The 131,429-nt window shown below is 37.0% G+C and overlaps 8 protein-coding genes, 2 long non-coding RNA genes and 1 other non-coding gene across 16 annotated transcripts in view; 6 read left to right on the forward strand and 5 right to left on the reverse strand.

The window, feature by feature from the left end:
* Positions 1–8,253: 8,253 nt before the first annotated feature.
* On the reverse strand, positions 8,254–20,595 carry LOC149502471 (uncharacterized). The gene is made up of 10 exons (XM_089728940.1): positions 20,556–20,595; positions 20,386–20,443; positions 18,746–18,875; positions 17,606–17,693; positions 16,555–16,686; positions 15,871–15,972; positions 13,405–13,487; positions 10,416–10,524; positions 9,568–9,706; positions 8,254–8,500 (listed from the first exon to the last, which is right to left on the reverse strand). Exons 1-10 carry the CDS (start codon positions 20,593–20,595, stop codon positions 8,350–8,352), a joined length of 1,032 nt encoding a protein of 343 aa, XP_089585066.1. The 3' UTR covers positions 8,254–8,349.
* Positions 20,596–21,197: 602 nt separating this feature from the next.
* Positions 21,198–23,939, forward strand: DCTN5-p25 (Dynactin 5, p25 subunit). Its single transcript, XM_089729037.1, has 5 exons — positions 21,198–21,216; positions 21,537–21,669; positions 21,740–21,927; positions 22,649–22,760; positions 23,661–23,939. The coding sequence occupies exons 2-5, from the start codon at positions 21,622–21,624 to the stop codon at positions 23,856–23,858; spliced, it is 546 nt and encodes a 181-aa protein (XP_089585163.1). The 5' UTR covers positions 21,198–21,216; positions 21,537–21,621; the 3' UTR covers positions 23,859–23,939.
* Positions 23,940–24,878: 939 nt separating this feature from the next.
* On the forward strand, positions 24,879–53,484 carry PAN2 (PAN2-PAN3 deadenylation complex catalytic subunit PAN2). 5 transcript variants are annotated; one of them, XM_089729023.1, is made up of 23 exons: positions 24,906–25,703; positions 26,639–26,784; positions 27,408–27,577; positions 28,221–28,341; positions 28,845–29,044; positions 30,141–30,363; positions 31,064–31,203; positions 31,922–32,074; positions 33,196–33,292; positions 34,523–34,618; positions 35,191–35,307; positions 36,448–36,529; positions 37,758–37,915; positions 39,508–39,754; positions 40,246–40,269; positions 42,479–42,621; positions 43,175–43,365; positions 44,596–44,680; positions 44,866–44,954; positions 45,857–45,971; positions 46,402–46,607; positions 47,305–47,454; positions 48,920–53,484. In XM_089729023.1, exons 1-22 carry the CDS (start codon positions 25,655–25,657, stop codon positions 47,420–47,422), a joined length of 2,970 nt encoding a protein of 989 aa, XP_089585149.1. In that variant the 5' UTR covers positions 24,906–25,654; the 3' UTR covers positions 47,423–47,454; positions 48,920–53,484. The 5 variants fall into 5 exon arrangements, with proteins under 5 accessions (XP_089585153.1, XP_089585152.1, XP_089585149.1 ...); XM_089729026.1 differs by lacking the exon at positions 26,639–26,784 and having other exon boundaries at positions 24,898–25,703; XM_089729024.1 differs by lacking the exon at positions 40,246–40,269 and having other exon boundaries at positions 24,934–25,703.
* Positions 53,485–54,793: 1,309 nt separating this feature from the next.
* LOC149502474 (potassium/sodium hyperpolarization-activated cyclic nucleotide-gated channel 2) lies at positions 54,794–62,016 on the reverse strand. The gene is made up of 8 exons (XM_089729018.1): positions 61,847–62,016; positions 60,708–60,879; positions 59,452–59,757; positions 58,789–58,990; positions 58,258–58,352; positions 57,972–58,157; positions 57,139–57,328; positions 54,794–55,142 (listed from the first exon to the last, which is right to left on the reverse strand). Exons 1-8 carry the CDS (start codon positions 62,014–62,016, stop codon positions 54,832–54,834), a joined length of 1,632 nt encoding a protein of 543 aa, XP_089585144.1. The 3' UTR covers positions 54,794–54,831.
* A 328-nt stretch (positions 62,017–62,344) lies between these two features.
* On the reverse strand, positions 62,345–66,501 carry LOC149502475 (uncharacterized). Its single transcript, XM_089729019.1, has 4 exons — positions 65,499–66,501; positions 63,768–63,918; positions 62,833–63,387; positions 62,345–62,507 (listed from the first exon to the last, which is right to left on the reverse strand). Exons 1-4 carry the CDS (start codon positions 65,896–65,898, stop codon positions 62,384–62,386), a joined length of 1,230 nt encoding a protein of 409 aa, XP_089585145.1. The 5' UTR covers positions 65,899–66,501; the 3' UTR covers positions 62,345–62,383.
* A 2,592-nt stretch (positions 66,502–69,093) lies between these two features.
* LOC149502476 (uncharacterized) lies at positions 69,094–74,292 on the reverse strand. Of its 2 annotated transcripts, none has more exons than XM_089729035.1 (3): positions 73,292–74,292; positions 69,893–71,135; positions 69,094–69,762 (listed from the first exon to the last, which is right to left on the reverse strand). In XM_089729035.1, exons 1-2 carry the CDS (start codon positions 73,974–73,976, stop codon positions 70,975–70,977), a joined length of 846 nt encoding a protein of 281 aa, XP_089585161.1. In that variant the 5' UTR covers positions 73,977–74,292; the 3' UTR covers positions 69,094–69,762; positions 69,893–70,974. The 2 variants fall into 2 exon arrangements, with proteins under 2 accessions (XP_089585161.1, XP_089585162.1); XM_089729036.1 differs by lacking the exon at positions 69,094–69,762 and adding an exon at positions 73,080–73,109 and having other exon boundaries at positions 70,997–71,135; positions 73,292–74,288.
* Positions 74,293–80,001: 5,709 nt separating this feature from the next.
* Positions 80,002–81,085, forward strand: LOC149502477 (uncharacterized). Its single transcript, XR_016323391.1, has 2 exons — positions 80,002–80,394; positions 80,576–81,085. It is a non-coding gene; the product is annotated as an uncharacterized LOC149502477 (long non-coding RNA).
* On the reverse strand, positions 81,084–81,844 carry LOC149502478 (uncharacterized). The gene is made up of 2 exons (XR_016323390.1): positions 81,563–81,844; positions 81,084–81,233 (listed from the first exon to the last, which is right to left on the reverse strand). It is a non-coding gene; the product is annotated as an uncharacterized LOC149502478 (long non-coding RNA).
* Positions 81,845–103,894: 22,050 nt separating this feature from the next.
* Positions 103,895–103,999, forward strand: LOC149502479 (U6 spliceosomal RNA). The gene has a single exon (XR_016323501.1). It is a non-coding gene; the product is annotated as a U6 spliceosomal RNA (small nuclear RNA).
* Positions 104,000–123,853: 19,854 nt separating this feature from the next.
* Positions 123,854–126,657, forward strand: CPR2 (cuticular protein RR-1 motif 2). The gene is made up of 4 exons (XM_089729021.1): positions 123,854–124,010; positions 124,392–124,589; positions 125,892–125,996; positions 126,459–126,657. Exons 1-4 carry the CDS (start codon positions 124,008–124,010, stop codon positions 126,582–126,584), a joined length of 432 nt encoding a protein of 143 aa, XP_089585147.1. The 5' UTR covers positions 123,854–124,007; the 3' UTR covers positions 126,585–126,657.
* A 4,652-nt stretch (positions 126,658–131,309) lies between these two features.
* Positions 131,310–131,429, forward strand: part of CPR3 (cuticular protein RR-1 motif 3) — a 4,942-nt gene continuing 4,822 nt past the window's right edge. The window contains exon 1 of the mRNA XM_089729022.1: positions 131,310–131,429. This exon is cut by the window's right edge and continues 37 nt beyond it. The gene's annotated coding sequence lies outside the window, so the exon portion shown is untranslated.

The following is a 131,429-nucleotide window of genomic DNA, read 5'->3' on the forward strand; positions in this document are numbered from 1 at the left end:
ATGAGACCTACTCTGTTTGTGACATGAAAAGATCTGGCCGTCCACGTAGTGTTCGTACGAAAAAGGTGGTCAAAGCAGTAAGGGAAAGAATTCGAAGAAATCCTGTCCGAAAGCAAAAGATTTTATCTCGGGAGATGAAGATAGCACATAGAACCATGTCGCGTATTTTAAAAGATGACTTAATACTTGCAGCCTATAAGAGACGTACTGGTCATTTCTTAACTGATAATTTAAAAGAGAATAGGGTGGTAAAATCGAAAAAACTACTGAAGCGGTACACAAAGGGGGGTCATAGAAAAATTTTGCTTACGGATGAGAAAATTTTTACAATTGAGTAACATTTTAACAAACAAAATGACCGTATTTATGCTCAAAGCTCTGAGGAAGCTTCCCAATTAGTCGACAGAGTGCAACGTGGGCACTATCAGACTTCAGTGATGGTTTGGTGGGGTATTAGCTATGAAGGAGTGACTGGGCCATACTTTTGTGAAAAAAGTATCAAAACATCGGCACAAGTGTATCAAAATACCATTCTTGAGAAGGTAGTGAAGCCCCTTAACAACACCATGTTCAATAATCAAGAATGGTCCTTCCAGCAAGACTCGGTGCCAGGTCATAAAGCTCGGTCTACGCAGTCTTGGTTGGAAACGAACGTTTCGGACTTCATCAGAGCTGAAGACTGGCCGTCGTCTAGTCCCGATCTTAATCCGCTGGATTATGATTTATGGTCAGTTTTAGAGAGTACAGCTTGCTCTAAACGCCATGATAATTTGGAGTCCCTAAAACAATCCGTACGATTGGCAGTGAACAATTTTCCCATAGAAAGAGAGCGTGCTTCTATTGATAACTGGCCTCAACGTTTAAAGGACTGTGTTGCAGCCAATGAAGACCACTTCAAATAAGCTTTTTATACTTTAAATTGTTTTGTATTTATGTATGAAACTAACACACTGTAAAAGTAATAAATGTTATTTGCCATAGAATTTTTTTTTCCTTTGTTTCAGTATTTATGGCCAGACTAAGTATATCTAATTTTAAAAGTAAATCGCTATGAACTGCTATATTATATTTCTATGGCTGTGTTTAAGAGGATGACAACTATTCGATATCGATTGAACTCATTATACCAATAAAATCATGACATATTATATCTTGGCTTTAGCGGTAGTTAATTTATAAATCATGGCATAAGATGTTTAATTCAGACAATTTATTTAAAAAAAAATAACAAAGCATGGCTAATGGATCGTACTGGCTGGCCGAATTACTATAGAACGAAAAATTGTCTATAAATCGCGTTCAATATATTCGGAGGATTCAGCTGAAGCGCCATTGTAACGCGAACAATGATGGCTTTTTGTCGCTGACGTACGTGAATGGAACGACATATTTTTTGATTTTCTGATGCTCAATAACTTACATTCAGTTTGCTGACAATTTTTGTAAAATTTATGAAACTGTTGCTAATTAACTTTACTTAATTAGCTAAACATATCGCTATCATATAAAATCCAGAAAATAGCACGAATCCAAAGCCATAATTAACAATACGCCTACAGTATTGTTTGTTTTCAAATCTGTACTAATATTATAAAGTTGAAGAGTTTGTTTGTTTCTTTGTTTGAACGCGCTAATCTCAGGAGCTACTGGTCCGATATAAAAAAATATTTCAGTGTCAGACAGCTCATTTATTGAGGAATGCTATATATAGGCTACATAACATCACGCTAAGATCAATAGACAAGCGGAGCACCAATAAAGAATGTTTCAAAATCGGGGTATTTTTGCCTTTTGAGAGCTTCCGCTGCATGTGCTGCGGAAACGGTTAAAGTTTCGCTAAAATAATGTATGACAAAATTGTTCCCCTTCAAAAGTTCTAAAAAAAAGTCCGCGACAGCACATGTCTATATATTAAGATTGGCTCACTATAACGTGTTTTATGCTAACCAAATTTGTTCTAAAATAAAGAATTATAATTTTTGAAGGTTAAAGGTTTATTAAAGCAATATAATTTGGGAAGGTTTTCATAAAGATGATATTAATCCCCATCCAAATAAATATACGTTATTCATTACAATATTGAAACACCCAAATTACTTCAAAATAGGCTTTGACAATTATAGACACGTTCTGAACATCTCGTCGCAGGCGCGTGGTACTGCAGCGAGATAGAGAACAAGATCCACAGGTCGTCATGCACGTCCGTGTATTACTCGTGCGGGCTGCGCGCCACCAGACGGAACGTACTCCTGGAGTTGCTGGAGCAGGCGCACAGCGAGCCCTGCTTCAACATGCTGTGGACGCAGGTACGTCTGGTTGTGTGGACGAGCTCACAGACCAGTGGGTGTCGAGTTTACACCGCCACCTATCTTGAGATATGAGGTCTAAGGTTTCAGTACACTATTTGTTCTAACACGAACGCTGTGGATACTCTATGATTATAGCGGTTGACTTCATCTAGGCATAGCTGAGTTTTTTTTTATAGCTTAAATGGGTTGCGAGGGTGTGCAAATGAGGTTGGTAAGAGAGTGTTAACTATGAATGTGGAAAGATATAGAGGAAGAGATAGACCTGAGAAGAAATGGATGGATTGCGTGAAAGACGATATGTGTAAGAAAGGTGTGAGCGAAGAAATGATATATGATAGAGGAGTATCGAAGAAAAAATATCCTGCGTCGACCCCAGGTGACTGGGAAAAGAGCAGGAAAATGATGATGGGTGTGCGATTTCACGGCCCACCTGGTATTAAATGGGTAGCCAGTCTTGTAGAGGAGCCCATAGACATCTAAAACGTAAATGCCGCCATTAATCTTGAAATATGAGTTGTAGAGTCTCAGTTTTAACAGTACAACGGCGGCAAAATAATGAATCATGGATTTATATCCAGGAACAGGAAAGATTACATTTTTTGTTTGTTACCGTTACGTGCAGATTAGTTTAGAAGAAAATTCAATAAGATTAATAATAAATTACAATTTCCGAAGCGAAGCGAGGGCGGGTCGCTATAAAGAGAATAAAATTCTCCACTCGTAGCTGTTCAAATTGATAAAACAGTGAATAGGAATGAAAAGCTAAACAAGGCGATATTACCAGTAAGGAATTAGACCCAATTACCTGCGAGAGAGTGGTCTATTTCCCGCGCTCTGTCGAATTGCAAATAGATTCGTGCTTGCTACATCACACTCGATACTGTAAATGCTCGATAGAATGTTTGTATCGATACATATTTTATAAGTTTTTTTTTGTTTTGTAACAGTCCAAAATAAACAATTCACTGTTAACGAGTACTTGTTAGAATAATAAGTCTGTGTTTATATCCTAATATAATAAATACCACATATCGTATAATTCCGCGAATATCATGGATCTTTTCTGATTGCGACGGAGCAAAGTAAAGCCGCCATCACCAGAAATATGTCTTGCCGGATCCCCCGGATTCACTCTCGGTGCTTTTAGGACTCCCAAGCACCGGTCACCGTCCTCATCGAACTTGTCTATTACGACGAAGAATTCAACTAGCGAACTAACACATAGACACAGTCCACTGAGTTTCTCGCCTGATCTTCTCAGTGGGTCGCGATTCTGACCCGGTGGTAGATTCTGTGAAGCAGCGCTCTTGCTAGGGCTAGTGTTAGAAAATCCTCTCAGATAGAGCCGTGAGCTCACCTGCCCTTCAGGGCGTAGCTGTAATAGCTTCTTAGGCTACCAGCAAATAAGTAGAGAAAAACAAAAATATAATGACGTCTAAGCGCTTTAATAGAGAATAGGCGGCAGCTGGTGGCGTCTTGTAAGTCCGCCCGAGCAAGTAACACCAAGCTGCCTATTTCTGCCGCGAAGAAGTAATGCGCTTCGGTTTGAAGGGTAGGACAGCCACTATTCTATAGAACCGAGCTTAGAACTCAAATCTAAAGATGAGCTATGGCTGAACTATTTACTTTGTTGATGTCTATAAACTCTGCTAACTACTTAACAAACAGATGTGCCACGAGCTCGTTGCCTGTCACATTAATAAAAAAGTATCCTTTGAATATTATACCCGGGTATTACGTTCGAAAATCAGTATTACATAATGGTAGGGCGTATTATACGAGAAAGACCGCCCGAATATGTACCATCTGCCTATTTCTGCGGTGAGGTGGTCATGCATTTCGGCATAAAGGGTTCGAGACCTTACATTCCAATTGAAATTTCGACCTCCATGCCTTAAGATGGCGGCATTCTCTATAAATGATGACATGTGTCTTAGGACTCGATAACCACATCAAACCACGTTGGCCATGGGCAAATCAAATATACAAGTAGGTGGCCCTCCTGATAGTAAGTAAAGATTAAGTAATTTCACGGAGGTAATTTCTTCCAAGAACTCGATAGTTTCCTTAAAATTGTATGGATTTTGTAAAAAAAAATTTCTGCTCTTAGTATTTATAGCTCCAATATAATTAGTTGTTTTTTTTTAATTAATCCTAAAATTTAAATCAACTTTTTTGAAGCACCTTGCTCCGAGCATACCGAGATTCAACTTGAATATTGACAAACATACAATATTATGTATATACAAGAACCAAAATGATTACAATTACTCAATACAATAAAGAAATGTTTCAAATTGTCACGCAAATCGCATATTACGATACCTAAGTATTTCCGTTTTAGGTATAAAAAATTTCAAGTCACCTTATTATTTTACATCAGATCTTAGTGAGTATAAAAAACAAAATATTACAAGTAGCATTGCGACTTAACAATACTAAGTTGCGTATATAAGGCGAGAGAATCAGTACATTAAATTCATTGTTACTTAAATTTTATAAGCAAATAGTTTTATGATACAAACTATAAATATCATACATTACTTGAGCACAAAATTAAATTATAAATAAATAAACATGGAGTTTTGGGTTAAAAAAGTAGCTTTAATTACGGATTGTGGAGATGAATACGGAATGCATATAGCTGAAAAACTTAAGAAGTGCGGCATGACAGTTATTGGAATTGTTAAAAATTATAAGGAAACAAATACATTAGAAGAACAAATTGTAGACAGACAAGGTATAGTGATATTTAAGTGCTGTGACATAAACATTGACAAATTCAATGAGATTTTTGAAAAAATCAATCATACTTACAAAGGAATCGATGTTATCATAAATAATTCGTATTGTAACATTAATACTAAAGTAAATGATGGAAAATTAACTGAAATTAAAAAGATAATTGATTTAAATATTAAACTAAATGTAGCAGCTACGAGACTCGCTGCACGATCAATGTTCGAAAGAAAATCTCGAGGCATTATTCTATTCATAGACAAGTTTAAGCACAGCAATAAAAAAGAAACTAAAGGTGTTTTCATAACTACAAAAGCAGCTATTGATGCGGTAAATCAAATTTTAAGGGTCGAATTGAAACATTTAAATGTGAACATTACGGTAACAAATATATTATCACAGGCGAATTATGATAGACAAAATATTGCAACAAAAGAGGTTGATGTGGAGGATGTTGCCGCAATGGTCGTTAAGGTTTTGGAAGCTCCTGAGAATTTACATATTCACGAAATATGGTTAGAAAAATCTGAATCTTGTTAATAAAATCAAAATCCAATCTATTTCTTAAGCAGAAGCAAATTATTATTGGCTCGACGAGTGCTTTTGTAATTCACAAAAAATACGTGTAAAGGAAATTTGTATGGCAACCTTCATTTTCCTGATGTAGCCTCTTTCAAAGCTGCTAGAAGCACACATTATCTTAATTAAATGGGTGGAGCATTAGTGCTTATTACGAAACGCACTGTTTTGAATAGGTATTTTGCAAATCATGTTTAGTTAATCCACAACATTCCGTCTTGTAAAGCAAGGCTTTGTTTGAAATTCTTCGAGCGAAAGATGCCTAACATAATAATTTTGTAAAGTGTAATATGTAGGATTCATTTTTATGTCCCATTTGGGTCGAAACACCATTTGATTTCTTCAACGGTTAAAAACATTCATTTCCTATTTGTTTTTGTTTATTCACATAATATAAATTAAGGCTTAATATAAAATAAATATAGATAAGGCTATAAATTGTATTTTAATTAAAATATTCCTACTATTCAAACTGGAACACATTACTATTTTGCAGCAAAAATAGGCTGGATGGTAAAATATATATTATTATGTACTTATGTATACCTGGAAAGACAAAATACTTCTTTTGTACAAATTATCTGTGTTAATAAACTCATCTAAGTGCATAGATACCAAGATGAAGTTCTCTTTTCTTTTACGTTACTACGTAGATCATATTGAGACAAATGACGTTTTATTTTTATTTAAATAGAGAAAATATGCAAAATATTCCACTTTCCAGTTTAACAAGGTTTCATTTTTCTCAAAGCGTAATTGACTTGACGAAGGAAAGGCAAAACAGTGCGCTTTTATCCCACGATGAAAAGGACTTAATTAACTTTTTTTTGTTCCATTTTAATTTGAATAGTCATCAAAACATTTGTAATTTTGCACTTAAGCAACGACGGTTCGTTACATTATAATTTATTTTAGATTTTTTATTAATGAAATATACGAGCCATACGAGCGTATAATAACCTAACATGCATAATAATATAATAAAAGTAGTCCCCAACGCTCATAATTACCGACAATACCAGAATTGTTTTCATTGCATAGTATTTAGGTGGTGCCACTACCTACCTTGAGAGATGAGTCTTCGAACCGGAACGCAATATTTCTTCGCCCGTATAAATACGCAGGGTGATGGCCCCTACCTGGGCGAGCTCGCAAGACGTCCTACCACCACTAAGCTAGCAAATATTTGATTTTTATTACCCGATGTTATTCCTTCTTTATATAAATCATTCGTGAGGGCTAAGTACTTAATTCATAAATTGGGTCCTGTTTGCGAAATTTATGCCATAGAGGCGGGACAAACGCATGATGTTCAAAATTTAGACTTGTAGAATTGTGCTTTTAATTGGAATTATGAGAACAAATGAGTTAAATAACTAAGGTTATTTAAACGAATCATTACGGAATACGCATCGACAAATTGTATAGAAGTAGGTATACAGTAGTAGATATTCGTGTTGGAGTCCAAAATATTTCATGTAGTCAAATAATAACATAAAAGGATCATAAGGTAGTTTTTCACGAGAAAATTGAGAGCTGGGACGAGCTCTCCTGCCTTCCTTATTCAAGATTCCTGTTGGATAGGCTGTAAAATTTCGTCTCCCAACCGTTGTACCATAAAGGATGTCACGGGATTAATTTAAAATTCACGTGCTTTTACGACTCCCAATTCGGTAATACAGTTCACAGAAGACGTAAAATTTTCTTGATATTTGTATTTATTAATTTACCTTAGTTTAGGAATTAGATAATATCCAAAAATTTTTAATTTTATACTTTTTTAATGAAGCTGCAGATCTTTGAATATTATGAATGCAGTAGTCTATAGCCTAGTGCATTGCTAGTCATTAATAAACTTTCCGACAATTTAGTAAAAAACCAAGATTACGAGTGATTAGTATTAAACAAACCATTCACATTTTAACGACATCGATAAAATGTCGTAAGGGTAATAAACTACGTTACTACGTTGCATAGAACACACATCATATTATTATGTATTTTTAACAAATGATTATTATTGATTGGAGTATAAAACGATTTATAACAAAAATGGGAATAAATAGAATTATCATAGCTTTATCGTAGTCAGAATGCGTGGGTGTCATTAACAACGACTGGGCTACTTGTCTTAATAAATAAAAAGCACATAGGTAAAACGAAATGTTTATTATTACATCAATGAAAAGTAATTAAAAACTATATATTAAATAATTCAGTTCCACACGCTATGGAGTCCACAAACTTGTCTCCATTGATGAATTTGCTTTAAAACAATAAGAATAATGTTATTCAAAAATATTTTATTGAAGCATAACTTAAGGCAGTGGCTGATGAAACTAATTAGCACTGGTGAGAATATCAATAAAACCATCGTATTTTTACATATCCAAAGTACCGAGTACCGTCTATAAAATTATTATTTATCTAAAAAATAACTGAATTGAGACGAAAATCGTTATTATCTTAATGTGTGATGGTGATAATCAATAATCTCCCCTCCACGGTGTTTCGCGAGCGCTATGACCTATCCCTCTTAAAACGAGGCTTGTGGAGGGTACTGAACGCTAGGCAGTGGCTTGGCTCTGCCCCTGTTATTGCTGAAGTCCATAGGCGACGATAACCACTCACCATCAGGTGGGCCGTATGCCCGTCTGCCTACAGGGGCAATAAAAAAAATATATTAGAGTGAATTTCCTAGCTTAAATTAGTGATATTAGATTTAAGCGATAGCATTCTCTTTACACAGCTTGGCAATATGGTGCGCTGCAACAGCGGCACGACGCGACAACGTTGCTATGTCGTCTCCAGTCGCCAGACGTATGTTGAAGGCATGCAGTCTACACGCACCGGGCATCATCTTGCCTATCACTCTGTCACGATTAAGATATTCGAAAAATAAACATCACACGTATCTGAATGTGTCGCAGTTTTATTTTCCTACCTAGCCTGATGGTCTTGGGAGACCATATCAGCTCAACCGGGCGATTAGGTGAGCTCACGGGGCTCAAACCTGACGCTGTTGCTAACACGAACACTAGCAAGAGCCGTGCTTCGCAGAATCTACCAGCGGATCGGAAACGCGACCCACTGAGAAGATCCGGCGAGAAACTCAGTGGGTTGTGTCAGTGGGTTAATTTACTCACCGAGCCCTTCGTCGCAAGCGACAGGTTCGAACGATGACCGATGTGTCGCACCTATGACGAACTATTGTTGTTGAGTTGGATATTTTTACTTAGTGACGTTTATAAAAATGATCAAGGCATCGTCCATGTTAATAATAGGTTAAGTAGTGTAATTATTTAATGTATATTGTAAGTAAAATTATTTCCTTTCATTCAAAGTTAGATTAGTTTTCGTTATAATGTTGTTTTGTCCTATAGTTATAAGGAACATTGTGTACAAACTCAGCACATCTGTCTTGTCTGGTCGTCTATCTAGTTTTTTACTTGGTGTTATTTTTTGTGAATATTTTTGCTTGTAATGTGTATTGTGTACCTAATAAATAAAAAAATTAAAATAAATTGCGAAACGTGAACGAGGAAATATGATGAAGTGTACACGAGTGCTTTTTAAAAGTTACGGTTGCATCTAATCGTAGTTCCCGAACACTCGATGAATAAGGGTACTTGAGCCGATAAAGTAAAATATTTATAAAATGAACCCGATTTTAGCAACTTTTAAATTTTACAGGTGTGCGATTTTACTAACGTATCATATGGAATTGAAAAAAAAAGTGGGTGTCAGCTCAGACGCGCGATTGGAGTCTGATATTTGAATACGATTTCTTACACCTCTCTTCATTGAAAATTATCATTATTTAAATAATTTAATTAAAGACGAAACACCTCGACTTACCTTTGAGTAACCCAAGAATATTTTCTACAAATTACAAGTGTCTAGGTTCTTGTAAACTAACGTTATTATAGTGTTCACTCACCTTACTGTGCAGGGTGGATTCAGTTCAGGTAGTAAGAAATCAGTTTCGTAATACACGATCTGCATAGCCGGGCCATTATCGTCTCTAATGACTAGGTTTTTAGCATTGTATTCGCCGGGCCTTATACTTACACATTTGGCTGTAAATAACTATTTATTTAACTCTCATCCCAATTCTTGATTTCAGTACTACTGGTAGACACTATTGTGGTAGGCGGCAAATGACGTTTTAATGTTTAACTAGTGGTCCCCCGGTAGTCGAAATTGGACTAAAATTTTTTGAAAGTTTGAACATTATTATAGTTCTATTATCAAATACTATTATTTTACTACCTATAATCACAGATTTCGCTAAGACTACATTATAAATAAATAATATTAAAGACAAACAATATTAATCTATGCTCAAGACTCTATGACCACAGACTTAATAACAAAAGGTTGAAAATAAACGAAGAGTATATATGCATGTGTTTGTGTGTGTGTCAAATATATGGTAGTGTGTATCATGTTTCTTTTATTGATCTATTGTATTTTTTAAGGATAATTAAAAAAAGATTTGCATTCTGCACTTCTCTATAACTTAGGAAATTTCATACTCCTCCATCCGCACATTTTTTTGCTTCACGCATTAATACATAAATATTCGGTGTCCCCTAAATTCGTCATCCCGTTTAAGTTAAAAATAAAAACACATTTGATATAGGAAAAATGGAGAGGAAAAATAGAGGAAAAATAGAGCTATAGAGAGAATAAAATTATTTTAACCAACATTAGAAAAAATTGTGATATAGATTAATGTGATTTTAACACGGCTATCTGATGTGGAGTATTCATTAATAAACTTACCGACAATTTCGTAAAACACCAAGATTCCGATATCTTGAAGAGATTTGTGCCATTTAAGCACCTTTTCAACAGGACCGGAGAAAGCCCGGGGCCCGCTTTTGTATAGAGCCTGAATTGTACCGTTTGTTATTATAATAACCCTATATTTTGTGGATAAGGGTTAATGAAAGGGTGTAAATAGGTACTTAGTATCTAATTTTGTCTTTATGAGCTAGAACTCGTGAAATAGGTATTACGTTTCTCGTCTGGTTTTAGTTCGTTTTCAACTTTCCCTCGAGGGAACAGAGTTGGTATTACCGAAGAAAATCGGAGTATTCCACAGTACGAGTTAATCTTGTTACATTTTAGATTACAATTACGCAATCTAATTTAGCTCGTCTAGTTATAACTTAATAAGTTATATATGTTTTTTTAAATAATTGGAACGAAGTTCCTTACGGCAGGCTTGGAGGAGATAGGGATTTTGCTGCGCGACCGAACTGAAAAAAATGTGATAGTAAAAACCGTAAGAAAAAGTCCGTGGAATAAGGCCTTGTTTTCCGCACAGCGATATTTCACCACGCGATTTTTTTCTCGTAATTTTTTTTATTTTTATATATGGAACTTCGTTCCTATCCTGTGTCCCACGACACCACACATCTTTTTTTTAATGTACTTGATCGAGACAGGCAAGACAAACAGTGTTACGAAATTTCAAATAAAAACGTTTTTATTCAAATAGTCCTTCTTAGGCGCTTTTAACTGGACATGACTACTAATGCGGAATACAATTTACCACTGAGAAGAATCTGCACAAAACTTAGGACTTGCTCTTTACTTATAATTAACTTTAGTTGTGCTAATGCGTACCTGCCTTCATAAAATGTAAATATATAATACGCTCAAATTATACAAAACTTATTGTTTCTGTCATAACCGAAATACTGCTAATAAGTTATTAAATATTATACATAGGAAGCATTTTTTATTTCTATACTTTCAGCTAATTCAACACTTTTATTCTGTAAAGGACATTACGGTTTTTCATCTGAAACCACTTTTTTCTGTAAAACAAAAAGAGACAGGGAGAACGGATATTGCATCGAGCACCAGCCGACAAAGAGGCTGCCTCTTTGTTAATCTACCTCTTCATATCTACTTGGCTATTATTACATTGCCTATATCAATCTTTTCAGCTCGTATTGCTAGCGATCATAAAAGTTATCGTTTAAAAGCTGAATTTTGTTTTATCTTTATTTTTAAATGGAATTTAATTTCGCTTTGATACATTGATTGACGCAATTTTAATATATATAATTAAGATTTAGTGTTGTGCATAAATTGTGGATTATTTTCGCGGTAAAAATAAGCGTTTTACGAAATTTAAAACAATTATTATTTTTCTCTAAAATACTCTGAACATGCCTACCCAATTTTTATGAAAATATGTTGAAAAAACAAGGTGAACATACCCAATTCAACTTTTGTTTTATGATAAACTTTATTAAACCTAACGATTACTTTTTGACAATGAATAATGATAGCGAAGGGTTTGCACGCGAGCTTATGAAAAACAGAACTGCATTTCAGGACCCATTTAAATTGTGTCGACGTCGTCTGATTTACTATGTCACCCTTTTCGATTGTGATAAATTATGCGCCAGTGACAAGTTGAAAGTATTGTTTATAAAGACTTAGGGTAGTATTGATAAGTTTCGTGGTTAGTAAGCGAAAATTATCAAAGCTTTGTTGAAAATTAGCTTTATTGTTTTCCTACCTATTTCTTGGTAGACTAAGGGGCTCACAAGAAGAGCTCACGGGCTCAACTTGGGGTATTTGCTAACACAAGCAGTAGCACACAACAGCAGTGTTTTGCAGAATCTACTGGCGAGATCTGGCGAGAGTCTCAGTGGGCAGAATTGGCTATTTTTAGTGTGCTTAATGGATAGGCCCGTGATCCCACCTTGTTTAATTGATTAATGGAGCCCATAAAGATCACAACGTGAACAACGCTACACACCTTGAGATATGAGGTCGAAATTTAGATTCTATTGAATAACAGCTGCCGCACCGCTCACCAACCCAGAATGAAAATACTTAGCGACAATAATAAGCAGAATGGATCTACCTACCCGTACTGGAACACAATTAATATTTCAGATTGACCTGTTCAAGTGCTCTTTTTAGATATTAGATTCTTGTAAAATATAAATGAATTGAAACATGAGTTGAAACATCGAGTTAGTTCGACTTCATGATCCCTAAACGACTCAGTGAGGAGAGCTCTGAGGAATTGTTTGATAAACTTTCCTCCACGCCGTTTCCTGAGCACTATGACATGTCCTCCTTCGAGCGAGGCTTGCGGAGGGATATCACAAGCCCGCGCGATAAGCAACGACAACCCTGCCTACTTGTGTTGCAATGCAATTGTATTGAAATTTTATTTTGTCTCAAGGTCAGCCGCAAGAGGATAGGTGGCCAGTACAAAAAAAAATTATAATGTAAAACACACCTAAATTCCTTGTTTCAACATTCAAAATTATTTTGTGATCAGCTATTTGTCAAATTGTCTAATATATAAAATTCTCGTGTCACAATGTTCGTTCCCATACTCCTCCGAAACCGCTTGACCGATTCTCATGAAATTTTTTATGCATATTCAGTAAGCCTGAGAATCGGCTACTATCTATTTTTCATACCCCTAAGTGATTAGGGTTGTCCACCCCTAACATATTTTTTTTTTATTTGGACAATATTTTTTTTGTTATTATGAGGTATTATGTGGTTGAATGAGGTTTTGTTATTTTTATTATATATTCCCTCATCGTTCACAGCACTACATACCTCTTTCACTCATTTATCACATCCTTACACACTTACAATAAGTTCGTTTTTTTTCTACACTAGAAATTCCCTAGAAATCTTATATAAGGCAAAAAAAATGTTTGCCGGGTCAGCTAGTTATTCTATAAAATAATGAGAAGTGAATCATAAATTCTGGTCAACCTACTTGTAATTTGTCGGAGCGCGACATTATTTTCTTCTGCGGCTCTTCCTTCGGCGGGTTTATTTCAGTTGCTTGTTTTGCAGGTACTGCAAAAGCATTATGGTTTGTTTGTTTGTTTTCACTTTGATTTAGCGCATAGTTAGAAGCATAGCATAGCTATAGAGTATAAATATATTTTTTTTTGTTAAAACCTACCCAGTTTGCTAGAATGGTTTGTTAAAAAATCGCGATTATAAACCTTGCTCTTACAGAAGTATTTTTTAACAAAAATGTTAGCACGAACGAAATAATCTATACTAATACATAAATCTACAGTGGTTTTTACGGATATTCCGTTATAACTACTGAATCATGCATCCGATTGACTTGAAACTTGGTATCCATGTAGTAAATACATGTACTTAATGGATAGGTTAATATTTATATGCGTGTTGGACTCCCTACACCAGTTGCGGGGGCGTTAATGATGAGAATCTTTGTGGGGGTGAGAAATAATAATGTTAATTTTAAATGCCCAGCGAAGCGGACGGGTACAGCTAGTAACATTTAAAGTTGTGGAGTATATAGTATATTAAAAAAAAGACGTGTGGCACTCGGAGACTGCCGCGGTAAAGCTATTGCATAGCATTTTTATCAACTTATGCAATTATAAATCGACAATAATAATTTAATATTAAAACAACAATAAAATAAGATCCGGCGAGAAACTCAGTGGGCTAACTTACAATGAATCTGCTACATTGTGAGTACTCCATTTTGACCGCGCACTCACTAGAGGGCGCTACATGGGATAGAGACACGCCTTTGGATGGTAGTTCTAACTCTCATACGCCCAGAATCAACGGTTTAGCTAGTTTATTTTTAATGCCACTCCAATCACTGAATGAGTAGTAGGAGTAGTAATAAAATTCTTCGACTAAGCGATAGATATTGGCACGCCCAACGCATTGTAATGTGATATAATTTTCTATTTTACAATTCCGTTTGTTGCCGATAAATGGCGCTTGACGAAAAAGCTGAATCGCGCTATCGTTGTGTTACCCACGAAGTTATATCACATATTTTGATAGTAAATAAATCGGTGTTAAGACTTCTTACTTTAAACACTAAACAAGCACAACGTGTGAATATGTTGAACGCGAGCTACATAGAAGAGAAGGCGTATTGAGGGGTGGAAGGTTTTTTTCGTTACGGAGTTTCATGATTCCGCTCTCAAGCCGCGCTCAAAGCCCGCGATAAAATCTATGCAATAGCTTAATAATTTATCCTGTTAAATAGTACGAACTAACTATGATAGCATCACAGAAATAACTGTTTGATTCTGTAACCTACAGAGGGTTTTGCAACGCGAAGTTCGTCTTGCCGAGACGAGAATACCGAGTAATGAGCTTGTTATACGGGCTTGGGGGTTTAGCTTCACGGACTTTAGTGTACAAGCGCCCGGAATCTCCGACAACTTCGTCTACGTATCATGTTGATGCTATTAATTGTCGAGTCCCAACGGTTATTGGGTATTATAGGTAAAATCAGATAAGGTAAGTTAATTTATATTACGTACACTAATACTATAAAAGTAAAAGTTTGTTTGTTTATTAGCCAATTACGCAAGATAATATTTCGCCTAAAGATACTTGACTTGGATTAACGCAGAGAACGCGTCATGGCGCAGTGTATTTGTTATAATTAGTACGACGGTATGTTCCCTGGTTCATAAGTTTACGTACTAACGGATCTACAAATCAATTGGTGGGTTATCGACCGGAGAACAATATAATAAACTTATTCTTCTTCTTCGTGCCCTTATCCCACTCGTGGGATCGGCGTAACATGTCCACCTTTTCCTTGCAGACCTATCATACCGCATCTTTGCACTAACCTACCCTTCTCTCGCATATCCCCTTTCACAGTCCACTCTAGTATTTTTAGGACACCACCTACAACCCTAAATCAAGTACTTTCTCCCGGGAAAACGCAGCACGTGTCATTCATTCTGAATTACAAATTTGACAGCGACTAGTACTTCAATAAATATTCGCGAGTAATCGAGTCGTTTACCATCAAAGAAAATCTACATTGTTATCAAAATGAACTTCGTTAATAATAACGATGATGTGAATAAAAAAAAAAATCACTGTTTGTTTTTTAATATAATAGTTTGGTACGTCAGTGCAAATATCAAAATAAAAAAGTATATAAACTGCAGATTCTATCTTAATGAATTTTGTCAAATACGTTATCATCAAACGAAATATATTTACGTATTTCAATACCATGAAATGATCAGGAGCTTGGAATGTTTTAAATCAGTTTGCATCCCATTTGAAGATCGGCTGTTTGTTTGTTCCAACTTTAGCGGTGAGAAAACTTTTTACGCACCAAGTTATTAGTCGAAACGCTTTTAAATATTTTATTATATACAGATAGCAATAGTTACCATTTATTAAATTAATCAAAATAATTAAAACGTACTGTTTTGACGTATTTCTTGTTGATTTTCTCGTTTCATCATCTTTAAATCGTTCGCTTTTTGATCATCGATTTGTTTGAACTTCAACTGTTGCCTGGTCATTTCTAAATAAATTTATGATAATACAACGCAATATATAAAACTTTTTGTATTTTGTTGAAATAAACTAGAGTCTTTCTTGAACAGCTATGTCGAAAATTTAAATTTCGATGTGAACTAAGAACAGCTTAATAAAGTTTTTTTTAAAAACGGTCAGAAATCAAAATCGGTGGAATTTTCGAGAAATATGTAAATGATTACATATAGACTTCTAATTGATAAGTCTATTATTTGATTATTGTTTGTTGTTGCAATTAATATTTATACTTAGAATTTTTTATTTGTCTTGCCTAAATAAATATATTTAAAAATTATTTTGTAAAAAAATATATTTATTTATTTTGCCATTATAAATGCTTACAGTTGCTTTTTAATTTCGTATTACTGAGGCTGAACAATGACGTCAATATTCATTCACATGAGCGATGAGCGAGTTATTTCTTTAACAACAGAAAAAAGGATACAGTAACCCCTTTCCATCCCTACTTAAATACAATTCAGAACTTTACTACAAATAAGTTTTTCTATAACTATTTGTCCTTTTTATTATACTAATATTATCTCCCATCACAATTTAATGAACTCACCTGATCCGGCACTTGGCTTCGGCCCTCCAATAACTTCGTGCAATTGATATCGTTCTTGTCCCGTTACGTTACGGTATTTATATTCTGTACCGTAAGCAGGAATTGGACCTCTTTCGCTTTGTACCGTATGACCTATCGTTTACCCCCTTAGGATTATTAACTTTGTTTGTCGCTGTTACAACATTTCTATTAACCAAGATACATAAACCAAGCTTGCTCTTTATCGGGATGCTTACTATTTATATATTATTTACATTTAAGTTACTTATATCAGTATCCCACATTATAGGGAATGCCAGTTTAGGGTCATTTAATAATGTGTGGTTTATGCTCGTCTATTTATTATTATTTATAGGCTTTATGTGCAGAGCTTGAACATCATAGCGTGAAATATCTGAACATAATTATATCTACATGAATATATTAAAATGTATACGCGAGAACGATGTAAATCAATCACACTTCAAAGTACAATTAATGATAGCTTCATAGTAAAAATAAACAGAACTGTGGTAGCAACCTGAGCTCAGAAGTGATGCTACTGAGTTATTTAAGATGTGGTTCTTTCATTGTAGAACTCATTCGTGAGCACTCTAAGTAATTCTTTACTTAGAATAATTTGTACCGGCCTTAAGGTTGAACCATGACCTATTGATTTGATTACACTTGATATTTACTGGTGGTGGGACCTCTTGTGAGTCCGCACGGGTAGGTACCACCACCCCGCCTATTTCTGCCGTGAAGCAGTAATGCTTTTCGGTTTGAAGGTTGGGAGAGCCGTTGTAACTATACTGAGGCCTTAGAACTCTTATCTGAAGATGGGTGGCGGCATTTACGTTGAAGATGTTTATGGTCTCCGGTGACCATTTAACACCAGGTGGGCCATGAGCTCTTCCACCCAATTATGTAATAAAAAAACACAAAATAAAAATTACTCGAGACTTATGTGCATTAAGATATCCGTTGATTGTTCAGTAACCTATCAGATCTAAACAACAATTTTATTAAAGTAATTAACATATCCGTCCTAAAGATTGCATAGGACTTTTACCTGAAACTATAAAATGAGCACCACTATCAGCGTAGTTCGCCAAATACCTAGGATCAATTCCGGACATTTGTCTATGATCAATTCCGTGCTGTGAATGAAATAGATACCTTGAGGCCTTACATCAAATAACATAAAATACAGTTAACTATAATAATTAAAACTACTTTTACGGTTGCTTTCTAGAATACCACAATAATCGAATGTCCACAACAACACCTTAGTCATCCGTGACCACGATAACTGAATTTATTCGAATCCTTGGTAATAACTGGTGGTAGGACGTCTTGTAAGTCCGTACGGGTGTATATCACCACCCCTGACGTGAAGCAGTAGGTACCTAATGCGCTTCGGTTTGAAGGATGGTGCAGCCTTTGTACTGTACAAAACGAAACCTTAGAACTCATGTCTCGAGGTGGATGACTTTTCCGTTGTACAGGTCTATGGGCTCTGGTAACCACTTAACACCAGGTGACCCGTGAGCTAGCCCACCCATCAAAGCAAAAAAAAAACTTAAAGTCAATAAAAAACGCAATCGTAGAAGTAGTTTTAACAATTTTTAACAACTCGTGAAGACCCAAGAAAATACTATACAGTTTACTAGAAGGGTTGAGAGCGAGCGCATTACTCCCACGTAGTGCCATCTAGTAGAAATATAGTCATGTCTGCGGTGTGTCATATCTTTTGTCGACTTGATTTAACATTATAATAATATCATACCATTTGCTCGTTATAATAATAACGTTTAAAAGTATTTGGCGACCAAAAAGGCCACTATCGCATATATTTAGGTAGGAAAAACTTCAACCTATTTGGAAGAAGTCGAAAAAGAAAATACAAGGATGAAAAAAATTACTTGTAGAAGGGTTTTGTAAAAATTGGTTGAGAGATAAATAAAAGACACTATTTAGGTACGTTTCATTAAAGAAACCCTATATGAAAGGTCTTTAAGTACATATTTATTGAACGTTTCGTGAAGGTGGGTCTAAAACGGTTAGTATTTTCTTATATCAAGACTCGTTCTTAGAGTTTGTCTTAAGTTCTGGGATTTTGTTCTGGTGTTGTTTGTTGGATGATTGTTTTGTAAAACGTGTCTGGATGCGTAAACACACATTTGCAAATGCATAAAACAAGTTTACTTGCATTGATTGTCGGGGAAGAGAATGCTTGCGGAGGATTAATTATTTGAGGCCCAATAAATCCCGGTCGTGGAATTCCTTGACCGACTGGATAATCATTGATCGTGTACGGTCCGTAGTAAACATTATCTGAACTGAAGTATGAAATATAATATTATAATTCCTTTGTTTTAGTTATTACATGTTAATGTTAAGATATTTTTAATGCAAATATACCTGACACCTTAATTTCCGTGCTGTAATTAGTAGGAGTAGTAGGAGTAATGTAGGACACCTAGTGTGGTTCTTTCGAGTGATCTTCAAATCAAGCGAATCCATACCATTTTTTTTATTGGTACGTTAAACAAAACCAAATAAATGTAACATGAGTGTAATTTGCTGCTTTCTGCCGCTAAGCATTGATACTTTTCTATTCGAAGGCTAGGTCGGTCGGTACATTTTACAATTGAGACGTGGATCTCATGTCATATTCGCGGCGTGATGTCAATGGTAATCATGTCATGATGTCTATGGGCTCTGGTGATCACGGCCAAGCGAGCCGTGAGGTCAATCACCCGTCTAAACAATAAAAATAACAGAACACGTACTAGCAGTGCTCAGTGTGCTTAGAACGAGTTTTTTAACGTTCTCGATAGCGTAAAAGTTATTCCAAATTGGTATGCAGTTGGAACAGCGTCCCTAGCGGTAAACTTAGGCAACCCTTAATCCTTACAAATTTGAGTTAACTTTTACGCTATCGAGAACATTAAAAAATTCGCACTAAGCACAGGAGCAACTCAACTTACACGATGAAAGAATAACCGTATCGCGTGTGTATCGCGAGGAGGGGCGGGATTTGCTAACAGTTAGCCGATTGCTACAGCCGACCGCCTCCAAAGGAGACCTAACAACTTAAGAGTAGCTGCTTCGCGAATTAATCTACTACCGGATCGGAATCGCGACCCGCTGAGAAGATCCGGTGAGAAATTCAGCGGGCTGATGCTTAGGTTAGGTTGTACGTCGAACTCTTTGCCTAGTTCGACGAGTACGGCTACCGGAGTCTATACTCCTGCTGTTAGAGCGGAAGGCGTCTAACCCTAATCCTTGCAGGGTTATTGGATCTGATGGATCCGTAAAGACGTGTCTAGGGCGACGACGGTGACTGGCTCCTGCGTGATCAGGATGCGGGGAGTAGTCAGCGGCGGCAACGATAAGGCGATTATCATGACGCATTGCCTTATCGAAGTTACGTTCCGACGCCGACTTGATGTATTTTCTGATCAATTCGAGAGTTATTTTTCACAATTCGTGTTTCTGTATCATTAAAGTAAATTAGTAATTACTCTGTTCATTACACAGATGAAATAATTATTTATCACTTAATTAATTGTACAAAATATAAATAGAGTGTTGTTAACAATAAAATTTTAAATGGATTAGTATGACTCAGCAATATGCCAACACGCCGACATAAAATGTCGCTAGTTTATTTTATAGAACACCCTGAAATATACTAAACAATACCATGGCTATTTATGATGATTAAGCCGGTCCACATAAAGTTAGGTATAAAGTTAAACATAAAACGTTTTAGTTAAATAATTACATTCTAAAATGGATACATAAACGAAGTTGATAGAAATAAATAGAGATGAAAAGACTTACATGGCATTCCCTCCAACGTTTCCTGAAAACGATAGGATTTGGTTTCCTGGCGGATAGTCTAAAACATTATTTAATATATCAATCTATTTGTCTATCTATGTAACATTTTTTAATTATGTAAATCTTGAAGTAAATTAAACGATAATAATAAAATTATAAATAAATCCCACCTGTGGCATTGCGAGGTTCCCGTATTACGTATCTATCCATGGGGTTATTTTTGTTTGAGTTTTATTAGCTCACTATTTCGGCGACGACTCAAAACAAACTAAAAAGAACTGTGTAATTACAACGAAAGACAAATTTCAAAATAAATCAAGAATAGGTAAATAAAAACAAATTTGGCGCCAAAACAAGCTCTTTTTTAAGCATGGCAATAAACTATATTTTTAAATCATAATCATAATTTATTGTCAACTTTAAAGAAATATTACGACTTAAGTAGTTGAGAAATTTTAATAAGTTTCAGATTTTATTGACTTTCTTGTAAATTGACCTTTGGGATTCTAATTAACTGGATCAGCTGTAAGACTGATTGAGCTTTTGAGGATAGTTTGCTTTCTAAATCTTTGCTCCATTGTTTTGACGTTGACATCTTTGAATGTTATTCGATAGTGAAGCACGTTTCTTTCACAATCGAAATCAAATAAGTAATCGATTAAATGATTTGAATTGCAATAATCTCAAATTGAAATCCTATATAAATCGTGTGCGGACAAACGATTTTTATTATGACAAAATTACATCGGGATTAAAAATTTTACACTATTTTGATACAAAGAAGGTATTATTCTCGTTACTGATTTTATTGGGATCCGATAACCACTTAAGGTCAGGTCAGCAGTAGACTCGTGCTGAAATTTTTAAGAACAGGGCAAAATAAAAATTTAAGTAGAACCGAAAATTTAATAAAAAATGAACGGATGCGATTAAAACTTATTGAATAAAAATTAGGGCTGCACTACATGTATTATTAACCACAACTCTATATTTACTTTTCCTTTAGGTCAACAACTAATTATTTAATATTTAGTGTTTATGTATAATGTACCTATGTACGCACTTAACTTAAAGTAAAAGTGTGATATTTTAAATATTTTTAAATATTAAACGGAATTGAATAACATTCTATAAGATTTAATAACTTTTAGACAACTTTTAAAATTTCAATCTGTGAATCATCGAAGGGTCTTATAATATTAAAAATAATTGAGACCATAATTTTATATTTTGAAAATGGAACTCCAAGACACTTATTACAATAAATCGGAATATGTAGAAACTGTAAGTTGTTATATTTATTTGAGTCAAATTCACTCCATACTGCAGAATTTGAAACCAATCTAACTTTTAGGCCTCCGGTAATAAAGTAAGCCGACAAACAGTGCTCTGTGGCTCTCAGAATATTGTTTTACACGGTAAAGTGATCGTACAAAGTGATGCCATCATAAGAGGAGATTTGGCTAATGTTAAAACAGGCAGATTTTGTATAATCAGCAAAGGCTCCGTGATACGACCTCCTTTTAAAAAATTCAGCAAAGGGTAAGCTAGTGCTTGAATAAAAAAAAAGCGATTTAGTTATGCAATCCACGTTGCAAGTTATGCAATGCTCGTCCACCCATCTAAACAATAAAAAAAAAGTTATTGCTTTTCCACTAAACAATTAATAAAATATTAACCTTAGTTGTAGAAGAAGTAGAACTTATTTAAAATAATTTGCAATAATTGGCCTCTTTCTAGAAACTATTTTACTAATACTGTCTGATGAGCTGAGTCTAACCTTGGAAAAAAAAGTGAAGTAAATTAAGGAATTATAAAGTCTTTTACAAAAAGATAATTGGGGAGTAGTTGTCCTCGTTCAAAACATATTTCAAAAATAATTTGAGATACCAAGGTTCAGTTTTGCAAGCCAAGCATCTTCTACCCTTCTACACTTGTACATAATGAGTTACTACTTTCTTGAATTTCTGCCAGCTATTTGCACTCATACTTAAAAAAACATCAATTGCTTTTAAATGTAAATATGTTACAAAAGAACAAGTCTCAATGCTTTTCAAAATAAAATAAAAATATATCAGGACCTTTCTTAGTAATTAGACTGTATTGGGAATCATCACTAATCATTATGTTTTGATTTTGTAATAGCTGAGGATTGCATACCAATATCTCTAATAAATAATTGCTAGATGAGAATTAATGATTACCACACAGCTTATTTTGTTATGGAGAATTATATAACCAATAAAGGTTTTCTTTTTTACAGAGTCGCATTTTTTCCCTTGCAAATGGGTGATCATGTTTTTGTTGGGGAGAACACTGTTGTGAATGCAGCTGTTGTAGGCTCATACGTTTACATTGGAAAGAATGTTGTTATTGTAAGTATTTTTCTAAATACTATAGTTGAGAACCAAGACATTCATATCGTTGTAGGTAGAAAGTAACCAATTCACATGTTGATTGTTATTTTGATTCTTGACTGAATAAAATTCAACCAAAAATGAATATGGTCAATTCATAAAAAAAATTATATCTGTTCAGAAAGAAGTTAATATTAAAATAATAAACATATAATAATATATTATATTACATAATATATCCCATACAAATTCTTACATTGTATGAACAAGAAAGAAAAAATATCCCCACAATCTCAATGAAGTCTCTTTCAATGCTTGTATCTCAAAACTAAGTTAATTTTAGTCATAAATAATACTATATTTTAAACAAAGTATATTGTTACTAATAATTTATTAACTTTTATTTTCTTCCAATAAATGTAAATGACTTGATTTGATTAGGTACTGTGTTTATTTTCACATTGCTCCTAGAGCGGTGTTTATCTCGATTATTTGGAACATGCACACAGGTCATCCCCAGTGCATTTTTATTGGGGTGAGAAACTCATTCAGTATCTTTGCTAAAACATAACAATATTTATTTCGATTGACTCAGTAGTAAGCACACCTGACTTGTTCTTATAATACAGAGAATTTGAATTTGTGCAGCTTTTGTAATAAGTCGTTTAGGGCAGCGGTCAGCAACCTGTGGCATATAATATTACTTATTATTTTTCCTTATAAATTTATAAAAGCGTTGAATACATTTCAATTGTGTGTTATCTATATTTGGCTCTTTTGGTTGACAAGATTCCCGATCACTGGGCCAGGGAAATAAAAGATAATTTTCACTGGAGTTGTAATTATTTTTATTTAAAATAATTTTAGCCTGTTTCACAACATTAGCAATTCAATGAAAATATTTTAAAACCATTACAGGGTAGGAGATGTGTGCTCAAAGACTGCTGCATGATTGAAGACAACTCAGTTCTACCTGCAGAAACTATTGTCCCTTCTTTTGCAAGGTATTCAGGAAGCCCAGCACACCTGATCACTACATTACCAGAAGCAATGCCCGATCTGATGACAGAGTTTACAAAGAGTTATTATCAGCACTTCTTACCAACTACAGCTTAAGGATAAATTGAACATTTTTCCTTTCACCTAATGCCTGTTTAATTATATTTATTTAATTTAAATAAAAGTATTATTTACTCACCACAGAAATATATTTATTCCCAATCAGTATTAAACTTTAACGGTTAATGGATTTAAAGGGATTTTGCCACCAAAATCGAACCTTTAATTAAGTATGAATAAATACATATATAAATTACAATTCATTATTTTAGATTTTTTTTATTGCGTAGGTGCGTGAGCGAGCCCATCTACAACGTAAATGCGCCACCCACCTTGTTATTATAGTTATAAGTTAATAAGTTCTAAGGTCTCAATTATAGTTACAACGTCTGTCCCACCCTTCAAACCGAACGCATTACTACTTCACGGCAGAAATAGGCAGGATGGTGGTACCTACTCGCGCGGACTCACAAGAGGTCCTACCACCAGTAATTACGTAAATTATAATTTTGCGGGTTTGATTTTTATTACACGATGTTATTCTTTCACCGTGGAAGTCAATCTTGAACATTTGTTGAGTACGTATTTCATTAGAAAAATTGGAACCCGCCTGATATTCCAACACCGGTGCATCGCTCAACACGAATACACCGGACGGCTTATCCTTTAGGCCACGACGACTTTCATTAATTGAGTAGACTAGTATCAAAGCCGGCAATGTGACTTTTGGACAATTATTGGGAAATCAGAAAAACGAATTATTGACTTTGTATTCCATTGGCAGTCACAAAACTCTTCTGAACGACATCTTAGATAAATAACAGGTTAAGTATTAACCTTTATTTAATGCAGGTTTTGAACCGTATTCTTTGAAAGAGACGATTATATTCAAATCAATCTGTATTGACATATCAATAACATTTTTTTGTCCAAATGCACAGATTGCCACCTTTGATAATAGACGACTCAATTATGAATTAATGATTAATATGGGTTGACTTTTTTTTTATTGCTTCGATGGGTGGACGAGCTCACAGGCCACTTGGTGTTAAGTGGTTACTGGAGCCCATGGACATCTACAACGTAAATGCACCATCCACCTTGAGATATAAGTTCTAAGATCTCAGAATAGTTACAACGGCTACCCTACCCTTCAAACCGAAACGCATTAGTGCTTCACGGCAGAAATAGACAAGGCGATGGTACCTACCCGCGCGGACTCACAAGAGGTCCTACCACCAGTAACTCACGTCGAAGAGTTCGATGACTTCAATGAATATGGTGACGCACAGGTGTTAGCTACCTACTGCTACTAGCAGCTTCCAACCACACTGAGAGTGATTTAAAATAGTACTGAGTAAGTACTTTAGAATATTGATAGGTATTGGGACACATTTATTTTAAATTTGTTGTATGTATTTTCATATTATATGGTCTAAGCTTACGACATTTATTCTAATAGCTACAATTTTTTTTAGTGTTAAGTTGAAGATAAATTGATGATCAATTAAGTAAGTACGTAAAAAGGAAAGCAATTCAGTTTTGTTGTCTTGACACTGACATGACTCTACTCTGTCTGTGTCACAATGTTTTCCAAAAATTGTATCAAGGTGAAAGTGACAAAACGAAAAAGCTTTATCTCAACGGAGTAACTACTATTTTCAAAAAACTGTTATTATATGATATGTTCTGTGCCATGTTTTCGTTCAGAACTAATACAAAAAACTGTCGTCGTAGCTAGAATAGGAACTTTAAAATTTTTATGTGTTTCCTTTTTAGTTGTAAATTGTTGAATTCCTTTTTAAAAATAATTAGAATCAATGTAGGGAAACAGGATTGTTGTTAAATTAAATATGGAATATCATTACTCCGAAATATGTAGGCCATCCGATCATCTAACAGGTTCGTGCATTTAAGCATTTTAAATCGATATAATGAATTAAATATTGAGAAATAATATTATACCACGTATAAAAATATAATTATTGAGATTGACAGTTTAGTTGGGACATGTTTAAACACTGCTTCCACAATAACATTAAAAGCATTTCTTTTGTTTCTGTTTTTTGCCAATGACACTCTAAAAAGTTTTAATGACTATTTGTGTTTACATTATGTTGTTAAGATCAGTACTGCTGAAAAAATTAATAGAGCATTGTACTACATATTCATACTGAAATGAAAAATTTAATAGCAGTAATTGAGCATACAGGTCAACTTCCAATTTAAAAAATGCAGTAATTATTTTTAATAAACAGTAATTGTTTTGTTAAAGTTTGACTCATATATCTACAAAATGTTACCCAAAGTTGTAACATGTATAAATTCATATTAGAGATTTTTAAGAACATCTGGTTTGACTCAATAGACATGATTCCATTTTATATTTTCAGTGTAAAGTCTCTCTATTACTATCTGTTTCAATATCATATAATTAATTAACTTTACCCAGGCCTATAATAGTCATGTCCAAAGTTTCTTTAAGTACTTTTATAAAGCTGATAAGCGAGGAGTTGGGAGCAGAATAGTAGATTATATACAAATGACAAACAGTCCCAAGTGTCGTTGTGTGGCATTCCCTTGCCTAACCCGAAAGGATCATTAGATAAAGTAGAAAAATAAATCGCAGTATTTGTAACAGCCTAAACAAAATATCAATGCTTAATTACCTTAGTTGTGTCTGTTAACGCATCTAAACTATATCTTTGAATATTAGTTCAATTTAATTAAATAGTTATCTATTAAATACATTGTCTCACTCATCATTATTGCTTATCTGCTATTGGAGCTCAAAAACATAATGCAGCTAAATCAAAATTGAGGTACATTTACTGCAGATTACACACCCCCTTTCATCATTCCCACGCATGAAGGGGAATATGAAGCGCGTAACAGTGTACTCGTGGATGGAGGAGAGAGATTTGGAGTTTCGGCAGTTGTGTTCGATAAACATGAAGAGTTGATATGGATGGGGAATCAGGGTGTATGTATGTCATGTCATATGAGATATGGATGTTATATTTTCCTAATTTAAATTATCCCTAAACATTTTATTATATTTATATTGATCAATTTTCGTAAATGAAACAAATTTTGTTTGTATTGTATTGTAATGTTGTAGAAATGAGTAATATTTAGCTATTATTTAAATAATGTACACCTTGCATGTGATTTAAGTTATTTTTAAGGATTGCACACAGTGCAAAGTAATACACTATCTAATAAAACTAAACATTTACTAATTAATAGATCTGGCTTAAAATGGTGCAAATTTGAGTCTTATATAGTATTATTGATATTCAAGAGTATTGGATAAAACGTTTTAATCTCAAGATTAATCTCTTATTTATCATTATTTAAATTTCTGGTCATTTCACAGTCTACAAATAAAATAATCTGTAAAAATGTATAAAGTAACATAATAAACTAGAGATCATAAAACTAGTTTTAATTGATTGATTCTTCTGACAAAATTTTTACCATATTTTAAGTTTGAAAGTACTTCCCTACAGAATTCTAAAAATACAAATGACTAGTACAACAATAAAAAAAAGTACTAAAGATCATCTAAGAAGCATTATTAGCATATAATTATTCTTTTTATAGGGTCATGTAACATCCTACTACGGTCCAAATATGCAAAAGTACACATCATTTCAAGTACACGATACTGATGAAGTTAGAGATATTATCACTGTTGAAAAATGTATTTATGTTTTGACCAAAACAACTCTACGCCATCAGTTACGTAGAGGTATACCTAAGCACACGCACAAGTAAGTTCACGTCATTAAATCATTAAGCCATTGTTTTTGAATATTTTTTTATAATAATAGTTGCTTGAACATATTCAAAGTAATGTTCAACTCCACATACAATTGCTAAAGTATTCACTGTCAATGTTAAATTATTTATTTGTTATAATAACATGAAGTCTGATTGGTGTGGTGAATAAGTGATAATTTAGGATAGGAACTATAAAGTGAATCTTACCATCTACCTTGAAAATTAAGTGGGTCATAATCACATTGAAATAATACACATTTCCTACTTCAAACTGGAACAATGGATTGTTTGAGGTAGAAATATATATACGACCATTGACACTAAAACGTGTTATTTATCAATGTCCTACCATCATTACTCAAAATCTGTATCAGGATATAAGGAGAAGATAGATAAGGAAAAAAGGTGAGGATATTATAGGAACAGAATCCTCGAATGGACGTATGAAGAGGAAGCAAGGCTATCGCTCAAGTAGGCTGAGGTTGCATATCTGTGTTGTCCTGAATAGTATCTTAAATAAAGATTAAAACACAAAATTGTGGTTCATAACATTGCTCCTGTTAAAAAAACATTAGCTTACGATGTATAAAATGTTAAGGTACTCTAATAAAAAATGGCTAATAATACATCCAGATCACCAAACATGACAGACATGCAATGCCTGTATCAAGTGAACTCTACAAAATTATTGATGGGCGGACACCAAGACAAACTAATCGATTTGGACCTTAATAAAATGGTTGAAACTATCATTGTGAGTATTAGTCATAGAAAAAATAATAATAAACCACTTAAAGCCGAATACCCGGAGTGCTTAGTGCGAGTTTTTTAATGTTCTCGATAGCGTAAAAGTTAACTCAAATTTGTATGGAGCTGCCTGCGTTCGCCGCTAGGGGCGCTGTTCGAACTACGTACAAATTTGAGTTAACTTTTGCGCTATCGAGAACGTTAAAAAACTCGCACTAAGCACACTGCACTCTCGTGTTCTATGTATCGAACATACTCATACAAGTAAGTACAATAATGTACCATACAAGATCAAAACTATACAATAAAACTGTTTTGAATGTGATTCTAAATACGTATCAGAACATATTATTATTATTGTTTTTATATACAAGTTAAATTTTAAATGCTATTTTTGTTTTATTGATGCAATAAAAATTAAAAGTTTAAATAATTTAAATATAAAATATTAAATACTGAATTCTCAGGAAAAACAAGTGTTCTATTAACATCCATGGTCCAATGTTTCAGCCAATACAAGAGGAAGGCTGTGCGGTATTAAGAAGCGGTGGTAGCAGTCACGTCGCTTGCGGTAGTGCTAACGGCATAGTGGCGTTGCGGGATATGCGTGCTCCTACAAAAGCTGAGCATACATTCAGAGCACACACGGCTTGTCTATCTGATCTGGATATGCAAGGAGATCTGTTGCTCACATGTGGATTTACTCAGGCGTAAGTTTGGACATTCTAGAACTACCAATATCCATATAATTATTCAGTATGAGTATAATATTTTTTTCCGTGATTTGTTATTGTGATGCAGCTAGCTGTAATTTATTTAAAAAACAATGTACCCTCGTTTTTTGAACCAACTGCCGCGTCATTTATCTTATATCTTATTACCTAAATAATATGCCAATTATTAGACAGAATTTCAAATGCGCATAGCTAGATGCAAAGCGAACGCGCGTGCATTTATTTTATCCAGGGGCGTGTTTGAAATAAATGTTAAGTGACTACCCTACTCCTTTTCAGATGAATGCTTTTCTAACTTAGTATTCTCTATGGTTTTATATAGAATTGGAATGACGAAGTAAATGGTGTTTTAAGTCAATATATTTAATAGTTTTTTTTTTGCATTTCGTTCGTTCTATACGATTCGACGGAATAATTGAAAATAATATAATAGTAAACTTTAGCATTCCGTATAATTTGTTTGAATTTTTTTCTACCCACATCATTTCGGATCCTCCCGATCCACTAACGGTGCTTCTAGGTACCTCAAGCACCGGTCATCGTTCTCGTCGAACCCGTCGTTTGCGACGAAGGGCTCGACGAGTAAATTAACCCTCAGACACAGCCCACTGAGTTTCTCGCCAGATCTTCTCAGTGGGTCGCGTTTCCGATCCGGTGGTAGATTCCGCGAAGCACGGCTCTTGCTAGGGTTCGTGTTAGCAACGTCATCAGGTTTGAGCCCCGTGAGCTCACCAACTAGTTAAGGCGACGCTGATATAGCCTCTCAAGCCTATCAGCTTAGGTAGGATTTCTTTTTCTTTTTTCTTTTTTGTGTAATTGATTAACGATTTCATCATGAAAATCATGTTTTTCAGAATATGTTACAATCATGTAGAAATAAAGTTAGAATGATCTTAAATAACTTATTAATTCAGTATATTAGCGATATAAACAAGTAGATATTTGCTTGCTAAAATATATTGTTTGTTTTTCGAATATTAACTTTCCAATTGATATACATACATATTTTTCAAGCAAAAATCAGCTATGTATCAAACTTGTTTATAGGTAGCAAATTTACTGATTTTCTTAGCGTTGGAGGGGTAGTCGCAGAACCCTACATAGTGGTCTGGGACGTCCGATGTCTACGCGGCAGTAACCCTGGGCAAGGAGGTTGGACCATTCATACCACATCACCGCCACTGCTACTTCACTTCCTGCCGGCGTTCTCTGGTAGGGCAGTAGCTGCTTCGGGCGACGGACACGTCAGTTTGTTACACGTGAACGCACCTGAAGAAAGGCAGTCAATTTTTAAGGTAGGAATAGGACAATACAAACATAATAGGGATGGGCTTTAACTTTGTTTGTACGTAGTAGCTTGGTAGTGACAGATATGTTTGTTATATTCGGTTCGTTTTGAATTAGCGCCCGGTACAGGCAATATGTAATATTCCCCTTAACTCTGAGGGTTTCGTAGGTAGAGTAGAGATATACGATAGAGTCTGGGAGCAGATGATGAACAGGCGACAGTGCAACGAACAACTGCCGTCCCCTAGACACATCTCTTCGGAAATTCTGGATCCACTCTTTCGGTGCTTTTAGGCATTCTAATCACCAGAATCTCCTTCAACTAGTCGAAAGCGAGTTCGACATGTAACATTACCAACAGACATAACCCACTGAGTTTCTCGCCGGATTTGCTCAGTGGGCCGAAATTCCGATCCGCTGGTAGATTCTGCGAAGCACTGCTCTTGCTAGGGTTAGTGTTAGCAAATTCTCTTAGGTTGAGCCCGTGAGCTCACCTACCCGTCTGGAATAGTCGCTTAGGCTACCAGCGAATAATTAGGGGAAAAAAGGCGGAGCAGCCCATAACCACTTCATTAGCTATCGTCATATCACAAAAAATAAACGAACTGATTTCGGGTCGTAGACTGGTGGAGATAGAGAGGTCAAATTGGTTTACGATTTGAGATTCCTAATCAAGGTCACATTGAGAGGTCAAACATTTGTCTCCAGGTAGAGACGCACAGCTCACAGTGCAATGTGATGGACGTTGCGTCGACGAGTCAAGCCCTCGCTTTCGGTGACCAATCAGGACATTTAAATCTTTTCTCACCGACGCAGAATCACGAACCTGTATACAATAATTTTTCAAGGTACGGATATCAAAGTAATAAGGTAAGCCAAAATATAAAAAAAAAGTAATATAAAGTTATATGCAAGCGAAAGAAGAGGAAGCTGCATAGTAGATTTTTGCAAAGCATAATTGTTAAAGTCATAATAGTCATACATCAGAATCAATTTTGATTTGCATTTAATATTCTATTTCAATTAACCTAATTAAGTTTCTGATTGGCAGTGCTGTGTTAAATAATTGGATACTTAGATTGAGGATATTGGATGTGACCATAATTTAAATAAAATCTGGGATTGTTGCACTTTTCTCTGGCAACAAGAACTAATTTCATCCATAGATATTTATTTAATCAGACCTCAAATTTCATTAACACAAACCGATTGTTTAATTTTTTTTATTGCTTAGGTGGGTGGATGAGCTCACACCCCACCTGGTGTTAAGTGGTTACTGGAGCCCATAGACATCTACTACATAAATGCGCATTATAATTTTGCTGGTTTGATTTTTATTACACGATGCTATTCCTTAATAATTATTGCTTTTTCCTAAATAGGTCGGTTTGAAGGGTGTGGCAGCCGTTGTAACTATACTGAGACCTTAGAACTTATATATCAAGGCGGGTGTAAGCTTAAACACACCCAATCTGAGAGAGAGAGAGAGAGAGAGAGAGAGAATTTAATTTACCGATTTCTGTTTATGAACTTCTATTATGTATTATGTATTGTATTTTATTCTAGGTCAACAGAGTTCGCGGATCCAGTGGAAGGTCTACCTTACGTTCGGTTCAGCGACACCAGGTTCCAGTACTCGTCCGTGCCACTACCTCAGCTGGCGAGCGGCGGGAAATGGTTCAATGAATTGCCACCGGAATTCTTTAGGAAAGTGTATAGGTTGGTACACGTATAATTAATTATATCTAGAACTAGCTTTTTTTTTTTTTTTTTTTATTGCGTAGATGGTTGGACGAGCTCACAGCCCACCTGATTTTAAGTGGTTACTGGAGCCCATAGACATCTACAACGTAGACGCGCCACCCACCTTGAGATACAAGTTCTAAAATCTCAGTATAGTTACAACGGCTACCCCACCTTTCAAACCGAAACGCATTACTGCTTCACGGCAGAAATAAGCAGGGCGGTGGTACCTATCCGCGCGGACTCACAAGAGGTCCTACCACCAGTAATTACGCAAATTATAATTTTGCGGGTTTGATTTTTATTACACGATGTTATTCCTTCACCGTGGAAGTCAATCGTGAACATTTGTTGAGTACATATTTCATTAGAAAAATTGGTACCCGCCTGCGGGATTCGAACACCGGTGCATCGCTTCAACACGAATGCACCGGACATCTTATCCTTTAGGCCACGACGACTTCAAACCTGAAGTCTGACCCGGTAGACTTCGTAGTGCCTCAATCGATAAATAAAATACCTAAACTTTTCTATAAAATAAACTTAAAACAAACAAAAGGAATCCGTCCGACGGGGGACACAACAAAGAAAAAATAAAATTTTTAAATTTTTTATTTTTATTTAATTCCGAGCATTTGCATATTTATCTTCTAAATCTTCCCTGGACTCCTACAAATAATTCAATACCAAAATTAGCCAAATCGGTCCAGCCGTTCTCGAGTTTTAGCGAGACTAACGAACAGCAATTCATTTTTATATATATAGATAGATAGTCGATAGTCCCAAAAAAAGTATAATCATTTAAAATAATTAGAATTTAAGCTTTCAAATTTAAACTTGTGAAGCTCGGTCACTATTCGTATCATAAAACGAAGCGCCATCTATCATAATCTTTTGGAAGTATGCCAGAAAATGTCGTCGATGCTGTAACAACAAAAAAATTAACTCAATGTGATAAATCAAATGCACGTATGAATATACAGAGCTACATACAGCAGCATACAGAGATAAATGCAAAATATTATTTACGTATCGGAATATTTTAAATCGTTTGAATGGCTCTAGTATATCTCTAGTACATAAATGTTTTGTTACAGAAAACCAAAGCCGGTCGATCCTGAAGTTTTGAAATCGATGAAAATGCAAGGTCCAATAGGATACGCGCCTAATCCGAAAACTTTTAGAAGGAATCAGGTAAATAAATATTATTCATTGCCATTCGCCACTTTAAGACGAAGAACTTAAAGTCGAAGTCTAAATCGTATAGTACAACGGCCCCACCCCTCAAACTGGAACGTAAGATGATTATTTAGTGGCAGAAACCCGCAGGATTTTGGTACCTACCAGTGCGGGCTTATAATTACCGTCCTTACCTATCACCATTACTATGTCTGTTGACGATCGTAATACCCTAGGTACTCGAGAAAAACTGCTGCTAATTTTCCTGTTAATTTATAACACCCACGGAAAGAAATGTAATGTAATGTAAAAGAAATCTTTTTAATACGCTTTTATTAGCTTCAGACGTATGTATGTTTGTATGTAACGGAATCTTTGAACATGATTTTGACCCCCTTCAAAACGTCGGATTAACTCGAAATATAGAATGGTATATTTATTAAGGACCGATGACAATTCAATATTAAAAAAAATATTGAAAAACTTTGAAATTCGACTAAAAAATGAAAAATAAATAATAGTTTAAAAAAACTAACAAAACATGCTTTTGTAGAAAATCCAACTAAAAAATAGAAAATAAATTTGAATTATAAATGGTGTAAGAAAAATTGATTTTATTGTAAAAAAACCGCGGGGTGCATGGTATCAGTAGCGATAAATGTTTTATGAACAGATATGAGTAGAAGGGTTATTTTATTAAAATCCTGAAAAGCACCCCACGCTTTTTTACACTAAAATATATTTAATTCAAATTTATTATAATTTATTTTCTATTTTTTAGTTGGATTTTCTATAAAAGCGTATATTGTTAGTTTTTTTAATCTATTGTTTATTAATCTTGTTTTTATGGCCGGTGGTCGAATCTCCTACGACGCCCCGCGCCTAGGGTCGCGCGGCGTACGTGGACTGAACGAGCTCCAAATGTTGGGAGCGGACCGCGGGCCCAAGGGTGGTGTTCAGGCCCCTATACACTAATCAACTCCTCTGCACTCACCCAAGTGTCCGATCCCCCCAAGGTCAAGGGTCAAGGGCGGAGTAAGGGGTTGCCGCGGTCAACACCTACTGCCTTTATAGCCGACACACCGCCCATTTTTAAATATTGATAATATTTTGTAATTTGCGAATCTAATGCGATTGAGTGAGTAATAAATAAGTAAACAAAAACTTCATCGTATTTAGAGCTTTATTTACAATATATTCTTAAACAAAGCGAAGTCATTTTTCTTAAGACACATTTGAACACAGATGCCGTACCTTGAAGAATCGTTAGAAGAAATGAGTATATCAAAAATAAACGGAAATAAAGTAATAATGCAGCCAATACCGAAACATTATCAGAAGGTTTGTAGATGTTACTTTCATATAAAAAATAATAGCGTTTTTAATATAATCTAATTTTTTACCAAATTTTTTGGGGATGTAATAAACAAACCAGCATAATGTGAGCCCCCATTGTCATTTTATGTATTGAATAAATTACACGTTAGAAATTATTATTATGGAAGCTACTTAATTGTTTTATTAAGTTTTGCGTAACTCGCTTACTTGTACGTCGGTTGGATTGGAATATTGTAATCTATACTATAATATATAAATCTACAGTGTTTTTACGGATGTTCCGTTATAACTACTGAACCATGCATCCGATTGACTTGAAACTTGGTATCTATGTAGAAAATACACGTACTTAATGGATAGGCTAATATTTACATCAGTGTTGGACTCCCTAATAATAATGACTATAAATAGTAATGTTAATTTTAAATGTCCAGCGAAGCGGGCGAGTACGGCTAGTTAAATTCTAAATTAACCTCTGAACTAATAGAATTGAAATTTTAACTCTGAATCAGAAGACGGTGTTTGTATTAATAAATTTTGTATGTATTTTTTTTCAACATCATTGTGTATTTCAGCTCGACATACGATACAATAAACACGGTCCGAACGAAGAATTAGAGAGTTTCAATAAAACAGGTCAGCCCGGACTGGAGGCTACATTACCGAATTCATACTGCAATGCCATGTTACAGGTATGTGTTTGAGTAGATCATATTGTTCTATGGGTGAGGATCGCAGAATTTTAAACTGGGACGAAAACAAGGCGTATATTAATTTTTGAACGTTCCATTAGTTATATAGAAAACACACACCCTGTATTGAAAATTTATGATTGATTGATGAAAATCACTCAAGAATTAATATATCAATAGTTTCAGATTTATTTATCAGATATTCTTGAATTTCTCTGAGTATTTTTGCCAAAACAAGGCGCATATTAATTTTTGAACGCACCATTAGTTATATAGTAAACACACACCCTGTACTGAAAATTGTATTGAAAATTTACGATTGATTGATGAAAATCACCCAAGAATCAATATATCAATAGTTTCAGATTTATTTATAATATCAGATATTCTTGAATTTCTCTGAGCATCTTTACCGGAAAGGTATAGTTAGTATTCGCTGAATTTATGTGGATGGATTTTTGCCTTTTCTCACGGTATTTGCAGATTGCATCTTTAACAGTCCCCATCTTTTCACTGTTTTTATTGCTTAGATGTGGGGGCGAGTTCACAGCCCACCTGGTGTTAAGTGGTTACCGGAGCTTATAGACATCTACAACGTAAATGCCGCCACCAACCTTGAGATATGAGTTCTAAGATCTCAATATAGTTACAACAGCTGCCCCACCCTTCAAACCGAAACGCATCCTGTACCTACATCGTAGTAGTCGTATGATAATGAAAACTGATGATTGATTGATGAAAATCACCAAAAAATTAATATATCAATAATTTCAGGTGTATTTATCAGATATTCTTGGATGGATTTTTGCCTTTCTCTCACGGTATTTGCAGATTGCATCTATTTCAGTCCCCATCTTTTCATACATAATAATATGTTGCTTACTTGAGGTCCATAAAAGGACATGCATATAAAATACATTTTTTCTAATTGTTGACACATTAAAATACTCTTATTTTGCGTAGTTAAGCAGAAATGATTCGAACCTCCGTAAAATGGTACCATGCTATCTTTGATCTTTTGATCTATTCTATTATTAACAAACCATTTGATATCCACGTAGAATTGTCTTAACATTTTACTATTTCAAAGTTGTAAAACTAGTTTTCGATTTTAAACCTAATTCGCTCACCTTAACGCAGGTTTTGTACTACACGCCGCCGGTCAAAGCCACGTTGCTAGCACACACGTGCGCCAAAGAGTTCTGCTTGAGCTGTGAATTAGGTAAGTCTGTGTTTTTTTTTGTATTATCTATGAAAGATGGCGATTCAAATATAGAACAATTGTGTCTATGAACATATAGGGCACTTGTGTGTCTTGTGTTCATAGGAACAGAATAAAACGGATATTTCATTACAATTACAATGAAAAAAATATGAAAAGAATAAAATATGAATATTATTATATAAATAATCATTGAAAGTTTTCAGTGTACAGGCTTTCAAAGAAACTAAACATAAACGATGTTTTTATTCTTGTAATCTATTAAAATTGTTTGAACCGTATATTTAATTATGTTATATTGTTAATCTTATATATTTTGTCACCTTCACAATAACACAATTGTCGTCTCTCTAATCACTATACATATTTTCAAGATTCCACACTAATATTATGAATGTGAAAGTGTGTTTTTCTTTCTTTCACGTCAAAACGAAACAACGGATTGACATGATTTTCTTATAAGTGATATTATTAGAGCAGGCCATTGACATGGGTCTACCTTTATCCCGAAAAAAAAATCCATTAAACTACATAATTTTCTTAGACCAAGCGAGCGAAGCCGCGCGTAACGGCTAGCGAATAGCCCACTGAGTTTCTCGCCGGATCTCTCAGTGGGTCGCGTTTCCGATCCGCTGGTAGATGCAAAGCACGGCTCTTGCTAGGGTTCGTATTAGCAACGACGTCAGGCTTGAGTCCCGTGAGCTCACCTACTTACCCGGTTACGCTGATATGATCTCACAAGACCATCAGTTTAGGTTTTTTTTTATTGATTTGGTTTTTGGACGAGCTCACAGCCCACTTGGTGTTAAGTGGTTACTGGGGCCTATAGACATCTACAACGTAAATGCGCCACCCACAATGAGATATAAGTTCTAAGGTATCAGTATAGTTACAACGGCTGCCCCACCCTTCAGACCGAAACGCATTACTGCTTCACGGCAGAAATAGGCAGGGTGGTGGTACCTACCCGTTCGGACTCCCAAGAGGTCCTACCATCAGTAATTACGCAAATTATAATTTTGCGGGTTTTGATTTTTATTACACGATGCTATTCCTTCACCGTGGAAGTCATTCGTAAACATTTGCCGAGTACGTATTTCATTAGAAAAATTGGTACCTGCCTGAGATTCGAACACCGGTACATCGCTCGACACGAATGCACCGGACGGCTTATCTTTTAGGCCACGGCGACTTCAAAGTCTCTCACACTAGTGCATTTCACCGTCAGGTTTTCTATTTCGCATGCTGGACACGTCTGGGGGCACGCCTTGTCAGGCCACAAACTTCCTACGCGCGTTTCGTACGGTCCCCGAAGCGGCTGCCCTAGGACTGATACTGCCAGACCGCGCGCCCGACATAAGAGTCGATTTGGTAGCCCTAATACAGGTAATAATCTTTTATTGATAAAAAAAAAAATTCAGGAATATTTTATTTTGCTTCGCTCTGAATTGAATTGGATTCTAATATTGTTACTTTGGATGTATATATTAATGTGTTATTTTATACTTATCCTTAGATATTATGGTGAACAGTAAAACTACATAGAACCAAAATTGAGTTGCTCTGAAATTCTATTTTATTACATGGACTAGTTTTAACACTATTACAAAACATTCTTTAAAATGAATTAATCACAAATTCAGCTGTAAAAAGAAACAATATTTAAAGCTATTGTTTCACCAGTTCTGATTATTCTATATTTTTTCAATATTCAAATTACAATATATAAGTTTCACTTGTTTAACCTAATATTATCTTCTTAAGATGCTTTGTTATCCGTCAATATGACAGACCAGCTCCATAGAATCAGACAAGTACACAGATAAATTATACATCACAGTTATTACGTGGCAAATACAAACTGTACAAACTAACTGAAGTGTCAAGCCCTTTGTTTACATCTTATATGTAAAATTCTTGTGTCACGTTACAATGCTAGTTACCATACTCCTTTGAAACGATTTGACCGATTTTTATGAAATTTTATATGTTTGTTCAGTAGGTCTGAGAATCGGCTATTATCTATTTTTCATACCCTTAAGTGATAAGGGTTGTTCATCCCCTAACATTTATTTTTTATTGCTTGGAGATTTTTTTTTGGTTATAATGAGGCATTATGTGGTTGAATGAGGTTTTTTTTTCTACACTAGAAACTCCCTAGAAATCTTATATATGTTAAAACAACGTTTGTCGGGTCAGCTAGTATATGTATAAAACTGAACGTTTCGAACACTCCACTACAACTTATGTGACTCAGATGTTGAATGTTGTGATAATTACTGTCACAAAAGTACTCATAAAACTGTTGGCAGATTTTCGAAAGTGTGTAGTATTAGTTAAACAGCTTTATGAATTATTATACTGTCCCATTTGATCACCATCGGCCCACAGACCTCCACTGCTGGACCCAGGTTTCCCTCCAGGTTTGCTGCAACTTCCGGTCCTGCGCAATTTGCATCTAGATCCTTTAGCAGGTCTTCGCTCTACCTCGTGGGAGACCTACTCTTTCTCTTGTTCGTCTTTGTCTTATTATATAACTATCTATCTATTTACCTGTCATTTGTTCTTCATAATGCTTCAAAGAGTATTATTGATATTAAGTTTTATTACTGACGACAGCCAGATTCATCGGGTTGTATGGGGTAATCGAAGCCCATATACGCTTACAGCAAAGTTTCAACTACTTTTTTTTATTTTTTTTTATTGCTTAGATGTGTGGACGAGCTCACAGCCCACCTGGTGTTAAGTGGTTATTGGAGCCCATAGACATCCACAACGTAAATGCGCCACACATCTTGATATATAAGTTCTAAGATATCAGTATAGTTACAACGGCTGCCCCACCCTTCAAACCGAAACGCATTACTGCTTCACGGCAGAAATAGGCGGGGTGGTGGTACCTACCCGTGCGGACTCACAAGAGGTCCTATCGCCAGTAAGCGCTGTTGACGCTAGTTCATATAAATACGTTCTTGCAGAGCTGGAACCGCTTCATCCTGCACCAGATTCATTACGAGATCCTCGAGACCCGTAAGAAGGAGAAGGAGCTAGCGCTGATAGCGAACAGTCCGCCCAAAGCGCCGCGCGCGTCCAACCCGAAGGAACGTCACTCGCTAATGAACGGACAGTACTCCGAGGACTGTCAGTATACCGAACTGGAGTTCTTGGGACCCACCGAGTTTGATTGTCAAGAGGATGGCGAACTCTGGCCGGGCAGGGATGAAGGTGAGAACGACAAACCCTCACATATACGACGGCGGATAATCAAGGTCGTGGGGTTAGTAGATATTTCAGCGCATAAGTCGAAGTCACTTTGCTTTGGACTAACGATTGTTATGCAAGAAACGTACAATAGCCTCGCAAATAAAACACTCGACCGTGTGTAAGCTTAAATCGATTTGTGAGCTAAAAACTTATCCGAATCTAAAGGCGATATTTTTACTCGAACATTACACGGCAAATGGTAGATGTTTCGTGTTACTTGAAAATAGATATTTAAAAGAGAAATCAAATTAAATTATAATGACATGTTGTCACGTGATTTAGTCAGGAAATTGTCATTTTGTTTCCATGCTCTAACAGTCAATCTACTGCTAATACTCGTAGTAAATATAAATTAAACGAGACAAACAAAGAGTCATTCCCGTTATATTAATTAATATATCGATGTTACAATCGTGAGATAAAAGACGTCTTTTGTATTTCATTTCACGCAGTCTTTTTCGGAATACAATTTGCAGGTGAGTAAGTTGTTTTATAAATGTAAAACAGACTTATTCGATACTACGTATATGCATAAAAAAGTGATTAGAAACAAAAAAGTACCTTTAAATAGGAGGCCGGACTAAAAGTCTTTATTTTGATTATTTTGATCATCATTTTAGGCCAAAGTATAATAATACCAATTACTGTACTGTCGTCGGTCGTAACTTTCACAAGCCGGACTGCTTTTCGCCGGGCACACAGCTATGCCCTACCGCTAGTCATTTTTTATTTATTTAATTATTTATTCATTTAGGAAACAAACAGTACATTACAAACTTATTATAATATTTAAAAAAATAGCTAAAACAATAAGCAAATATGTTTCCACAATCAAAATCACATATAAGTAGAAAGTGAACAGAGAAGAGAAATTTAAAAATTTCAATAAACAAAAGCAACACAATACTTACAAAACTTACACTGTAAAACTATAATACTCATCGGACTAAATCACCTTATAAATATTTCAAAATAGCTTTTCTATATGCTACAAGTGACAAACAAAAGATGTTTTCTTTACCTTTTTTATCAAAACGGAAATGTATACACACGAATTGCTACGCATTTACTTTTACTTAAATGAATTGCGATTTTTGATATACATATACGTATCGACGCTTGAAAGGCAAACGTGACTAAGCGACAATGCGTGAACTTTACAGTAGACTAACTTAAAGTTGAAATACCTGAAAATAAATCTATTTTAACGAATCTAGCTGTAGGATTGAAATTCAAATTCAAATTCAAAATCATTTATTTCAACTTAGATGTCAGTATGACACACTTGTTAAATGTCAAAATACAAATAACAATGTTAACTCTACCACCGGTTCCAAAAAAACCCACAGTCCTGAGAAGAATCGGCGAAACAAACTCAGCGGGCTTTTTTTTTTTTTGTTTTTTCTCAAATATTTTCTTTTTTTTAAATAAATAAAAATATTTACAATAAAAGAAAAAACAAGTCAAAAAATACAATTAAAAAAAAAAAAAAAAAAATGGAAAATTAAAAGGCCAGGAGCGAGCGCCTCATTCCCACGTAGTGCCATCTAGTAAATAATCCTTAACTTTATAATATGCCTTGTTGCACAAACGTTCCTTAACAGTTTTCTTAAATCTATGAACTGGTAGTAATTGAACGTTTAGTGGGATCTTGTTGAAAAGCTGTACACCCAGCCCCCTAAAAGAGTTGCTTATTTTCTTAATTCGAGCCGCCGGCAACGCAAGCCTATGTTTGTTCCTAATGTTCACATTGTGCAAATCACAGACTCTGGGGAATTCTTCAATGTTTTTAGGCACGTACAATAAATTTTCAAAAATGTATTGGGACGCTAAAGTTAGAATTTTGATTTCCTTAAACTTGTCCCTCAAGGATTCCCTCGGGTGCATATTATAAATAGCACGAATAGCCCTCTTCTGCAGGATGAAAATCGTTTCGACATCGGCAGCATTGCCCCATAGCAAAATGCCATAGGACATAACACTATGAAAATAACTAAAATAAACCAGGCGTGCCGTATCTTCATTAGTATACGTTCGTTTTTTTTTTACCGCAAACGCTGCAGAACTAAGTCTACTCGCTAACTTGCATATGTGAGGACCCCACTGCAGCTTGGAATCAACTGTTATACCAAGAAAAACTGTCGAATCCACAAGCTCCAGTGTCTCTCCACTTACAGTAATATTAGTGTCTACTTGTCTAACATTAGGTGTGGTAAATATTATACATTTTGTTTTTTTGTTATTTAATAACAGATTATTAACACTAAACCAATGTACCACGCGCGAGATAGCATCATTCACATCGTCATAATCTTCCAAATGTCGTTTAATTTTAAATAATAATGATGTATCATCAGCGAATAATACGACCTCGTGACGGGTTTCAATAAACTTAGGTAAATCATTGATATATACAAGAAATAGGAAGGGACCCAATATGGAACCCTGAGGAACACCCATTTTAAGTAAGGCACCGGAAGATCTCGTTCCTTTAACGTCTACCTTTTGGATTCTTCCGGATAAATAAGATTTGAAATGAATTGAATAGATCTAGAAATCTATTTTTTCTTGCGCATCGAATATGGTTATTGCCTATCATTTATATACAAAGCAGTTATTGTCGCTTAGTCGGGTTTGCCTTTCAAGTGTTGGTATGTAGTTTGATACAAACACGCACACACACAGGCGTCGACGGCGTGGGGCCGTTGCAAAACCACGAAAGTCACGAGCTGAACAACCGACAGGCGCACCGGGAGGAGACCGAGATCTCGCAGCTGTTTGCCATCGGCCGGCATCAGCTCAACCGCTGCTTGAAATGCAACAAGGAGGTCGGTACACTAGATCGGGGGGGAATAGGTAGGACCTCTTGTGAGTCCGCGCGGGTAGGTACCACCACCCTGCCTATTTCTGCCGTGAAGCAGTAATGCGTTTCGGTTTGATATCAAACATGACATGAAATGAAAAAGAAATGAAAACTAAATGAAATGAAATGAGGTGAGATGATATAGAACGAAATATAATTTCAGTAAAATGGTGGTCATTTCCTGAGACTTTTCAGTGGACTTTTTAGAGGATCTCGAGAAGTTACGTTCAGCGGCTTTGTTTTATTTTCCCATATTTGTGCATTCCCATAGATACTAAACAGTTAATAAACCACCGTTATTACTCATTTAAACCTTAAGAAACACTAAATAGACAGAATAAAACAAATCACACAACTCCACTCCTCGCGTTCCCGCCGAAAAGTCCTGATATATTTTCCAAATTTTAAACTTTAAATGGTTCTCCTGTAAAGTTGCTAAAATGTCGATTAAATCAATAAAACATTCAAGTTACAATGATGTTCCATGCACCATAAACACTCGGTAATGTTTCACGCAGGAGGGCAGGGAGTCGGTTGTGCTGGCGTGCGCCCTGCAGTACCCGCCGACGGGCGCGGGCGGCGCCGGGGAGGCGAGGGGCGGGTTCGTCGAACTCGTGCGCGCGTCGTTGGCGGCGCGGCGGAGCACGCCGGCGTGGTGCGACCACTGCTCGCGGTTCACACCGACCACGCAGCGAGGGCGACTCCTGCGGTGATTATAACTTCGAATTACTATTATTATTAAATTATTTTTTATTGCTTAGATGGATGGACGAGCTCACAGCCCACCTAGTGTTTATAGGTTACTGGAGACGATCGACATGTATAACGTAAATGCGCCACCCACCTTGAGATAAGTTCTAAGGTCTGCCCCACCCTTCAAACCGAATCGTGTTACTACTTCACGGCAGAAATAGGCAGGGTGGTGATACCTACCAGTGCGGACCATGGACAACTTCCACGATTCGAGACTATAATCGTGTACTACTACTACTACTACAGAGTTGGCGCTATGACCCCGAAGTGGGCCTTGGCCTCCGACAATAAACTTTGCCATTCATCCCGGCGCTGCGCAACACCTTGCCAGTCCGACACTTAGAGCTCACGTAAATTTCCTTCCACAGCGTCAGACCAGCGGTACTAGGGCCTCCCTACGGGGCGGCGTCCCTCCGGTACACCCGCGTACACCCGTTTCACAGCCCGATCCCGCTCGATACGCACTACACGACCAAGCCATCCGAGCCTTCTTGCCTTAATCTCCCCCAGAATATTTGGCTCACCAAAAAGCCTTTCCACGACCTTGTTTTTCCGGACGTGCCAAGGACCAATAGAAATGTTGCGTCTATTTCTTAGAGGTATCTTGAGGTGGCCAAGAAAATTAATAAATGCGTTAACTTCTTCAAATACTCATTATATTATTTTTAATTATTTTACAAAATAGAATTGACATGCGCGTCCATCTGTTTTATTTCGTGTAATTTTTTTTTTTAATTTTGACAATTGGTGCCACTATTTCGTTTCCTGTTTTGTGATTGGTTCGTGCGATATGACGTCATCGTTGGCCAATCACAGCCATCAATGTACGATGCGACGTTGATTCGTTAACATGCTCCCGGACTTGGAAGTACCAGGTTCCAACAATTGGAGGTGATCATTCGGAGATACAGCAGCTGCTATCGTGCGTAATCATTCTTCATGTAAGTCCGATGGTCTCGCTGATCAAAGTAGGGTGTGGTCCTCCTGCATTTCGGGGGTTATGCAAGGGGCTGACAACCCCTTCATGTAAAAAAACTTTTGTTACGAAACCGACAAGAAAACAGAAAATCGTGTAGCATAAATATTTTTAATGCTTATCAATTTTCATTTGAATTCTGTATAGACTTATGTCTGTTAAATTTGTTATACAAAAATGTAGAAAATTGTGAGATTGATGTGTTTGCAGACTACCCCCTATATTGGCGATCAATTGTGGAGGAGTTACGGTCAGAGAGAAAGCGTATTGGGCTAAAGGAGTACAAAAGGAAATGGTAAGATAAATACCAACTAATACCAACTATTATACCAACTATTTCCAACTATTATTACTACTGGTAAGATAAAACCATTATACAATTTTATTTTAGTTTTCGAAAACGTTACAGTTCATTTTGTGTTATGCAAAAATAGATCATATAACAGTGTTCGTAATGGTTGATTTTTGTGTGTGTTTTAGTCCGATTTGAAGAGAGGGGGCAGCGGGAAGCCGTGTCGCTACGGCTTACATTGCGCACGACCGGGTTGTCATTTCAAACATCCCGATCGGTTAGTATTATGATAACGACAAAATCAAATAATTATCTTGTTCTTCTTTTTCTTTATTTTTTGGCTCCTGAAGGGTTTTTAGCCAGCGTCAAGTAATAAGATTTTTATTTGTAACCCAAATTAATCAACTGAGATGAAATTATATGAAATGAGATGAGATAATATGACATGAAATAGAATCTCAGTAAAATGGTGGTTATTTAGTGAGATTTTTTGAGTGGATTTTTTTGAGGATCCCGAGAAGTTATGTCCAGCAACTTTAATTTTCCCACATTTTTGCACTTTCACAGATATTAAACAATTAATAAATCACCGTTATTACATATTCAAACCTGAAGAAACACTTAACAGACAAAATAAACCAATTCATACAATATTCTCTTCGCGTTCCCGCTAAAAAGTCCCATTTTTTAAGGGATTTTATGACCTGGTAACTAAGACCTTTAAGTCATGTCTTATTTTAATTTATATTCTTATTTTTATGAAAAATTATGAAATGATATGAAGATGATTAATTTGAGACATATCAACTGGGATGAAATTAAATGAAATGAGATGAGATGATATGGGATGAAATATAAGCTCAGTAAAATGGTGGTCATTTATTGAGACTTTTTCAGTGGACTTTTTGTAGGATCCCGAGAAGCTACGTCCAGCGACTTTCATTTTCCCACATTTGTGCACTTTCACAGATATTAAACATTTAAACCTGAAGAAACACTAAACAGACAAAATAAACCAATTCACACAACTACGCTCTTCGCGTTCCTACCAAAAAATCCCAAATAATTATACTATAACAGTTTTTTTTTTGAGTTTCTGGCCGTATCTAGGCCAGTATACTATCACAGATTATCACAGATAATAAATGTAATGAATGATATTGTTTACGTTGAAACTAGGCCGAATACATCACAAAGTTCTTCCAAGGGCTCGAGCCAGGAGTCGCACTGCATGCTGCCGCTTCAGCTGCTCATCCGGCTTCAGTCAGACGGTGACGTCATCATCAACGACAAGGTTTATGTTGAAGTATTGAAAAATTATGCAAATAACTGCGTTTTTAATCCAAGCTAGGTACATATAAATATATATTTAGATGAATGCTGTATGTCCCTCTGTGTGAAGAAATTATGATTGTGCACATATTAAGAAACGTTTATTACATATTTAAACAACGTTTATATATTTTCGTTCGAAAAGCATTTTTTTTTGTTCCTTAGATTGGTGTTAAGTGGTTACTGGAGCCCATAGATAAGTTCTAAGGTCTCAGTATAGTTACAATGGCTGCCCCGCCCTTCAAACCGAAACGCATTACTGCTTCATGGCAGAAATAGGCAGGATGGTAGTACCTACCCGCGCGGACTCACAAGAAGTCCTACCACCAGTAACCAATATACGTATATTGATTTATCCGATGACGTCTCATATTGTGTACAAACCTTTGCAGATCGAAGCTAATTCAGCGGAGAGCTCGCCGATCAACCGACCGGACACGAGCAGGCACAAAAAGAAGTACGTGACCACGCACCTCGAGGAGGAGTACTCGCTCTCGGCCGCCGTCGTCTGCGTCGAGGACAACCCTAAGAACTTGGTCGCCTACATACACACGGTCCGGGACGGCGAAACTCAATGGTTCATGTACAACGATCTATGGTGAGATAACAGAGACACTATCACTACATAGTATAAAACAAAGCCGCTTTCTCTGTCCCTATATCTCTATGTATGCTTAAATCTTTAAAGGGTTCGAAGGGTGGGGTAGTCGTTGTAACTATACTAAGAACTTAGAACTTATATCTTGAGGTGGGTGGCGCATTTACGTTGTAGATGTCTATGGGCTCCAGTAACCACTTAACACCAGGTGGGCTGTGAGCTCGTCCAACCATCTAAGCAATAGATAAATAAATAAACTATTGTTATATTAAACGAGACTCATTGAAGGCCTTCTTTTAGAACTAGTGGTCCCCGCGGTAGTCGAAATTCGACTATAATTAATTGATATATTAAGTCTGTACACTATTATGATTCTATTGCCAAAGACTATTTATATTTCTATAATCACAGATTACCCCAAGACTACATTATAGACAAATATTAATAAAGACAAACAATGTTTAATCTATTCTCAATTTAACCACAGACTATAAGCAATAAGAAAAGTTGGACAATAAACAAATAGTATGCACGCGTGTGTATGTCAAATACATGGTAGTGTGCGTAATGTTTTTTTTATTGATATTTAAAAAATATTATCCAGATTATAAAAAATATAATCCAGAAAATATTATGGATCCAGAGTTTTTACTTCACTTACCTACACGTTTTGCATTGTCCTTCTTATTGTTTTCAGTATCGTTCCGGTGAGTACGGACGAGGTGATACATTTCGGCGTGTGGTGGAAAACGCCTTGCGTGCTGTTCTACACGGCAACCGGCGGCGGACAGTGCAACGGTGACGTCAGCTCATAGCCGACGCTCTTGTATGGGCCATACACTACGCGGTCAGTCTATACGTGTATATATTACACAACTCTACAAAAAAAATTTCTTTCTTTGTCCTAACGTTTATACTAGGCTTTTCGGGTTAATTATTCACTAAAACGAAAATAAAATACCTTTTTTTGGTATAAAGTTTGCTCTTGTGATAGTTATAGTAATAATACTCATTTTTAATTTTTTTTATCAAAAAGCCGCGCTATAAAAGTGGGGTGCTTACGTTTACACAGAGCCACTAGATGGCACACGAGTTTTTATTTTTTTATTGCTTAGATAGGTGGATGAGCTCACACCCCACCTGGTGTTAAGTGGTAACTGGAGCCCATAGACATCTACAACGTAAATGCGCCACCCACCTTGAGATATAAGTTCTAAGGTCTCAGTATAGTTACAACGGCTGCCCCGCCCTTCAAACCGAAACGCATTACTGCTTCATGGCAGAAATAGGCAGGGTGGTGGTACCTACCCGTGCGGACTCACAAGAGGTCTTACCACCAGTAAAAAAACTTAAAATGTCACGAAATTCTAAATACGATGCTGATGCATTTTGTTTTATATGTGGTCAATTTATTAAAGTTCAAAAGCAAACTGTTTCATGCCATGTATTTTTTTTTCTTCGTCTAATTACGATCTAAAATATCGAAATTTTATGGTTTGCAATCAAAGTCAAATTTGGTGTTGACCCGTGTTATATATTATATTATTCGTATGTAGCGATGCAAAGGTGTTCGAATCCCGCAGGCGGGTATCAATTTTTCTAATGAAATACGTACTTCATAAATATTCACTATTGATTTACACGGTGAAGGGATAACAACATCTTATAGTAAAAAGCAAACTCGCAAAAAACGGGATAAGATTTACGATAGATACGATTGCCACGGACGTCTCATCCTTTAGGTCACGACGCTTCTCGGTATATCAGTTTTATCTACACAACCATTATTAGGATAAGCTTTCTTTAAAAAACTAAGTTCAATATCTCATAGCTGCTACACCAAGAAAAATATTATTATAGATTAAACTCGGATTCGCATGAAAGCGATTTTTGAAGTGAAACTTCTTTAGGCGCGTTGAGAGTAAAATTTAACTCGCGACAGATTCGTTACGTCTAGAGAGAAAAGATACAATTTAGGAAGAGTGAGAGTGAGAAAATAGACAGCGTCTCGCGAACCACTCGACCTTGGAGAGAGGGAAAGGACAAAACGTGCTAGGCTATTTCTCTTATATACAGCATTGTCTATTACAAGACATATTTGATAAATCAATTAAATAAATCAATTTCCTTAAAAGGAAGTAAAATGAAGAAAACCACAATACTACTCACCGCAAAAGAAGTTTCACTTCTTTCACATGCATCAAATTGAACGCGCACATATTTTTTTAAAAGCATACCTATTGTCTTATTTCTAAAGTCTATAATCAATTGCACGAATTAGCTATAAAATAATAATATTTTTTCTTTTCCAGTACCGCAGGCCCATACAGCATGGAACAAACTTACTATTGTGTACGTCCGCCAACGCAATACGACTACGTTTGAAATTTCCTCATAGATGTAAGTTTAGTGAATATTAAGGTGATTACGCGAACAAACGCTTGTTTGCAGTACGTGTGATGGTCGAGTCTGAAATGAATTGGATAATGAAGTCTTATCAACGGGTCGTTCGTGTTGCGCGAAATTAAGTCTTATCGCACTTACGTAAGATTGAAATTGTGTTTCCGAGACAGCGATTAATTAGGTCTTGCCAGGGATTATTCATTTATCAACTACATACTTTTAGGGAATTTCGAAACTAATCGAACGAACATTGCGCTAATGCACAGATCTCACTTTTATTTTTGTATAATAATTAGTACATGCTCTATGTGACTTTAAAAAAAAAACATAAGTTAATCATTTTTTTTCGGTCCAATGAAATAATAATACAGTCAACATTGTTAACGCGCGATTTTTACTGTACAGTAATTTGGAGATTTTAAATCATTAATAATACGTTTCGATTTGTCATAAATAGAGGGCGTACAGATTTTTTTTTTTTAATTAAAAAAATTCAATGGATTTAAAGGGCTCTTGTAGGCTGTGTAGTATTTATAATTGTGTATTACGTTATTAAAGTTTTAGTTCGTATATCATTTTGCATATTTATGCATTCCATTGGTTTTACACAAAACGACTGATTGTATAGGAACTGTGGCCAATGAAGACAAATTAAGACGGCATTCGTTTACATTAATTTGAATATGTCAAAAGTCACAATTTGTTTACCATATTATAATTTACCTACATATATTTAAAAAAAAAAACATTCGGCACCCGTTGAAGAGACTTAACATATGGCTACACTGTGCTGTCATTTTAAAAACACATTTATTGATATGTCAACTTAAACAAAAACCCGCGAAGAAAACAGACTTTTTTTTTTAAACCAATTGACATTTATCAAACGTCACATATATTTTTTAATCTGTATCGTGTAATGTATTTTTTTTTTAATGGCGGCGTCAAATAAATTTTGTGATATGAAACGTAAAGTCCGTTACTATTGCAATGAAGATGCCTTTATCGGTTATACGATCCATCGCAATCAAGTCTCTGCCAAACTACGAATACATATAGATGAATATGTTTCTCAATTAAATGATATGTGTATGTGTGTCCTGTCCTAATCACGAGACGCAAAATATAGATTATGTCGCGTGATTTAATATTTTCAGATTGTCAATTCGTAATGAATTTACCCATATAAATTTTCGTTGATAAAAAGGTCCAATTTTCATTGAAACAAAAAAAGTTTTTTTTTGGGTCGTGCATATTTGGTTGGTAGTCCTAATGAAAATACAAAACTAAAGATGAAATTCTTCAAAAAATCTGTTATCGTAAAAAAAGTCATTTAAAATTGACATTTAAAAAAGTAGATCGTACATTTTTTTTAAAGGGATTTTATGACCTAGTAACTAAGACCTTTAAGTCATGTCTTATTTTAATTTATTCTTATTTTTATGAAAAATGATAATATGGAGTAGAATGAAATGAATTGAAAATTATTAATTTGAGACATTAATCTACTGGGATGAAATGAAATGAAATGAGATGATATGGGATGAAATATAATCTCAGTAAAATGGTGGTCATTTACTGAGATATTTTCAGTGGACTTTTTGGAGGATCCCGAGAAGTTGCGTCCAGCGGCTTTGTTTCATTTTCTCACATTTGTGCACTTTCACAGATATTAAACAGTTAATAAACCATCGTTATTACACATTTAAACCCGAAAAAACACTAAATAGACAAAATAAAACAAATTACACAACTTCACGTTCCCGCCAAAAAATCCAGTAGAACGTACATTTAACGGTTCTTTTTTTGTCAATATATTATTTCCGACGTTTCCAATACATAACCGTTTTCATCGTCGTGACGACGTATAAATAGTTTTAATTATATCTGAAGAAAATATTGCACGGTTAAATGTTTTTTTTTATTACGGCCTCGACTCGCATTACATTTAAGTTGTCTTTATTCCAAAGTACATTAGAACGGAATACAATTTGAAAATTTGAAGATACATTGATATTCTGATATTAATACTTTATGTTCTCTGAAGTCAAGCGTTGCTCTGTTGCGATGGATCGTCGTAACTCTTTTTTTAATAATATTAATATAAATTTCACGTATTTTTTTTTTAACAAACGCACACGTATTGGCCTTAGCGATATATAAATATATATAATTATGTTTATTGTTTTTCATACAGCGCCTGGTTTTGTTTTATAGAAGTTCGCTGATAACATGAACCCACTCAATTCGTACAAATATCTCATTCAATTAAAAAATATATAATTTGATTTCTCCGGAATGCTTAGTCTTGAACTCATTTCTTGAGCCCATAGACATATCCTTGAGATATGACGATTGAAATCTCGGTGTTTTTCCTACCGTTGAAATTGAATCGTAAGACATTATCGCGACGAGTATAATCAGTATGGTAGTACCTACTAGAGTGCAGGCTTACTAACATATCAAATTAAAATAGCATAATAATAACAAACAAGAAATACATATTTCATTCAGTTGTGCACTTTTTATTCCAAAGTATGGACACAGTAGGCAGCGGCTTGGCTCTGCCTCTGCCATTGCTGAAGTCCATGGGCGACGGTAACCACTCACCATCAGGTGGGCTGTATGCTCGTCTCCCTATAAGGGCAATAAAAAATTATTAATAAATTACAATTGCAAAATTACCAAGTGCTCGCGACCAATGACTAACGTGACGTCACTAAACATACCGTGGCCGGTGGCTGTCAAAGTGTTAACCAAACTGTTCTAAAAGTAGGGGAAGGGTTAATCAACGGTTTATATTATAAATACGTATAAACCACAATCTACACAACTCACAACAACATTAAACCAATATACAGGCAATAACATATGTTGTATATTTTCAATATAACCTTTTTTCTATCGCCGAGGCCATACATCGTGCGAAAAGAAGTCACTGCAAAAAATAGTAACAGAGTAAGATATAAAATGCAAATGTATGGAAGATAAGATTGTAATGGAGTGACAATCATCGGAACTTCATGAAAAACATGACTAAGAATTCCGTCGGTTAAAATAATGAACTAAATATTAATAAAAATAAAACGAATTACCAAACATGATTGTTGCTTTAGTAAGAATCAATATTTATTTAATAAAAATCAAATCAATATGATGATGAAATTGGATGGTCTTGTTACAGAATTGGATAATTCTAAATAATATAATAGTAATAAAAAAAGCCTTAAATGCTACCGTTGTACGTTTGAGACAACGCTTGAGAAGGCCTTAAAGAAGAAAAGACCAAGGCCTTATATCAATTAGAAAGAAAAAAAAACTCAACTTGGTACAAAAATTTTAAGAAGCATAATAAATAAGTGCAATCTCGATTCTCTTGTAACCTCGACAAAAATTCTTATGAAAAATGCGAAATAAATAATTATATTTCTACAGATTTATATTTACAATTACATACATGTTCACGTCACACATTGATGTGATATATATATATTTTTGGAATGACACCAGAATAATGGCGGATATGTAGACAATCATACGAAAAGTGACATTGATTCACAGATTATGCAACTTGTTTTTTTTTTAAGACCGTCATGTCAAACCTGTAAAACCATATCGATAAGACTGGTTATACCAATAGTTTATTCTATTCAAATCCATATACTTTAATTTTTTTTTTTATTGCTTAGATGTGTGGACGAGCTCACAGCCCACCTGGTGTTAAGTGGTTACTGGAGCCCATAGACATCTACAACGTAAATGCGCCACACACCTTGAGATATAGCTCTAAGGTCTCAGTATTGTCACAACGGCTGCCCCACCCTTCAAACCGAAACGCATTACTGCTTCACGGCAGAAATAGGCGGGGCGGTGGTACCTACCCGTGCGGACTCACAAGAGTGTCCTACCACCAGTAAAAAGTGTGATGAAAGAAGCTTGGAATGTGGGAAGTACCGTAAGCTTTTATTAATCAATATAATGTAATGGCGTCATATTTATATCTTGTGTTCATTGATTTAGTGTATTTTCTTTGATTCTCTATAACCGTATAAAATAAATGTTGATGAAACAGTACACAACAGTAACGGTGTACTAACATAAGTTGACATGTTACCTAGTCAATTTCATGGTATGATAATGCATTAGATTTGGATCAGTTTTTTTAAATAGTATCTGCAACTAATAATACAAATACAACTGTAATGTTGCCAAATGATAAATCATTTCAATGTGTGACAATATTTTAAGATGAAATGAAAAGTTATTGTTTTTTTTTTAATATCGCAACGTACGTATGACATGAACGAACGAAATATTTTATTAAAAAGTAAAAAAAAAAAATAACAGATCGAAGGCAAAAATCGATGTATTGTTAAAAGAAAAAAAGTCAAATCACGATCAGTATTTCTATTTTTTCAAACAATATTCCGCTTGTACGGTGGCTGGTTTTAAAATAAATAAAAAGATATTTTCACATTTGCGTTTTATTTTCGACATAATGCCTACCTACTCAAAAGATAACGTTTAATTGTATACATCAAAATAATGTTGAAGTAAAATTATACTGCTACTATTGATTTTATGATTCTATTTTTTTTTTATTGCTTAGATGGGTGGATGAGCTCACAGCGCCACCCACCTTGAGATATAAGTTCTAAGATCTCAGCATAGTTACAACGGCTGCCCCACCCTTCAAACCGAAACGCATTACTGCTTCACGGCAGAAATAGGCAGGGCGGTGGTACCTACTCGCGCGGACTCACAAGAGGTCCTACCACCAGTAATTACGCAAATTAAAATTTTGCGGGTTTCACTTTTATTACACGACGTTATTCCTTCACCGTGGAAGTCAATCGTGAACATTTGTTGAGTACGTAATTCATTAGAAAAATTGGTAGCCGCCTGAGATTCGAACACAGGTGCATCGCTCAACAGGAATGCACCGGACGTCTTATCTCTTAGGCCATGACAACTTCAAAATGCAACAGAGCGGTTCTCTCTTAACCGACATCTAACAAAAATATGAATAAACTAGCTATACCCGTCCGCTTCGCTGGGCATTTAAAATTAACATTATTATTCCTCATCCCCACAAAGATTCTCATCATTAACGCCCCCGCAACTGGTGTAGGGAGTTCAACACTCATTTAAATATTAGCCTATACATTAAGTACATGTATTTTCTACATGGATACCAAGCTTCAAGTCAATCAGATGCATGGTTCAGTAGTTTTAACGGAACATTCGTAAAAACCACCGTAGATTTATATATTAGTATAGATAGATTAAACTATTCCTTCTTGTTCTCATTTAAATTCCTTCCTATTAAGACGGCAGCTGTCCCACCCTTCCTCAAACTGGAACACATTTATTGCCTCGCGGCAGATCGCGGTAATCAGATTCTAATTAAATTAACCTAAATGTTCAAAATTTCGGTGGCTAACAGGTACCTATATTAACCATTTTAGTCTTGAGCTTATTTTCACATATTTCCCAAAAATCACAAGTATTTTTGAAAAAAGTACCTCACAAAAAAACGTATCTAAACCGAAAAAAATGCGAAAAATCAAAATCTAAATTTACGACAACATAATTTTAAATTGTTATTTATAAATGTTATTAATTTATTAAAAAGGGTTATATATGCACGCGCTAAGAAACGTCCGTATAGGTTGTGATATCTAATATCTACAATAAAATTGCACAATAGCCCGCATTCCAACGCTCCGCACTTTATACGCATTTATAGAGAGTTGATCTATCGACGGTTCGCGCTCAAAGGGTTAAAATTTGACAGCGACTATTACGAGCTTAAGCAAAGTCAATTCTCATTCATCCTCATCTCAGACTTGTGGTGTTCGTCGAGCACGCATGTCTCTTCGTATCTGTTTATGGCACGTTTCTTAATACTCTCATAAACGGTGGGATAGCAGGCCATCGTACTATAGAAGTCTTCTTTGCCCAATCTGAACAGTTCGCAGTTTGTGACCGCAACGGCCGTAGTCAATCGGAAACGACGCAATATCAAAGCGATGGCCCCAAAGAAGTCTCCATCTTCCAAATGACATACCTCTTTACCGGATTCTGAGTATATAGCCACTGTACCCTTGTCGATGAAATAAACACAATCGCCTGTAGAAGAAAAATAGCTTTCGTATATAATACTATGGGAATATGTGTCCGCTGCGACAAAAACAGGGACCAGAATATTCATTCACACCATAAAGTCCGTGGAAAAAACACCGTACATCAAGTGGATACTATTTTTCATGAAATATTCTCTAAAATTTCACTAAAATTTAATATAATAACCAACGTTCAGAGAAACATATGTCTCTTAATCTAACTAGTCAGGTCATAAGTACTGTCACACAGTAAAAACTTTTCTTTTAGAATGCTGGCCACAAAAAAGTTTATTGAATTCGAATTTCGAATTGTTCATGAAAATAAAAATGTATACTTTTAGAATTTTACTCATTTTTAAATATGGAGTGGACGCTTAAAGAAGACCGTGTTGCAGTTATTGCGTTGCATCGTTGCGGTTACGCGCCAATTCAAATTTTTAACATACTGAAAAATTTGAATATAACCAAAAGATTCGTTTATCGTACCATCAAACGATACAATGAAGACTGTAGTGTAGATGACAGGTCAAGAAGTGGTCGCCCTCGGTCTGTTAGGACTCCAGCAGTGATAAAAGCTGTGAAGGCGCGAATTCAAAGAAATCCCAAACGTAAGCAGAAACTGTTGGCCCTTCAGATGGGGTTAAGCAGAACCACGGTGAAAAGGGTGTTAAATGAAGACTTAGGGCTTCGGGCATATCGAAGAAAAACAGGACATCGTTTGAATGCTCGTCTAATGGACCTGAGACTGAAAAGATGCCGCGCTTTGTTGAAGCGGTACGCGGGAAAAAAATATCGGCAAATTCTTTTTTCGGATGAAAAAATTTTTACCGTAGAAGAGAACTACAACAAACAAAATGATAAGGTGTACGCACACAGTAGTGAAGAAGCGAGCAACCGTATTCCGCGTGTCCAACGAGGTCATTTTCCATCCTCGCTCATGGTATGGTTGGGAGTTTCTTATTGGGTCTTAACAGAGGTACATTTTTGTGAGAAAGGTGTAAAAACGAATGCAGTTGTGTATCAAAATACAGTCCTGTCCAACCTTGTGGAACCTGTTTCTCATACCATGTTCAATAACAGGCACTGGGTATTCCAACAAGATTCGGCGCCAGCTTATAGAGCGAAGAGCACACAAGACTGGCTGGCGGCGCGTGATATCGACTTCATCCGGCACGAAGACTGGCCCTCCTCCAGTCCAGATTTGAATCCGTTAGATTACAAGATATGGCAACACTTGGAGGAAAAGGCGTGCTCAAAGCCTCATCCCAATTTGGAGTCACTCAAGACATCCTTGATTAAGGCAGCCGCCGATATTGACATGGACCTCGTTCGTGCTGCGATAGACGACTGGCCGCGCAGAATGAAGGTCTGTATTCAAAATCACGGAGGTCATTTTGAATAAAATTTAGTATCATAAGAATCTATGTTTTGTTAAGTTCATTTTGGTATATGAATGGTTACATAATGAATAAACTTGTTTCAATTATTTTACATTAAACATGTGACCGAATTTATGACCTGACTAGGTATATATTAATACGTGAAGCAAAAACTTTGTATCCCTTTTTACGAAAATTGCGCGGACGGATGAGTATGAAATTTTCCACACTTATAGAGAATATAGAGAAGGAGTGCAGAATGTTAATATATTTTTTAATTATGCATAAAAAAATCATTAAATCAAAAAAGAAAACATTACACACACATATACTCTGCGTTTATTGTCAAACTTTTGTTAATGTTGAAAGTCTGTGGTCAAACTGAGAGTAAATTAATATTGTTTGTCTTTAATACTATTTATCTATAGTGTAGTTTTGGCGCAATCTGTGATTATATTAAAAAAAATCTAATAGTGTTTGACAATAGAATCATAACAATGTTCAAACTTATAATTTCAATTAATTATAGTCGAATTTCGTCTACTGCGGGAACACTAGTGCTAATAAAAATGCCATTCTCTAAAACGCGAGCATGCTCTGCGATATAGTATAATTGACACTTACCAACAGAGTTTATCTTGAAAATAATGTCTCCAGCGATAAATATCACGACACGCAACTTAAAACCTATTTGCACCAACAAAGGTCTGGGCAACTGCTTTAGGAACTCGACCTCCCTCACCAACTGTCGTCCGGTGTGCATAATTATGTCTTCGCGAAGTTGTCCCGAAACGCAATCTATCATTCGTGATTCCTGTCATAAATATGAGGGTTTTACTGACGGACAATAACTAAATACTTCAAATGATATACCATCATTACATAGTCACAAAAATAATAAGTACGTAGTTTTGGCGCAAAGCTAATAATTACGATTTCATAATTATGAATGATATATCGATGTATCAAAAGCATTTTACTTTATTTTTTTATTGGGACACGACCTTAAACTATGAAGTATTCGACTCAGAAGAAGAAGAAGATGAGTGGACGAGCTCACAGCTCACCTGGTTGGTGTTAAGTGGTTACTGGAGCCCATAGACATCTACAACGCAAATGCGCCACCCACCTTGAGATATAAGTTCTAAGGTCTCAATTATAGTTTACAACGGCTGCTCCACCCTTTAAACCGAAACGCATTACTGCTTCACGGCAGAAATAGGCAGGGTGGTGGTACCGTGCGGACTCACAAGAGATTCTACCACGTGCAATCATATATGCTTTCATAAAAAAAACATTACTGATTTCTGTTCTCGTTGGGAGATTTGTGGTATTTTGTTAGATTATCTATATTTTTTTTATATACTCCCAACAGTTCCCTTGACGAAGAAACAATAAGGAACTGGTATGGTCTTGATCATGTTTATATTGAAGCAATAAGACGATATAAAACCAACCATCAGAAAGTTTGATTGAAATCGAATATTGTAGAACTTAATTATCTTCTTTTTAATTCTCGGCGGGAATTTCCTTTGGTTCATGTAATTAACCACCTGTTTTGTCATTATGTAGTATCTAGCGCTCGCCGACTCCGATCCGAATAGTGAAACTATGTACTTTAAACAGCTATGGTATATTAACAACTGAAAGAGATTGTAACAAATATAAACATTTAACTGCTCAAATTCCAAAAACTTATAATTGTTAGAGATTAAAAATTTTCTTGATTCGTTTTTTCTTTACCTTCGCAATAAGCCACGACACAATGTAAAAAGACTGAGAGCAGAGGTCAATTTGTTCAATAATGTGCAAATTAGAATTTGTTCTCAGCATACCAACTGAAAAACCAAAACACAAAACACATACGTCACTAGCTATTTAGGTAATAAAAATAAGTTAACAACTTATGTAAATTTTGGTTTGATTTTTATTACACGATATTATTCCTTCACCATGGAAGTCATTCGTGAACCTTTGGTACGTATTTTAATAGAAAAAATTGTACCTACCAACCTCGCAACAGCGATGCAATATATTGCATCGCTTGAGAGTAATGCACTGGACGTTTTATCCTTTAGGCCACGACGACTTCTAAGCAGAGAGCGTTATTGTCTTTGGAGTCGCCTATTATATTATGTATATACATACAGATAACGTTGCTGTCCATTCTCCATTGAATCTCTCAGTCACGATTTACGACACTCACCGATGATATGAGAAGAGATGGGCTGATGCTGTTCCATGCCAACACCACAGACGCCCACAGCTACTTACCAGCTCTGTTCAGTGCAAAAGTAAAGCGAATTTCTGATGTTGCATTCCACAGGTTCCCCACAGTCATCCACGAACAGTTCCTTGGATTTGTCGGCCCGAATGTTCCTTCGATCAAGTATTCGTTTGCAAATTGAAAGTATATGTTCCATGTCAAAAATGACCACATCAAAATTAAGATTTCAACGATTGTTTTCTTAAAAATCTGAACGAAAAATAAGGTGCATGAGGTACACAGTTTTTATCGATAAGAACATGTTTACTGATTACAAACTGTTTGAAATTTTATATTAATATATATTTTTAATGAAGATTTACATGTGGCTCGGAGGCCTTTCCAGTTTCACCCGGTTTTAGGTGGGCGAGCAAAGGCTTAGGCAAGAGGAGATGGGGTTTGCTTAACAGCTGCCCGAGCGCCTTCAAACGATACCTAACAACACAAGGGCAACTGCTTCGCGAATGAATTTCAATATAGTTACAGGGAACTAGCCGATGCGAACGTGTATGGCCGGCATCCTTGGGATATAAGGTCAATACCTCAAATGTATTGCATATTGACTGTCCTACCCTTAAAACCCAAAACGGGCACAATGTGATACCCACCCGATGGGAGCTCGCAACATTTGTTTACATTGGGTAACGTCACAAAAATTGTACATTTCTCACCCCAGCTCTCAAAACTGTCATGACGTTGTTCGTATAGACCAAGAGTACTGGCAGTCTTAAAATCTTCAATGATTCCATGATGACATCGTGAATTTTGTGATCTCTTTCAACGAGTCCAGGAAAGAAATAAGACGACGAAAACAAATCGATGCACATCCAACTTCTTGCGTATTTGAAGGCTATCATTTTCAAATCCAATACTACGTACTTCTGAGTGTGGCCTTCTATGTAGCCCGTGAAGAAATTAGCGAAAATGTTCAGAAAGTATAAAAAATCAAGACTGTACAACATATAATGCTGGTAATCCTAGAAATAAATATTTATTGTTCAAACGCAATTTCACAATACTTATATTGATGTGCTAAGAAATTGTTGTATATTAAGATATCAATATAAGTGAAATAAATTTATGTATATATGTATAATAATAATAACTAAGAACAAATCACGCAATGGCTATCCGACCCCAATTTAGAGTTCCCTGTGTTATGGGCACCAGAGACTGACATACATACTTATGTCTTTACTTTTTTAATAAAGACATATATACCTAGATAGTAAACGCCTAGACAAAAAGAACAAATGTCTTTTTTTTCCTACCTAAGCTGGTAACCTTGAGAGGCTATGCCAGCGAAACCGAGCGAGTAGGTGAGCTCGTGGGGTTTGAGACTGACGACGTTGCTAACACTGACCCTAGCAAGAGCAGTGGTTCGCAGAATCTACCACCGGATCGGAAACGCGAACCACTGAGAAGATCCGGCGAGAGACTCAGTGACTTGTGTCTGTGGGTTAAATTATTCACCGAGCCCTTCGTCGCAAGCGTCGTCTCGAAGAGAAAGCAAATGTCGGTGCACGGACATGTACGATCGCGCAGCGCGGGTACTGGGTGGAGGACAGCGGCGCAGGGTTGGGGTTCTGCTCTACTTTCTACGCTTCGTCACTTCTTGCAGCATCGCCACCCGCGACGCTTGTTTGTAACTCTTTTTATAAATTGAAAAAATATACCTATCCTGTTACAGTCTTCTGTTTCATTTAATAAGCCTATCATCCCAGAGCAATCCAAAACAAACAAACCTTTTCATCAAACGAATGTTGGCCCGATGCGGGAATCGAACCCACGATCCTCGGCGCGACAGTCAGGGCCGCTAAATACTGCACCACCAAGTCAGTCGAATAATAAGATCTAATCTCCCGTAATTATTATTATTGTTTAGTGTAAGTATTGTTTGGTACATTGCAGTATAGACTTATTATACCTTTTCATCGGGATCAAATTTACTATAATGCACTGCGACCAATGTATTGGAAGCCAACATGGACAAAACAAATCCAGTTTCCAACCAAATTCGAAGTTTACTGTACGGATGTATTGATGCGGGATTACACGTGTACTGGCGATGTTTCTCAGCATTAAACGCTGCATATGACCTGGAAATTATGATAAAATCTCTTTCGGTTCTAATAACCTTAGTTTAATCTTATTTCGGATTATTGACTGGTATTCGCAATTTGACGATAAGATGCTTCTTTTGCGTCAATATTCGATAATTTTTTTGTAATTTTTGTATCTAGATTGTTTCACGATTTGTTCACGATTGACTTCCACGGTGAAGGAATAACATCTCGTAATAAAAATGAAATCCGCAAAATTATAATTTGCGTAATTACTGGTGGTAGGACCTCTTGGGAGTCCGCACGGGTAGATACCAACACCCTGCCTATTTCTGCCGTGAAGCAGTAATGCCTTTCGGCTTGAAGGGTGGGGCAGCCGTTATAACTATATGTGAGACCTTAGAACTTATATCTCAAGGTGGGTGGCGCATTTACGTTGTAGATGTCTATGGGCTCCAGTAACCACTTAACACCAGGTGGGCTGTGAGCTCGTCCACCCATCTAAGCAATAAAAAAAAGAAGTGTGCTTAAAGATAAAGATAAAGATAAAGAAGCCTTTATTAACAAATCCCTCCCCGATATCCTGCCGTAAATCCCGGTCGTGGCATTTCTTTTTCCACGTTTTCCTATAAAGCCATACAACAAAATGTAAGTGAACAAGTTTTTTTTTTTAATAAAATTACAATTTGGTATTTAAGCATCAATGCAACCGGATAAGCTCTGCTATAACTATGCATTAAAACCATCAATTTCAATTACATTCAATTATTTGCAACTTTTCCAACCGCATGAAATTATGTAGTTGTTAATTTACTAACCAAATAATTTATTAATAGTTCTTTGGGAAACTTCTAATAGTAACGTAACATTTCTGTGTAGTGTAAGCCCTACTTGTATTTTTGGCTGGATGTACTCGGGTACATACAATAATACTGTTGCAGTCATTTTTGTCGAGACATCAATCATATTTACCTAGACAAATAATGAAATAGTTAGTGGTTACCTGAAAATTAACTGAGCTCTAACATCATCAGGATTTACGGTAATAGCATCGAGTAGGAATTTTCGAAAACGTCCATGTTTTGAGCTGTAACAGGAAAGCTTATCTGAAGACAAGTGACACTGATGTCCTTGAAAATATTTATATGAAATCATAGGCTCTTTTGGCTCCATTGCGTGTTTATTATGTTGGATTGTATTTAAAACATCTCTATATTATCTTGAATTAACACAACCGGTTTCAAATAAATAAAAAATATATGAATTTTGCAAATATAGATTCAGGTTTATATTCTTTTTGTAGTACAGACTATTATATGACAAAAAATGTCATTCAAAAGTAATTTTTGATTAGGTAATAAGTATTTATGAGAAAACGGTGTATTTACTCGCACTTATACAATATTGTGGCGAGTACATGATTAGGTAATTTGTTGAACTTTATTGAACGGATACTGATGATTGACTGATTGTTCGGAGATTAATAAAAAAAAAGAAACAATTGATTAGGTTATTTAACCGTCTTCTTTATTTCTGGTCATTAACTTTCAGCTGGAGTCCAAGGAATGGTTTGCCTTCTGGTTTTCCATAAATCGGCACAGGATTTTGAACAAAATACTGCACTAAGTATCACATCATCAGTGTTATCAATGAGAATTAATTTCCTGTAAAAAACATTCAACAATTGGTATTAAATCTTGTATATATGCATGTCGCAGCATTAGAACGTCAACTAATATGGTTTTTAGGTGCAGCAAAACACACCGGGCACCAGCTAGTATAATATATGGCTGACGTCACTAAAGATAACAATTACGTATCACTCTGTTGGATTCTTAACATTTATAATCAAATAGTATGAATCACGACGAAAGACGTAGGTAATACTTTATTTGCATAAAATATAATCATAGTAAAATATATTTTAAAAATATTAATTAAAATTGGTACATTATTTTAATCTTTAGTATAGTATCATTTTATTCTTACCCTAAAGAAAATTCGCAAAACACATAATCAAATATAGGTTTCTTGCAAGCACAATTTTCACATCTCGATATAGGACCATTGATTAAATCTGTTTTAATAAACGCAGGTAAAAAATTATAGCAAATGTCTATTATATCCCTTGGAGCGTAGAAGCTTTTACTGCGTTTATAATTCTTTGAATTTTCTATTTTTCCTGTACCCCTTAATTCATTTTTACAGCTATTTACAGAATTATTAGATCCATTTATTTTGATTTCATCAAATTCAGTTTCTAGTGATTTTAAATTATTGTTATTTTCATTGATGTTTTCTATTTCATTTGAGTACAGACTCAGCGGTTCTTGCGTTAACCTTTTTGCTGAATTATCAATCATATGATAAAATATCCTTTTTGAAATCTCAAAGAGACTTGGTGGCGAGTTGTTTTCGACATTCAGGACACTTTTGTAATTAGGAGGTAAGTCTACGAATATATCCAATTCTCTTGAATCTTGCGTCAGTTTCAACTGGCAAATGCTTCTCCTTGTTTTTTGGTTATTTGAAATGTTTAAGCACCTGAAACATAAAAAAGGTTTTCGTGACTATGAAATAGTAATGCTCTTTTCATTACATCAGCTACAGGATGGCTCCTGTCTCCGATCTTCCTCAATGAATCAGTGCATGACCGGTGTTATAAGCTGAAATAAAAAAATCAACAACAAAGGAAGATCGTTAACACCAGTGACAAATTAAACAAAATAAATACTAAGTAATTATGAAACAAAATAACTTATCCGAAATTCTCTCAGTAACTCAAGGCAGAAACTAAGATTAAGTTACAAACCCACTTGTAATGTGATACCCAGCACAATATTTAGTAAGGCAGCAGAAATTGTTTTCACAAGTTACCAGACTTGTTCCCAAGTTCCCGAACTCAAAGTATCGTTATATCTTACCCGATATTAAGACTTCTAGTTTGTTGATCGCGGAACATGTGGTACCAAAGTGAATACGGCAAACTCCTCAAATTGCCGTTCCTCCAAAATCTAAATTCGCAGTGATGGTAGTTGTAAACTGGTTTCTGCGGGAGCCATTGCAGTTGGTTATCTAGAAATTGGAATACATTTTTTTGTGTCACACCTAACTTATTTAACTCTTTTGAGATGTGTTTAAAGTATTAGTATGAGAATTAAAATTAACTATTCTACAAATGTATAGATGCAATGGAAAAAAATTTTGATGATCAAAAAATCAATAATATTCCTACAGTTCAAATTTTATAACTGCCAACTCGTTTATCTGTCGAACTGTATGCATCGCAACTGATAACGATTATTATTACGATGCTGTCAAATTCCAATGAACACCAATGTGTACGCGATCGAAAGACGCTCATCCTAGTGTAAGTGAAATGATTGACTGACAGAGAATTTATGGTGTACTCCTTCAACAGAATTCTCTAATAAAAATAGATTGAATTAAAAGCAAACGTATTACAAAACGTTCGGTAGAAAGCGTCTATTAAAACTGTAAAGATAAACGCAGCGAAACTCGGTGCGTAAATAAATCAATGGGCGAACTGTTTCTGTTAAATAGGTCGGATTCTACGATGAAACATTAAAATTGATATAAAAATGAAATGTTGGTGGCGCCAAAATGTTCGGTTGATTAAAGCTAAGCTAATACCGACCTAAGAATAATAATTAACGCGAACGATGTTAGATCTGCATGAAATTATAACTATAATTAAGTCAATTACAGAGGTACGTTACTGTAAATGGGAATGTACCTTAACGGAAAAGTGGAATCGAAATAATATGCTGATTTCTTTTAGGTTCGAGTATTGGTTTTATTATCAATATTATCATTTATACGTCTTCAATTTCATGTTTATAAAGCCAAAGTTTGTTCTTTAAAGATTATCAATGTCGAACTCGGTTTGTTTCAAGCTAAAAGTAACGAGTTGGAGAAATCTATGCCATGATAATAATGAGGAAGCACAAATGATTTACCGTTTCGGTCAGAACGGCGCCAATAGTAACCAATGTCTACACCGCACTTACCACCGGTAGTGATGTTTGTTTGTTTTAAATCCAGTCCCAGTTTCTTAGCTGTAACATTTTTTAACTATCGTTTCTAAGAATCTTAAACAGTTTAATTTTCTCGTGTTAAATAACGGTGATTATTTGGCAAACGGTGTAAAAAAAATAGATTTAGCAATACAAAACCATTACATAAACAATCTTGTTCAATATTAATAGTAAAGACATTTGACCTTGCGTTTAAATGAAAGAATAAATACTAAAATTACAAATGATAGCTCTGAGTATTGAATCACACGTTTAGGTAACAATTCTGCCTGCTTGTGTCGTTATGCAGTTATCTGTTCCAGGTCTGAAGAATGTGTAAGGTGTTATACGATATAATTGAGTCTTCGAAATCTTAAGGTGCATGGTAACATTTACGTTGTGATCTCTATAGACGCCATTAACCAGAATGTGTAATGAGTTATGTAAGAATGGATAGCTGATATTAAATTCGTAATTAAAATTAAAGAATGCAATAAGCTTAAGACTTTTTAAACTGAAAATGATCTAATGATTACGTCGTAATTACGTATAAAAAAACCAAGCTTGTAGAAAAATGAAGCCTCACATTTTGGTAAAATAAATAAATAATCAATTTACCACAAACCGATAAATACCGGAGGTATCTCAGTTCCGACAGCCGAAGCGGGATTTCGCACAATTCGTTCTCGTCGAATATTAGAAATTTCAAATTTCTAGCATCTCCAATCTCGTCTGGAATCCTCTTCAATCTGTTTCCGCTAACATCGAGGCACTTCAAACAGCGCAGTCTAGATATCTCTTTAGGCAGCTCTGTGATATCATTCCCGCTCAGATATAAGCTTTCCAGGTTCTCAAACAGATAAATGTCTTTTGGTATGTTTGCTATTAAATTTTCTTTTAAATATATATCTGTGATTGTAGATTCTTCACCTTGAATTTTTTGGATTGGAAATTCGGTGAAACCTCTATAGTTCCAATGGAGCACTGCACTAGGTAATATTTCTTGATTGTAACTCATATTATATTGCTTCTTTCCACTTCCTTTATTAAAGAACCTAATACAAATCTTAATTGAATAGCGATTGAAAACGTTTTTGTGTACTTTTAAATGCCGACAAGTATGATAAAATTTCTTAAAGCCATTTCACTGACTTCCAGTTTACTAGCTGTATTATTGTTTGACGAGTTACGTGATTGTTTTCCTTTGATAATACACAAGCTCACGATGATCCCGATGCGTGAAGACTGCACCACGCCGAGCGGGCCGGGCGTGGATTATTTTTAAAACTATAACAAGGTCTCTGCTATTAAAATTTGGTACAAAATTAGTACTTAGTAAACTGAGAAAATCGATTTCTGTCAGCTGTAGTATTTTTTGCTTCATTATTGAGGAATCTGTTTTGTTTCCCGACCACTGGCATGTCTCTCTTCAAATCAAGTTTCAAAATTGTCCTTGTTATAAACCATTGTTGATATCCACAAGCGGTGGTGATCATTTACATATTGACGCTTGAAAGGCTAACGTGACTAAGCGACAATGCGTGAACTTTACAGTAGACTAATTTAAAGTTGAAATACCTGAAAACAAAATTTATTTTAACGAATCCAGCTGTAATAGAATCTAGCTGTAGGATTGAAATGATTTTAATAGACCTAGAAATATATTTTTTTTTTGCCCATCGAAAATGGTTATTGTCTATCATTTATGTACAAAGCAGTTGTTGTCGCTTAGTCACTTTTGCCTATCAAGCGTCGATATCAACTATTATGTCGGGCCGCGCATCGTCTGCCTGCTATTTGAAAAATATAATGGAAAGTTCTGTTGTACGAACGGTAAGCTATCAAAGAACAAATATTGCTCAAATTAAAAAAAAACTAAACGTCTCATAAGCGGTATTGGAGGAACAATATTTGTTCATTTAAAAAACTAAAAGAAACTTGATGTCTTCAATATTGTAAATTAATAATAATTGGCGCTCTCCCAAAAACCGCGTCAACTTGAAGACAGGATTCATCGCTTCCTCGCAAAGTGTAAATATTCATATTCAATTATTTTCCAATGGTATTTTTAATTCAAACGATAACAGTTTCAAACCTATTAAATATTATATTTTTTTAATAAAGGATTACTTGTGATCTGGAGGCCTTAATATTAATATAAATTTGGTCCTAATTCTTATAATGCCACTGCTACGTAGTTCATCTATAGATCTAATAAAACAAATAAAATAAGGTTTTGCGTGTTTGGTTGGGTTCTGTATTTGCGCTTCATTTATCCGATTGATCCGATTGTTAAATTTAACACTTCCATTGTGAATCGGCTATGGAATGAGCTCCCCTCCACGGTGTTTCCCGAGCGCTATGACATGTCCTTCTTCAAACGAGGCTTGTGGAGAGTATTAAGCGGTAGGCAGCGGCTTGGCTCTGCCCCTGGCATTGCTGAAGTCCATGGGCGACGGTAAGCACTCACTATCAGGTGGGCCGTATGTTCGTCTGCCTACAAGGGCAATAAAAAAAAAATCTGGTATAGTCATTTTTTTTTTTTTTTTTTTTTTTTTTTTTTTTTTTTTTTTTTTTTTTTTTTTTTTTTTTTTTTTTTCCTACCTAAGCTGAGAGCCTTGAGAGGCTATATCAGCGTAACCCTAACTTTAGTAGGTGAGCTCACGGGGCTCAAACCTGACGATGTTGCTAACACGAACCCTAGCAAGAGTCGTGCTTCGCAGAATCTACCACCGGATCGGAAACGCGACCCACTGAGAAGATCCGGCGAGAAACTCAGTGGGCTGTGTCTGAGAGTTAATTTACTCGTCGAGCCCTTCGTCGCAAGCGACGGGTTCGACGAGAACGGTGACCGGTGCTTGAAGTACCTAAAAGCACCGTTAGTGGATCGGGAGGATCCGAGATAACGTGTTTTGGGCGACGTCGACTGCTTTCCATTCTGTCCGCAGGATCGGGAATGTAGTTACCGGCGGCCACGATGAGAGGGTTCTCGTGTCGTGCCGCTTTATCGAAGTGGCGCATGGACGCCGACTGAAGATACTTACTGATGGACTCTAAGTCCAGGTCGTCATGGAGGTCGACGTTCCTGACGAACCACGGGGCTCCGACGGCTATCCTGCAAAAACGGGATTGAATAATTTGAAATGTTTTTAGGTGTATGCGGGCCGCGTGAGCGAACACTACACTTGCATAGGTCATGACGGGGCGTATGCAAGTTTTGTAGAGTGTCACCTTATTTCTAAGGGACATTTTACTTCGCCTACATATCATCGGGTAGAGACGTCCTAGAATGAAGGCGGCACGGTCGCGTACCGTCTTAATGTGGGGGCGGAATGTCATCCTACTGTCGAGGGTGACGCCTAAATATTTGACCTTCGGGGCCCACGGTATGGGCTGGTCGAACATCATGATTGGGCGAACGGCGGGGGCGGGGGTGTTGACGCGCCTAGTCGGGAGAGGGATGCTCAGCGTGGTGTTCGGAGGGCGACCCCTTTTGAAGAGCACCGCTGTGCTTTTCGTGGGGTTGATGTCGATGCGCCACTTCCGGAACCACTGTCCCATGGTGGTAGCTGCGGTCTGAAGTCGTCGATGAAGCAACGCCTTCTTCCTACACGAGTAGTAGATGGCGGTGTCATCGGCGAAGAGCGCCAGATGGGTCTCCGGAGACCGGGGTATATCGTTGATATACAAACTGAATAGTAACGGGGAGAGGGCGGAGCCTTGCGGGACTCCGGCTGTGACGTGACGGGGCCGGGAACGCGTTCCCTCGACTCGATATCGGAACGAACGGTTCGACAAGTAGTCTCGTATGATGAGCACGAGTCTGTCTGGCACTCCCATGTTATACAGTTTGTATATCAAACCGTTGTGCCAGACTTTGTCGAACGCCTTCGCTATATCGAAGAAGAGGGCTCCTGTCGGAATGGGGGTATAGTCAAATTATCAAAAAGTGGCTTGCTTGTAGTATGTGCCTATAGGACCAAATATAGCTTATAATAAATAAACTAAAAAATGAAGTGCGTTCTTTTGTTTAATATTCCCTCTAACGTACCATTAATTTTGGTCAAAACTATTTTTTCATCTTCTCAGTGGAGTTTATGTAATGATTATCTGCCAGCGCAATACCAAAAAAAATCGATTCAATCAAAGTATGAAGTATTACTTTTTGCAAGCAAATTATGGATATTCTAGCAGGGAATGAAATTATGATCACTTTTCTTTACTTTCATTTTCTTTATTCACTCAACAAGTGCATTAATTAACCATAGGTATTTTAAGAGACAGTATTTATCTCTACCTTAAAAAATAGTACGAGTCATGTGCACACGTTTACAAAATTACATACCTAAAGGTATACAGTATAGTTTCAGACTTTTGAAGACAAAGATTTCTTTTAAAAGTATATAATTAATAGATATGAATATCCCTATATTCCGATTTAAATTTAAAATATTTAAAAATGTGATATTTTTTCTAAGCTTTAATGATTTCAGTCATTTAAGACAACCATTTAGAATAAAAACAATTACTAAATTCATCGCTAATTATTTTTCTTTTACCAGTCTATTTAACATAAATTAATGAAACTCACTCGTTAAGATTATTCTTTGGTTTAAAAAATACATTGTTTTAACTTAATACTAAAATCATTAGATTAGGAAAAAAAATATGGAAATTTTCAGTAAGCAAAACTACACAAAGGAAGCTTAGAAAGTTTATAAAAATATCCATAGCAACAACACTGAATTCATTATGTTTAATAAAGTGTACTTTGTACAGGGTAAGTTAATTATTACTGAAAAAAAAGCCGATAACACAGAATACTAAACATCATTAAATTTGATGATTCGATTCTAGATTAAAAACCTTTTTTGATTAAGACCTCACTCTCCTCCTTGCGTCGGTTTCCTCATTACTGAGGGTCGTGGTCATGGCCTTGAAAAAGATTGTTTTTTATAGTGCACCGCCAGCTGTTCCTATCTGCAGCTGAGTGCAGAGCATCGTGACAAGACCTCACAATTACTTAAAAATAAAACGCAGCTGACTAGAACGAACGAAGAAAATACGATAATTTTTTTTAGTAAGAATCTGCATGAATGGTCTTTAATTTAATGTATATTTAAAATGTGATTCTATATGCACCCCGCGACTTCTAAAGTTATCTTTACTAAGACAGTAAGTAATATGAACATTACATAAATACTGGGAGTATTCTAGTTTAGCAGATTTAAAGGTCAGATTTTTTTCCAAAACCAGTAGGTCATAAATACTAAAATGCTCAGTCATGCCATGCCTTCCAAGAAAATCTAGATATAAAGAGCCTTATGTAGTTAAGATTAAAATGCACCAATAAATCGCATCGTGTAAATTAAAACGATACGATTTTTTTTATACTACTGCTCCGAGAATTTGACACTAAAATCGTATCGATTTTACCGGCTGTCTAAAGTTCGCTCCTTTCTTAATTAACACAGGTGAAAACTTCTGCGAAATTACATGAAATATTTTAATATGTTAACAATTTTTTTTTATTGCTTAGATGTGTGGACGACCTCACAGCCCACCTGCTGTTAAGTGGTTACTAGAGCCCATAGACATCTACAACGTAAATGCGCCACACACCTAGAGATATAAGATCTAAGGCCTCAGTATAGTTCTCAGGTACTATAGGTCTCAGTATTCACTGGTGGTAGGACCTCTTGTGAGTCCGCGCGGGTGGGTACCACCACCCTGCCTATTTCTGCGGTGAAGCAGTAATGCGTTTCGGTTTGAAGAGTGGGGTAGCCGTCGTTACTATACTTGAGACCTTAGAACTTGTATCTCAAGGTGGGTGGCGCATTTACGTTGTGGATGTCTATGGGCTCCAGTAACCACTTAAGATCAGGTGGGCTGTGAGCTTGTCCACCCATCTAAGCAATAAATAAATAAAAAAGTTACAACGGCTGCCCCACCCTTCAAACCGAAACGCATTACTGCTTCGGACAAGAGGTCCTACCACCAGTAATGACGCAAATTAGATAAATAGTATCCTATCAGTATCCTAATAGTATCCTATTTATCATTCTTACGTTTTGTTGTAACAAAACTCGTCAAATCAATATCTACGAATTAGTCTGACTCGTCTTCCTTTTCCTTCGCCTTCATCGTCACTGTCAACTGACGATTGTCGGTTTCCGAGCATCAAGGCCTGGATCTCGGGGTTCAAGGGAAGTGCAGGAAACGAAGAACGACGTACCATCGGTACTGGACGACCCCCTGAGAAAACGCAACCATTTTAATATATTATGTAGATACATGACTGGGTCTATGTGCGCATTTTAAGAGATTGTAAATACTTACTTTGGCCGGTATGAAAAAATGCGGGTATAATAAATAGATATTTATTCGGTGATGAGGAGATTGGTGCATTGTTCACACGGATAATGCATTTGTGTGATTGGATTTTATTAGATAGTCTAAATGTAATGTAAAAATCTAGTCAGAGATGAATGTTGTGTGTTTATCATTTGTAAATCTCTATTCTGTTGACTTGTTATAAGCAAAAATCACATTATACGAGTCGAATGGCGTAACTCTATACTAAACTCTATACCAAATATGTACCAATACTATAATCTATACCAAAGACAACAGAGGTAAAAGGTCTACATTTGTAAAACTAGCTTTTATTGATATTCGTGTATTCTTATTTTATTTCTAGATTAGGCTATATTTTTTACATCATTTAAAATATTTTTATCGCATGTCGTTAATATCCTTAATATTATGTTTAATATTTACTATTCTGATTTTGTTATATGCAACATTACTTAGATCATATTTAAAATCTTAACCTAAAAATGACCGCGTAATTTTCGGTAATACATTAGAATTTTTTTTTATTTTTTTATTGCCTTTGTAGGCAGACGGTCATACGGCCCACCTGATGGTGAGTGGTTACCGTCGCCCATGGACTTCAGCAATGCCAGGGGCAGAGCCATGCCGCTGCCTCCCGCTTAATACTCTCCATAAGCCTCGTTTGAAGAAGGACATGGAGGGGAGCTCATTCCATAGCCGGATGGTACGTGGCAAAAAAGATCTCTGGAAACGCACTGTGGAGGACCGCAGTGGCTCCAGGTAGTATGGATGAACTCTACTCCGGTGGCGGGCGGTACGATGGTAAAAACGAGATGCTGGTATCATCTCGAACAATTCTTCAGAGCACTCCCCATGGAACATACGGTACAAAATACAGAGGGAACCGAAGTCCCTCCGCAGACCCAGAGGCTCCAAACGATCCGAGAGAATGGGATTACCGACAGTCCGACAAGAATTTAATTAGATTAAAATTTGAAATTTTCAATTTAATAAGATGAATTTACAGACATACGACTTTGTGCTTCTAAAATTGAACAATGATAAAATCACTTAATACACACATATTATAATCATAGTTTGAAAATGAATATATCATTAATGCTTTCGAAAAGTAATAATAGTAGATTCTGAGCTATTATATCAATATATGTACATATCCTTATACATACATTGATCACTACTTGATTAGCTATTCGATTTAAATTTCAGTAATTTTCGATTTAAATCACCGAACTTATTTCAGTAAATTTAACAGGCTACGTTACTTCCAAGAACATTAAACTGAGAAACAGTTTCATATTACTCACTAACTACTAACTACTAATCTGTAAAGCTAAACAGCCCGTCTAAAATTAATTTGCAGCTAATATTTACATCCCAACATATCGTATCTCAAGTTAAGCTGATTTATTCGTGTTTCAATCAGACTAGACATAACTAAATCCTTTATAATAGCATATTTGGCAATGATAATTTGTATACAGTTAGTCTAATAGTAGATAGATGTCTACATTTATGTTTGCCTTTGATTAATCACATGAAAACCTATATTGTGTTCATTAGAGTGAATGAAATTGATTGTGGTTTTGTTAATACTGCATTTGATATAACGAAGCTTACTTAGATTTGAGTTGATCACTGGAATGTTTCTGTTGTACGGATTTCGAAGTATGTTATAATAATGGCTTGAATAAATATAGTAAGACAAAATAAATATCCAACTAAACATCTACAAGCCAACATGCCACAGAATAAAGCATTATGGAATGGAAGCCACTAAGATTAAAATACACAAGGGTATAAAAGAGTGTGCTCATAAAACTGTAGGTGTCTTTTAATTACCTGTACGTCTTATTCAGTCGTCAGACAGACCTTGTTGCAAAACAGACAGATTTTAAAAATAGAGATAGAAGATACATTGAAATTTTTCATTCAAAAATTATAGAACATCGAACATTCGTATTAAATCAATAAAAGAGCAGACTTGCAATGAACTCATAAAATACTTTCGAGGTTACATGTTCGTAAAAATAGAATATTATTCTGAAACTTACCGAATAGTTTTGCAACAGATTTTCTTTTCACTAGTCTGGGCTCAACTAAAGACGTCTCTCCAATAGATGCAGATGCTGAAACATCTGTGTGTGTCTTCTTCTCACTCAAGTAAGAATTAGTAGATTCTCCTCTAGTGTAAGGCCTGTTTTGTCTTCTGGTTTTCTTCTCTTCTCCGTTACCCACCAAAGATTCAGCTATTTGAAACAGTTGTAGGCTAAACTTGCTCGATTCGCGACGCAGTGTTTTTTTATTAGCAAATTCAGCTAAAGATTGTCGTCTCTCACCATCTTTATTAAGCTTTTGCTTCTTTCTTTCCTCTTCTTTAACTTTGATCACGTCGACAATAGCATTCAAAAGTAGAATTGCCAAAAAAGCAATCAATCCTATGACGGCTATACTATTTTCATCGTATGTTTTATCTTTTTTATTTTTATATTCTATTTCTGGCTTCTCGGTGAAAATTTGTAGAATACTGCATGCATTTTTAAAATATAATGGAACACCTTTCTTCTTTTCACGTTTTAGTTGAGTGACGTTCTTTCGTAAATCAATCGACGCAGCATTTATAATCTCATCTGGTTTTTCGATTGACTGCACGTCGTTTTTCAGTAGCCACATTTGCATACTGTACATGCAGTATATGACCACGGAGAGAAGAAACAGCAGGATCTTGCGTTCGTTCATGTTTACATCACAAAGCACTACGTATTGGTATGGGGCCGCGCGTGCGTGTGTTTTAATTCTCGAATTGTCTGACTTCGTTTAGAAAGATTAAAGCTTGGTAGTAAAAAACTATCGTAATTTGCGGGTATTTTTGACGTATTTGTTGTGGTATCGCGATGTTTGACTGGCTCACTTGTGCTTACGACGTGATGTCGCATTTTGTAGAGGAGCTACCCTCTGCGCATGTGCGTTCAAAGCGTCACGGTCGAATTTGTTTGTGTTAGCTTCTGTGTACACGAGCCGACCACGGACAAACGACGGATATGATAAAATTTCTATTTTCTGTTACGTCTCTTATCAGGTTATTGGATTTTATCCAAACAAACGTCCCTAAAGATTAATGTTAGTAACGTGATAGCAATTTTTGTTTTTGTTTTATAAATATAATTTTATTAGTGTTTTTATATATTTCAGGAAAAATTCCAATGCTTTTTATACAACTAAAACAGTGTATTTTCCAATAGTTTCACTATAATATACAGGCGCTTCAGCTTTCAGATAAGCGAAAAAATTTCAAAAAAATTTATCATTTTTTTTATTACGTTTACTTTTTGAATGTAATAAAAAGAATCATTTTTACTGAGTTAGATTTTAGATAATGTAGGTATTAGATGAACACAGGGTGGCCACGATCCACGTGTTTTTCTATTAATCATCTAAGTCAATAAAATTAAAAGAGCCATCTATACTTATACGTTTTCTATTTATAAAACCACTTAAATTTAGTAGGTTGAATAGCATTAAAGACGTGCCGTTGAGTGATGTAAATAATTGAATGTGTGAGATAAAAATGAAACGAAAAGTGAAATTAAATAATCGGTTTTTATAAGCGTCTGTCCTATTTCTAACGCGAAAAATTCCTGTTCTACACAGCCTAATTTTATTTATTTTTTCGACTGCCGACGGATATTTACTGGTGGTACCACCGCCCCGCCTATTTCTGCCGTAAAGCAGTAATGCGTTTCGGCTTGAAGGGTGGGGCAGCTGTTGTAACTATACTGAGATCTTAGAACTTATATCTCAAGGGGGGTGGCGCATTTACGTTGTAGATGTCTATGGGATCCGGTAACCACTTAAGACCAGGTGGGCTGTGAGCTCGTCCACCCAACTAAGCAATAAAAAATAAAAAGTCTACTTACTGGTGATCATTTGCTATTGTTTATTGACACTCGTAATGCTAAGCTGCTTCTTTTCACAGAAAACTTTTTTAAAACCACACGCTTGAAGAAACGTGCGTACGCACGGCTGTTTTTCCTGATGGTAGGACGTCTTGTCAGCCCGCATGGGTAGATACCACCACTGCCTATTTCTGCCGTGAAGCAGTAATACGTTCCGGTTTTAAGGGTGGGGCAGCCGTTGTATTGTAAAACGGGGACTTAGAATTCATGTCTCATGGGTAGCGGCATTAACGTTCTAGACGTCTACAGGCTCCGGTAACCACTTAACATCAGGTGGGCGTAAGCTCGTCTACCCACTTAAGCAATAAAAAAAAGAAGTATAAAATATAATTTTAATTCTAATAATTACATTTCCTGGAACCACTTAACATCATCATGTCCACCTTGGTTGAACTCGTGTTCGGTGTTCTGATGAACCTGGAAAGGTCTCCGTTCCACCAGTAGAACTCCCTCCTAAAAAAAGCATCAGCATTCAGCTAATTATTATAAAACTAGCGACCCGCTCCGGCTCCGCTCGGGACTTGAACAAAAATTTCAACGATTTTTGACGTTATTTTATTTTCTTAAATAAAAGAACACTTATTGCGGCATAACTATAATAGTTAGACATATGATGTCGCGACACTTTTTGTAAATAATAATATGTTTTACAAAGCCGTACTACATTATTTTATTCTATCATCAATAGTTTTCGCAGGGCACGCAAAGTAAAGAATATTTTAGGTAATTTTTTTACACCTTGGGCTTACATTATTGGAGTTTTAGTAAGGATCCCTTTTTTTTTTTTCAAAAAATATTATTGCCTATGTTACTTGGGAATAGTGTAGCTTCCAAACAGTGAAAGAATTCTTCAAATCGGTTCAGTAGTTTCGGAGCCTATTCAATACAAACAAACAAACAAATCTTTCCTCTTTATAATATTAGTATAAGTAGATTAGTATAGATGTACATTAAAAAAGTTGTACCAACTTTTAGTATGAGCTGCGTGTGTCTTGTGTTATATTATATTATATATTATATTAATAAAATTAATTTGTAACTTTCGGGCTTCGTTGATCGTCTTTTACGAGTTCAGGCGTCGTCTATTCAATTAAGTTGAAAGTGTGTATCGATTTCTTTATTCTATCGACTTTAATGAAGGAAAGAATAGCAAGTCGTGATTGTGAATCAATTCTATCCATTTTCATTTTTTGTATGAACAATTTGATTTGGATTGCATATAAAAAGACAACATAATTGAAGACGGGATGCGGGTTAATGGGAATATGTATTTCGTTTTTTCTTTTTTTTTAGTTTTCCAATATCGCTTTACACTAAGGCGGGCTATTGCGTTCCAGAAAGATTTCCATTTCGCGCTTCGTCGCATTCCGCTGCGCATTAAAATATGCAACAGCGTACTATTCTAAGGTTTGTTATACACGGAAAATATCGTTCGACATTTTGGCCAGAACTGTCACTTTTTTTTTTGACTTAGACGAAGCAATACAGTTGTTTAAATTTACCTACCGTTCATAAGAAAACTATGATAAAAAATCAATAAATCGCTACATAGCGCTTACAGCACTTCGCTAAATAGACAAGGGGTTGAAATAAGTCGTTTGAACATTGTGTTTAATTATTAATTCCTTAACTTAAATAATATGGTGTATTTATCTGTTGCTCTTAGGAGAGTTGACGATTAACGTCTTAACTGTAGGTACTTGTAGAAAAAGAGATGGCATCTAATAAGAAAATTTCTAAGTTGAATCCCCAGACGAGAAATTTCAAGCGGATGATGTTGCTTTAAAAAAATCCAAATCTTTTTGGGAAAAATAAATATATAGGTAATTATCGTTGAAAGTTTTCAGACAAATAAACATAAATTCATGAAACCGTCTGATCGCTTGTTTTTTAATAACCGAAAATTATTACTAAAGTGTTTTCGTAAATAAATATAAATTCTAATTACAAACAAAGGACACAGCTCCAAAAGATCCCAAGTAAACTTAAACAAACCGTACATTACGTAAGTTCGTGAAAGTAATTAAACCTTTATCCCCCTAATTGTTATTGTCATTTAAGGTTAAATTCGCGGATAAAGCACATTTAAGTCCCAAAACGTCGCCCCATTATGGCTTAAGTTTGGCTTTAGGTTTTACACTCGATGCCACATTTATAGATTACTGTTGGGTTTCATTTTGTTTACGTCCTGCTTGCACTCGCTATTTATAAGACTTGCGGGAAGAAGATGGAGATTATGTTATTATTTCTGTATTATAGATTTTGATCAAATTATGTAACACAACGTAATAGTTTCTTGTGAGCGTATTTAATTTCTTTTTTACATTGAACATTCTTTTTATAGTTAATTACTAAGAAATAAATCAATAATAAAAACAATTTTATGGCAACGATTAGGGTATTTAATTTATGAATAACAATATTTTAAAACGAAAACTATATTACCAGATATATTAGTTTACCGTGGCTTAATTGTCAATCATAAAATCACGCAAACCCAACGAAAACACTTTGCCTGTACGTAGAAGTAAAGCAATCAATTAGAATATGGATAATTTCAAAGTATGAGCTCCCTTCCACGGTGTTTCCCGAGCGCTATGACATGTCCTTCTTCAAAAGAGGCTTGTGGAGAGTATTAAGCGTTAGGCAGCGGCTTGGCTCTGCCCCTGGCATTGCTAAAGTCCACGGGCGACGGTAACCACTCACAATCAGGTGTGCCGTACGCTCGTCTGCCTACAGGGGCAATAAAAAAAGTATAGTCTTCAGTCAAGCTAAGCCAACTAATTTATATACTGTTGTAGGAGGAAATTTATGTCAAAACATGGTAAAGTCAATAATTTCCTTAGTCGGACAGCCTTTATGCCTCGTTACGATTATCGGTGAACAATTCGCCTAATGAATAGTCGATTAAATCGTACATGAATACTAATCGTAGGTACTCGAAAGATATGTTTCAAACAATAATGATATACGACTCTTTACTCCGATATAATGTCTAGTAAATATATATTTAACCAGTAAAGAAAAACATAAGATAAGACAGCAACGAAGTTGGTGTTTGACGAACAAATATGTAAATACCGCATACAAATACAGACATAATATATTCTTTGATTTGCGCCAACAACGCTCTGTAACAGACGTACCTATATAATGCATTGCTATTGTCCAATGCGTCGTCTAATACATAAAATAAATTGTTTAATAGCTCGCATTCGTGCCTTTTTGTTTGTATATGACGAGTATCCAAATGATGCATCAAGCGATAGCATCGTACCCACACGACAGGACTTCATTGTCGTACTCATTTCCAAAAATATTTTTCTTTTTTATTGCTTAGATGTTTGGACGAGCTCACAGCCCACCCGGTGTTAAGTGGTTACTAAAGCCCATAGACATCTACAACGTAAATGCGCCACCAACCTTGAGATATCAGTTCTAAGGTCTCAGTATAGTTTCATCACATAAATCACAATAATTTTACTATAGTGTGAAACTGAACAGTGCGTAATAACTGATTCCCGAAAAATATATTGTATTTTTGGCCAATTTTAGTGAATAATAATAAAGCCTAGCCCATTCGGGTATTGCTACGCTATTATTTTCAAATACTTTTCACGATTTTTTTTTCTATAGCTGTCATTTCATGTACGCATTTAATATTTTAATTAAAAAAATACATGTCGTCAATATTATTAGCGTCGATAATAGGACACCGAAATAGCAACGTTTGCAGTTTGCACCTGTCACCTTAATCTGGGATACATTTAACGAAATACTAAATTTGTAATACACAGCGGTTTATCTTGTATTCGACAATAATTCGTAGAATATCTCATTCTTTAGTTTCGACTTAGATGGGTGTTAACTAGTGATTAATAATAATAATAATAAAGCCTTTTTATTTCTGGTAAATTTACATATCTTAAAATCTATATATGTGTAAGTTTTTTTTTTTTTTAGTTATTTGATTTTAATATTATATAATTTTTTATATAGTTTTTATCACTTTCTTAATATAATTAGTATGTTTACTTAATATTATATAGTTATGTTTACTTAATATTATGTAGTTATTTAATCTACCGGAACCCCATTTGGGTGAAGGCCTCCTCCAGTGATGCCCATTATTCCTTAGTTTATATTTATCTAGGGTTTATTTTTTGCCTCTATTGATGACTTCAATGGGAGGTTTTGGATCGTATTCTTCCACGGTGACCAACCGGGTTGGAAGAACTAGTGATTAGGTTTTTATTATTTATTTATTATTTACGTGAACGAGATCACGGCCTAAATGATGTAAAATGCTTATCGAAGTTTTCGGATAGCACAACTTAAATACCTTCAAACATGAATGTAAATGAAACGCGAATGCTTGGGCAGAAGTAGGCATAGTTGACCCTTCACTTGTAAAATTTGCTTTAAGAACACCTATGTTGCGCCGGTAAGAGTAAACGCCATCTATCGCCAAATAGCCGAACGAATATCAAAGATACTAATAAAATCAAGAAGTATAATACAATTCCATATAATATTGTCACATGGCAGAAACAGATCTCGAAGCTACTCGACTTGCCCAGAATGTACTCGATAAATCTAGGGATGTAGTCTGGACTATAAAAACGTTGCAGATATGGCACGCAGTCAGTTAGTAATCGGAACTACTCGAAGCGAAACAGCGAACGGATCACCTGAAGCGAAGCGGAAGAAGTGAACTAAGAATTTTAAGGTGCTCTGTGAGTGTTCTAAGTGATAAATACAGTTTTAAGTTGTACTTTGGTGGAACCTATAATAAAGCTGCGAAATAGTCGGTATTCTGACGCTCCGCACTTTATACGTATTTATAGAGTCGACGTATCGACGGCTCGCGCTCAAAGGGTTAAATTAAAGCTATGTTACATAAAGGTGTTTCTGTGTCACCTTAATAATTATTTTGCTTGCTTAATGGGGTTGGCCGGTTAAAGCTTTTCTCAGATGTCGCCAGCGTAGCTTGTTCCCTTGTCACAGAGAGCCGCCATTTTGTGTGATTTGCGTTCGTGATATTTCGGCATTTTGTGACTTTGATACGGTTCTTATTACTTTCTAAGTAGTGCTAAACAGTTTTACAACATGTATTCCAACTGGATAGTTAAAGAATTAAAGGAGGAGTTGAGAAAACGTGTTGCATCTTTACGAAGAAAAAAAGTGGATTTTGTCGAAAGGTACAATGTTGATGTTTTATTTTAACTTAGAAAACTTCTCTCAAACTGTTTCCGGTAGCTATTATAATAATAATATTAAATTGTGTACCTTAGGAACTTTATTCCTTGTAGCATGTGCAAAAAGAATTGCTCATATTACACACATTACCTACCAACTAATGTATTATTTTGCTTTTTTCAGATTAGAGCTACATGACCAAAATTTTAATTTTGAAACAAAATGAAAAAAATGCTCTAGCAAAATATGCTAATATATATGATTTGCTAGTGGAACCATGTGGCATTTTCAATAGCCAAGAGCGCCCATATCTTGCTGCATCTCCTGATGGCGTGTTGGGCGAAGAAGCTATAATTGAAGTGAAATGTCCATACGCTAGCAGAAAACATGAAATAAATATAACAACGGTGCCTTACTTAGAACAATGTAACGGGATATTGTCTCAAAAAAAAACCTGCCCATATTATTATCAAATCCAAGGACAGTTATACTGCTCAGGCAAAACATACTGCAACTTGGTCATTTACACCTACAAGGACATCAAAGTGATTTATGTTGAAAAAGACAATAATTTTATAAATAATATGTTAAATAAATTAGATATCTTTTATGAAAATATTTTCAAAGAAGCATTGTATGAAAAACATCTGTATTATAACTATACACACTTGTCGAAATAAAAAATCAGGAATATTTTTAATTATTTTTATTGACAATTCCTTCTTTAATATTACATAAGTAACTTCTCTACTTTTTGTTTCTTCAGAAACTGGTTTCATATTCCATGAAAATATAGATGGTACAGCACCTTTCTTCAGATATTTATGTTAATGTTTGACACCTACAACACAAAGAATAACATTTAAATATACTATCACAAGGAAACCTGACCATAGTTTCAAAATATTTGTTATTGCAATGGATGCAGCGATTTAGATAGAACTTTCAATAGTAACAGCTGATAATGAACAACAGCTCATGAGGAATGTGTTTCCTCCAGTCTGATTTTGTGTTTGTTAAAAGGTTCCTTACAGCATAAATCTACTTGCAAAATTTGTTAGCAACTAATAGTATGCCTAACTAATTATTATTGGATTTTTTTAATAAGAGAACAAAGATGTGTGCTACACTTAGTCATGCATTATAAATATTTGACAGAAAGAAGCATACCTGTGTATTTACTAATGTTTTCATAGTCAGATTCCACAAAGTGTTTACGACATAACCTCGAACTTTTTGTGGGAGTACTTTTTTCGCGTCAAATGGCCTTTAACCACAGTCTTCTAATTTTCTTGTCCTTCGGGAATTGATGTACTCCAATTTCTGAGCATATTGGTACAAAACAACGCGTCATTGTGCTTAAAATAATTTTTAATCAAAAATTCCAATACAAATATTGAATGTTATGGGAACAATGCACACCAGCGCCACTTTGACAGTTGCCAACCCCATTAGGGCCGCACCTAACTCACTTCGTAATAAGATGACAAGAATTTTCTTGTTAGCGTAGAACATTTTATATTCCCTAATGAAATGAACACAGAAACAACTCGTTTTACGGAAGTAAATATGTATTATGAGAAAAATATTTCCTTATATTTCATTAGTGTTTAAGCTTCGAAGTTTTTAATGTGAACCATCAAGGAGGTATTTACGTAAAATAAATGTTGTTAATAAACATCATGTAATGAAGTAATGAGAGAACATAAGCTTATATTATAATAATATGTATTAAATAACGCAAGTTATAAAAACAAATATTTTTTTTTTCAAAAAGGGAATTATTGCCGAAATTCTGTGGGTTTAATTTTATTGTTTTTTAGCTTAGTTACGTAATTAGGCCACGTACACAGTATCAAAAATGTTATCAGATACATTGTTGTATCATTGTCCACTTTTTGTTAAGTTGCTGTGGAAGCAACTTTACTGGTGGTAGGACGTCTTGTGAGTTCGCGCGGGTGGGTACCAGCGCCCTGCCTATTTCTGCCGTGAAGCAGTAATGCGTTTCGGTTTGAAGGGCGGGGCAGCCGTTGTAACTATACTGAGACCCTAGAACTCATACCTCAAGGTGGGTGGCCCATTTACGTTGTGGATGTCTATGGGCTCCAGTAACCTCTTAACACCAGGTGGACTGTGAGCTCGTCCACCCATCTAAGCAATAAAAAAAAAAGCTAACATGAATACCGTGACCCACTTTGAAACACAAAGTTAAAGTTTCAGTTAAATTGAAATAGCGACTGCCCCACCCTTCAAACCGGATATCCTGAGACTACTTCGGGGTAGAAATAAAATAGACGTAATAGAAATTACCCTTGAACTATCAAAATACGTCCTACCGCCATTAATCAAGAAAAATCGAAAATGTATTTAATATTACTTACTACATAGTATAAAACAAAGTCGCTTTCTTTGTCCTTATATCCCTATGTATGCTTAAATCTTTAAAACTACGCAACGGATTTTGATGCGGTTTTTTTTTAATAGATAGAGTAATTGAAGAGGAAGATTTATATGTATAGTAACATCCATTAAATAGTGGAGAAATACTGTAATTTTGGTGGTTTCTAATGTGATGTCGTAAATAATCAGTAATAAAATTTCATGTATCCGAAGCGAAGGGAGGGCGGGTCGCTAGTACTTCATAAATAAATAAGTAATGAATAGCTACAGCCATTAAATTGTTATTAATATTTTTTCAAAAGAAACAGTTTCGGAATTAGCATCCGAAAATTTATCGACCGATCCATTTTTGAATAGTCAATCGAATCTCCGATCTAGTTACAGAGGAAGCCCATCGTTCAGGACCTATTTGAATTTGAACGAGCCCGTAATTAGAATGAATTGGTTTCTGATTATATTGGCCCCGGTCCCCAATTTCCTCTTTTAATAAACTGAAAGGCGGTCGTTTGGTGATTTTTATTGAATCTCTCTCAATTACCTGCGATGTCCTAATTCGCTAGGATCTCATTTAGTTCTTATTGAGATATTCAATTGTTTGTGACTTTGCTATATTAAAAGCTACAGGAGATTTTATTACTTGGCTAAGTACTTATTACTTGTGTTAAAGATGTAGCCATTCTAATCCACAAGCTATGAGAGATTTTAGTACCTAATACTAGTGTTTATCTATGGGGTCCATTGACCGATCAGCGTATGGTAAAAATGGATAGTGTTGCGTTTATAAACATAGTCTTATAGTTCTGAGAAACTATGAAACTATCAAAAGCTCATATTCTGACTTCAAAAACAACAAAAAATCACAATTTTACTCATCCATTTATGCTTTGAAGTTAATTTTTTTGTTTTTGAGTAAAGGTGTTGTTCTAACCATAATAATTTGTTTAAAAAATTGCTCTTCAGTATCAACATAATTAATAAACGTAATTTTAGAAGACATCTGTTTCTTAATAATTAAAAAAACACACACACACACACAAATTTATTACTAGACAAAGCCGTATTGTGCATAAAACGATGGTTATGACATTCCCCCAAGACAATGGCTGAAAGAACTCCCTTTTGTGTTCTATGATTTATAATGTACCATTGAATACAGTCCAACGTTTATTCTCTTTTCCTACTGTTTTGTGTAGCTGATTTTCTTTAAGAGCTTTTTATAAATTTACTAGCAGACCCGGCCACACGTTGCTGTGGCTAAGGTTTTTGTTACTAAATAACACGTGGCCGGCTATGCTAATACCAAAAATTAACAAAGTAAGAACAATTGGATTTCACTGTATTGCGTTTACTACGAAAAAAATTTCACTTATACTTTAGCCTTTTTTATTTTTAATTGCTTAGATGGGTGGACGAGCTCACAGCCCACCTGATGTTAAGTGGTTACTGGAGCCCATAGACAACTACAACGTAAATGCGCCACCCACCTTGAGATATAAGTTCTAAGGTCTCAGTATAGTTACAACGGCTGCCTCCACCCTTCAACCCGAAACGCATTACTGCTTCACGGCAGAAATAGGCAAGGCAGTGGTACTCGTCCGGACTCACAAGAGGTCCTACCACCAGTAAAGCCTCAGCAACACGTGGTGTTTATGCCATTAAATTGTAGCGTTGGTATTTTTAACACAGCGCCATCTATGAGATATTAATGTGAGACAGTATTACAATTGTCTGTAAAACTGATTTAAGGCGCCATCTGTTTTAGACTTATGAAACTTACAATTAATAACAATAATCAACCTATGAAATAATTTTATTGTTAATTAATAAATATTGCGACCATTAATCGAAATAAAAATCATTCTATGGCCTGAGTTGGAACAAAACATATTTAAAAAAAAACCTTTTTTTTTTTTTTTTTTTTCCTACCTAAGCTGATAGCCCTAGCGGCTATGTCAGCGTAACCCTAACTTTAGTAGGTGAGCTCACGGGGCTCAAACCTGACGATGTTGCTAACACGAACCCTAGCAAGAGTCGTGCTTCGCAGAATCTACCACCGGATCGGAAACGCGACCCACTGAGAAGATCCGGCGAGAAACTCAGTGGGCTGTGTCTGAGAGTTAATTTACTCGTCGAGCCCTTCGTCGCAAGCGACGGGTTCGACGAGAACGGTGACCGGTGCTTGAAGTACCTAAAAGCACCGTTAGTGGATCGGGAGGATCCGAGATGACGTGTTTTGGGCGACGTCGACTGCTTTCCATTCTGTCCGCAGGATCGGGAATGTAGTTACCGGCGGCCACGATGAGAGGGTTCTCGTGTCGTGCCGCTTTATCGAAGTGGCGCATGGACGCCGACTGCAGATACTTACTGATGGACTCTAAGTCCAGGTCGTCATGGAGGTCGACATTCCTGACGAACCACGGGGCTCCGACGGCTATCCTGCAAAAACGGGATTGAATGATTTGAAAGGATTTTAAGTGTATGCGGGCCGCGTGAGCGAACACTACACTTGCATAGGTCATGACGGGGCGTATGCAAGTTTTATAGAGTGTCACCTTATTTCTAAGGGACATTTTACTTCGCCTACATATCATCGGGTAGAGACGTCCTAGGATGAAGGCGGCACGATCGCGTACCGTCTTGATGTGGGGGCGGAATGTCATCCTACTGTCGAGGGTGACGCCTAAATATTTGACCTTCGGGGCCCACGGTATGGGCTGGTCGAACATCGTGATTGGGCGAACGGCGGGGGCGGGGGTGTTGACGCGCCTAGTCGGGAGAGGGATGCTCAGCGTGGTGTTCGGAGGGCGACCCCTTTTGAAGAGCACCGCTGTGCTTTTCGTGGGGTTAATGTCGATGCGCCACTTCCGGAACCACTGTCCCATGGTGGTAGCTACGGTCTGAAGTCGTCGATGAAGCAACGCCTTCTTCCTACACGAGTAGTAGATGGCGGTGTCATCGGCGAAGAGCGCCAGATGGGTCTCCGGAGACCGGGGTATATCATTGATATACAAACTGAATAGTAACGGGGAGAGGGCGGAGCCTTGCGGGACTCCGGCTGTGACGTGACGGGGCCGGGAACGCGTTCCCTCGACTCGATATCGGAACGAAAAAAAAAAAAAAAAAAACCTCAAAATCGGTTCAGTAGTTTAGGTGTACATCGCGGACAAACAACGTGACACGTAATTTATATATATTAAGATTTTCAGAGAGATTGTTTACACCAGTTGATTTTACTAGGAGCTCTTGCTCGGTCCCCTTTTTTTTCCTACCTATGCTGATAGCCTTGAGAGGCTATTTCAGCTTTGCCCTAACGTTTGTAGATGGGCTCACGGAGCTCAACCGGAGAGTTGCTAACACTGACCCTAGCAAGAGCAGTACTTCGCAGAATCTACCACCGGATCGGAAACGCGACCCACTGAGAAGATCCGGCGAGAAACTCAGTGGGCTGTGTCTATGGGATAATTCGCTCGTCGAGCCCTTCGTCGCAAGCGACGGGTTCGACGAGGACGGTGACCGGATCGGTCCCTTATTTCTGCCTCGAAACTATTATTCGTTCCTGTGTAAAGAGTGAGACAGCCGACTTCCTAACAAAACACATTTTTATACCTTACATAGTTGGTTGAGCTCACGGAACACCTGGTGTTACAACGTAAATGCCACCGCCCACCTCGAGACATGAGTTGTAAGGTCTCAGTTTTAACAGTACAACGGCTGCCCCACCTTTCAAACCGAAACGCATTACTGCTTCACAGCAGAAATAGGTTGGGTGGTGGTACCTATCCGTGCGGACACAAAGCATAAGAGAAACAATAACTCAGAGAGAGAGAGAGAGAGAGAGAGAGAGAGGATCAACAGAGAAAGAGTTTCCTTTCATTCTCATAGGATGTTATGGTCTTTTTGCTAGTATTCTCGTGCGTTTGTATACTCTTGCATTGAGCACACACAAGAAAGTAACTGAGGTAACTTGAACCAAAATAAATCGGGCCTAAGGCTAGAGAATATGATTCTATGATGACTATATCTATGAGGAAGTCAGAATAAAGTCAAAAAATTGTTTTTTGTATTTTAAACAATGTAACAAATAGATTTTGTTGATGAAGATTTTTTTTTATTGCTTAGATGGGTGGACGAGCTCACGGTCCACCTGGTGTTAAGTGGTTACTGTGGTTACTGGAGCCCATAGACATCTACAACGTAAATACACCACACACCTTGAGATACAAGTTCTAAGGTCTCAGTTTAGTTACAACGACTGCCCCACCTTTGAAACCGAAACGCATTACTGCTTCATAGCAGAAATAGGCAGGGTGGTGGTATCTATCCGTGCGGACTCACAAGGTCCTACCACCAGTAAAATAGATTAGATTGTTATAATTTAGAGGTAGTCAAATTTACAATCTCAAAGCGTTTAGTGTACTTGTAACTTTATTATCTTAAGACGCCTACGGTACAATTAATAAGATGTTGTACCATACAAGGACGAAGACATTGAACTGTTGTCATAATGCAGGAACTCACAATTCATCAGAATGAAGCAATAACGTAATTGTTGAAAATCAGTTTCTCAAAGCGAAATCAATTAGTTACCTAACGATATTAAGTTTACTGATCACATACCGATTAGAAGACACAGCCTTCGAGTAAAACCAATATAAACATTTTTTGTGTACATATATGTAGAACGTTCATCGCGCGAATTTATGTGAACTCGTAGGGCGTTGTTATTATGAGAATAATTCATGAACCGCTTCGTATATTAACTCTATATATTAACCAAATGTAATACGCTTATAACGTTTATCTTTCTTTATTAAAAACTTGCGGAATTTACTATACCAACATGTTTTCGCCCGATTGCCGGGAGAGCGTAATGTTTTTCTAAAGTACCTATGCGTGTACATCTAAATATTTTACGCGCTCGTGCTGGCTACGATACATTGAATAATTTTATTCGTTATCAAACTTTAAATTTCAAATTTAATATTTGAATAACCTAACATTTAATAGATCTAATAAATTATGTAACTATTTAAATTATCTATAAGAATATTCGAACTTTTGAAAATTATTAAGCGAGAAGAATAGATAGCTATGACGGGTTAGCGGAATAGCATCACCGATCATTTCCTATAAGTGTCGTTGGAAAAGACGACTTAGAGATAAGCTGGAGAATTGACAGAAGTGTTCTGTGAGTATGTATATGTACAAGCCTAATGGGATAGCCTACTAAGTAACCATCTACTACTCATGCAATTTAATCTCCTTCTAATGTGGACCTCCGCAGGGTAACAGCCTCTTCCAAAGAATCGCATTTTTCCTTATCTTTAGCAGTGGTCATCCAGTCTCTTCCTGCTTTGGATACAATCTCGTCCTGACACCGGGTACCCGGGCGACCTCTGCTTCTCATGCCCTGCGGTCCTTTCCATTTTGTGGTGTTAATTGTCCATCGATTGTCACCGTATCCCCCGACATAGCCAGCCCATCTCCATTTGATACTTTGAGAGAAATCTAGCGCATTCTTTACTAGCCTACTAATTATACTTAACTAGCTGACCCGGCAGACTTCGTAGTGCCTCAATCGATAAATAAAAGACAAAAGGAATCCGTCCGATGGGGGACACATTAAAGGACAAACAAAATTGTTATTTTTATTTAATTCCGAGCACTTTCATATATAACATATATAAATACATTATAAACCTTCTCTGGACTTCCACGAATAATTTAAGACCAAAATTAGCCAAATCGGTCCAGCCGTTCTCGAGTTTTAGCGAGACTAACGAACAGCAATTCGTTTATATATATATAGATTACTGGTGCCAGGGCATATTGTAAGTTCGTGTGGGTAGGTGCCATCACTCACTTCGTAGGTGCATTCACTTATTTTGGCCCAAAGCAGTCATACTTTCCGGTTTGAAAGTTAGGATGATTTCTCTCCGCGCACAGCGGTATCCATAATGTGAATTCTACACCGTGACTATAAGCCGTGAGCTTGTTTGTCTATCTACTTAACGAATAAATATAAAATTAAAGACGTGTTTATTATAAAATAAAAGTTAAACCAAACTTTCCAATATTATTATTTTTTCAATTTTTATCCAATATTAAAACTCGATTGCCATCGCAGAAATGATTCCTTGTCTCATTAAGATTAAAATAATCAGACAGTAAAAGGAAAAATGTAAACGAAATATCCGTGCGATGTATTGAAAATTTTAAAATATCGCCGTGTGATGAATCCCTTAAAGCGGATGATTTATGCAATATGTAATATGTTTTTTTTTTTTACTTTGGGTTTTTGGAGTTTCGATGGAATCTTCTTTTACGATTTAACAATCTAGAGCTTATACATATTTATTTACATTTCATTATTCGGAGTGTTGAATACTTTCAAATTCCCGCTGTCATGGCCGAAACATAATTTGTGGTAAAATAAAAAAACACAAACTCGAAATTTAAACTTAAATTACTTTTTTTTCCTACCTGTGCCTTGAGCCTAGCCTTGAGAGGCTATTTCAGCTTGGCCCTAACATGTAGGTGAGCTCACGGGGCTCAAACCTGACGATGTTGCTAACACGAACCCTAGCAAGAACGGTGCTTCGCAGAACCTACCACCGGATCGGAAACGCGACCCACTGAGAAGATCCGACTAGAAACTTAGTGGGCTACTTCCTTATAATCACTCTGGCGACTCCTGAAACTCTAAGAATATATTAATGTCTGTTGTAATGATGTTAATGTCGGTGTAAACCAATGTTTACTTGTAAACCAATGGTTACTGGTTCGAGCCTGATTTGCTTATATTGATTCTTTTTCTTCCTCCTATAGTATAATATATTTATGTATTTTATGCTTAAATGAGTAAACCATCTAATTATCTACCGGAACCCATAGACAGTACAAGTTAAATGCCATCGCATACTTTAAAACACGAGAGTGAAATCTCACTTGTAAGGTATAACAATTTTCCCACTCTTGAAACCAGAACCTATCATCCGTTCTTGTCTGTTTTGAGACAAAAAGGCAAGTTGACGATGGCACCTACCTATTTGAGGTCTACAATACGCTCGAAAAACCGGTTGAAGGTCACACACAGTACACTGTTGTAGTACTTACAGAATGCGGGTGCTCGTTTTATGGTAAAAATATCTTAGTCCCCTTTTACGACACAGATGGGCACCCCATGCAGCTAAATTCAATATCCTCTCGTATTTTCGAAATACAACCTTTCACCCCTATCTTGCCATTAAGCCAACCAAGGCCATTAGTATTTTCCATGTTGTTAGGCTAACATTGATCATGTATGTTTTGTTAAATATCAACAGAATACTGTGTCGAGGCTGTCTATTCCTGACTTGTACGTGGGACGTAATTGCCGACTATCCTTACCAGTCGCGCCACGTTTCTGTAATAACCTTATCAAGTACACACCATTTACGCTTCGGTTGTGCTCTAACAACGAAATCTCTGAAACGGTTGACCCGTTTTTTCTATACTATAAATTCATTCACCCAGAGGTCTATAACATTTATAGCAATAAATTTATTGTATCAGGCTCACATTATATCTGATCTATCTGTATTTTGTTCTATACAGGTTCGGAATCAATGTATCTGAAAAACGTCTTAAAAGCTTAGAAAATGTGGCACAGGTGTAGTTAGATATTTAATAAAATAGAAAATTACCTGGGGGCTGTTGGGATCTGTGCAATTTCGAAGTCCTTTGAGAAAGAAATGGATTTGTCGCCTTTAATTCATAAAATGAAATGTTTCTTTGATTCTGATTGAGTCCGATGCCTATTTTTTTTTTTTATTGCATTGATAGGTGGACGAGCTCACATCCCACCTGGTGTTAAATGGTTACCGGAACCCATAGAAATCTGCAACGTAAATGCCGCCATCTACCTTGAGATATAAGTTCTAAGGTCTCAGTATAGTTACAACAGCTGTCCCATCCTTCAAACCGAAACACATTACTGCTTCACGGCAGAAATAGGCAGGGTGGTGGTATCTACCCGTGCGGACTCACAAGAGATCCTACTACCAAATGTAGTGACTGTATAATTTTTACTTCATTTTATGTCATATTAGTCTATTATACTATTTCAAAGTACTTTTTGAAATAATCTCCCTCGTTCTTGAAATTTCAATGATATCTAAAAACATAATTCATGAAACATTGTTAATGTACTCGCAATACATTCATCTTGCTCTTTATTGAGTTCAAGAAATATGCTTTTATTGTTTGTTATTGCTGTGGCTGCCTTCAAGTAATACACTCATCAAAACTGATCCTTACTTTGTGTCAGTTTCGTGTTCATGAATTTTTACAAAGAAACAGAAAAACAATCACACAAAGTCTAAACTTTACTAAATTCTAACAAAACATCACTTGGTGGGTAGCATGCAGATATTTTTACAATAAAATTTATGTTAGATGCGCTTCTATGCGTTCCGATATAGATTCCCTTTCACTGCAAATCAAATATGTGGGCGTTTGCCGTTTTGGCATGAAACTATCCAAACGAAAGCGATACCAGTCAAGGTGACCAACCTCACAGGCAGGTTAAGATCATCTTTTATTTCAAGAGAATCGATCTTTAAGAAAACAATGGCTCTATAGTAAAATTCATATTACTGATTTCAATTTTATTCTACAAATAGTAAGCTTTAAGAAAGACGACATATTTTAATTCATTATTGTATTTTTTGAAAGCATTTCTATATTTATAAAGTTTTCTTCAATTTTTTTACTTGTTTAAAAATATTATTATAGTTGTAATAAAACCTTTAATAAAACTTTTTTATTAAAACTAGAGCATCTTTTAGGCTCGAGGAGACTAGTTTTATGTGACCATAGAACTTAAAGCTAATAAAATCATGGGAAACTGATTAATATGTAACAAGCTTGTATTTTAAATATTTATGTAATTTTTATTATGTTGTTATTAGCTGATTATCTGTATATTATCTATATGATTATCTGTATCATTTTAAAACGTAATAGAATAATCTCAGTAGGTAATATATTTAAAAAAAAAAAAAACAATTTGTTTTTTAGTATTCGGATGTATTAAAATAACTGTTTTTTTATTTTTATTTATTCTATCTAATTTATCCTTATTCGTTTGAGCAGCACACCAAAAGCCACAAACGGATTTAAACGAACCTTTTGTGTTATAAATTTATGATTATACTTGAAAACTAGTTTCCTATAATGTCCAATACCAATTTCCAGTTCCATAATGTTGGGAAAAACGATATTTTCCAAATCAATTATGTAGATTCTAATACATAAGTTGAATTTTTGTTTGTAAGAAGTACATTTAAAATTATTTATTCAATGTTTAGAGCTGCGAAAATGCGAGTTGACATTGTAATTTTGTTTTATACGATAACATAAACTTGAAACCGTTACTTGTGCGTCCGCACGGGGAGGTACAACCAATCTGCCTATTTCTGCCCTGAAGCAGTAATGCGTTCCGGTTTGAAGGGTGGGGCAGCCGTTGCAACTATATTGAGACCTTAGGACTTATATCTCAAGGTGGGTGGCGCGTTTACGACATATATGTCTATGGGCTCCAGTAACCACTTAACACCAGGGCTGTGAGCTCGTCCACCAATGCAATAATATTTTTATTCTTTTTTTTTATTCTTTACTAGCTGACCCGGCAGACTTCGTAGTGCCTCTATCGAAAATAAAAGACCTAAACTTTTGTATAAAATAAACTCAAAAAAAAACAAAAGGAATCCGTCCGACGGGGGCCACATTAAAGGAAAAACAAAATTGTTATTTTTATTTAATTCCGGGCATTTTCATTATTATTTACCTTTTGAACCTTCTCTGGACTTCCACAAATAATTCAAGACGAAAATTAGCCAAATCGGTCCAGCCGTTCTCGATTTTTAGCGAAACTAACGAACATCAATTCATTTATATATTCAATATATCGATGAGAGCCATACATCTATTAGGTTAAGTCGGCTCAATAAAATTTAAAACACAAAAAAAGCGTCATGTTTTATGTAAAGATGAGATTCGTACAAATAAATCCTGAGTCTACGACGTTTTTCCTTGACCACATTGACTAAATTAGTAAAACTAGTATTTATTTCGGCCGTGTTAAAATAACATAACTGAATCTACAATTGATAAAGCCGATTTCATGAGATGAACAAATATTTATTAATTAATGTCTAAGTGGTGGTTGCATACTATGATGTTTTCACGTTGCCAGTTGAATCATATGCTAAATATTTTAGACATTTCTTTTATACTCGGTGAACTAATGGGATACAGTCAGTTTACATGCCATTTGCTTTTCAGTTGTTACTCCGGCTTTCATAGTAGGCAGTGCGGGTGTGATTTTCCAGTTTTGTATAGGATCTCTTCACAGATAGGTACCACAATTTTCGCTATTTCTGTCGCAAAGCAATCATGTGTTCCCATTTGACGAGTGGGACAATATAAATTAGAATTTGCGTGCGGCATTTGAAGTTATGGGCTCCGATAACCATTGAAGACCAGATGAACTGTGAGCTCATTAACGCAACAAATAAATCTATATATTAATACGTGAAGCAAAAACTATGTACCCCTTTTTATGAAAATTTAGCGGACGGAGCATTAAGAAATTTCGCACACTTATAGAGAATATAGAGAAGCAGTGCAGAATGTTAATATTTTTTTAAATTATACATAAAAAATACAATAAATCAATAAAAAAAACATCACACACACTATATACCATGTATTTGACACACATACGCATACATACTATTTGTTTATTGTCAAACTTTGCTTATTGCTTATAGTCTGTGGTCAAATTGAGAATATATTAAATATTATTTTCTTTATTAATATTTGCCTAAAGTGTAGTCTTGGCGAAATCTGTGATTATAGAATTTGACAATGGAATCATAATAGTGTACAAACTTATAATTTCAATTAAATAAAGTCGAATTTCGACTACCGGGGGATCACTAGTAAGAATAAAACGTCATCATAGCATTTAAACTATTCGTTTAAATGGAGTTGTATCTTTTTGCAGGTAAAATACCGAGTTAATAAAAAAAAAATGTCTTAAAAATAATAACATACCTACCTTTGCGACTGTGTAGATGGCGTATTGTGAACACCGGACCACTTCAATCTGTTTTCAGTTCCTTCCACTGTGTCCTCATTGCTAATTTCCTCTTTTGGCAATACATACATCGAAAACTGTTTACTAATTCGAAACACGTGTCGCGAATAGCTCATTACTCAGCTTCGGAGACTTGTTGAATCATGCATATTATCCAATTGGAGAAAAGACGAGTAAAGGGTTTCCGTATTCATCGGGAATAAGTGCGTAATAAGTGTAGGTAACCATAATTTCGGGATTACTACTAGGGCAGCCCCATACCCCAGAAAAGCTGCTTTCCATTGTGGAAACGGATTTCCGGAGGCATTCTAAACGGTTGGTACTCATGATAATAAAATATCAACTTCGTGCATATTTGTATCTTGAGAGATCGTAAACATTTTCCTACCCTACATTGTAGCTTTTCTCAGTCATCCTCCTCCTCCTTCAGTCGATCGCTCATTGCTGAGCATCGTGATGCGCCCGCCTGTGACCTTTTTTTGTAATTTTTAGCCACTTATGTCGGTCAGTGGCACAGTGAAGTGCGTGGCTCAGTCTCATGTCCAGACACTCAGACACTTGGTCACTCCATCTTTTCCGGCTACGACCTCTGGATCGTCTTCCATCCACTTTACCCGTCACTATCATACGTGAATGGAATTCGGCAAACAGACTCGTATTTGAGTAGTTGACGTTGTGTAAAGCCCTACTTCATTTAAAAGTATAAACGATATGATAAACAAATCAACGTGGCGCGGCTGATGAAAATCAATTAGATAATAATGTGGATTTGACCTTTACTGTCACTGGGGCAGAGTCGTTTAAATTCAAAAGCTTTATTAAGTAATGAGCCGTGCTGTAATCTGGATGTAATCTGATATTTTAGGAATGTTTAATTTTGTTAAGCAATAATGTTCTATTAAGTTTTCCCGGTTAGCTTCGAAGGGCTGTGATGGAAATTTTTGAATATTGTTACTTTTTTGTTTCTTTCTAGACGGTTCGGACGGCGTCATTCCGCAATGTTGTTAATCAACAATAAAATTCATTTGAAGATTTCGTTTATAAGAAATGAGTTTATGTACCCACATCACTTTATTCTGAAAATTTCCATGATGTTTTAGTTTTGATAAATATGATTTTTGTTACAACCTCAATCTCTTATAGTACTCCCGTATCTATTTATTCTTCTTCTTCCTATTCGTACACTCTTGACAGAGTAGTCGTGGTCATGCGTCAGTCGGATACGACCTGCTCATGACTCTCGTGGGAAATTAGTGCAGTGGTTTCCCGTTGCCTTCTGCACCAGCATTTTAGGGGGTATTTGATCCCCAAGGTTTCTGACGCCTCTTCCGTATAGGTTGTCCTGACGGGTGTGTATGGTTATACCGCCATTGCTCGGTCGCCATTGCCCCGTTGGTTTTCTAGCAGGGAGTACCACGGCAACCTGTTGGTCGCCGCCGCCATCCGGCGCGTGCAGGTGGGGTATCTATTTATACGTTTGACTATAAAACTTTTAAATATTTATCGAACAGTAATGACTAGTTCTAAGTCGTCGTAGCCTAAAGGATAAGGCGTCCGGTACATTTGAATCTTGCGATGTACCAGTGTTCGAATCCCGCAGGAAAGTACCAATTTTTCTAATGAAATACGTACTTAGCAAATGTTCACGATTGACTTCTATGGTGAAGGAATAAAACATCGAGTAATAAAAATCAAACCCGCAGAATTATAATTTACGTAATTACCACTCCACCTGTTTCTGCCGTGAAGCAGTAGTGCGTTTCGGTCTGAAGGGTGGGGCAGCCGTTGTAATGTAAAAAGGGAGACCTTAGAATTCATATCTCAATATGGGTGGCGGCATTTAGGTTGCAGATGTCTATGGGCTTCGGTAACCACTTAACATCAGGCGAGGCGTGAGCTCGTCCATCCACCTCAGCAATAAATACAGCAATAAAAAAAACACCATCGAAAATTCCAAAAAAAGGTATGGCAACAGGTGTTTTTGCGCTAAGAAAATATCAAAAACACACATTGTTTTCATATAGTGCCGATCATCTTGTGAATGTGGAATATGAGTGTATTTTATTTAATTTTATCAACACCAAGTGCGGTTGGTTTTTTTTCAGTTTTTAATAAAACTAGTTTAAAGTATGTATGATGTAAATAACATGTCAATAAAGTGACTAGACTAGTAACATTGAGCTGACATTTTACTTATGAATTCTATAAAACCAGCTAATTTAGTCTATGATTTTATTGGAGATAAATAAAGTTTGTATTTTTATTTATTAGTAATATTTATTTTTAGCAATATTCCTGAACAATAACCGTGGGCTGAACCTTTGAAGCTCTCTCAATGACTTTCATGTAATTTGATATTTCTACTGTGAACTGTGAACTATGCTGGTCATTTTATTTTAAATAAATAAATAAATTTGTAGTGGCCATAGTTTATGCTAGCCTCCTGGCACGTCTTTCGGTGTTACCTATTAAGGATGCATTATTCCACCATCAACCTTGACGGAAATTTCCCCAATGTGTGGTTTCTGATCGGGATATTCGATACGAAATCGACACTGACTAAGCGGTGTCCACGATTTTTTTTCTCGGTCCTTAGGCCGATCCCCCTACGAGGTCCCCGCGCCTAAGCATCGTGCGGGACTGGTCTGCGACTGCGAACCGCGGGTCCAAGAATGTTATGTCCCTACCGCACTAAACTAATCCCCTGCACTCTTACACCCAACGTCCGATCTCTGCCCGGGGTCAGAACCTGGTCAGATGTAAAGGAGTTTCTGCGTTTAACACGACAACCAGACTTGTAGCGCCACCCCTTGGACGCCGGCCGACGGGTCGTCGAGGCGAAAGTCGACGTCCAACGAAGCCGTTCTCCGCGGTACTTCGATCTTACCAGGCCGTTTGGGCGATGGCGATACCCCGCTGAGTCAAAACCAGCCTGCCGGGTCGGAACGTGTACACCGCCGACCGAGTTGCTCTTCCACAGTATTTTCGGCGACAATGCAGACCGCTGCCAACAACGCATCGTCCCATCCTCCTGGCACCAGCGCGCTAGAGTGACGGCAGCGTTGGGCACAGCCTCGAAACCCTCAAGTCGCCCCGTGACCAACACCGGGAGGAGACAGGCTCCTCACAATGTCTACGGTAACTGAATTGAAAAAGCCGTAACCTGAAAAAGCAGTATTAAAATAACGAGTCAATAAGAAATGGATATATTAATTACATATATTTTCATGTAGTATTGTTTTAATAGTGTATATGGATAGAGTGATTCTTAGAAAATCCTCCCAACGCTTGGACACGAGGGACATAAATTTGTGACATAGACTTGTATGATCTAATAATAAACTCCAGTAATCATTTAACATGAGGTAGGCAGTGTGTTCATTTAAGAAATAAATAAAAAAGGCTTCTTTCTTTTCCCATTCAGAATTAAGTTGGTAAACATCTTTATTTTGCTTTTGCTACCTAGTTCCTTACTGTTTTCACTAGCACGCAGAATCCCCCACAACACAAATTACATAGGTCTATATTAATTAGTGAAAGTAACTAAAACCTAGCTTACTGTACAAACTTCAGTGACTACCACTATGTCAGGTACTCAAGTCATTAAGGCCATATTTGTAGATCTTTTGAAATAAATGTAAATTGACTAATGCTTGACATTAGCACGTGCAATTTTTGCGTTTAATTCGATGCTAATTTATCGTATGTAAGCTAATGAAAATAGGTAGAAATCTAATTTTTGAGTCTTGAATATCGCTAGCGATGTCACTCTCGTCTGTGGGAAGTATAGGGATATAGCTTGGTAATGGATACATTTCATTGCTCTTCTAGGCAAAGCGAAAGCCCTTTGCAAGAATCACGTCATGTATAGCCAAAATATACAGCTGGGTCAGGGTTACTATTTTTTGATCCTGGGCGGAGATCAGATGTCGGGTGTGAGAGTGTAAAATGGAGTCGTTTGGTGGGCTAGGACTCTAAAAATATTCTTGGGGCTGCGGTCTGCTCCCAACATTTGCAAGTCCTATCTACCTGTAGGCGTGGATACCTCGTGGGAAGTTCGGCCACATGTCCAAAAAAAGAACTACTATTTATCAAAGTAACACTGTTCATTAAGATACAAGTGTAAAAGTCATTAACGAATAGAAATAGGTTCAGTTAATTACTAACAATTTTGGATGCTGCCGCTAAAGTCCACTTCATCTTACGCCGTAAATAAATCAAAAAGCTGTTTTTCTGTAACAAATTAACTGATTATTATATGTAGATGAACCAAGGGCAACATATTGGTCACGTACTGTGACATATTTTATAGACAAGCTTTCGGAAGATTTTAAGAAAAATAAAAAAAAATATGTACCTAGTCAGATCATAAATTCTGTCACATGTTTAATGTAAAATAATTGAAACTAGTTTATTCATTATGTAACCATTCATATACCAAAATGAACTTAACAAAACATAGATTCTTATGACACTAAAGTTTATTCAAAATGACCTCCGTGATTTTGAATACAGGCCTACAATCTGCGCAGCCAGTTGTCTATCGCAGCACGAACGAGGTCCATGTCAATATCGGCGGCTGCCTTAATCAAGGATGTCTTGAGTGACTCCAAATTGGGATGAGGCTTTGAGCACGCCTTTTCCTCCAAGTGTTGCCATATCTTGTAATCTAACGGATTCAAATCTGGACTGGAGGAGGGCCAGTCTTCGTGCCGGGTGAAGTCGATTTCACGCGCCGCCAGCCAGTCTTGAGCTCCAGCTGTTGCGTCCTCAAAACAGGTACGCACTACCGGAGGGAAAGCCGCAAGAAATGCAAAAAAAAATAAAAACAAAAAATTAAAAAAAAAGGAGAAGAAACTTGCGGCAAAGGCTCAAGAACAAGCCTTGCAAACTCAGGCCACAGGCAGTACCTCAACTGCCCAATCCAAGCCACAAAAAGAGGCGCCTCAACAAATGGAGGTGGAGTATGTGGAGCCGGAAGAGGCAGTAGCCTCCACCTCCTCTACATCCAGGCCAATAAAAGCGTCTAGGGAGAAGCCCCAAGACCCAACGACCTCGGGCCCAAATTTGCAAACCCTCCCTCCCCGCCCGCAGCGTGAGCGGCGCAGCGGTCGGCAGGCCTCACAACCTGCTGGCTTTGCTGCATGGCTCCTCGCGCTGTGGGAGAAATTGTCCCAGGTGATCTCCGGAGTGATCCGTGAGATCGCCTCGGGAGCTAGCCCTTTCGGGGCGCTCCTGTCGGGGTTCTACCAGATGATTGCGCGGCTCAATGGCTAGCCAGGAGTTGCGCATCATCTACTGGAACCCCGACGGGATTAAACCCCGTAAGAACGAGCTCTTGATTCTCGCCCGGGAGTACAACCCTGAGGTTGTGCTCGTGGGCGAGACCAAGCTACGTCCTCAGGATGTGTTCAGGATTCCAAACTACTTCATGTACCGACGTGACGAGCTTACCCCTGCCGGGCGGCCGTTCAGGGGCACTGCGGCCCTCGTCAGGCGGGACGTGGTGCATGATGACGGGATGGTTGGATTTGCTGTCCTTCACATCGACAAGGTCAGTCGGTGTGAGGGTACACACCTCGGGGGGAGATATGCGGATTTATGCCGCGTATAGACCCCCGGGGCCTGATTTCCACCCTGAGGATATAAGACGGGCCCTGAATTACGACAGCCACCCAGCTCTGCTGGTCGGGGACCTCAACGCGAAGCACGTCGCGTGGGGCTCCCGACTTAACACAGCAGTGGGCAGGCGGCTGTTAGAAGATGCCGATAGGGGCGACTACTCCGTGGTCGGCCCTGACGAACCCACGCACGTCCCGTCCGCCGCGCGATATCAGCCCGACGTACTGGACGTGTGTGTTCATAAGGGGCTACGGTGCCCCGTAACGATCGAGGCACTGTACGACCTGGGTACCCCCCATCTCCCTATCCTGGTGACACTGGGTATGGGGCTCACCCGGGTTGCGACCTCGCCCCTACGACCGAAGGTCGACTGGGAGCTCTTTAAGAGACGACTGGTCGACCTTCCCGTAATTCAGGAGCCCAACACCCCTGATGGGGTCGACGACGCGGCGGTCCGCCTTGTCGACACCATCAGGGGAGCGATCGACCAGGCGACGACTCTTGTGCCCAGCGGCGGGCCCAGAGGCATACTCCCGGCCCATCTGAAAGCGATTATTCGCCGGAAGAGGGGCCTGAGGAGGCTCTGGGCGACAACTCGTTGTCCCAGGATCAAGCGCGAGCTTAATGAGTTGGAAGCGGAGTTGGCGGCGAAGATTAGCTCCTTCCGGGGCTATTCGTGGGAGGAACGGATTGAGGAGGCCCGTGAGGACCCCTCTTCCGTGTCCCTCCACCGACTTTGCCGCCAGCTCTCAAATCGGCCTGCCCCCACTTGTCCACTTGTGGACGAGAGGGGCAACCGATGCTTCTCGGCTCAGGCCCGCGCCGATGTCCTGGCCGCAATGCTGGAGCGGCAGTTCGCTCCAAATGACTCTGTATTCTCAGAGGCCGCATTCCACCAATCGGTGGAAGAGAGCGTAGCGAACCTACTCTCCTCCCCGGTGCCACCGTTGGGAGATGATGATTTCATCACTCCCAGCGAATTGCGCCTCTCCATCAAGCGGATGAAGAGGCGCAAGGCGCCGGGTGAGGACGGTATTCCCTCCCTCGCATTCTTCCACTTCCCTGAAACGGTCGTGTCATACATGACACGGCTGTTCAATTCCATTCTGTCCACAGGACACTTCCCGGGAATTTGGAAATTGGGCAAGGTCATTGCCTTGCCCAAGCCCGGCAAGGACAGGAGAAATCCCTCCAGTTACCGTCCGATCACCTTGCTGTCGCATGTGGGCAAGTTGTTCGAGCGGCTGCTGCTGAGAAGGGTGTCGCCGCACATCCTTCTCATACCCGAGCAATTCGGGTTTCGCAGCGGTCACTCGACAACGCTGCAATTGGTCCGCGTTGTGCATCACTTGGCGGATCGGTCCAACGCGCGCCAGTACACGGCCGCAGTCTTTCTCGATATCGAGAAGGCCTTCGACCGTGTCTGGCATGCGGGACTGGTTCACAAGTTGTTGCGGAACACGGACCTCCAGCACGCCTACGTGCGACTGCTGGGGTCGTACCTGGAGGGAAGATCCTTCCTTGTCGCGGTCGAGGGCGCCAAGTCGTCGGTGCGCCCAGTTACGGCCGGAGTTCCTCAGGGGAGTGTCCTGGCACCACTCCTCTACGCTCTCTATACCAACGACATTCCCACGCTTGAGGGCAACCTCCAAGCGTGGGAAGCCGACGTGAAGTTGGCGCTGTTTGCCGACGACAGCGCCTACTTCGCGTCATCCAACTTCCCCTCTGCGGCCATTTCGAGGATGCAGAGGCTATTGGACTTACTGCCCCAGTGGCTGGACCGATGGAGGGTCGCGGTCAACGTGGGGAAGACTGCGGCTATCCTCTTCGGTCCGGTCCGCACAAGAGTCGTCCCGGGACAGCTCAGTCTCCGTGGCGCTAATGTCGAGTTTAGATCCAGCGTCCGGTACTTGGGGGTCGATATCGACCGGAGTTTGAGGATGACCGCCCACGCCAAATCGGCGTTGGCGGCCGCTCGCTACGCGAGATTCCTCCTCCGGCCGGTGTTAGCCTCCGGGTTGCCGGTCAGGACTAAGCTCGGCATTTATAAGACGTATGTCCGTTCCCGTATCACGTACGCAGCTGCGGCCTGGTATCACCTCATCCCGCAGGTCATGCGGGTGAAGTTACAGGCCCAGCAGAATCTGGCTCTTCGCACGATAGTCGGAGCAGGGCGTTACGTCAGTAATGCCGTAATCGCCCGGGATCTGGATGTGGAGTCACTCGAGGAGTTCATCCGGAGGCTAGCTCGTAATCTATACGAGCGGGCTGACGGTGGACCCCACGAGCATCTCCACAATTTAGCTCCCTTGCACGCCAGACCACCTGATGGTCTGGCGCTACCAAGGGAGCTACTAGAACCCCCTTCTATGGTAAGATAGTCGGCTTAACCGGAGTGATATGGGAGTGCTCATAATGAGTGCCCCCATGGGACTGAGCTGTCCACACTCGTCATTTCCCCCCATATTGTTGGGGTGCTCCCTTATGGGGACCCATTTCCCACCCCTTGGGTGGACCACTCCCCCTTATGGGGAGTGACTATACGTCGGTCTCTCCCCGCGACGGCCTTCCCCTCTTGGGGAGTTCTTAGCGGGTGAGCGCCAAACTAGTGCCGCGGCCCCCCTCTGATTTGTAGAGGCGGGGCCGCGGCATGGGGCCGGTGGCGGGCCCCTTGTCAGCTGTCTGTTGCCCTGGCTCTTGTATATAGTATGTATATAGTAGTATAGTTAGTTGTAGTTAGTTTAGTTAGAATTAGTTAGAAGAAAAAAAAAAAAAAAAAAAAAAAAAAAAAAAAAAAAAAAAAAACGAAGCCAAGGACAGCAGCCGGCGCCGGGGTGCCACCTCCGCGCGCATCAATCCGTCGCTCACATCAAGCTCATCGTATTATGTATATGTATATATTTTGTCGATGTGGAGTGCGCCGAACGCGCATACGAACCCTCTTCCCATTCCCCCTGCATCAACTCACCCCTGCCCTATGTGGTAGGGAGCTTCTGCCCGGGCAGTGGGGTTCGCCCCGAGGCCCATTCCGTGCCCCGTAAGGGGGTACGACGACCCTTCTTCTCTCTTCTCCAGCCAGTCTTGTGTGCTCTTCGCTCTATGAGCTGGCGCCGAATCTTCTTGGAATACCCAGTGCCTGTTATTGAACATGGTATGAGAAACAGGTTCCACAAGGTTCGTCAGGACTGTATTTTGATACACAACTGCATTCGTTTTTATACCTTTCTCACAAAAATGTACCTCTGTTAAGTCCCAATAAGAAACTCCCAACCATACCATGAGCGAGGATGGAAAATGACCTCGTTGGACACGCGGAATACGGTTGCTCGCTTCTTCACTACTGTGTGCGTACACCTTATCATTTTGTTTGTTGTAGCTCTCTTCTACGGTAAAAAATTTTTCATCCGAAAAAAGAATTTCCCGATATTTTTTTCCCGCGTACCGCTTCAACAAAGCGCGGCATCTCTTCAGTCTCAGGTCCATTAGACGAGCATTCCAACGATGTCCTGTTTATCTTCGGTATGCCCGAAGCCCTAAGTCTTCATTTAACACCCTTTTCACCATGGTTCTGCTTAACCCCATCTGAAGGGCCAACCGTTTCTGCTTACGTTTGGGATTTCTTTGAAGCCTTCACAGCTTTTATCACTGCTGGAGTCCTAACAGACCGAGGGCGACCACTTCTTGACCTGTCATCTACACTAGAGTCTTCATTGTATCGTTTGATGGTACGATAAACGAATCTTTTGGTTATATTCAAATTTTTCAGTATGTTAAAAATTTGAATTGGCGCGTAACCGCAACGATGCAACGCAATAACTGCAACACGGTCTTCTTTAAGCGTCCACTCCATATTTAAAAAAGAGTAAAATTCTAAAAGTATACATTTTTATTTTCATGAACAATTCGAAATTCGAATTCAATAAACTTTTTTGTGGCCAGCATTCTAAAAGAAAAGTTTTTACTGTGTGACAATACTCATGACCTGACTAGTTATATACATATTAAGAAATACACATGTGTCTAATAAAATGATAAAACAGGTATTCTATATAGAGGTATATAGCTAATTCTATTGTTATTAATTTGTAAATAATAGTTTATAGTTGATCTTAATTTTAAAACCTATTATCGCCGACATGCTTAAAACTGTTTAGTGTGTTGTAAAATCATAAAAAGAGCCATAAACAATATTTTATGTATCAGTTGATGAGATAGACAGCTTAATTAAATTATAATGTCATTGCCAAATCTCTAATTTTAACATGTTAATTGGATATTAGTAGTTTTTTTTTGTTGCGAGGGGTAATACACTTTTTTTCTCAACTTAATAGCTTCATTGCTTTGGCAGTACATAAAATACTAAAATTGGAACGATACAGAAAAGATTAGCATAGCCCCTGCGCAAGGATGACACGCAAAATCGTGAAGAGTTCTAGATTTTTTAAACTGGTGGTAGGACCTCTTGTGAGTCCGCGCGGGTAGGTACCACCGCCCTGCCTGTTTTTGCCGTGAAGCAGTAATGCGTTTCGGTTTGAAGGGTGGGGCAGCCGTTGTAACTATACTGAGATCTTTGAACTTAAATCTCAAGGTGGGTAGAGCATTTACGTTGTAGATGTCTATGGGCTCCAGTAACCACTTACCACCAGGTGGGCTGTGAGCTCGTCCACCCATTTAAGCAATAAAAAAAAGGTCAAATTGATTCTCAGTAGTGGTTTAGTTTTAGACTAGGTCTGGAACTTTATAATTATGCGTGAGCAATCGAATAAATTACAATTAAAATAAAAACGTTGAAGTTGGCCTTAAGTATAGTTTTAATTGGTTTTTACCACACCACCAATTTGGAATGCGCATATAACAGCTCCAGTTTTCAGTGAAATGTATTCAATAAAAATCTCTCACGAACAATTTACATTTTTTTTTATATATTAAAAGAAAGTAAATGTGTTTTTCTGAGAACTGATCAAAGATCTGTTCAATACCATTTCTATGCGAAGCACAATTATCAATTGTCGTTTAGTTATTCGCTGACTTTAGAATAAGCCTTCCCTACTAGGTACTTTTAATTATAGTTTTAAAGCTGTTAGTCTAAGCCTCTTAAGAACAACTAGTTGAATTTGGTGTAGTAAATTAATATCTGGCCTGTCCGGAAAATATTATTTATTTAAAGACTATAAAAAGAAACTTACTTTTTAACTTATTACCTCGTCAGCGTAGATATAATGAACCAGATAGAACCTGCATAAAAAATTTTTAAAGCATATTTTTATTCATGATATTAATTTAAATTGCTGCGCTTGTGATGTTAGTTCATTAAAAGTCTGGTCTATAGATGTGCGCATCACAAGAGCTGAGCACAAGTAATTATGACATCTAAATGTCAGATTGCGTTTGTTATGGCATTTGCTGACATAATTCACCTCAATTCTTTTATTTAGTTGTAGGTTTATTGTGTGTGAGTTCATAGTTGAAGGTTGATTGAGAGTCAAATATTGTTATGCAAGATAACGCAAATAAAAACGTAAAATCAATACTATTATATTTATAGATCTGCTCGCAATTTCCTTTTTTTATTAATTATCGTTCGCTATCGCTATCGTTATCGTTCATCATCATCATCATCATCATCATCAGTCTTTATCTGCCCACTGCTGGACATAGGCCTTCCCCAATGCCTTCCACATAATCGTTATCGTTCGCTTATGAAGAAAGAAAATTTTAAGCGAATTAACATCTAATACCAGAACCTGTTATGTGCGCTTTTTGGAGATATATAATTTTTGTTAATTATTAGGTCCTTACATATGAAATTGGCGTTTTGTAGGGGAGGAATATAAAGTGTTTTTTTTTTGTAAAATAAATTTAATGAATTAAAGTATGCACCGTTATTATCTATGCACTTTTGCCATCTTATAGGTAGTTAATTGATCCCTTTACTAAAAAACCATGGGAGCGATAAACTCTTTGAAGGCGGTTTGGACTGCCGCATCGGAGTTGAATTTTTTTCCCTGTAAGAGGCTGTCCAAATTCCAGAAAAAATGGTAATCTGTTGGAGCAAGGTCCGGAAAGTATGGTGGATGTCACAGACATTCCAATTGTAGCTCATCTAACTAGGTGGTTGTTTGCTGTACAGTGTAGTGGCCTAGAGCGATTGACCAATCTCGGTTGTTTGGCAAATGGTTCTTCCTTCATGGTTTTTAATTGCTGACAATAGATATCTTCCGTAATCGTTTGGCCAGATTTTAGAAAGATGTAGTGAGCGACACGGGCGTTAGTCCACCAAACACTCACAAGTAACTTTTTCTGAGTTAATTTTCGTTTAGGGCTGGATTTGGCTGGGGCTCTAGGGTTCAGCCATTGCGACGAGCGCTTCCGATTATCGTACAGTATCCACTTTTCATCACAAGTAATGCTGCCATTTAAAATTCCTTCATTATTGTGTCGGTTGAGCAAAGTAGCACAGCAGTCGACGCATGTTTGCAAGTTCGACTCACTCAATTCATGAGGTACCCATCGTTCAAGTTTTTTTACTTTCCCGATTTCCTTCAAGTGAATTGATACAGTTTTATCACTTACCCCGAAGCCTGCTTTCTCTAAAATGCTTTGTGATGGATCTGCTTCCACAATAGCCTTTAATTCTTCATTTTCCAGTATGGTCTCCGGCCGTCCACGGAGTTGGTTCTGAAGATCGAAATTTCCAGAACCAAAAGGTTGAAACCAAACACGTACCATGATTTCTTTTGCGACATCAGCGCCGCATACATCATTAATCTTGCAAGCTATTTCTGCAGCACTGGTGGCTATAGAACTCTTACTCGTAAATGCTTGTGCGGTAATAAGCGACGCCAAAGAAAAAGATAATGAGGGAAAAAGACAAATGAATGACTGTTTTCAAAACTCAAATGTACCAGCTAAATGAATTATATATTTGAATTTGGAATTCTTAACCAAAGAGGAGATATTCAGATCAAAATGGTCAGTACGACAAAACGCTAATTTCATACGTAAGGACATAATGTTTATACCTTTTCACAACCCAGATATTTGTTTTATAATTATGTAGGTACTGTTTGTGAAAAATATTAGTAGGGTATTAAAAAAAGTGCGCGGCTGACAAGAGACGGAACCTGAAACCTTTAGAGTATTGCATCTCATTCTTTTGTCAGCTAAAGCCTATGGTTATATATGTTTGTCTTTTTTTAATTTCGAACATCAACGGTGTTTTTCAAAAGTTTTTTACTTCAACAAGCGGTTTTGGTATGTTTAATTATTTATTTTATCACTATAAAGCAATAAATGTAACAAAACATCTGAAGGTTTCACTGAACGTTACGACGCTGTGATCACGTACTACTTGCACGGTATTGATTTTTGAAGTTATACTTCTTTAGGCGCGTTATGAAAAATTGATGAGAGTGAAATTTTACGATGCGCGTGCACCGTGACACAAAATTAACAGAATGAAGTTGCCCACTAAATCACTCATTACAATACGACCGACGTAACTTGGCGAGTCTGAATATAGTCGCAGGTGAACTTTCCGAACCGTACCGAGAATTACCGAATTTATACGATGTCAAGAAAAGGGATGTCCAATATGCGTGTTTGAGGATGTTGCTTAATCGATTTTTTTTCAAATTGATTAAAATTTAAATAAAAAAAAAGTAATAAATTTAATAAAAATAAAGTATAACTTCTTACGCGCGTACATAAGTACACGCACCCTTTTTTTTAAATAATCAGTGTAGACAGACTTCGATGATAAATACGTGATAAGTTACCATTTCTATTGTGTGGCCACGCGTTCCAATTTGAAGAGTGGTATGGCGAATAGGAAATACAATTGAGACTTCGGGTTTCAAGGATGATGCATTGAGTTTTTGAAGCCTATAGTCTTCCGTGACGACTTAGGAGCGGGTGGGTCATGGGCACGTGCATTCGGCTAGTTAAAAAAATATTTTCATATTTGTCAACCAACTTCCGTTTTCAAAAGTATTATATTAAAAACTATAGAAAAGTATTTAAACGAAGACTGGTGGTGGTAGGACCTTTTGTGAGTCCGCACGGATAGGTACCACCACCCCGCCTATTTCTGCCGTGAAGCAGTAATGCGTTTCGGTTTGAAGGGTGGGGCAGCCGTTGTAACTAAACTTGAGACCTTAGAACTTATATCTCAAGGTGGGTGGCGCATTTACGTTGTAGATGTCTGTGGGCTCCAGTAACCACTTAACACCAGGTAGGCTGTGAGCTCGTCCATCCATCTAAGCAATAAAAAAAAAAAAAAAGACTAATTTAGGAATAAGCCAATTCCACTATGTTTTTCGATGTGGTAAATAAACCAATAAATAGGTGTACAAATTTTATTACATCTAAACTAAAATATTAAACTATATATCAAAAATTTCAGTCACCTTTGTCTATTAATAATTAACAAAAGTGGTTTTTAATATTGAAAAAAAAAACACATTTTCTAAGACTTTGAATATCTTTGATTAAATTATCAAATTTAATATTGTAATTTGAATAGTAACATTTTAGAACTTGAAATTTTTTTCATGAATATTCCTGTGCTTAAAATTATATTGGTGTTTCTTTGGCCTGATTGGATTAACCTATTAGTAATTATATATTACTACTACTGCTACTGAGCTGGCGCTATGACTCCGAAGTGGGTCTTGGCCTCCGAAAATAAAGTTTGCCATTCATCCCGGCGCTGCGCAACACCTTGTCAGTCCGACACTTGGAGCTCCCGTAAATTTCCTTCCACAGCGTCAGACCAGCGGCACTTGGGCCTCCCTACGGGGCGGCGTCCCTCCGGTACACCCGTGTACACCCGTTTCACAGCCCGATCCTGCTCCATACGTACTACATGCCCGAGCCATCCGAGCCTCCGTGCCTTCATCTCCCCCAGAATATTTGGCTCACCAAAATTATATATTGGATTAACCTATTAGTTTTGAGCAACTTTATTAGTTTCCTTAATTTTACTGAGTCAGTGACCGGTAGTAAAAGACCCTGAGTGCTGGACAGCGTTTCGTTTATATATTGATGAATTATGCTTTCCGTTTGGGCGGATAGGATTTCGCTATTAAAATGTCAGGTTTCGTGTAAAGCAGTAGGCAGCAGCTTGGCTCTGCTCCTGGCATTGCTGAAGTCCATGGGCGACGGTAACCACTTACCATCAGGTGGGCCGTACGCTCGTCTGCCTACAAAGGCAATAAAAAAAAAATGTAACTCCCGTGCAGCGAGCATCCGTAACGGCAACCACACGATAAGATTCTGAATGATGAGAGTTTTACGGCAAGGATAACTAATTTCCCTTACATCCTGCAACGATCGTGACGTCTGCACAGTCTTGAAGTTGTCGTGGCCTAACGGATAAGACGTCCGGTGCATTCGCGTTGAGCGATGCACCGATATTCGAATCTCAGGCGGGTACCAATTTTTCTAATAAAATACGTACTCAACAAATGTTCACGATTGACTTCCACGGTGAAGGAATAGCATCGTGTAATAAAAATGAAACCCGCAAAATTATAATTTGCGTAATTACTGGTGGTAGGACCTCTTGTGAGTCCGCGCGGATGGGTGCCACCGCCCTGCCTGTTTCTGCCGTGAAGCAGTAATGCGTTTCGGATTGAAGGGTGGGCAGCCGTTGTAACTATACTGAGACCTTAGAACTTACATCTCAAGGTGGGTGGCGCATTTACGTTGTAGATGTCTATGGGCTCCAGTAACCACTTAACACCAGGTGGGCTGTGAGCTCGTTCACCCAATAAGCAATAAAAAAAGGTTTTTTAATTGACGTATTTTCCTAATTTTTTAAACGAATTTTTTTCTTACATATTCGTGTATATAAACTGATTGAATCGATATTCAATAAAGAGTTTCATAATTCATGGTTAATCATGTAATCATATTGAATATTTTAGATTTCTTTATTGCTAAGGATGGAACATAAGTTCAGAGTTTGCGCTACCAGCATTAAGTAGCTGTCGGAGCCTACGAGTTTGGTACCTGAATATATCGACGCTTGAAAGGAAAACGTGACTAAGCGACAATAACTGCTTTGTACATAAATGATAGGCAATAACCATATTCGATGCGCAAAAAAAAATATATTTCTGGGTCTATTAAAATCATTTCATCCCTACAGCTAGATTTATTAAAATAGATTTTTTCAGGTATTTCAACTTTAAATTAGTCTACTGTAAAGTTCACGCAAGAAATGTTGTCGAAGACAATTGGAATGTTAAACAGCGCTCCCATTCTTTAAACACGAACGAGGGAGTGCTACACAAAAAAAAAAACTCGTAATCACCAGCTTAACTTAAATGTTCAACGTATTATTACATACTAGAGGTCCCGCAGTAGTCGAAATTCGACTATAATTAATTGGAATTGTATAATAAATTTGTACACTATTATGATTGTATTTTATACTTCTATAATCACAAATTTCACCAAGGCTACACTATAAAAAATATTAATAAACACAAACAATATTTAATCTATTGTCAATTTGACAACAGACGTCAAGAACAAAAGTTTGACAATAAATAGTATGCATGCGTGTTGCGTCAAGTATATGGTATGTAGTGTGTGTAATGTTTTCTTTATTGATTTAATGTATCTTTTATGCATTATTTAAAAAAAAAAAAAATTACATTGTGCACTTCCTTTCTATATTCTCTATAAGTGTGGAAAATTTCATACTCCTCCGTCCGCGCAATTTTCGTAAAAAGGGATACAAAGTTTTGGCTTCACGTATTAATATATAGATAACGTCCTATTATTATAATAATAATTGAATAAAAAATCAAGTTTCGTTTATCGTAGCGATGACGCTGTTGACAACAAGAACAAGGGAATCCAAAATGTCAAGGTTTTGTTTTTATATACAATTATATTCGATCGGAATGTCGTTAAAAATTCATTTTAGAATGCTATGTATTTTCCAATTCTGTTTTACCTATATGTAAAATTGAGGTTCGCGCGGCTTGCTCTTTAGACTACGAGTATGTATGTTATTTATAACATTCACTCTTAGGAATGAAATTGCAAACGTTTTTGGTATCTTTAGGATATTGATGTTTTTTTAAGCTATTGCATAGCTTCTATCGCGGGCTTTGAGCGCGGCGTCTGAATCAAGAAATTCCGTAACGAAAATAACCTGACACCCCCACTACGTCTACTATGTAGCTCGCGTTCAACACATTCACACGTTGCGCTTGTGTAGTGTTTGTGAATAAGCGCGCGGCGTGACGTCTCACTGCCGCATGCACATAATGAAAAGTCTGCCCATCTCTCCCTCGCGCGGTCTAGGTTATGAGTGTGAAGGGGACAGTTAATGTTTTGCTTTTGTTAATGTTTATAAATATAGAGTGGTCTTATTTTATTGTTGTTTTATTATTAAATTATTATGGTCGATTTATAATTGCATAAGTTGATAAAAAGTGTTATGCAATAGCTTTACCGCGGCAGTCTCCGAGTGCCACACGTGTTTTTTTAATTCAAAGCTTTGTGTATAGGCCACACGTGGCACTGTTTTTTAGGCACATATATCTTGAAATAAATAGACACAGTTTACAAAGTTTAAGATGTTCTTGAATTTTGTGTAGATATTTGCAGATCGTGACCGATTTAATAAATTTTAATAAATTAAAGTGTAAATACCTAGATAAAATAAGATTACTGTTTGTAATAATTTCACCAACTTTATATCACTAAAGTTATGAACGTAAGCATCTTTCTTAACACATATAAATCTCAAAGTCTGAACGCCTACAGTTTTGAACTTGGTTGAACTTTCGTAACATCATGCAGGGCTGTATTCGACGGAGATTTTTCAGGGCTATTTCGTCAAATTCAAAATTACCTTTAATTTTTCTACTCATTTCAGAATTAGATTAGAATAAAATCAGAATTGCATTTTTTGAGTCGATCAGGTGAGTGTATAAAAGCGATGTGAGTATTTAAAAATTCTAAAAGTAAAATTTGTTTCATTTAGACAAAATTTCAATCGAGACATGCAAAAATTTAGGTAACGTGTCAGTTTGTGATTTAAAAAAAATGCTTCTTTGCCTCTAATGATTATTTGCTTTTTATCAGAATTACAAAAGGTAATATTTCATTCCGTATGTACGCCTAATGTTTGAACTAGTTGATGCTCCAATCGACTGAGCCAATTCTGATTAAGATTTGATCGGCAGGTAAATGATTGATAAAAAAGTAATATATATTTTCTGTCTCAGAAATAGGATGCCAGCGATAAAATTTGAAAACTTTTTAAAGGGGTAATTAAAATAAACGGCCTAGAACTGAATTGCATAATGATTTAAGGTTAGATTAATCAAAATAATTAAAATCTTTATATTATGTAATTCTACTGTACGTGTGTATGTCACTGAACTCCTCCTAAGCGACTGGACCGATTTGAATCACTTTTTTTGTATGCTTTTTGGTGTCGCCCTGGATGGTTTAGATCAAATCAGCCCAGCAGATGACGCTGCTGTCGGTATCTAGGCTATTTATCTACACTGCAATTAAACGGCTGGATTGACTTGAATTAATTTTTGTTTATGCATTCACAGGACTGTCGAGTCCGCTAGTTTCTTATAAATATCAACTGGATTACGTGTACTGTGTATTGGGTAGTGCATATATACATCTGTTTGCGTATCTAAACACCAGCATTGCTGGTTCTCAGGGTATACAAATATTACAAATTAACGATGACTGCCAACTTTGTAAACAAGCCTTAGATGAAGAGCAAAGGGCATTAAAATAATGGCAAATATACTTATAGGCAATTAAACTTATGACCTTTCACAACAGCTTGACATAATTAGTACTGTGACGGATCTTGAGGGAAAATACTTGCTAAGTCAAAATAGAAAGCTACAACCGATTCCTTTCACATATTTTTGACAAGTCCGACATTCTTAAGACCTTGTTGCCTGACTAAGATCTTAAAAGCTACGTTCCGTGACAAGTATTAAATCTATAAATTTCTAAATACGTCCCATGTAGCTTGTTACAATATTTATGTAGAGGTAGGCGCAGTAACAAATTGCGCTCGGGGCGCTTATCATATGCTAAGTTTTTTGCCGAACTCAGCCTATGCTGTTGCTGTATAAATGTCAGATGTTCCTATTTAGCATATCTGACATTTAAGACCCTGTGATTAGACTTAAAATAAAGTTGCATCATTAAAATTGCTTTGATACAAATGCTATAGGCTTTTGTGCAGTGCTATTGCTCCTAGTTCTAACATTAGTTTCAATCGCTCAACCAGATCCTATCTCTTGACTATTAGCCTTTGAATTCAAAGATGTTGTGAAGCTGCGAAGGCCCTTGGGCTGCAGCAATATCTACATCACAAAATTATTTTAAATAGTCAAGAAAAAACACTTTATGGCAAAAAGCTATATAATATTTTAGTTTGAAATTGAATATTCTGTTATTTTGTTTTAAAAGTTGAGACCGAAGGTAATATTGCATGTGACGCTTTTCTACAACTTAAATATAACCAGGTATGAATGGGCTTTCGTTTAAATATAGGATATTGCAAAGTAACGCTCCGTAGTGTAAATTGGGAGAGCAGTAGACGGTTTTGGGCTGATAATCTATACTTATAATATTACTAGCGACCCGCCTTCGCTTCGCTTCGGAAACATTAAAACACACATGAAACCAAAAAAATTAAATATTTTTTTTTTTTTTAAAAAAGTAGCCTATGTTCATCAGGGACAATGTCGGCTTCTAATGGAAAAATAATTTTTCAAATCGGTCCAGTAGTTTCGGAGCCTATTCGAAACAAACAAACAAACAAATCTTTCCTCTTTATAATATTATTAGTATTAGTATTAGTATAGATTAGTATAGATAATTATAAAGCTGAAGAATTTGTTTGTTTGAACGCGCTATTCTCAGGCACTACGGATCCAATTTGAAAAATTCTTTCAGTATTAGATAGCCCATTTATTGAGGTAGGCTATAGGCTATATAACATCACGCTAAGACCAGGACCAATAGGACCAAGCGGAGCACCAGTAAAGAATGTTTCAAAATCGGGGTATTTTTCCCTTTTGAGAGCTTACGCTGCGTGCGCTGTGGAAACGGTTAAAGTTTCGCTAAAATAATGTATGAGAGAATTATTTCCCTTTAAAAGATCTAAAAAAAAATCCGCGACAGCATATGTCTATGTGTTAAGGTTGGCTCACTATAACGTTTTTATGCTAACAAAATTTGTTCTAAAATAAAGCATTATTTCTGAAGGTGTTTTTATAAATTCTTTTAATCCTTATCCAAATAAATACGTTATTCATTACAACATTAAAACACCCAAATCACTTCAAGATAGGCTTTGATAATTATAGATTTTTCTTGATTTCTCCAGGATCCCATCATCAGGTCTTGATTATTACAGGACTATTCGGGAAGTCTATCTACCCTTTCGAACAAAAAAAAAGAAAAAAGAATTATCAGAATCGGTTCAAACATTATCGAGAAATCGGTGAACATACATAGATAAAAAATTATTGGCGAATTAATAACTTCCTCTTTTGCGGTCTTTTTTTTTATTGCTCAGATGGATGGACGAGCTCACAGCCCACCTGGTGTTAAGTGGTTCCTGGAGCCCATAGACATCTACAACGTAAATGCGCCACCCACCTTGAACTATAAGTTCTAAGGTCTCAGTATAGTTACAACGGCTACCCCACCCGTCAAACCGAAATGCATTACTGCTTCACGGCGGAAATAGGCGGGGTGGTGGTACCTACCCATGCGGACTCCCAAGAGGGTCCTACCACCAGTGATAGGTTCCTACCACCAGTGATTAAAAAGCGTGATTTTGGTACTTCAAATAGCTGCTTAACATTCTATTATTCAAAAATATTTTAACTTTCTACGTAAATGAAGAGGCGGGTAAAATTTAGCGTTATGCCAAAGTAGCTATTCCACGCGGACGAAGTCGCGGGTAAAAGCTAGTTACTAATAAATAGTTCTTCAGATTAATCATACGTCAAAGAATATTTAATCGTCTTTCTACGAGTATGTGCTTCTGTTTAAGAATCTGAAATTCGAACTCTGGTATATTTACAGCTTAGAAAGATAAAGAAAATGTACATGCACATACGCCACATGCACAAGTCGTTGTGGCCTAAAGGATAAGACGTCCGGTGCATTCGTATGTAGCGATGCACCGGTGTTTGAATCCCGCAGGCAAGTACCAATTTTTCTAATGAAATACGTACTCAACAAATGTTCACAAATGACTTCCACGGTGAAGGAATAACATCGTGTAATAAAAATCAAACCCGCAAAATTATAATTTGCGTAATCACTGATGGTAGGACCTCTTGGGAGTCCGCACGGGTAGGTACCACCGCCCCGCCTATTTGCACCGTGAACAGTAATGCGTTTCGGTTCGAAGGGTGGGGTAGCCGTTGTAACTATACTGAGATCTTAGAAGTTATACCTCGAGGTGGGTGGCGCATTTACGTTGTAGATGTCTATGGGCTCCAGTAACCACTTAACACCAGGTGGGCTGTGAGCTCGTCCATCCATCTAAGCAATAAAAAAATTAAAAAAACCTGTTATTATATAAATGAAGCCTAGCATTTTGAAGAAAAACAAAAATAACAAAATACATAAAAATTCTATTTTGAATTATAGTTGAACAAAAAAAAATCTAAAACAGGAAACTGTTTGAAATAATAAATTAGCAAATTTAAAAATCTCTTGTAATTCACTAATCACGGTCCAACAACGTGATCATTGATCTATGACATTGTACTAAATATTTCATCTTCTATGAACGTTGTCGAAAGTAAACGGATTGTATGCGAAGGTCATTAATAAACAAAAAAACTGTGGCGCCCGTGATTTAATAGCTAAGGATGGTTTATAAGTAATTGTTGAATTGTCGCTGCCCGTGTTAAGAGCAGGGTTCCGATGTATCCAAGCGGAAAATCTTTTTTGTTTTTTTGTTTCTTCCTCTTAAACGCGATTTTGAAAGATCTTGTTTATTCGTATTATAGGAATAAGGACTTTGATGATGATGAAATAACATTGCGTTTTAAAAATATATATCTTATACCTTTAAACGAGAAATTCTTGTATATAATTATATAATCTGAATCTCGGAAACGGCTCCAACGATTTTCATAAAATTTAGTATACAGGGGATTTCGGGGGCGATAAATCGATCTAGCTACGATTTATTTTCAGAAAATGTTGTTTTATTCGTGTTTTCAATAATCAACTTTTCCCGACATCTATTGGCGAATAATAATACTATTTTTCTTAATTGAGGGCAACTAACCGTTTTAAAGACACAACAAGATGGCGTTATCATCTAGTAATCTAGTGAAACGATACAACACCAGCCGGTTACGTACTTAACACAAAGTTGCTCATTTATCCCATGACCGTCATACGTATCGGTTTGAAAGATGTGACTGCCAATACAGAGCTTAATTAAGTTTTTATGTTTTCGATCTCATATCTCGAGGTAGATGGTGGCAATAGCGGTAGGCAGTGGCTTGGCTCTGCCCCTGGCATTGCTGAAGTCCATGGGCGACGGTAACCACTCACCATCAGGTGGGCCGTATGCTCGTCTGCCTACAAGGGCAATAAAAAAAAATCGCCTTGAGATATCTACGTGCTTTTAATTAATCACACAAAAATAATAATTGAAAATTAAATCTAAAATATAAAATACAATAAGATAATTTTTAATTAACCTTTAATTAACATAATCGTAATTCAATATCACCTAAATCAATGTAAATGAATATGGGGACAATATCAAGAATTTACAATTGAATTCTTTGAAGACAAACTTAGACCGCACACAGTGCAAAAGTTGGCAATGACGTTTCATATACATTGATTGTATAGTAATCAACTAAGCTGAAATAACCACTCGAGGCTATCAGCATAGGTAGGAGGAAAAAAAAATCAACTATTTCTATGGAATCCCATTCTAATAACAGTATGGAAATGGAGGAGGAAAAATATTATTGTTTTGGTACACTACATGGATGGACGACCTTACCTGATAATTAGTTGTTATTGCATCAGAATGTGGAAGACGCGATCTCTAAAGAGAAATCGATATACCATTTGCATTAAACAACGGCTGTTCCACGCTTCAAACTGGACCACAGCGCACACAGGCACGGCCCGTCTAAGCTTGCAATATGCCATACTTCTTCTATTAGTACTGTTTAGGGTACAAATCAAAAACACTTGTGCTCACAAACGCAATTTCCTTGTGCTTAGCGCCAGATGTCGGAGAGCCGCAGTGGACATCCTTTTTTTTTTTCTACAGGAGAAAATTTCCGGACCCGCACGGCGGGCGTGGTATGTGGGAGTTGAACCTCACCAAAAACTCCTGCCGCTCACAGCCGGCGCCCTACCCCGGACCGGACCGGAGTCCAGTCGGGGCCATTGAGACGGCGGGACAGGGTTGACACAGAGCATATTAGATCCATCCCGCCGTACCCCAGACGCCGGACCGGCAGCCGCCGACGACACGACCGCCGGCTCCCTCGGTCTACGGTTTTTTTTTCTTTCCTACCCAGCTGAGAGCCTTGAGAGGCTATTTCAGCGTAATACCTTAACTAATAGGTGAGCTCATGGGACTCAAACCTGACGACGTTGCTAACACGAACCCTAGCAAGAGCCGTGCTTCGCAGAAACTACCACCGGATCGGAAGCGTGACGCACTGAGAAGATCCGGCACGAAAGTCAGTGGGCTGTGTCTGAGGGTTAATTTACTCGTCGAGCCCTTCGTCGCAAGCGACGGGTTCGACCAGAACGATGACCGGGGTCGACGGGCCTCGATCCCGTCATTATAGCGCCGCGCTGCACCTTCCCCGGAGCGGTCGGGGGAACGCGGCCTACCATCACCCGGCTTTTTTAAAACTCCTTTCAGACTATTTTGAAGATGACAGATCATTGCGCCCGAGAACAACAGTATTGAATTTTAGAAGAAAAAACCCAAAAAACAATTAATAATGTTCATTAAGACATGTATTTAAATACATATTTATTATGCAATAAAAACGATGTTTAATTTGGTTGAAATATTTTCGGATGCAATTTATCATCAAGATTTCTTTAAAGTCAAGGGTGCAATGATGTAAGTGATTGCATCAATAATTGACGTGCTTAATTCTCTTGTTTTTTGTTGTTGTTTATATTTAGTGGCGCACTTACATATATGGGAAGAAATCGCAACATGGTCGTCAATATAACGTCGTAGTCTCCTCAAAATTCGAAATTAATGAGTGAAATCCGAATGCAAGATTGCTTCACAGTAGAATCGGATATGGCAGTGCATAATATGCAGAAATTGCTTGTATCTCACACGTCTTTTCGGATAGTTCCCATCCACTAACGGTGCTTTTAGGTACCTCAAGCACCGGTCATCGAACGAAGGGCTCGGTGCCTAAATTAACTCACTGGCTTAATCAATATCCGAATATTTTTGACGTTGCTATATTGTCACCGTATAAATTTGTTCTAGTAACGCAAATATGGGCATTTAATACATACGCTAGTCGTAATATGCAAATTTTCTATTTAATGCCATGCAAAAAGCTTTTATATAAAAATTTACATTAGTATGCCACTAATAGGTTAACAAGAGCGGAATATTCTTAGAAACCAGTAAGACATCTTATCTCTACATAATTCTTCCTTTTTTCTTTTTTCATGACATGAAACTGTTTTGGCACTCAGCACTGCATAGAATACGGCAGGTTTTATCCTATAATCATCAAACGGAGTAATGTCCCGTCGTAATAGGGTAACAAACGTTTTGAACCTCTGGGTCTGCGGAGGGACTTCGGTTCCCTCTGTATTTTGTACCGTATGTTCCATGGGGAGTGCTCTGAGGAATTATTCGAGATGATACCGGCATCTCGTTTTTACTATCGCACCGCCCGCCACCGGAGTAGAGTTCATCCATACTACCTGGAGCCACTGCGGTCATCCACAGTGCGTTTCCAGAGATCTTTTTTGCCACGTATCATCCGGCTATGGAATGAGCTTCTCTCCACGATGTTTCCCGATGACATGTCCTTCTTCAAACGAGGCTTGTGGAGAGTATTAAGCGGTAGGCAGCGGCTTGGCTCTACCCCTGGCATTGCTGAAGTCCATGGGCGACGATAACCACTCACCATCAGGTGGGCCGTATGCTCGTCTGCCTACAAGGAAAAAAAAAACAATCATGTGGCCTATAAAATGAAGTCAGCGTCGGAACGGTACTTCGATAAAGTGCGTCATGAAGATTCGTCATGAAAATCGCTTCATCGTGGTCCCCGCTAACTACTCACCGATTTAGGATCATGCAGGAGCCAGTCCGTTTGCATTTTTTTGCACAGGTTTTCCATTAAGAGCAGGTATGGGTACTCTGGTAACCATACTCACCGAGAAACCGATTCATCAGCCGGCTGAGTTTCTCGCTGCATCTTCTCAGTGGGTTGCAATTCCGATTCGGTTGTAGGCGCATTCGCGAAGCAGTTACTCTTGAGCTGTCAGGTCTCCTTTGGAGGCATTCAGCCAGCTGTTTGCAAATCTCACTCCTCTTGGCCGAGCCCGTGTTCGTCCGCCTGTCTTGGTGAAACTGGAAAGGCCACCGAGTCACCAGTAATATCTCCTTAAAAAAATGAGATCACAACTGGAATACGTACAAGTGATTCGTGCCCACGAAAACTGTAAAATGCTAGAATCGTCGGAACTAGTAACATGCCATCCAAAAAAAAACCGCGTCATTAAGCCGTAAAAGAAGTTTTAATTATAGATAATACGCTTTGTATTTGTTTTCTCTGTCACAGCCTAAACACCGTCGATTATCTCGAAATGACTAAGCACCATTGCATTTGCTCCATTGACCATTGCAATTACGAACGGCTGATGAAACTTTCAAATAACAATACAGTCTCATCTTTACTTCGAGTAGGATGAGTTTATAATCATACAGGTAGCTAGATATGAAAATACAACATGTACTTAAATAAAAAGGCGATGAGATGGCCGGTCCATGGAACGCCTTGTCGTATAGGGAAGGGTGGACGCTACAAGACCGCACGCCAGGTCACCAATGCGGTAGACCGACCAAATTAAACCTACATATTAAGTCCCCTAAATTAGTGTAGTAGAATGGCCCCGAGCAAGGAGAGATGGCAGGAAATCGTGAGAAGTGTCATCAAGTCTGTCCCCTCCACGATCACGACCACTCTGTCAAGAATAACACGATTAGACGTGTCAAGTTTGCCCCCTCCAACACTACGCCACGATCACGACCATTCTGTCAAGAATGACATGATTAGACGTGTCAAGTTTGCCCCCTCTAACACTACGCCACGATCACGGCCATTCTGTCAAGAATGATATGATTAGACGTGTCAAGTTTGCCCCCCCCATACTACGCCACGATCACGACCACCCACCCACATCAAGAGTGACACGATTGAGAAGAAGGAGAGGAAATATAGTTTTTAACATTTTGTAAAGCACTTTTTGTTGTTTAGAAGGTACACAAGCTCACAGCCCACCCAGTGTTAGCTAATTATCGGAGCTCATAGACATCCTCGTAAATGCCATCGCCAACCTTGAGATATGAGTTCTAGGGTCTCAATTCGATACTTCGATAGCTCAAAACGATAGCAAGTTCAAAATAAAATTAACTAGTGGCCCGGTCCACCCTCGCTTCGCTTCGGGAACTGTAATTTGTTATTGATCTTATTGAATATTATTTCATATAAATCTGGTTCTGACAGTAACAGACTCAATAAAAAAAGAACGTAACAAACCAAAAAATCTAATCGTTCCTCTTCTTGTATTAATGGTTCACTATTTTGGCGATAATGGCTTACAAATAAAAGATAGATATAAAATGCTGTCACGGGCTTTGTTGTGGGACTATTAGAGATAAATACGTATTTAACGATTGATTTCCACGGTGAAGGAATAACATCGTGTAATAAAAATCAAACCCGCAAAATTATAATTTGCGTAATTACTGGTGGTAGGACCTCTTGTGAGTCCGCGCGGGTAGGTACCACCCTGCCTATTTCTGCCGTGAAGCAGTAATGCGTTTCGGCTTGAAGGGTGGGGCAGCCGTTGTAACTATACTGAGACCTTAGAACTTATATCTCAAGGTGGGTGGCGCATTTACGCTGTAGATGTCTATGGGCTCCAGTAACCACTTAACACCAGGTGGGCTGTAAGCTCGTCCACCAATCTAAGCATTAAAAAAAAGTGACCATTTGAAACGCATTACTGCTCTGTAACTTGCGATGAAAAATGGATTATTTTTGATAATCGTGAGCGGTCATGGTGTCCATTGTGGTGGTGACCTTGTTGACATGGTGACTTTGGTTCAGCATTTCGGCAATAGCGAAAACTTGAAACGCGGTAAAATGATTGGAATATCGCCCTATGTGTAACTTTATACGAATACTTTTTTACTGTTATTTTACGATTATTTTTTACTGGTGGCAGGACCTCTTTAGTCCGCACGGGTAGGTACCACCACCGTGCCTATTTTTTCCGTGAAGGAGTAATGCATTTCGGTTCGAAGGGTGGGGCAGCCGCTGTAATTATTATTATACTGAGACCTTATATCTCGAGGTGGGTGGCGCATTTACGCTGTAGATGTCTATGGGCTCCGGTTACCACTTAACACCAGGTGGGCTGTGAGCTCGTCCACCCATCTAAACAATAAATAAAAAAAGAATACATGTGCATTGAAAACGTCTGCTAGGATGCCAACGAAAGCTAATAAAAAAGTCGAATTGGTCAGAGATGCTTGCAACCGACGAAAATTCACAAATAGTCTGGTTATTAATTGATGACAGGTTTTCGGGGCGACCTTGAATGCAAAGTACCTAGTCCCGTGTTCCACGTTCACCGCGCCTTTTTAAATATCGCTCAGATATTACGGTCATGCGGAGACAACGAATATAATATTTGACATAGATGTGTCCTTATTTGGATTAGAAGTATTAATCCAATATATATATATATATATATATTTACTTTTAGCCATTCTTAACTATAATACTAAATTGTGTATTTTCATGTGTATTTATTATATATTATTACTTTACATGTATATTATATTGTGTGTTATTATGTGTATGTATGTATTTTACTATTTTATACATAGGTATATTAAACTGTAGTATGTGTATTCTATAATACTGAGATGTTATTTTAAGGAAGATTTTTGTTTTGAGTTTGTTCTTTTTTTTTTGTTTTGTTGTTGTTTGTTATTCTTTTGTCAATGCACCTACCATGCATTATCTCTGCACCACCCTATGGTCGACTGGAAGAGAATGCCCATGGCATTAAGTCCGCCTGTGTACAAGTTTTGTTTTGTGCATAAATTATAAATAAAAAAATAAAAAAATAATGTTTGTTATTAATAATGGCTTAGCTTATACCATCATTTATCGATTTCGATAGCGTTACGACTGTAACTAAAGCATGTTGAGTTAGTTAGTCAATGTAATTATACAAACAACAAAATTTCGAGAATCGTATTCTAGGATGAATAAACAAAATATTATACTTTTAGCATTCACATATATAGAAAATATTAAATATATAAAATTTAAATTTATCATCGCAGCTCTAATCATAGATATATTCATAACAAAAAAAAATTATGTTAGACCACATATTTGCTACATTAATATGAGAACGTGCAAGGTTTTTAGGTATCTTCCAATTAAATTACAGAGGCCGCATATAATCGTTAGTTATTGTATAACATCATTGGACAATCATTGTTTCAAAAGCCTCAAGTCAGTTAATTTGAATGGGATTTAGATAGAGTGTGAACACATCTGCCCACATTAAAACATTAGCTTATGTAACCAGCAGAAACAGACTGTACCAATACCAAAGATAAAAGCGACAAGTTTGAAACACACAAGTTCTTAACTAATTATTAACGATGTTAACGGAAATAGAAGAAGCAACTTAGTGGGCCGAGCCCTTAATCATGTTTTTTAAATACTAGCCGTAGGTACCATTGACTGGAATTTCAGATCTCAATAAATCTAAAATACTTTTTGTAATTGTGACTTTTCGTATGTACACAGTTTTTGAAAGACGACCATTTAGTTTGCGCTCGTGAATGAATGTGGCACTAAAATTGTATATATTGCAAAAGTTTTTTTTGTCAAAATGTATAAGATCTGTCATTAGACATATTCGTAAAATGACAAATTAAAAAAAATCGATAAAAAATCGTATTCATCGTATCATCAAAATGTAAAATCAATTATATAAACGTGAAATTGAATATTGAAAGTATATTTTGCACCGAAATTCGATGACGGCTCTATTCCCGAAATTCATTGCATAACGAATTCACCATAAAAATTTAAAACCTCAATCAATGTGACGCTTGAAAAGGCTTGGATTGCTCGGTACAGGGTCAGTGTTGCCATGTGGGTGCTTAACGATATTGTACCATCACTAAATTAAAGTGATAAACAATGATAAAGCTACAGAATGGAATGTATTTAAAATGTTTTATTTATTTATTTATTTCACCAAGGAAATCGAAAATACGTCGCTTGAATAAAAATCATATTAAAAAACTCGATTGTTCAAACTACTGATGCACTTTTCGAAAAATGTTGCGTGCTTAGTGCGAGTTTTTTAACGTTCTCGATAGCGTGAAAGTTAACTCAAATTTGTATGCAGTTGGAACAGCGCCCCTAGCGGCAAACGTAGGCAAACGTTCCGACTCCATACAAATTTGAGTTAACTGGAAAGAAAACGTGACGATCAATGAAAATATGACATCATAAAATTATTTAGGATTACAAAAATCACAAGGATGAATCCGCGGCGCATGCCCTAAGTGAATAAGAGTGACTCGGTGGTGCAGTACTGAGCGCCTCTGACTGTTACGCGGAGGGTCGTGGATTCGATTCCTACATCAGGAAATCTTTCTTATGATGAACAGGTTTGTTTGTTCATTCCCTGGGTGTGGATTATCTATACATATATGTAAATATTGGAACGTATGTATATGTATAAGTATGTATGTCAGTCTGTGGTACCCATAAGACAGAGAATCCTAATTTGTTCGAAGGCTCGTTCGTTATTTGAACACAGTCTGTCATTCATTATCATTATCATTCATCAATCTATCATTCATCGTCAGTCTATTCATTTTAATAAAAAGAAGCAAAGTTTGGCTCTTACATAAAAATCGAATAAAATAAACCTGACCCATCTATATATTATTGTAATCGCCGATAGCAAAGTTACTATACTCTTTGACGAAAAACAAGAAATGTAAAAAAATTATAATAAAATCGTCCTCATTCCGATTCATCAGGACTATATATATACGCCGTGCTTATTCGTTTTCAGTCAGACAGTGTTGAAAATCACGTGAACATTACAAAAATGGTAAGCTTTTCTTAATTAGTTTATATTAAAAGTATGTATATATATAAAGTATATTTTATAAAGAATTCTAAAGTACCTAAACGTTCTCGTAATATTAACGGAATTATTGATTATTAATATTAAAGGAAACGGATACAACTATACGTTTCAACTCTCATAATCTCTTTTAAAGTAAGTCTAATTTAATGTCAAAAGAATCAGGCCTATTCTTTCTATGATTACATAACAATTATATATTCTGTGCTTACAATGAAAACTATTTCCATATTTAAAGCAAAGCCGTCAATCGATACTTATAAAAAATATCAGTTGGACTAAATAAGGAGAAAATGACCGTTTGTTTTTGCCCGTGTATGTATAGGTAAATTGTTATGGTTATAGAAATTCCTGATTGTCCTCGCCGTCGCGGTCGCGTGCGCAAGCGCCGACGTCTCCCACATCAGCAAGTCTGACGAGTACGCCGCCCCAGTGGTCAAATCCAACTACGACATCACCCCCGAAGGCAACTTCCAGTTCAACTACGAGACCGGCAACGGAATTTACGCCCAGGCTGAAGGTGCCGTCAAGAACGTCAACTCAGTGAGTTATTAATTATTAATATATTTAAAGATATATTTCGCAGAATCTACCACCGGATCGGAAATGCGACCCAATGAGAAGATCCGACGAGAAACTCAGTGGGCAAGATTTATAGACGACCTCACGGTCCATCTGGTAATTTGTGGTCACTAGAACCCGTACGCATCACAACGGGTATGATGTTACCTTACAACACCTGTTACCTAACAACACTGAACGATAAAAATTTCATTAGCATGTAATCATCCCTGACCACGAAAACTGTGAAGTAGAAAAGTATTATATACTGTCCCATCCTCCCAGTCGTATCAAATTACTCTTTCGCGCCAAATACAGACAGGGCAACCCCATTCCTCCCGTGAATGCTCATCATACGATAGGTTTTTTTTTTTCAATTTTGTTGGTTCGATATTTGTTGACCGATATTATTCGTTAATCGTGGAGGAAGGTATTCCACTTCACTGTTCATCGTAATGGGACATTACCTTAACACTTGTTGCCTCGAATATTGTAATGTGTAGGTATAGAATAATATTAAATCCATAATATTCATAATTTAAAGATTACGCCTTTAAAGTCAGATTTATTAGACATACAAGAATTCGACTCAAATTGAATAATCAAACGGGGACGAGTTCGGCTCGTGTTTGTAAACTGGTTTCGTTTTGCGACAAGGTCTGTTGAGATCCTTTTATAAATCACAATGTGTGAATTCCATTTGAGCTATAGATTTTTATTTAATAGCCTGTCTAACCTTGACTCTTCTGGAAATTATTACTACTTTATTGGAGTTTTTCATTTAGCCATTGCCGGAATAAAGTGGCTTTGTGCTACCATTGCTATGTTATTAACCATTTTAGAACACTGATAGCAGTCAGGCCAGAAGTGTGTATAGCAAAATGCTTCAGAAAAAAAAACAGTTTAAAAAGCTGTTCGTTCTGGTGTTTACCTAATTTATTTAATATTTAAATTATTTCGTGGATGAGCAGGTGAGCGCATGGCTAACCTGGTAAGGGAAAAGGAAAAGGTAGAGTAGTGTATGTAGGGAAGGAAAGGGTAGGTGGTAAAAGTCAGTATTAGGTGGACTATTTGGCTCGCCCATATTCCCTTCTTTAGATTCTCAGCTTTTACTAGACTAACGAAATCAGACGGAGTAGTAATATTTTGGGTTAGAGAAGACACAGTCAGCTTATTGCCACACGAAACATATCTGTTTTTTTTTATACATACATCATATGATAATATAAGTTAACAAAAATTTTAATAAACACAAAAGTAATTAGAGTTTGGTTGTTTTTTCAGGAATACCCCGCCATCGAAGTTAAGGGTGCCTACAAGTACACTTCCCCTGACGGACAACCCATCGACCTCGCCTACGTCGCTGACGAGAACGGTTACCAACCCCAGGTTTGAAGCATTTTTTTTTTCGTAGTCTTACGATATACTCTGTTGTACTATTCAGCTAAACAAATTCACGTCGTCAGCAATGTAATAAGCACATTGATTATATCTACACGGTTGTGTCGGATAAACCCTGCTCCACTGGGTCAGAGGCTGCTGTAAAGAAGTTTTCCCGACAACCAATGCCCCCATCAGGAAATTGTTTTACTGGAGGAAAACAAAAAGAACTCATAATCATTTTGGTATTAGAGAGAACTTGAACCAGACTTCCACAACATAGAATGAGTGGTGCCATCCGCGTTGGCATCTGAAATCAATCATTGCAGTAGACTGAAGATCATCAACCGAACCCTTGAGAGTGTAAAGATGATCTGCTTCATCAAAATTAGATACTAATTAGAGCTAACCAAGCTCTATGTAACCTGGTTTGTTAATTCCGTACTAATGAATTTCCTTTTTTTTTCTTAGGGAAGCCATCTGCCCACCCCTCACCCAATTCCCGAGGCGATCGCCCGCGCTCTTGCCTACATCGAGGCCCACCCCCCCAGCCCCTCCGTCGTGGAAAGAAAAGTCGTCGCCAACTTGTTAGGATAAGTCAAGACAATAACATAACGGCACTAGTACAAACGAAACTGACATAATGTAGGAAATAAACTGTTGGATTTAATTTTGTTTCTTTTTTCCATCATAGATTCCTTCTTTACACAAAATGCAAAATGTTGAGCGCTACTAACACGTATTTTAAGCGTGTGGTAATAAATATCAATAAGCGCTTAAGATGTTGTAGTCTAAAGGAAAGTGTGTATACAGATTTGGATGAAAGTGTGGTTGCGGATACGAGAGAAGACCCTTTAATCTCATCTATCCTTGTTAATGAAGGATTTTATAAGGTTTGTGGGGATTCATCATATGAATCAAGTGATTGCTAAAGCTACACTAGCAAGTCATCCAATCCAATTCCCGTTCGTTTCATGTTCGTACTAAGCGCCTGAAAGAGGCAACCTAGGAGAGGAGCAATGAAATGAACGTGAACTGAAATTCAGGAATGTATATTGTATTAAAGTTACCGAATTTAAGCGCTTAATTTTCCATTTTTTTAAGATGGGTATAATGGGTTTATAATGGGTTCCGTCCAAGCGACCATTTTGGTGATCGATTTTTCCCAGTCCGCAATCTTTTCGTCAATGGACACTATGATCTTAGCAAAAATTATCGACACAAAGTCGTCGCGAGTCGAGTCCACGTCGTAAACATTCGCGCTCACCAGTATTTTCGTTCACCACTCCTCCAATTATTATTTTATATATGGCTTGAATAGTTTCCCTTTTTTAGATATAAATTATCTTACATCTGCATTGTTTACTGGTGGTAGGACCTCTTGTAAGTCCGCACGGGTAAGTACCACCACCTGGCCTATTTCTACCGTGAAGCAGTAATGCGTTTCGGTTTGAAGTTCACTGATTGAATAAATATGGATTTGTCAAAAGTATAATGGCCGTTCTACGGATAACAGAATACGTTAAAAGATCATTCAGCGAAATTAATCATTAAATGTTCTGAATCTACCAAATTTATTTTAAATAGGTACTGACAAAGACGCGAGTGACCATACTGCCTGAATGGCTAAAAAAAGTATTGGGAATGGATGATTTGTTTCTTGTTGTTAGATTGGCACAACTGCTTTCACATTTTGGACGGAGTTTGAGTTTCATCTGTTATTAAGATCAAATACAATGTTGTTTTTGGTCAAGGAAATAGTAAGTTTCAAGTTTGAAAAAGATAGCTGCCCAACTATCTATACCTCACGAGTCGATGCATATCATTTTAAATAATCACTTGAGTATGAATCATGTTGCCGCTCGACTAGTCCCGAAAGACCTGAATTCTGTCTAAAAACTCAACCGCCCAAGAATCGCTGGGCACATGCTAGAACAAGCTAAAGCGAGTCAATTCCGACCCAACATTCACGAAAAGCATTGTTACTGATGACGAGATGTGGGTTTACGACTTTGAGATGCAAAAGGTCAAATTGTAAATTAAGAATATTATTTGACTGTTATCTCGCGCTTATGAAAACAAATTCTATGAAATCGGCCTGATTTGTGGAAAGAAAATTCTTGGATTTTGCACCATGATAATGCGCCTTTGTACAAGGCTAATATTGTGAACGATTTTTTGCCCAAAAACTCAACAGATGCTTTCGAGTCACCATCTTATTAATCGCCAGATATGGCTTCGGCTGACTTCTTTTTTTTTCCTAAGCTCCGATTACCACTTCGTGGCACTCGTTTTTATTAGAGAGAAGACGTAAACGGAGATTCGCAGTGAGAACTGGACTCATATCGGAAAAAACCATAAAAATATTTAGCTTTTATTAATCCAATCATTAATTATATCGTTGGTGTAAGTTTATCATTTCTGCAGGAACATTCTATGAAGATGAAGGTAGTAAAATAAATTCGGATGAATAACTAATATTTTGTGTATTATTGATATTTTCCCGGTACTTTCTTCACAAAGTAGTGCATTATAATTTTAACTATCTCTGCTACCACCACAGAGTGCTATTTATATTGTCTTTTCATTTTGATTTTGCGAAGCGTAGTTCGAGGTTTAACATTCCAGTTTACACAGAAGCTACTACTATCCGTACAAAAAAATTCATAAAAATTTTTTTGTAATGGAAGTCGATTTTAATTTTTCACGATATTTGACATGGGGGTTGAAATTTATCGATTAGATAATTACGGGATGAAGCGATATATCGTGTACATACATAAATATTTACTAACAATCACGCCACGTTAACTGGTCCCGTGGTAAGTTCGTAAAGAACTTGTGTTACAGGTACCAGATAACGGAAATAAATGTGATATTTTTATTATACACATACATATATTAAATATACATCCATAACCCTGGAAAAGATATTTTTATATTTATCATACAAATATCCTCCCTTGGCGGGATTCGAACCAGCGAACATTTATATCGATTATATCGATCATTTCTATTCTGACTTGATCAATCATGAAGTATCTATACTCTATTAACCAAGTGAACCATTGTTCACCAAATTTGGGTTCCGTGTAGTGAACCCAAGATTCAGAAAATTTGCTGATAAGTTCGATAAATCAGAAATTAGTATATCATTTTTTCATCGAAAAATTGCTGCAAATCAAGAAGATTGTAAAATTGTTCTCACACTAATTGGTTTGTATTTAGGTTCATTAAAAACATTACAAGACATGAGACAAAAAAAAATTTATTTTTTGAAATGTTTTTAAAATGTTTAGTTTTTAGTCACAAGATTTAAGTTTTTGCGAAGAACAGACACAAATTCTCGAGCACAATCTACTCTGTTCTGTCTGTCTGTCTATATTACGTACTTGCCTCTAAGGACAACTGCTACAGATTTTGTGTCATCTTTCTTCTTCAACCGATTATTTACCAATTTTACTTATTTTTCAAATGTTAATTTAAATAGTTTTGATTAGCGGCCGGCATTGACGAATAAAACAAGCCTGACAAAGTAAAGGTATTTTTTTTTAACTGGGAACAAATAACGCGCGATCGTCCGGCTCTAATTTAGGATTCCGCGTGTTATAGGTACCAGAGATTGATAAACATACTTACATATGAATAAATAAACAGATATAGACAGACATAGAGCAAACAAACCTGTTCATCACAGGGCTGTATGCCCGATGTGGGAATCGAACCCACGACCCTCGGCGCTAACTACTGCACCACTGAGTCAGTCAACCAATCATCTATACATCTATACATATAAATAAAATTGGAGTGTCTGTTTGTAAAATTGAAATAACCGCTTTTTACTACATGAATATGAATATTTATACGATACATACACCAAAATAACAATTTTTACAATTTTTGTCTGTCTGTCGGTCTGTCTGTCTGTCTGTTTGTTCCGGCTAATCTCTGGAACGGCTGGACCGATTTTGACGAGACTTTCACTGACAGGTCGCTAGTCCTTCAATAAAAGAAATTGATTAAATATTCATTATAAAAGCGCGTTCTAATCTATTTTCTTAAATGCACCAAAAGAAGTATAACTTTGAAATTATCGCTCTTACAGTTTTTACATACAATTATTTTATAATAATGATAATTTTTTTGGATCATGATTAATATTGATTTTTCCTTTATTTTTTCTTACACCGGATCGATGTATTGTTTTCGGAGCCCAGACAGACATTACAAAATGTATACCGGCACTCACTCTCAGACATGAGGCAAATTTCGGCCACTTGTTCATCAATCATTACTGGTGGTAGGACATCTTGTGAGTCCGCACGGGTAGGTACCACCACCCCACCTATTTCTGCCGTGAAGCAGTAATGCGTTTCAGCTTAAAGGGTAGCCGTTGTAACTATACTTGAGACCTTAGAACTTATATCTCAAGGTGGGTGGCATTTACGTCGTAGATGTCTATGGGCTTCAGTAACCACTTAAAACCAGGTGGGCTGTGAGCTCGTCCAGCCATATAAGAAATAAAAAAATAAAAAAAACGCAATATTTTCCCGATGTGGGAATCAAACCTATGAATCTTGGCGTAACAGCCAGAGCCGCTAACTAGTACATCACGGAATCAGTCAGTAATTCATTCATTCTTCAGTATGTCCACAAAAAGCACTCGCTCGATCGAATGTTCCTCTTGTAGTAGTGTCTTTATATGTGATCTGTAAATCTTTGTGATGATGTAAAATAATTGTTTATTTAGATTTTTTCCTTATTCCTCACTAGGTCCCGATTTTTTTAAATAATATAATGGCACCTCTGAGTACCGCTTAACACCAGATGAGACGTCAGATTCGCTGTCCATTACATCGATATCTGTACTAATATATAAATCTACGATGGTTTTTACGGATGTTCCGTTATAACTACTGACCCATGCATCTGATTGACTTGAAACTTGGTATCCATGTAGAAAATACATGTACTTAATGGATAGGCTAATATTTTTATGAGTATTGGACTCTCCACACCAGTTGCGGGGGCGTTAATGATGAAAATCTTTGTGGGGGTGAGAAATAATAATGTTAATTTTAAATGCCCAGCGAAGCGGACGGGTACAGCTAGTTAGAAGATAAAACGATGAAGGAGTAACGCCGTACCGTGGTATGTAGTAAATTTCCATGATTTTATGATTAATGTGGAATTCAACCTTTGACCTCATTTTATAGACTCGCATTTAATAAGGTAAACGACGAGACACCTATCCAATGCGGATGTGTTCAAATTATTGTTTAACAGAAAAATCATTCGAATATCGCGTTGACCTTGTAAAAGAACAAATCACGCTGGATACCGAAGATTCTTCGTTGCAAAATAATGCAGATGGCGTTTTGAACATTCATCGTGTGCAGAACGCGACTATAAAAAGACTGGTCGCTTACCTCATAATCACAG

This window comes from Bombyx mandarina, chromosome 08 (assembly GCF_030267445.1).
Source record: "Bombyx mandarina strain Sakado chromosome 08, ASM3026744v2".
NCBI classification, from domain to species: domain Eukaryota; kingdom Metazoa; phylum Arthropoda; class Insecta; order Lepidoptera; family Bombycidae; genus Bombyx; species Bombyx mandarina.

What these genes read in the sequence shown, in the direction of transcription:
- DCTN5-p25 (XM_089729037.1), top strand. Translation starts at nt 21,622, where the DNA reads ATGGAACTCCAAGACACTTATTACAATAAATCGGAATATGTAGAAACT. An exon ending in TTTAAAAAATTCAGCAAAGG is followed by an intron (nt 21,928 to 22,648) that starts GTAAGCTAGTGC and finishes TCTTTTTTACAG; the next exon opens with AGTCGCATTTTTTCCCTTGC. An exon ending in TTGGAAAGAATGTTGTTATT is followed by an intron (nt 22,761 to 23,660) that starts GTAAGTATTTTT and finishes AAACCATTACAG; the next exon opens with GGTAGGAGATGTGTGCTCAA.
- PAN2 (XM_089729023.1), top strand. Translation starts at nt 25,655, where the DNA reads ATGGAATATCATTACTCCGAAATATGTAGGCCATCCGATCATCTAACA. An exon ending in ACATGTGGATTTACTCAGGC is followed by an intron (nt 29,045 to 30,140) that starts GTAAGTTTGGAC and finishes TGATTTTCTTAG; the next exon opens with CGTTGGAGGGGTAGTCGCAG. An exon ending in TTTCGGAATACAATTTGCAG is followed by an intron (nt 40,270 to 42,478) that starts GTGAGTAAGTTG and finishes GCACACACACAG; the next exon opens with GCGTCGACGGCGTGGGGCCG.
- LOC149502476 (XM_089729035.1), bottom strand. Translation starts at nt 73,976, where the DNA reads ATGAACGAACGCAAGATCCTGCTGTTTCTTCTCTCCGTGGTCATATAC. An exon ending in ATCTGTTGCAAAACTATTCG is followed by an intron (nt 71,136 to 73,291) that starts GTAAGTTTCAGA and finishes GCGTTTTCTCAG; the next exon opens with GGGGTCGTCCAGTACCGATG.
- LOC149502474 (XM_089729018.1), bottom strand. Translation starts at nt 62,016, where the DNA reads ATGGAGCCAAAAGAGCCTATGATTTCATATAAATATTTTCAAGGACAT. An exon ending in AATTTGATCCCGATGAAAAG is followed by an intron (nt 59,758 to 60,707) that starts GTATAATAAGTC and finishes ATTTATTTCTAG; the next exon opens with GATTACCAGCATTATATGTT. An exon ending in TGTCGTGGCTTATTGCGAAG is followed by an intron (nt 58,158 to 58,257) that starts GTAAAGAAAAAA and finishes AATCTCTTTCAG; the next exon opens with TTGTTAATATACCATAGCTG.
- LOC149502471 (XM_089728940.1), bottom strand. Translation starts at nt 20,595, where the DNA reads ATGGATAGATACGTAATACGGGAACCTCGCAATGCCACAG. An exon ending in GGAACCTCGCAATGCCACAG is followed by an intron (nt 20,444 to 20,555) that starts GTGGGATTTATT and finishes ATAATGTTTTAG; the next exon opens with ACTATCCGCCAGGAAACCAA. An exon ending in TCTCTTCCCCGACAATCAAT is followed by an intron (nt 17,694 to 18,745) that starts GCAAGTAAACTT and finishes TTTCATTCACAG; the next exon opens with CACGGAATTGATCATAGACA.
- LOC149502475 (XM_089729019.1), bottom strand. Translation starts at nt 65,898, where the DNA reads ATGAGTTACAATCAAGAAATATTACCTAGTGCAGTGCTCCATTGGAAC. An exon ending in CCGGTATTTATCGGTTTGTG is followed by an intron (nt 63,919 to 65,498) that starts GTAAATTGATTA and finishes TCCAATTTCTAG; the next exon opens with ATAACCAACTGCAATGGCTC. An exon ending in ACTAGAAGTCTTAATATCGG is followed by an intron (nt 63,388 to 63,767) that starts GTAAGATATAAC and finishes TTTATGTTTCAG; the next exon opens with GTGCTTAAACATTTCAAATA.
- CPR2 (XM_089729021.1), top strand. An exon ending in CCGTCAAGAACGTCAACTCA is followed by an intron (nt 124,590 to 125,891) that starts GTGAGTTATTAA and finishes TTGTTTTTTCAG; the next exon opens with GAATACCCCGCCATCGAAGT. An exon ending in AGAACGGTTACCAACCCCAG is followed by an intron (nt 125,997 to 126,458) that starts GTTTGAAGCATT and finishes TTTTTTTCTTAG; the next exon opens with GGAAGCCATCTGCCCACCCC.